Here is a 143,076-nt window from a genome sequence, read left to right on the forward strand (position 1 = left end):
CACAAGGACCGTGCACCCACCGCCCAGGAAGAAGACGGGGTCCGGGCTCCTCACGCAAATCCTGACGGCTGAGGGGAGAAGGGATGTTCTCAGGAAGGACACGTGCAATGGTTACCCTGGGGGAAAAAAGTCACATCTAAATTTTCTTCCCTCCAGATTCCTCATATGCAAGCCACGGAAACAAAAAGACACCCTTACTCTCTTTCCAGGGAATTTTCGACAGAAAAATGGAAAGCATGTTAAAAAAAAAAAGAGGAAGGATGTGGGGAATCTAACTGAAGTTGTCCGAAAACTCTGAGTGCGCCTGCCCGGCTGCGTTAGCACTGCTGGGCTCTCTGGGCTCAGCCCCCAGGACCCCGCGCCCTGGAGCTCAGCGATGCTCAGGGGCAAGGCGGCTGCGCCCGGGGCGGCTTTTCCTGCGGTCGGTGCTCACGCAGCTCGAGCAAGGACACAAGAGAAAGCGCCGGTGGTCCTAAACGCTCTGCCGGAGCAGCTGGAAGGAGAGATGTTTTCTCCACAGTTTATTGGGAAAAGTGTCAGAGCGGTGCGGCTGCCGAGGTCCCTGCTCGGTGACAAAGGTGACATGGCAGCCCAGCCTCCCCCGAGGACAGAAACCACTCGGTGCTGGACCTACAACAACCCACGGCAACCTCGACTCTGCCTCTAGGGCCTCCCTGCCCAAATAATTCAGTAACCATTTACCCCCTCCATGCACCCAGCTATAACCCCGTATTTTTCACAAGTGTTTAGCAAATGTAACCTCTGTGTTTTATACCTTTCAGTCGTTGATCAAGCTGATGTGTTTCTCCTTTGGACAAATAGTCATTACATCTGAAAGTTTACGGCTGGGCTTTGAAGTTAATGTTCTCTGAGATGAAGGAGAAAGTTCACACTTCTTCTATTGCTTCCAGCCCCTCTGGCTGCGGACCAGATAGGACAGCGACGCCTTCAATTTACAGGTGATGACTATTTTTGCAGGCAGAAAAGCCAAAAAACTTCTTACAATAATAATGGCTCGAATCCTGTAGTGCTCAGCAAAATGCTGGGAAAGCAGGGAAATGAATACAGGAAACCTATGGATGTTTCAGAACTGTTTTTTCTCTGTTTACTGTCTCAGCTTCAGCTGAGGCCACATCTCCCTGCCTCCGCTTTTGCTGCTGTTACGGTCACATTGCCTTAGGTTCCCCACGGGCTATTTTCCACCAGCAACCTGTGGGGAAGAACGGGCACCACAGACAAAAAGTTTTTCCTTGGATATTAATAGGTCCCCCCCTAATTCTCCTTAATGAGGTAAAGGAAATGCTAAACTTACAGCATACTCCGTTAACAGCCAAGACCAAGTGTTTAAGCTGGAGGGAGTTAAGGCATCCAATTCCTTCATGCTGGTTTGGAAATTGCAGCCTCGGCATGACCTTTTCAAGCCTCCTTCCTACCAGTCGGGGCGAGCCGGCTCCTCCAGGCTTTGCTGGGAGAAGGCTTTTAGCATCTCTGTCCGAGGGGATTTCGAGGAGCATCCTGCGCGGTGGGAGCCGGGATGCTCGGAGCCAGACTGTCACTGCCTGCAAGCTCCAGGTGAAAGCTGAGGCTGAAAGGGCTTTGGAGAGGGATGGGGTTTTCCAGGGCCTCATCCAGCCAACTTTGGGAACTCTCCAAACACCCACCTGGGCAGCGGTGCCTGCGCTCGTCCCCATCCCGCTCCCCTCTAAGCCTCTTCGCTCAAAAGGGGCCGTTCCATTTGACCCCCTCGGCTATGGGACTGGCCAGAAAAAGAGATGTCAGCGAGATCCATGTGTACCCCCCAGCTGGGGTTATCTGAGCCCGTGCTAGGGAGATGTGAAATGTAGTTATGTCAGGAACTCCTGCAGAGTGTGCACAGGTACCATTAGCATTTTGATACAGCTAATGAGTGGGTGCTTTTGTAAATAAAATACCTCCTGAAATGTGATTTACAAACCAGCAAGATTTCCAATATACGCTGTCTAATTTAAAACTGAATTACATTCCTGTTGTTGTACATTAAAGGAAGGATCAGCGTACCACGGCTCACAGCTGGGCAGCATGTCAGCTAAACCCACTTCTCCCTTCCAAGTAACCGTCTTCAATTTGTTTCTCCTAAATATTCAACTGAAATTCAGCTGACAGGCATCAGCCAAGTTCAGACCAGTAAGGCATCATCAGATGAAGGCCGGCGCTCCTTGTAAAGTGGAATTCGGTACCTGACTGGAGGGACCTAACCCCCCTCCCCAGCAAACCCCAGTTCCCTCCCTATTGTGGGGGATAAGCGCCGCTGGGGACTGACAGCGAGCAGCACGAGGTTCTCCAGCTGCCCTGACACGACCGCAAGGACCGGTCAGAAAATCCCTCCCGGGAGGTGAGGGTGCCACCAGCATCCCCCGCACCAGCCAAGAGGGTCCCTCCGTCGCTACAGACCTGCAGCATCCTTTGCCAAAAGCAGTGGTTCCCTTTTGCTCACACCCGCGCTGCTGATTTTCCTCTGTTAGGGCAACCAAGGGACTCGCCGGGCTCCGGAGGATTTCTGCTGATTCTCCTCCGCGTCTTGGCAATGGGACCTGCCTCACTGAACACTCGGGAAACTCCCCCATCCTTTATTTTACTCCATTTAATCCTTTGCAGCAATGCTAAATAAATTTGCTTATTATTACCCCCCCCCTCCCCGCAACAGTACTGGTTATGTTTGCTGGTGGTTTAGCTTCCAAGTAATTTAAATAAACAACTGAACCATAAGGAGAAACTATTAAGCATCCTCTTCCACTGGACATCAAGATGTGCCAGGCCATTAATATTTCTTTATCACTGCAAATTTCGATGCTTAAAATCCACTCCTCAGTTTGTCAAATGGGATAATTCTTAAATGTTTTCAATTATCCAGCTAATTAGCACTAAATCCTGCATTGCGGTGAATGCTACGTTACGTGGTGTTTCTCACACTAATTTCTTTGGAAGTTAGGGCCCGTAATTTGGCACAGCCCTCTCAGCGGGGAGGTATTTCATCTTCTAGGGCAATATCACCCATTTTTGCCCTGGCTTTGAAAGGCAAGCAATATCCCTTCCAGCTTTCCCAGGCAATCAGCAGCCAGAAAATCAGTGTTGTGCTTGGGTACATCAGTGTCGGGAGGTGTGAAGGTGGTCGTTCTGCTGCTGGTGTCGGGGGGACCTTTTGGGAACAAGCCCCACTGTAACACCCCTTGATTTTGGAAAATGCCGCGTTTTTCCTTCAGGAGCACCTACAAGTGCTCGGTGGTGCAGTAGCACGCTGGGGACACAGAGGATGCATCTTCTGCCCGGGCACTTGGGGGTTGGAAGCTGTTTTAGGGGCTTTGATGCTTTTTCTTCTGTTCCCCTGGGGAAGGCAGGGCTGGCGTGAGGCTGGTGCCGGGTACCGGCAGCGCCAGGGCATCCCTCGGCTTCCCGGTGGCACCGGGGCATCCCTCGCTGCGGTTTCTGCTCCGCTTTTCGTGCGCTGCCCGCTCACTCCTATTTTTGGAGGATGGCAAAGCAAAGCTCTGTACCTCTCGGAGAAGACGCTCTGGAAAACACCAGCCTGTTCCCCAGCTCCGCTGCAGAGTAATTTGGTTTCACTGTAAAACGATCTTACTGCCCGATGCGGAGCAGGTCTGGAGCAGCCCCCGAGAGGTGCAGGGCTCTGCATCCCATTAGGGCTGCCTGGAGGAAGCCGGACAGAGTTTTTATTAAATCAAGCTCAGAGTCAATGCTTAAAGAAGGGCTTTTTTGAACTAGGAGCTGAACCTCATGTTTGGTGCCCTGCCAAGCTCAGGATAGTGCGAGGAGGAAAAGGAGATGTATTTTTGGACTGCATGTCTGTGAACAGGCTGTTAGATAAAATTAAAGAGGCTGTTTATAAAGAATCCTCTGGTGGTGAAGCAGATGTGGAGGCCCGAGTTTATGACAAGATATATTTCTGGTGTTCGCATGAAAAACCATTTTCATTCAGGACTTTCCTCATGCTGTAATAATTTGTTGGTTTGGGGTGGGGGGGTTTTTTCATTTATTTTATTATTTGAACTGAAACTGGCACGATGCCCCCATCGCTTGTGATAAACTCATTTGTTTACGTATGTAACCGGAGAGCTGGACTTGGGCTCCGCTTCCTGGGATGCTGGTCGTTTCCCACCCGCAGTGAGCAGGGACATCTTCAACCAAATCGGGTTGCTCAGAGCCCCGTCCAGCCTGACCTCGAATGTTTCCAGGGATGGGGCATCGACCACCTCTCTGGGCAGATCCCCAGAGCAAACTCCGGGTTTGCTCTGGTACAAAATGGGAGCTGAATTTTCTTCTGAGCCCGTGTTATTCTTTACTGAGCTATGCTTAGCATCCGAGAAAATACTTTGGTTTATGCTTAATGTTATATAAATACATGGAATGTGTTTAATAGATACTCCTGCAGCTCTAAATGTGTTTTAAAAATGTGCTGCTTTCCTGAGCGTTGTAGGCAGCAAAGGCATCACTGTGCTTTTACAAGAAAAATGGAGAGCGCAAGCGCACGTTTGTAAGTGAAGACACATTATCATTAATTATACATGGTTTGAGTTTGTGCTGACTTGCTGTTCTTCCTTGGATCCTGCACCGAGTCCCGCCTTTCTTATGGTACAGACAATAACTTAAAAGAAAGAAGCCCAACACAATTGTCGTGATCTGTATCTACAGCGGGGCATCCCATATGGAAGACATAATATTTGATGGTGAATTTTTGCTTTGACATTATAGTAGAAGTTAAGTGAAAAGGTGTCAGCCTTGGCCTAGAGTTTCACGAGTGCCACAGGCAGAACACGCTTCTTCGGGCTCTTTTAAACCTTCTCCTCCTCTTCCAAAAGGAGAAACTCACAATCTGGACTCAATTGAATCTTAAAGCCATAAAATTCCAGGTTCCAATAAATCTTCGTTTTATAAAAACACATCCAGCATATATCAAAACAGAGACTGTAAAAGAAATTAAACATGTGTGGGTCACATACTCTGCTGGATGCTCCTTAACAGTATTGCAAAATGAGCGGAATAACGAGGTGCAGTTTTGCTACGAAGTTTTGGTACCTCCTTGTAGCTGCCCAGGGCGCCCACTCGGAACACGAGCAAACGCACGGGGAAGGGGCTGGCGGCTCCGTTCCCACGTCCCATCCATCCTTTCCCGGTCTGGGCAAGCCGGGATCCGGCCAGCATCCCCACGTGCCCAACGCTCGGCCAGGGGCTTCGGCTGCTGGGGTGATGGGATGGACCGGCCGTGGGATGCAGCCCACGGGCATCCCACGCATCTTCCCTTCAGGAGGGGCCCAGCGGAGCGGGAACTCGCTCCTCCAGCCCCAGCGAGTGCCGAGGCCACGGCGAGCAACAGCTCTGTAAATCAAAGGGAGAGAAAAGTAAGCGATATTTGGGGGGGAGGGAGGATTTGCCTGCCTGTTCCCGTAAAGTCGAAATGCGAAGGAAAAACGAAAGCAGCTGGGATCATGCTGCAGAGAAACGGACTTTAACAAGCTCTTTTTCAGGGCTTTAAAAAAAAAAAAAAAATTCTGCCTGTGATGTCATCTTGACATTTCCTGGCTGACTGGCGATTTCCTCGGATCAAACACCCGGAATGCCGGGGAGCCGTCACCGCCGCGCGCAGGTCGTATTACCCGCGCCGTCGTCCCAGCGGACGCGGGAGGAGAGAGGTGCGGGGTGCCAGGTATGGGCTGGGGGGGCAGCACCCTGCACCCCTCCTTGGCCCGACTGGGCGAGACACTGGGAACACACCTTCCCTTCTAGAAATTCCCCTTAATTTTGAGGGGTGAGGTTTAAGGCTCCTGGCCGGGGGTCCTGCGTCCAGCAGCCTTGGCAGAGAGACTAAAGCCTGCGAGGACCCTGGCGGGGACAGCACCTCAGTTTTTATAACAAGATATAATCTATTTTTTAAAATTTATTGTATTACGGCAATTGTATGAACTTCCAGGTGACTTGCTGGAGTGGTCACGAGCGACTCTAAAAGCAGGCAAAGCCCTATAGACTTTGGGAATCTTCTTCTCATGAAGATTCATCGAGTTTCTGCTAGCCATGTGCTGAAACTAGAAAGTTGGGGGGGGGGAAATCCAGCACGCTTCCTTTATTAACATTTTATGGAAGTATTTCAGTTCATATTTAACATCTCCCGATTCCCTTGAATCCAAGCGGCCCCAGGGATAAATGCCTGTAAGAGCACCGGGATGTCTGTCCGGGAGGTCCAAAACCACGGGGCGCAGCCGCAGTTCCCAGCAGCGGGATGCGACAAGTCTGCCACGGAATGGTTAACACTGGGATGAGCAGCGGGCAGGCAGGCCGCCGGCGCATCCCGGGTTTCCAAAACAGCCCCGTGGATGCCAAGAGCCACCCGTGGGGACATGGGGACGATGGGGCCGTGGGGAGGGCAGGGACGCCGGGTCGTGTTTTTGCAATTCCCTTGGTATCCAGCACCACAAACATCCCCGCAGTTTCCATCAACCCCCAGAGATGGAATACTTTAAATCTGGCAGCTCAGTTACAGCAACGAAATATGAAACTGAGGGACTTTCATCACACGTTTAGTGCAAAAACTCCATGCAATCTTACTTACGCCCCACTCTGACCTCCCCGGCAGTACCGCTGGTTTAGTTAATGTTTTGCCGCTCCCGGTCCCAGAGCAGCCGCTTCCAGGCGGCTCCATCGCAATCACGGCTCCTCCCGACCGCAGCGATTCACCGGCACGTGAGGAAAATAATTTTTGTAGGATTTAAGTCTTCTTGAAGGAGCTGAGGTTTTTGATTTTTTATAGGGATGAACTACTCAAGTCAACCTAAGTGTTTTTCACCATCTCGAGGAACCGCAGCTTTTGAGAAAAACGTCCTTTTAACTGCGTTGGCAGTTGGCTGTGCCGGCAGCGCGTGGCTCAGCCGGCGAGTGCCACGCAGCTCCCGTGACCTCCCGAGGCCATCGGCGTGTGCATCCTCGTGGGATAACGCTGGGACGGGACCAGTCTCCCCAGTTCAGGGGATGCCACAGCAGCGTGGCCGGAGAGGGGACCCAGCAGGGCACGGTGGCAAACCCCCGTCCTGACTTGAGCTCCTCCAATGTCTGCTGTAGCGGGTGGAAGGAGGAAAAAAACCCGACTCTTCCCCAATTTTGTTATCTGGATCTCCAAAGACTGTCCGAATTTGGGTTGCTCAGGAGCTCTCCGTTACTAATTACCCTAAAACAAATAAAATCAAAGGCAAGCAATGAAGGACCAAGTCTGCTGCACCGCGACCGCAGACCCCAGGCAGCTCTTCCCCACTTCTTCTTCCTCATCGGGCAATCGCTGGCAAATCGAGTTTTTGGGGATGAGTGACCCGGGGGCTGCGTGTGCCGGGGGCTCGGGGCGGTGGGACCCGCGGGGTCACCCTTCCCCTCCCGGCCGGGGGGCACCCGGCTGCTCGGGCTGGCGTCGCCTTTGCCGTGTTTAAACACGGGAGTTGCAGCTGAGAGGTTAATGCGCGCGCCTTCAAAAGTATTTGGAAAGGGCATTCGAAAGGGTATCGTTGAGTGATTTAACGCAGCACCAACATGGGGTTAGAAGTAGTATTAAAAAAAAAAAATCTAATATTAAAAAGAATATGGGGGGGTTATTATTTCTAGGCAAACAGTGTGAATAATTGTCGGAGGTAGCTGCAACTGTTCTGCACAGCAGAAAGAGAAAGCGAAACGAATCCAGCAGTGCAAGCAGGGAGAAGGCAAGGCCAGGAGGAAAATTCAGCAGGGCTCCTGCCTGCCTGCTGCCTGCTCCCGGGTCCCAGACCCAGGCAAAGGCTGGGTAGCAGGGTTATAGCAGGGATTAGTTAAGCAGCACCGCAGCTTTGGCTATCCAGACTTTTATTCACATAATCCTCCAAGTCTTGTATTAACACACATCGGTTGGGTTTGGGTTTTAGCTTAATTATATCACATGCTCCGGCTTTTTATATTCACTTGCAGGCGTGTCGTGGTATTTTCAGACTTAAGTCACTTCAGTTTTATTACCGCAGGTGGCCCAAATAAATTTTCATTTACCTTTTCATGTATGTTTTCTAAAGAGAACTGTAAAAGGAACAGTTCAGAGTTTTGTTTGAGTTTTTGAATGAGGATCAGGAGCAACTTCCCTATCAGTTTTACAATTACGTTCTCTGTTTTGCCTCAACCCTCACATTAAATGCAGCATCCAAAGGCTAGAAAAAACAACAGTACTTACCTGACAGGCACAGACAGTCAGACAGACAACCCCCCTTTTTATTAAAGACATTTCAGGCAATTTGAATTGTGTTACGCATCCCATTTTTGCATTTCTTTCCTACATTTTGCTTCACTAAAGATCTTCCCAGAGGTGTATGCACGTAATCTGCCTCACACGAACAGCCTGCTTGAAGCCGCAGCTTCTCCCAAGGTTAATTTATTACCAATTAACTTGAGGCACTCAACATCTTTGCAAAGGCGGATGTGACTACTCTAAATCTACAGCTGGAAATCAAATACAGGTAAATGTCTGATTAAAAAAATAGAAATAAATAAGGAACATGATTAGTAATCTATTGGTGCTTGGATACCAACCCAAAGCAAGAGAAAAAGGGAGTGAGCCCAACACCCCCAATCCCTTTTCGGAGCAAAGGTACACACTGTGCAGCACAGTAGTTTCTCTCTGAAGCATTTTTAAAAGTCTTCTGTGGGACGGTGGAGTTGTCCTGGACTTTTATTGTTTTAAAATTAATGCAGAAAAATGGGAAAAAGGGGAGTTTCCTCTGCAAAAGTCACGGGCCAATGATTAAGGACTGGGGGTATCAACTTGAACTCAAGTTTTGAGAGAGCTGAAGAGACAGAGAAAAGTCCACGTAAAATTCACATTTCACATGTTTGCCTTTGAAAAAAATGCCTATCGAGTCTCCTCTGCCTTTTGCCCGTTCTCATTAAACCCAGGACGTCTCAGTGCTGAGGTTTCTGCATTGCTCGGAGCGGTGCGCTGGGACTTGCAGTCTCCATGTTTATATTTCAGCGCTATGCGTGATTAATCCTCCATTTCATTCATTGTCTTTTTACTTCTCTGCTACTGGGAACAGTAAATAAGAGGGAAGTCGTAACAAGAGCCTCCCTTTTATTCAGCGACCTTCTGTTTCCTGCAGGCTGGCAGCTTTGAAAAAAATCACAGCTCCATTGTGCTCCAAAGTCATATTAAATGATTCAGATGGATAGAAAAACCCACGTCAGTAGGAACTGGGGACAAAAAGAGGAGCGTCGAGGCCGGCGGACCAGGGACACCAATCCTGGGCACATCCTGAGGATGCTGCACCCTGTGCCAGCACTGACATTATGTTTTTTCCCCCCATTTTGCGGGTCTGTGGAAGGCGGGAGCTGCTCCCTGCATTAGGGATGCTTTGGTGGGGGTCCCCGGGCGCTCCTGGCACCACAGGAATGGCATCGAGTGCCTGGGGATGGTGGGGCAGCAGGACAAGCCCTGTCCAACCTGGGGAGCATGGATCCAGCCCCCAGCAGCCGGAGGGGAGAGGCGGACTCGCTCCTACCCCCCGGAGCGGGGCTGGCAGCGGTGGATGCCCCATGACCGTCGCTGAACATCTGGTACAATCGCTCCCCTAAAATAGATCATTTCCTTCTTCCACCTCAAAGGAAACGGCGTTGGAAGGAGGCTCAGTCTCAGCCGGGCTGGATCGGTGCAAGGAAGGGTCCTTATCACAGGCGGGTTCGCCGGCAGCCTCGGGCTGGGAGCCAGTTACACATCCCGGAGCGAGATTCTGGGACAAAGCATCAGTCCCAGGCAGGACCCAAGGGGTCGGTCCCGCAAAACACCCAAAACGCCCATGCGGGTGCTGCGCCTGCCAGCCCCCCCGCGAGCAGAAACCCACCGGCACTTTGCCATCGGGGCTGGTAGAACAAAACTGAGCCCTCCCGCCCCCAAAACCTGCCCTTAAAGCTGCTCCCACGCCAAGGGGCTCAGGCTGCGATCGATCCTCACCTGCATTTTCCAGTATCGGTTTTACAAATACAATGCTTGTTCAGGACGTTTTCCTTATTGGAAGGCGTCAGTAGAAACACGTGTCAACAGAACTAAAACGAGCGTAAGCACTGCTACAGTCAAGTCTGATAATAAAACATGAGTCACCGTGATTCAATCATTTACTAAGGCATGTTTTGCAAGAAAGTTATCTCTTCTAGGAATCATCACCACACAAATTTGAGGGTTGGTTTGTTTTTTTTTTTAATAAAAAGACCACCGTGATTTTGCTTTTTACTGCGTAGCTGAACCTTTACAGGGCTCGTGTCTGTGATTCCCACCTGCAGCCCCGCTGCCCCGCTCCCTTCGCATCTCCATTCAAAACCCCAAGGCACAAGCCCCTCGCCCTGGAGCGACCCACCACTTACGCTCTGCACGCTGTGGCTGCGGGCAGGAGCCTGCCAGCCTTTTCAACGCCGTCCTTCCGACCAGCCGTTTTCATGCCCAACATCTCCCTGGTACCGGGAACAAGCAAGGAGGGTGCTGCCGGGACCCCCTCGGCTGCCATCGGTACCCCCATACGGCTGCAAGCCGGCATCATCTGTAGTGCCGCTGGCTGGCGTTAGTTTAAGGGACGGGCATTTTCCCCCTGGGCCGGGCTGAGGAAGAGTGTGGTCAACCCCAGTGCTTTGGCAAGGGAGACTTTTTCCCATAAAGGTATTATTTGCATCGCTCTCTTGTGCAGTTTGGGAAGGAGCAGGAGGTGTCAGGGATGTTGCAGCTCAGCTGGAATTTCTTCCCAGACATTTCTTCGCAAATGTTATTTTTATTCTCGACAACAAATGCACTCACCAAACATCGCAGCACGTCTTCGGTTTCCCCTCGGTAAGTCTAATTTTTTGAATGTCATCTTGCAAAGAGCATTTAAACGGTGACCTCTTACTGCTGTAAGGTGTGCGGGGAGCCGGGTCCTTTCCAGGCATTCAGGCTGTAGCGTTTGGTCTTTCCTGTTTTTATTGAAGAACTTTTGGGAGGTCAGAAGTGTGTGATTTGAGCTTTTGCCGCTTTAATAGACGAAAGGCTGCTGGAAGCAATAGGATGAACTTCCTTTGTGCCAAAAGCCGGTCATTTAAGTCAAACACGTTTTAACAACATAAGCAAGATTTTAAAAGGTGTAGCTAAAAAACCCACACTTGCCCATCTTGCTTGCTCCTCGCTGCTCCGCTGTCTCACTGCTTAGCTTGGATCTCAAACACTCCTGCTGCAGGGAAGGCGTGAGCTTCTGATGTAGCAAACAGGTAGACTAAGCTAATTTATAGCTTAAGTCTTTTATTCCATCATAAAGTGGCAAAAGGGAAGGCTTGTCTCTCTCGTGGGTCACCTCTAATAGCAATTGCTTCAGCAAGATGGATTTCAAAATTAGGTGCTCGCGAAGCAGAAGCCACGCTGTATTTTCCAACAGCACAAAGCAGCCGTAAGAGCAATCTGACCTTCATTCTTAATAATAAATTCATTGGGGAAAAAAAATCCATCTTTGTTTTTCTGCTTGAAGCACTGTCAAAAGAAAAGCTGGGGCACAACACATACAAAATAAAAATATAAGACAACTTCCGCAAAATGCTACAAAACTCTTGGAGATTTACTTTTCCTATTTTTTTACTCAAACACTTAGAGAAAGTCTGGCAGCTTGTCTACAAGTACATTATTGTGGAACAAAGGCTGGTGTTAAAGTGAACCTATTCTAGACTAAATGAATACCATCTCAAAAGTGTTTTTCAGATGTAGGGTGCAATTCAGTAGCAAAGTCTGGGGAAAAGTTTATTGATAAACACCCACATTTAGGCACCACATTGGACTAGCTCATTTGTAAAACGTCCCTTAACGTATTTCAGGGGCTAAAATAACGTCTATCACAGCCTGCCAAAGGAAAATGCCACACAGTTATTTTCTTCTAAAGCAGCCCCAAAAAGACGTGATCTGTTGTCTGTAGTCAAGTACAGCGTGATGGTAAGCTAAAGAATAGACTGAAGGAACGTTGTTTGAAAATACTTGGCATTTTACTGTTATTAATAAAACGATCAGTACATTTGTGTCCTAAAAGCTCGTAGCTGGTCCGCTACTACTAGCGGAGCCTGGAAACAGTGAAAAATAACCATCTCTTGTATTAAATACTATCTTTGCATTTTGCCATGTCTCAAACCTGGTATTGAATAATATATTATAACCCAACGCAGTACACCGGCTTTATTCCTTTAATTTTCTGTCAGGCAAAGCTGGGAAGGCAGAATGGGAATTCTAGCTTATTCTAACTAGCAGGTTTAACCCTTAGGCTGGCAAGAATTAGGAAAGGTTTTTTTTCAAGCTCGGCTTGTCACGCATTTAGAGAAGCCAATGCTGTGGCTGCAGTCCAGCCGGCTCCTCTTCTGGTGGAGTTACTCAAACCCATCTTCCCGCTTTCTAGCAAGCCTAAACCCAGCTATTACTCAGCCTTTTCTCCTTCACGATGGGCTTGTTACACTGATAAAAGGAGCTGTAAAGGGGCTCAGTGTCAGCAGTGCCAGCATCACCTTAATTAAGCTGCAGAAATCTTTTCAGCCACTTGATAGCCGTTACTTCAGGTTTCTAGGGGCCCGTCTGCCTGGACAGAAACACTCTGTTAAATAAGCTCAACTTTTTGCTAGAGCTGGTGTGATCACTGAAAGCACGACAGAAGGGATGAACACTGTGCGTACATTTAGTTAAACCAGTTGAGAATTACAGAGCATACCTACAACACCGGTGGCTTCAACTGCAGCTCCTTTCAGGACCAACTCGAGATAAAACAACTGTAAAATTGGTATGGCTTCATTTGGCATTCAAGATACCACAACTACCACTCATTAACATTCAGCTTCTCTCCAAACCAATCCCTGTTTTTTTTGTTTACAACAGGAAAAAAAAAAAAAGCCTTTTTTTCCTCTACATCAAGCATTTATGTGAAGGTTAAAGCCCTAGAGAATGCTTTTTGTTTTGATGGCAATGCCAATGCTGTCCGGTTCCCTTGCAGGGAACCACTGCCTAAACAGTTGCAATTTCACTGCTCGTTATCCCTCAGCAAGCACCAACTTTTCACGATCATGGGGAGGCAGGTTCAAGCAAAAGTGTCAGCAATAACTGACCTCAGATCAAGTAATCCTGTAGTAGTCAAGTCTGACCTATCGGTGCTGAGAATCAGGTGGAATTCCGACTAAGAGGATTATTTAACTGCTGGAGCTCGCGGGGGACCACAGCCGGGGAATGGGGGGGTCCCTTCCAGCAACAACTCTCAGAAGCTCTAATTTGAAAAGAATTAATCTACCCAACTATGATATTCCACTCCAGAAATAGCGGTTTCATTGTTTCAAAACACTCTTCTAGAAGACACAAGCAAAAACGTCAGTCCGATATAGGCGTGCAAGCTCCGTTGATTTACAGGCACATACCAACTGCTCATCAGAAAACTGTGACCATTCTGGAGAGCTCTGGAACACCTCCCAACCATCACCAGCCTCTACAGCGTAGTACCGGGCGTTCTTTCCCTCAGAAAGTAGCATTTGTAATTGTTATATTACCTACCCTCTTCAGCCTTGAGCATGCTCTGTTTGTCATCAAAGTGCTAACCCCAAAGATAAAGGCAAACGCCATGCCTGGCCGCTGGGTAAGCGCTTGCTACTCATCTTTTAAGATCAGCTGAATCCTCTAGGTTACTTCTGTCAACATCAAGCACCGAGAACAAAGGCACAAGATTATAGGGATCTCATTAAGTATGTTTGTTCCAAGAACAAGAAATGTGTCTACTTTCCTCTGATGACCTGGGGAAACAAAAAAACCCTTCAGCACAGAAAATTTATTTGTAATCAGTTACGAGCATTTGAACGGATAATACCCAGTTTAAGAAGTTTAAAAAAAAAAAATAAAATCTATCTGTCCTAAGCTTTCTATATCAAGACCTTGTGAACAGCATCATTATTCTGTTTGAAACAGAAAGCAGGGATGTATATATCTGAAAACACCAACACACCAAAAAAACGCCCAACCCCTTAGGATATTAAGTGAGCCATTTAACTAAGTATTTAAAACCTCTGCAATTATTAGTTTATTAGTATCATCCAGGATTCAGATGTTCAATATTTCTCCTGAAGTTATACATAAATGCAAATTGAAATAAGAATCTGAAAGTCAAAATTGTATAACAAAACAATACTCCATCACAAAAGCGTGTAAAATTACAAGAATGCTTTTTTTTTTTTTTTTAAACACTGGCACTTAAGAGAACCATAATTTTGTAACCACAAAATTGCCAAATTGTCCCCCAAACTGGTAAGCAGGTATATGTGAAAATAGTTACAGTTGCCAGCACTTGAAGTTTTACTAAATATGCAAAAAAACCCTTAGCTTTGGTTTTGGAAGAGAACTGTATTTGACCAAATTAGACATTGTTGGTATACCATAAACATTTCACTTTTTAATGCAAAATTTAATAAAATGTACTTTTCCATACAGCTATATTTAACTTAAAAATGGGCAAACATCAAGAGTGCGGTATAAAACCTAACAGGAAAAATACATCTTATCTCATTTTCAATTTGAGACAATATACAACTTTGTTTAAAGGGCTAAAACTAGAATTTCAAGAATACAAATATGAATTTACATAGATTTAACAAATAATAATGGTACCATTTATAGAAATCTTAGAAAGAAAAATCATTTCTCGTGGGCCATTTGCTACCAGGAGAGTTTCATGGTATAAAGCCCGTGGCCATCACCAGACCTGTCACTAAAAAATAATATGGTAATTTCATGCTTTTAACTTTACACATTTTAGGTATGCTCATCGCTCGGAAGTGTTCAGAGATTTACAAATACAACTTCCATTACATGGTAACGGAGTCACACATGTAAATTTCTCTACACTGGATGGACATACACTCTTCCTATGGGTCCTTCTAGGACAAAATTTAACATTCCCTCCCTCCCCGCCCCGCCCAAAGTATTTAATTTCTGTAAAATTGAACTCTATACTTCTCAACTCTCCAAGACTGGTAAACTCATGCAACTCAAAAGAATATTACATTTCACAAAAATCCGAACAAGTATCAGTTTGTTGAGATTGAATTTTTTGTTTTGTTTCCAGTTACGGAAGAATATTCTTTCATCATATGCCTATATATTTCTTTTCTTACCCTATCATGATTATGCAGGGTATGCAGATCAAAGCTTTGTTTATCAGCTGGTTATATGAAAGATGAAAACTGTAATATTCCCGTGATCCCATACGGGCATTCAATAAAGCAAAAGATGAGTTCCCCTCAAAAAAAAAAAAAAAAAAAAAAAAAAAGAGAGAGAGAGAGAAAAGAAAAAGTATGATTTTTCAAGGGCACCTATTAAAAGGACAACAATACTAATAAAAAAAAATTGTATTTACTTAGAAGCATTCAGAATGTCAACAAAACAGCTGCAACTTTTTTTTTTCTCCTTTTTGCAATTACAGAGTGGTATTCAGTTAACAGAACAACAATTATTTTTATGATGCATCCGAGACAACTGAAGATGAAAAACGAACTACATCCCCATATATAACTAATTTGTGCTGTGCACCAACAAGAACCTGCTTTAAAACTCCCATGCCAATTTACAACCCCCACACTGTACCAGGCAAGGTTAGTGGCCATTGAAATACCACTAAGGACAGGGCTATCTAAAGACACATTCGGTAGTGTGTTAACTATACAAAAAAAGAGACACTGTACAGTTTAAAAACAAATCTTACACAGCCTTACATTTCAATTTTTTTTTTTTTCTTTAAAAGGAGTGAGTTGTGTACAGGGGGGTTAAATGCTTTATAGACAAGAAAGAAATTGCTCTAAAAGAGACTTATTCATCATCATCATCATCTTCATCCTCCTCCTCTTCTTCCTCTTCATCATCTTCATCCTCTTCATCTTCATCCTCATCTTCCTCCTCCTCCTTCTTCTTCTTGCTCTTCTCAGCCTTGGCAACTACTTTTTTGCCTGCATCAACCTTCCCTTTGGCCCGGTACGCAGCAATATCCTTGGAGGAGAAAAGCAGGAAGAATCTCTCAAAGATATAACCCAGCCAAGAGCTCTGAGCAACTCCCAAACGGTACTTGTGAAACCAGAGCCACCCAGGTTATCTGCCCCTTCTCCACATCCACTGGGGTAGGACCCGGGAGCTGTAGCTTCCATTACCAGGTGAACTGAGGCCCAATGCCAAAGAAAGGGGAACCCTCTAACACAGAAACGATACTGGTGCACTGGAACACGCTGCTTACGGCTGTTGAGGCATCTCCGCTGTTAGGCTTCTGGGAACGGGTCGGAAAAGCTGCTGCCTCGGATGGTAAAGGCACAGCTGAGCCCACTATCCCATAAGGAAATGAAGTAGGGAGACCTCTTAAGGTCCCTTTCCAGCCCTACCTTCTACGATGCCTAAAGAAACGCACAGGAAAATCCTTGTTCGAGGCACAAAACTGTAATTAGCCATCCAAAACACATTAGAATGACATGGCCTAATATTTGCAATGTTACACCTCAGCGAAGAGCAATTATACAGAATTCTGCCTAACTGAAGTTTACAAAATAAAAGGTATAAGAACTTGATTAAAGGGTAGACAGTGCCACCTTCTGCATGCAATAAATTTATTCTAGTGGTTTATAACACACAAAATTCAGTTCCTGTTATAGGGAAGTCAAAACTGTACCTGGAAGACCAAGCCAGAAAAACGGTTAGACTCCCTGACTTTGTGCCAAAATAATAAAAACAATTACGTAACAGAATTGATCTACAGGATTTAATCATACCAGCTAGAGCAACGTCAACACCTTTACGCAGATGGTCCAAGTTTTCAAATATTCCCCACCCAGTAAACATTACACCACTAATCTTACAGTTCCCTCAGACTCCCTTAAAGCTTAGCACAAAATTTTCAGAAGATACGATATCCACTGAGTCGAAGGCTAAACAGTGAAATACTGAGATTACTGCACCTTAAAAGCCCATTTGTAAGCTAAGAAATGAAGACAATACTAGCGAAGATTAAAATATCTGGGAATAAAGATTAATAATTCTACCATTTAAAAAGTCTCTTATGAGTTGCCTTGGCTGTATTTACAAACAATTACCATGCTCAAGAGTTTAAGTTGCACAGGAACGACAATATGGGAAAGCTTCTAGACCTGCAGTTCCTCTCCAGCACATAATTAGGACTCAAAGGGGCCACCTTGCTCACTACAATGCTACAATTTTGAAGTGGTTTTGTTTGCCAGCAGGAGAAACACCCAGAGGAAGGTCACAGCACACAAATGGATACACGTGGTATACATTAGCTATAGGTGGTTGCTGACCCATTGTAAAGCATCATCAGGGGAGGCTAACATGCATCCATCCCCCTCCTCCCTTACTTTCCTCGTATTGGGATGGGAATCTGCCTCTGGAAACAAAAACACGTGTAGCACTACCCTGTGCGTGCAACACATTTCTAGAGCTCCAATTATGACGACGGGATTTAGCTTTAATAATTCAAGAAACTTTATGACATGCTGCTTCATATGTATTATTAACTATGTTAATTACTAGAAAGGAGATGGACACAAAATAGGTACAGGAAAAACATGCGTCTAAAACTAGCACCTCATTAGTGTTCTGACATTATCCCAAGAATAAATTTTTAAAAAGCATCTAGGCATATCAATTACCCTCATGTTGAGGGATGCTCATCAATACCTCCAAAATTAGGGAGAACCAATTTATTCTTTACTGGCATTACTTAATACTACCAACTTAACTCAGATACTGCTGTGACCTATTGTTTTAATAACAATACAGACACCATGGTATCTATTAAACCATCACTGATGGCCCTGCATTACAGACAAATGCAAATAGTTCAACACAAAGGCCTGCAATTTAGTGTTAGAGTAATAAACCGTATGCTCCCTTACGTGATATTTTCCAACAAATATCATGACATTTGTCATCGGCGTATTATAATTTGCAACATCAGGTATCAGAGTACACGAGAAGGAAAAAAAAACATCTAAATTGAGGCTTGACCTCCCCAAACCATCTCCATAAATGTTGACATTACCTTTTCATACTTCTCCTTCAGTTTAGCAGCCTTTTTTTCATAAGGCTGTTTATCATCTGCAGCGGTGTTGTTCCACATCTCACCCAGTTTCTTTGCGACGTCCCCAATGGACAGACCAGGATGTTCTCCTTTGATTTTTGGACGAAACTCAGAGCAAAACAAGAAAAAAGCCGAACTACGGTGGGGAAAAAAAAGGAGAAGATTATTTTAATTTTAATTAATGTTTTGTGACCTTTGCTACCGTTTCTTTAGAGCATTTTGGAAAAGCACTGAAACGCGAGACAAACAGTAATTACAACGGAAGGTATTAGAACCGAATAAACTACTTTGAAAACTTATCGCACCCTTGTCTCTTAAGTAATGCCACATACCCAGCCCCATTTTTGGCAGGACCCCCAGAGGGGCAAATTTTATGTACCATACGCAGAGAAAATCTTAAAAAAGGAGAGTGAGTGGATGATACCAGGGGAGCAAATGTTATGTCAGAACTGTTAAAGGCACAGAAGCTGCAATACTTGTTATGAAAATTAGGATTTCCAGATGACAGCATCAGCCCAAATACGAACATTCACTGGTGCAGGAACTTCCCTGTTCCTTTCAGCATTAGCTCCATTTAAAACACACGCAAAAACGTTTTGCTACAAAGTACTAGTGCCTAGTACCAGGTGAACCTGAAGTCAGCAGTCTTCATGTAGTGGCTGAAGTTTTAATTCTCTAAGCTGTTTTTTGTACAAGATCATCCTTCTAACTTGTTCTGTGCAAAAGCCTCTTTATTTTAAATGGACTGCCAATCAAAAATTCTGCTCAAGCCAACAGGTGGGGAGAGCAGGGCCTGAAATATTTTACTGCCATTTTACACGAGAATTACCCTCTCAACAGAAATTGGAAACATGAGTCAGAACTGCACGTCACCGATTTTTGCATCCACTTTTAAAGGCTGACGTTATTCCAGCTTCGATGAAGAGGGCCAACCTGAAACCGCCAACCTGTAATTTGTAACTAAAATTTCAACCTATCTTTACGCCGCTGGTCAGAAAAATCATGTAGTCTTGTATTTCTGAAGGTCCTAGACCTGCATAAAACCATCATTTTATAGATACGCTCCAGTGTGATGGTCCCGAACAAGAAATCTACTTACGGAGGCCTCTTAGGTGCATTTGGATCCTTGAACTTCTTTTTTGTTTCCCCCTTAGGTGGTACATAGTTTTTCATTTCTTTTTCGTAACGAAGCTTGTCAGCCTTTGCCATATCTTCAAACTTCCCTTTCTCCTTAGAAGACATAGTCTGGAAGGCAATTAGAATCACAGAGTATCTCAAGTTGGAAGGGACTCACAAGGATCAAAATGGTATTTTAAGATTTAAAAGCATATCCAAGTCCATTCCAAAGTTTCAGTCGGGGGAACTAAGGTAAGGCTAGACCAACAGATAGTTACCACTGACCTTACAACTGCACTTCTTACTTATTTAAACCCTGAACTTTTGAAGAAATAATTTGCAGTCTCGAACAGTATTTCACACAAAGCAATCATTTAAGGTTCTGTGGGGTTTTTTTAGCAGTTATTCCTACCTTCCATCGTTCTGAGCATTTTTTTGAGAACTCTGAAAAGTTCACTGAAGCATCTGGATGTTTCTTCTTGTGCTCCTCCCGGCAGGTTTGCACAAAGAAGGCGTACGAAGACATTTTACCTCTCGGCTTCTTAGGATCGCCTTTGCCCATTTTTGATGATTTTCTGTGACAAAGCAAAAAAGACACCCTTACAAGTTTTACTTTTTACAAACCAATGCGGGAAGTAAAGCCACGACCAAGAATCATGCCAAATAAGACCCATTGGAGCAGTATTCCGAAATCACACAACAGGAAGAGGTTTCGCTTCTGGAAAATTTACTGAAGGTTTGTGCCATCACTGTTTGAGGTGACCTGGACGCAAGCAACATGAAATCTCAAAGGGCCTTCAAAATGTGCAGTTCCGGTCTCCTGCGAACAAAAATGTCCCTTCCAAGCAATCCGAGAGCAAGTACTAGCATCAGTGCAGTGGAGACTACACTCCTTGATTACTGCTAGTGTATCAGTCCCATGCTTGGAAGGAATAAAACATACTGAAAGAAGGAGCAAAAAAAGTACCCGAGTATCCTGTCTCAGCTGGCTTTATGGGTCACTGATTTTTTTTCTTCCTAAAGCCTGTATTTCTATCCCCCTCCCCTGTAGCCCTTGGGTGCTCACTTGCAAAAGATATCTGTTTTTTATTGTTATTGTCTTCGTATGCCATATATTATCACCCTCCTTTACGTGTACTGCAAAAACCTACTCTCTCTTCGTACGTGTACCTAGAAATACAGGAATGAAACACCGCACTCGGTCAAACATGTTAGAACCAAGCCAGGGACGCTAAAAGTATGACATTTACATATGACTAGCAAAGCTGTGCTCAGCGCGAGGACTATCTGACTCTTTCAGGGACGGAGAGGGAATGAAAAAATACCTTCCTGGAACTTTCACACCCAAGTCAGACATTCAGAGTATTTCTTCATGCCTCCCTGGAAAAAAGTCACTTGCACCCTGACAAACTTTGCTCTTCAGCAGGAATTAAAAAAATAAAAAAACAAACCAAAACGTAAAAAAGAAAATAAAGTGCATGCACCGCCTGCCCGTACTGCCACAGAAGCAGTATTTCCTATCGGTTTGGCGGATAGACAGAAACAGATTTCTGCTCTGTGACTAAACACGTCCGGTTTGAAGTTTCTATCGAGTAAACAAGAGGGCTGAAGAACCAGGAGCCGCTCCTGCCTGCCATGGAGACGTTTCCAGAGCCAGCCGGCACCCGGGGCTCGGCTAGCGGCCGGGGCACTTCCCGCGGGCGGTGGGGGGAAGGCGGCGAGGCCCGGGGGGGACGGGGCAGGGGTGGTTCAGAGGCGTGGAGCGACTGTGGGAAGGATTAGGCACGGCGACCCAAGCTGGCGTTTAAAAGCCTCCTTCCCGCCATTTTGGACGCTTCCCCTGCCGAGGGGGGGGGGGAGAGGAAAACTTCACAAGTCCTCTAAGAGACCTGCTGGGGGGCGGGTGAGAAGAAAATAAAAAAAAAAAAAAAAAAAAAAAGGGAAAAAAAAAATAGTCCCGTTATCAAGGAAAAGGTGTGGAAGTTTTGTTTTGTGTTCACGGGCGGCAAGCACATGCCCGAGGGCCGGCCAGCGGGGCTGCGGCTCCCCGCAGGCGGCGACCCCCGGTCCCGGCCGCCGCTCGCAGCCCCGGGACAAAGCGCCCTCCCCGTCCCCCCGCGGCGGGGCGGGCCGGGCCGGGCCGGGCCGTCCCCGGGCCTCCCCCGCTCCCCGCCGCCATGAGGCCTGGCCGGCGAAGCGAGGCGAGGCGCGGGCCTGCGCCGCCGCAGCGGCGGCAGTGGCGGCGGGAGCGGCCGCCATGGCGCAGGCTCCTGGCGGAGGAGGTCACCCGCCGCCGAGCCTCCTTCCATTTTGTGCACTGAGGAGAGCGACTCGCCCCCCCCCCACACCTCCTCCGCCACCACACCACACCACACCCCCCCCCCGCGGCCCAGCGGGCGGAGAGGGGAGACCAGGCCGCCGGGACCCCCGCCGAGGCCGGGCGGCGACCCCCGGCGGGGAGGTTGTGGGGGGGGGGGGGGGGGGGGAAAGACGGCGGCAGCGGCGGCGCGGAATGGCCGCTGCTGGCGTCGCCCGCGCCCGCCGCCGGCGCGCAGAGAACATGGCTCCTTCCTCCCCTTCCCTTCCCTTTGTGTGAGCGCGCCCGCTACCCTGGCGCACACGCTCAGCCATTGCAGCCGGGGGAGGGCGGGCGGGCGGGAGGGAGGCGGGTGGGTGCGGGGGGGGGGGGGGGAGTGGGGGGGCCGGCGCGCTTCCAGCGCTTGCCCGGGCCCCGGTGAGAGCGGCGGGCAGAGCCCCGGCGGGGACGACCCCCCCTCCCCCCCCCCCGAGCTCGCTCCCGCGCCCCGACGAGTTGTACGGCCCCCGCGGCGGGGCGAGCAACGGCGGCGGCTGCAAGGCAAAAAAAAAAAAAAAAAAAAAAAAAAGTTCCCCCCGAACTGCGCCCCCGCCCGCCCGAGCGCCTCTCTGCTCCGCCGCCGCTCGCCTTGTTTTCTCGCTCGCGGCTGCCGTCAGCCATGTTACAGCCGGGCGGCCGCGGGGCCAGCGGCTCCCCGGCCCGCGCCCCGCTGCCCCCGCGCTCCTCGCCGCCCCGGCGGCGACCGGCAGCCCGCCGCTGCCCGCCCGAAGCCCCCCCCCCCCCCCTCCGCTCCCCGGCCGCCCTACGCCGAGCCTCTCTGCCCGCCGGCTGCCCCGCCGCAGCGATGGCTACGGCGAGGCCACCGTAAGCGGCTTACGGCGGGGCACGGCGCGGCCCGCGCCCCCCGCGGCGGGGCGACCTCCCCCCGTGTCCCCCCCCAACAACCCCCGGGCCGTTCGCTCGCCTCCCTCCCCACCTCCACCCGGGCGGCTTCCTTCGCCCCGTCCTTCCCTCCCTCCCTCCTTCCCCTCGCCCCGCTCCCGAAGTCGCCCGCCGCCCGCGCCCCCGGCGCCCCCGCCCCGCCCCGGCCAAAGAAGGGCGGGCGGGGGTTTCGGGGTGGGGGGGGGGGGGGGGGTCGCCGCCCGGGAAGGGTCTCCCGGGCGCAGCCCGTCTCGCCTTTGTGTTGCCGGCGCCCGAGCCGGCGCTGCCCCGCGCTCCGCGGCCAGGCAGCGGCGGTACGGCGGGTAGCGCCGGCTCGCCGCCCGGCTGCGAGCGAGCGAGCGGGCGGGCGGGCGAGCGAACGAGCGCGCCCGGCCGGCCCGGCGGCCCCCGAGCGCGTACTCACCCGTGTCAGAGTCCGGCACGCAGCCCTCGCTCGTCGCCGAGCCCCAGAGACGCTACCCCGGCCGCCCGCCCGGCCCCAGCGCTGCCTGGGTCCCTGTGTAGCCCGGTGCACCGCAATGGCTGTGAGAGCGGGATCGATACGCAGCCTCCTCACACTCTCAGCGCTGGTAACATTACTCTGAACACAGCCCCGTCCCCATTGGCTGCCGCCAAGGCAGCCGCCGCGCCGATTGGCCGAGGCCCTTCCATTGTCCTGACCAGAGAGCTCCGCCGATTGGGCGTAACGCGGGACACGTCACTGAGGATTGAAAGGGCGCGCAAATATAAAAGTGAGCGGAGGGAGCCGGGTCGGCGGCGGGATGCAGAGTTCCGAGCCGGCGGCGGCTCCGGCTCGGCGCCGCGCTTCGCCGCTCTGCGAGCACCGGCGGGGCCGCTGCCGCCCCTGCCCCGGGGGGGGAGCCCCCCTCCTCCGCGCCCGGCTTCCACCGCCGCCCCACGGGGAAGGGGAGCAGGGAGCCGCAGCTCCCGCGCCGCTCCGGCAGCGCCGCCGCCGCCCCCCGGCCCCTCCCCGGCAGGGCAGGGCCGCGCCGCCCCATTTCACAGACGCGGAAACTGAGGCGCGGGGGCTCGGGGCGCAGCTAGCTTGGGGCGTCGGTTCTTTTTTTTTTTCCCCAGAAACGGGTAAATCGTCTGTAAGAACAAGAATCGGAAGGTCTTGGCTCTCTTCATAACCCCTGGGTGACGAGGAGCAGCCCGGGGTGGCCAGGCAGCCGCCCCCCCCCCCCCCCCCCCCCCCCAGTTCTCGGCGCTTCTGGAACGATGCCCCAGAGCAGAAAGTTGGCAACCTGGGCCGCGTCTCACCTGCCCTTCGTTGCCGCTCCTCTCCCTGCTTTTTTATGGTCGCTTGCACCGTACGAATCGGCTATAGAGGACCGATCGGACAGAAGGAATGCCCCTTTACGTCCGCTTTGCCGTTTGTATCTGCTTTACTGGTGCAAACAACGCCAGGAGGAGCACCGCTGTGATAAATCCAAACCCACCGACCTTCCCTGAAAGGCATTATCAGCACGCTTACTGAAGTAACAGAAACTTGAACGAACGGAACTATACACGGGTGTACATATTAAAAACCGTTCTTACCTTGTAACTGTCGTTACGCTGGCAGCGTGAGTGGCAGGTAACATTAAGAGACAGCCTGTACCATCCTTAAAAGTTTTGTAGGCCAGCTAAACGTGAAAATAGGACAAATCCTCGCGTGCCAGACCACAAACCCTTCCGAAACTTCATGGAAAGGAGAAGATTTTAAGGGAACGTGATAATTAAGTAGACAGTCAAAACCAACTCTTTACACGTGAGCATGTGTGACCGATAACAAAATTTAAAGTATTATACCTGACAAAATAAAATAATTGATAAAATCTCTACCTTGTCTTTGGTGGGACCATGGCTAATAGCATTCAGTAGCAGGAATTAACTACAATGAAAAGCAAATCCTAGGAAGTTGTGCTTCAGGTCCCAAGCAAAACCAGCCTCTAAATCCAAGAACGACACCACCATGTACCTTTTCATTTAGCCCAACACTGCTTGCTTGGTTCTTAGTAAGAGAGAAACTTAGAGAATACTAGTCTATCAACTTTAGGCCTGTGCAAATGGAAAGCTGTACAAATACCGAGAATTAAAAAAAAAGCCCCAAACCCACATCTTAAAGTCATAATTGTACCAATTTCCAGTGCAGCGAGGCCCAAGTTCAATAAACTAGCTTCCTCTTTCTTTAGCTATGAATGTGATTAAAAAGAAACTAACATAATTATACTAGTACTACCTCACTGCGGACACTTTTATGCTGGGATGGCTCAGTTCTCTACTTGCTTGCATCCGTGTTAGGTGGACTGAGTCATTTTACTTCTATCAGTAGAAGAGCCGTGATAAAACCCTGTGAAGATGCACCCAAGCGGTCACTTTGCATGGCTCGTCTCTAGGAATTAAGCCACAGACGAGCCTGCAAGAGACTGGCTTTGCCACAGACTTACTGTCTGATGATCCTCAGGCAAATCTTTGTGCTCGTTCCTCCTTCTTTAAGTGGGGTGGTATTTCTGAAGTGTTTATGAGACACTGTTACAACCAAAGTAAGTCTCAAATGAGCAGATCCCCCAGCAGAGGCCATAGGTGCTGATCTGCTGGATGGAGTTACGATAGTGAACGGAGTGCAGCGGCACTCTTCGCACCAAGTCTCGGGCCGGAGTGCCACACATCGGTGACTGGTCTCAGTGTCACGTCGACATTTGTGTCATATTGGACGATGTGAAACAAAAATTGCCTTTTTTTTTTTTTTTTTCCCCTCACTGGCTTACTTCTTTCAATACGCTTTTGCGCACAGTACTATTAAGTCCCATGAAAGTAATATATGGGTTCTATACAGGATAAAATAGGTTCCTGTTTAGGAAGCTGGCAGCACATGTTAAGGTACGTTAAGCTGAGAGCTGTTCAGCCTCACAAGATGTAAACCACCTCCCAATAAGCATCTGAATATGCAGCAGGGCAACTTTATCATTCAAGAAATTTATACCAGGGCTGCTTCTGAGTGTCGTTCACACTTTCTACCCTTGTCCTCCGGCGATTCTCCCATCAAAGAAAACACCGATCTCTCCTCAAAGTCTTCCTAAGTTAACTGGGCCCCCTCACGGCTGAGGAACAGGCCCCACAAATCACACACATTTTTACACATCTGCTGACAGAGTATTTGTACTAGTATTCATCTGATCCCCTTAGTTAATCTGGAGTCCAGTATTTTCTGTTCTGGACCCAATGCCCCAGCCAATTCCTGCTGCTTGGTTATGATTGTTGCCTCCTAACATTTCTCTTCCTCGAGCTGGTGCTTCTTTCAAGTTATTGCCACTGAGAAGGCAAACAAATTCCAAATCTTCTATCACAATTATCAGTCATTTGGCAAGGCAAGGTGCTTTATGGAAGTCAGAGATCCTTCTAAGTAATGACCCTAATTGTAAAACTGCCTCATTTGTGAAGTGCTGATGGACACGTGAAGACAGCGGTTCTGCTATCTGAATTAATGTGAAAATACATAAACAGTAAGGAACACTACTGGTTCTGTCTCAAGGGAAGTCTTTTTTTTTGGCTGCTTTGTGTCTTAGAGTTTAAACCTTGACATAGAATATGGAGCAGGGGAAAACTGTAAAAAGCACAAGCGTTTATGTGGCCTAGCGTGCAGGAGCTGATAGCTCTGCACACACTGAACTTCTTTACAGTTTCTTCCGTGAAAACCAGACCTGAAAAGAAGGAAAAGGCAGGCATTTATTCCCAGCTGTTGCCTAGAGCCAAGAATTTAGCAAAAGGTGAGCGATGAGGAGGTTCTGATTACAGGACGTATTCCTGTAAAGGTTTTCCTTCATCTCTGCTAGTTATATGCTACGGCCTGTACAGGTTTTCATATTCCAGTGGGTTTCTTCTGCGGCCCTTGACGATAGAAATAAAAAGAATTTACTCATCAGTTGCAGACGGTAGCATTTTTTACGGAAGCAGTGCATGTTTCTCCTCTTGTTCATGCTGTGCCACATCCCTTCTGATACTTTACAAACATGCCTTCTTCTTCAAACCTTATTGAAGTCCAAATCTGTTTTAAATTAGACTCCGCATGACAGGTGCAGTCACTGAGATCACCTGGCTAACATGAGCCACCTTTGGCTTCACGCACAGAGGCTTTGCCCACAGAATATTCAGGTCATAACAGCCCAACACGACTGCTCCAGGAAAAAAAATATGTAGCTGCACAGGAAGTTTCAAAACCCCTATTTAGTAATTTTGGTGTTTTGCAAACTAGAGTATACTTTGGGAAAAGTCACATGGATTGGATGTCATATTGCAAAGCAACAGTAAGACTATGATTTCTATTAGATATGTGTTTTCAAATACTTCCAATTTTTACGATATGCTTTGTAGCTACTTACTTGAAACCTAGTAGAAATGTTTGTAAGGAGCCTTTTTGTTCAACTTCTTTTCCATGCAAGGCAGGCTGAACTTGGATGGAAACATCAGCTATGTATTCTCAACCTTTTTTTAAAGCATCCTTTTGTTTTCCATTTTCTGCAGAGATAAGAAAGGCAGGCCTCTCCAAAGACAGAACTGTTCTTCTAAACAATGTATTGCTGAGCAGGAACAGCAAAGCTCCAACTGAATGATGAAAACAGTGTTTTATTTTATTTATTTAAAATTATCCTCTCACTTCGGATCATCCCCCGTGTAGCTCACAGCTGAAGACTTCTAGCAAAGACAAACAAGGACCGAGAATCCCAAGGAGTACAGACCACTTGGTTGGCAGTGAAGCCTTATCAAGAGAGAGATGCAGAGCGGGGATCTCATTCTCCCCAGCTCCCAAAATAACTTTGTGAAACACCTTGGTGAGACTCCTCAGCAGAATTTTCAAGGAAGTCACAGTATATAAAGAGCCAGGCCTTAGCAAGTCTGTGCCCACTCGAGTGCGGTGGTTGCTGACAGAGGTGAGAAAAGGAACTTGCACCAATTCCATGAGATTCAGGAGACACAGGATTCAGGGCAGCACAGCTCTCCTGGGGCAAGAAGGTTGCTGCTCCATGCCACCACCTTCTCTTGCAAATTTTGCTTTCTGTGAAAGACACTGCTTACTCCCCAGTGGTTTTGGCTGGAAGGCAGGTGATTTCATAGCTCGCTTTGACAATGAGGAGATTCAGTGTCGTCACTGGACCTCCGGATTTTGTCACTCTGTCCTCCCTCCCAAGGAATGAGGTCATTGTTTCTTCGGGTCAGAATTAAGAGAATATTACAGTGAAACAGGCACCACAAAAACTAGCTTGTCAGTCAAATCAAAGCTACTGTTAGGCTATTTTTAATGAGATCTGAAAGCTTTTCTCAGTAAAAATGTTACATTTTGAGCTCAAAACAAGAGCGAAACATGTGCAGCGACAGGGCATCTGGGCACATGTACTTATGACGGGGCTGCTTGTGATTTAGATTGCCACGGTTGCTTTCGAACATTTCCAGCTATACAGCGGGTAGGTTATTCACAGCACACTTGGAAAAAGCACTGGCCGTATTTGCCCTTTTCCTGAGGCTGCAGTGCCCACCTGTATGCAGCCCAGATGAACACAATTCTCGGTTGCTTATTAGATGCAGACTTATAACCAATTTTTTCTGTGTCTTATTTGAAATCTTCAGGAGATATTTCAAATATTTCCTTAAAATAATTTCTGGAAGAGAAAGACTCCATTCAAAGAAATGAGACTTAGCATGTCTGCAAATAGTAACAATGCATGGAATGTGCTTTGCTTTACCTTTCCAGCTGGATTTGCTCAGATTGCGTCAAGTAATCTGCATATATTGCTGGCTGTCTTCTATTAGAGAGCATTATCTAGAGAACAGGGTTTCAGAAGGCCGTTTGTCCTTTCAGCGTGGATGAGTGGCTGGCTAGTCTAGATGTGCGAGCAAGTGGTAACTCTGGAGAAGAAGCGGCCAGACAAGGTAACCTTGGCTGACTAAAAGAAGTGGTCTGGGAGAGGCAGGCAGGGAGCAGGGATGGCAACGGTGCTGCTGCACTGATTTCCTCACCAGGCTTCATGTGCGAACCAGCTGATTTTTGTTGACATGTGAGCCCTGCAGACAATTCCATCGTTTCTAGAGCTGATACGTTCTTAAACCAGGGTCAGTACTTACACAGTGCTTTTATCCATAGAACGGATAACATTAAAATTTGTACACTTTTTGAGGAATTAACAGATATACAGTAAAGTATCCAAGAAAACATGTTTCCATAGCAAAAGTGTATACCCACACTGTTCAGCTCACAAAGCGGGCAAAACTGATGAAGATACATCAGTATGGACTTCTGACGATCAGTATGCTATGAACATCTTTTTACAGTGAAAATGTGTATAGAAAGTAACCATTTTATGGTAATGGTCATGGAAAATATTTACTATTGTGACAAGTGATTCCTTTAGCATCTTATTCCTTATGTATAAGCGCAGAACTTCTTTGAGTGCCTCCGTGAAGCTCTCAATGCAGAGTTTCAGACAGATGGGAATGGTGCTCAGCTTCAACAGCAAAAAGGAGTTCAAGAAGCGTTCTTCCCAAACTGCACAATTTCTGAAATCACTGACCTGTTGAGATGTTTGCTTTGCTGAGCGCACAACATGCAGTGCAACATCCACTCCTCTCTTCAACTTTCTGGAAACATTGCACCAAATATTCAATCCCTCTCCAAAATCTCCAGACCATTTATGTGATCGTACACTCAAGTCCACCACCAAGATAACTCTTATCGGCTGCTTCTAATAAACCCCAAATGCTGCTGTCCACCTACACACTCTCCTCTAAAGGCATTAGTACTCAGCCACCCTCACTCCAGTCTAGAGGCAGGTAAGCTTCTGATGCTGACACCACTATTAGACTTCTACACCTGAACAGGCAGAATCCAATCAGGCCTAAGGTGATGAGAAATATCCGAGATTCCCTTCCTATTTTATGCAGCCCAGAAGATTCAACAAGATATACTCCCTCACATCCAGGAGTCCTTTAGATAGCCCTCAATGCTACAAGTTAAATTGGAAAGACTCCTTGAGCTAGTTATAGTGCTGGGACAGAGCTACTTATTCCCTTATCTATATGTTTTCTGAAAGTACACAATATACAGACATCACTCTGACCTGTACTCTGATCCTTTATACAGGACTCTACCCGTACCTGCAACACAGGGTAAACCATCTGCTTCTGAGTATGTAGAAGACACCTTAACACCAACACAGTCCCTGATATTGGAAATCTTAGTACAGTATTATCTCCACAAAACAGGAAAATAATGTGAATTTAGGGGATGCTGGTATCTGAAGAAATAGGGGATGCAGCACACATCACTCTATCTGGTAACTACACAGGATCTACCATGATGTCCACATTGCATACGAGCAGTTACAGGAACTGCTGTAGGAAATAACCATTAGCTTACAGCTTCAAAAAGGAACTCGCGTAGTTTGACAGGGCGGTCTTGCCCTTTTGCTGAATACAGCCAAGTGTGTATGGTTGTCACTGAGTAGTGTCCATCTCATCCCTGACAATGCAATGGTAGAAAACGGAGTGTTTCTCATTCATCTGGGGAATTGTCCACATATTCAACAACTTCATTAACTTGCTAACTTCCCAATGAGATACGGTGCTCAAGGAAGATTACAAGTACTACAAGTTATCAGAGTGAATCACTTAAGGAGGGCAAAGAACATAGCCTGGAAGAGCAGAAGAAACCTCAGAAAACTGTTATCCTTTCTCCATTTCTCTCCTTCCTGTCCCTTTTCTCTCCTCTTCTTTTCCCCATACTCCCGTGCAAAGATAAGCTGGAAAATGCACTGTGACAGCTGCACCTGCTCACCAAATACTCATCAGTAGCATTATTTAACGGGAAAGTAATTTTCTAGCCACCACCCCTCTCCCCCCACCCCAGGCTGGTTATCCAGTATATGTTATACTCCAGCGGGCGCTGCATTGGTCAAACACCTACCATTATATGCAGCCAGCCCAATTTATTACTGGTTCAGGAAGGAGGATCACCTCTTAAATGGCCGTTCAGAGAAATAAAGTCATGGTAGTATTCTTACGGAGACTGTCTCCAGCTTCTATCATAATCATCCTGTTTCTTCTACCATCTTCTTTCCCGGTGCCATCACCTCCCTTTATTTAAGGGTTCTATTCCAGGACTTGGGAGACTCAGGCGAAGGAACTGAGGCAACCTAGGATGTAAGAAATGACATACTTTATATCGGCTAAGCCTGTAATACCAAAAGGCATTCAAGGGAATGCCCACTTCTCTCATCTCTATCCGACAACAAATAGTTGTTTTGAAAAGGGCTCTGTGAGCTCATCATCGCAGGGGGACAACTTCTACACCAAGTCACCCAGTGCTACCAAAATATTACTATTAACTTTCTCATTAACACACACTTGTAGTCTAAATCTATTTAGATTAGTACTGTCTTAACTAGAGGCCATTTGGCTTTCTATTCTGTCCTTATTCACCCTTACACCTTTTTCAGGAGTTTTAGAGGATTTTAAGTCTTTTACATCACTTTAATTCTCCTTTTTTCCTCATTTACCATGTTTCCATGAACCTTACTTCTGCTGAAACAAATTAAGTCCCTTATTGAATATGCCCCAAGTTTCACTGAAGGAATGCTGCTACAACGGAAAGGAGTACTCTTTTCAAAGTAAAAAAGCAAGACAGGTTGGACAGAAAGTCAATGTGGTGACCTCAAATTTGTGTAAGACACAACGTTAGACAAACTTGCATTACACTGATCTACAGCACTGAGTGTTTAAACAGTCTGTAGTTCAATATAATGAAAATCTGATGGTTTCCATGAGGGATAAGTGTGGATCTGGGAGTGCGGATTCAATTCAGATGCTGATATGCATGATATGCATAAAAGTCATTGGGTATGCCAAGATGCTTTGACCAGGCAGGCATCTGATTAGTCTCCTCAGGGTAAGTTTAACTCAACCTTGTCCTAAAGTACTGATAAAGATCAAAATGAATAGCCACTCCTTTGGCAAGAAATACTGAAGCCTCTTCACTGCTCAAGAGCCCCTTTGAAGCTGTGGATTTTGATTGTTTGAACTCTTATACGACTTAATGGTGACAGCTTTTGTAACAAAAGAAATTCTTGATACTGTGTTATTTCTTCTATTACAGCCTAACAGATCACATAACTGTTCTAGGGTTTCCAAATATTGGCAAGTGGCTGCTTATGGGATTAAACGGATATAAGGGATGCATATACTGATGTCCATTCACAGTCTCTATTTCCAGTGGCCCGCATAGTCTGTAACCGACAAAGGTTTTGCATTCAATCCTACAAAATTTTGGCAAGTACTTATTACAGCATTATCCATAGCACTTAAGGTTTTGTTGTATTATTGTTGCTTTACAATTAAGATTATTTTTATTTCACGTCTATCTCCTTAAAAACCTCAACACAAATACTTTTGCAACCCCTCCTGCACACCCACTCTTGCTGATTTGATAGCCCTTTTGAAGTTTATGAAGCATTTAAATGTTTTAAAAATGATCCATCCTTTTCTGTCCTCTAATAATTACATACTCAGATGTGTTGAAGTCATATTAAATAGTTGTTTATTTTATCTGACCTTGCAAAAACATCAATTTCTGACCATACTAACACAGGAGTAACTAGTGAAGCAATTTTACTTCTGTGTATGTGACTAGTAAAATACAGGTTTATGTCTCTTTTTTAACAGAAAAATTAGAGAAGGGATAGAAAGGAGCCACAAAAATCATCCGAGAATGTGAAAAAATAATGAGAACCATAAAAAGCTCAATCTGTTTAGCTTTTTAAAAAAAAAAAAAAAAAGCCACAACAAGATTGAGAAGTAACTTGATTACAGGGTAAAAGCACCTTCCTGGGGAGAAAATAGTAAGTACTAAAGAGCTCTTTAATCCATCAGAGAAAGGCATAACAAGGATCAATGACTGGAAGCTGAAGGCAAACAAATGCAAATGGAAATAAGGTAGAAAATTTTTAGCAGCAGGCATGATTACTACTTGTACCGTCCTAGTACCTGGAAGCCAAGTCATGGATCAGGGCTCTCTCACATTAGGTGCTGCTTAAAAAAAGCCTCAACAAACCAAACCACCCCCCCACCCCCCCCAAAACCCCAAACCAGAGAAGAAAATAAACACAATCCCTGCCAAAAGGTTACGAACCACGCATAGGATGAAGTAACATAATAAATCAATGACAATATTATCTGATATGACAGGCAGCAGTTTCAGGCCCTGGTTTCACGATACAAAGTGTTGAGTTGAGATACTGGCTTAAGGTGATTCTGCCCTATCAAGACTGATTCTTCCCGCTCCCACAATTTCTCTAAAGCTGTGAAACTTTGAAAACTGATCCTTATTAAAAAAAAAAAAAAAAGCGTTAAAACCAGGGTTTTCATTTTTTTCTTTACAACAAAATGCCAGCGGAACTGATGTACTTTTGCAAGCGTTTGGATTTTTATGAATTTCAGTGAATGGCTTGACGAAAATTTTCCTAACTACCTGTAGATCTCAGTATCATCTCTGGCGCCATTTACAGGACATCTAAATTTGCTGCATTACTTGTGGGAAAAGACTGCATAACCCAGAGATAAATACGCAAAAGTGAAGCATGAGGTTGCTTTGTTTTCCTCATAGCAAATCACTAGCCCAGTCACCAAATCTCAAGTGTCATCCATGGATAAGGTAGAACATTAACAAAAACTGAAACCTAACCCATGGTCTGACAAGATTTCTCTGTAAAAACTCTATCATCCTAATCAAGTCTAATGTACAAGATAAAGAGATGAGCTTGTGATTCCCAACACCACTGCTCTGGCACTGGAGTCTACCTTGGTAGCTTACAAACACAACAGGCCACTACAGTCTGACTGGGAAGAAGATTAAAGGGGCAAGCCGAGAGCAGTATTTTCTATTATAAAAGTTTTTGCTACCTATTTTTGAGACCAAGGATCATAAGCATCGCCCCTGAAAATCATCTGGGAGAAAATGGGGAGACTTGAGGAGTGCCTCCTCTTGTTTTCTGACAGAAAAACATAGGTAGGAGAAAAAAACACCTTTGATTTCTATTTCTTTATTTACACTATTAGCAGACTATAGCAACACACTGCACACCCCCAACACCTACTGCACTGAGGAACTCCAGAGGAACTCATTTCTTGGGCTGGGAACGCTGAAGAGAAAACAAAAGCTAGGGTAAACTCTCCCGAAATAGTCCCTGAGACCCGAAAGCAAACCGGGTACACCCATGGCGTTTACTACCCAGGCTTCTTCCTTCCCTTCCTCCCTAGAGGTGGCCAGCCTTCTCCTACCGGCTGACGTTCTGTATTTCACCGAGCTGAATATTCGCATTCACGTGCTAGACAGGGAAACACTTACAACCAGTTCTAAAAGCACTCATTTCTTTCTCAGTCCTTGTTAAAAATACTTCAAGCCATAGCTATAATAAGCTACATTAAAAGAATACTACTTCATTGCAAAGTTTAAATACTTAATAGCCTTAATATTTGGCTTCATCCACTTTGCTGAATTTTTCCACAGGACCACGGCTTCCCTGTGTGTGCAGGACACACGCTGCTCAGGAAATGAATCAGGGTTGTGTATCGAATTAGATTATTTATAGGTCGGTATATGTGTTTGCTCTAGAAGTTGTGCAGAGAACCAGACAGACAACTACAGGAAGAGAGTGATGGGCATGTGGTTAAGGCAGTTGAACGCCACACAGGAACACTCAGTTCTGCCTTCGCCATGGGCTTCTGCGAAGGAGGAGCGAGTCAGACCAAGCACCTTGGCAGGTGGCCACCAACCTTGTCTTCCTCTTTTTCTGGAAGTCCAAACCGAAACACCTTGGGCCTTTTACGTAGAAATGCAAAGCAGCTGATTATAATGGAAGCTTTGGCTTTTGAGGGAGAAATGGAGCTGGAGGCACAAGGTTAAAAGGCAGGAGAAGCCAATTAATAACATCGACTTAGCTACTGACTGAACGAGTGGCTCGTTTTTCTCCTTGGTCAAACAGGACAGCGGTGCTTTTCTGTTGTTCTGGGAATACGCAAAAATTCATCAAATACTGCGAAGCTCTTAGATATCATCATCATAAGCCTACAAAGAAAAAAAAAATTAAGCTATTTCCAATTCTCCATATGCAGACAAAGTTTTGGATCTTTTAATCCGTTAATTATCCTATACTGCTACATACACGCTTTAAAAAGTCTATACAATATAAATACTAACATGCGTAGAGATGGAGCATAACCATTTTCCCCCTCAAACTCTATTTTTAATGTGATTTTGCAAAGTCCTTTCCAGCTTTTACCAGGGTTATTTAGTACTCGGTGAAACTGCAACATGGTCATATGGAATAGGACAGGGAAGAGCACTCAGTGTAAACAAAAGATATTCTCTGGTTCACGAAAATAAAAAAATCCTCACTCTCAGCTGTACAGCATGTCATGTAACCACAGCCACAGAAATAGAAAAGCAACAGGAGAGCTAGTAAAAGTTAATGCCTTTTCCTACTTATTTTATTGGTCTACATCACAGAGTATCATCATATTGAAAGATTTCAGTAATAGCAGGCTACTAAGAAAATAGCAGATTGCAAAATAAAATGAAATAGATGTACTTTGTGTCCAACAAATAAAAACCAAATCTACCAACATTTTAAAAATGACCTGAATAGAGTTCCAACAGTTACTCTAACTTCAAAATCTGAGTTAAGAGAAATACCACAACGACTGAAAACACAGGTGATGATCCCCTCCATTTTAGGTAGGAAGCCATTGAATGTAAAAATACAGCACAATAATCACGGCAATCATGAGGTTTTGGCACATGACACAACAGAAATATTTTAATGATGTCTGACAACATCCCAAGCACGCGGTATCTGAATGCTACTAAAGTAGATGTGCGTGAGACTCAAAGACAATACCGTTATGTAGGATAATTTTCATGAATTAGAAGCAAATAGACAGGGGAATAAAATAGAAATTTAGGTCAGGCCTACAATCAGATCTTCAGGGTAGAAACTTGCAGTCATCCAGAGTCCCATCAACTCAGCCAGGCCCCATGGCTATCGAGGTCCATTTGAACAAATCCAGTAGCAGGATTAGGGTCTAAAGATGTAAACAGAAAAAGGATGAAATCAGGTAACACAGGGCACAGCAAAGAGACACCAAACTAGTCCCAGAAAAATAATCTGAGTGTCTAGACCATGACAAGGTTTACATTTTTACCACAAAACACTGCAGCTACAGGAAAGGCTATGGTGATATCTTACATCAAGAGGTTTATACAGCATTAATTGATCACAGCATATTCCCCTTCAGGCAAACACGAGTACCTGCAGTGCATTTGCTCACCTCCTGCGTGCTGCTGCTTTTTCATATTTATATATAATTTGTTTTATTATTTTAAATAAAAGAGAGTGGTCTAAAATCAATAAAGGTGATATTTTTATCTTCATCAGCTCTTCATTTCTAGACATGTAGATTTTTAGCCTCTTAGTAACATGGTAGCAAAACCTAAAATAAGATAATTTTACCATATTTTAAAACGCTGTAAAACCGACGGAAAGTAATGTCATTTCTATAAAAACATTCACTGTTATGCCTATCTGAAGGCTGTGAGAAGTTCTAGCTTGGCAGCGTGTTAGATGAAGCCACTTTTTATGCCGATGTTTCTCCCTAACGTACTAATAAAAGCTCACAGTAGCATACACCTAGTATCACACACAATTGCCAATGAGAAAACGTACTGTCTCAAAAAAATGTCTACTTTGTACGGAGGTTTGCCTACCGAAATGCAGGCTTTAATACAACAGGAATGTGCGACAGCAGCGGTGAAGACACTACAGGGATATCGGGTTTATGGCGGAACAAGCACACAGAGCCACAGGCTACACCATGGAGTATCGTGTCACCCGAAGTTGGGCAGCAGCACTCCACCCCAGAAAGGGGTCCGTGCCTTCTGCTGCACCTCGCACCTTCCTTTTCCATCAGTGCCCCTTGCAACTTCACCAGTACTACCACTTCGAGACAGCCAGACCAAAGGCAGCGTGAGGTTGTCCGGGAGTATGATACAGTTCTTCCCTTTACTGTAGTAGTTATGCCTTCAGAGATCAGCATGTAACCAGACAAACTAATATAAACACACTGTCAAATAAAGTAATTTAAAAAAAATTGTTCGGGAGAATCAACTCTCTCTGATTACTTTTACTTCTCTTACTTGATGGCTTAAGACACAGCAAGATCCTTTATAAGAAATAATAAGTTTAAAAATTATTCCAAGATAAGTGAGGACACGAACATCTGAAATTCATTGAAAGAGATGTTGATTTGTCTATAACACCGATGGAGAGGTAAGGACTCAAATTGTTATTATTTCTAGGCAGAAAAAAAATACCGTATACAGTTTTCTATTCACTATGCACGTGGACATTTAGACGCCCTTTTCGCCAAGATGTGACACGGACTTTAATTAGACTACTTATATACGAGGAGACTCATAGATACGCAAGACAGACGTGATTTCCGAAATCTGTGGGTGAAGGTAATGGTTTTGTCTTCTTAGTGTTGGTGTTAGCTCAGGATAGATATAAAAATCTTTATTTCCATTTCAATGTTGAATTCCCACTCGCGTACCACACGCACGTCAGAAACTGGTACCTCTTAAAGAACCCGTAACACCACGCTTAGTATCCTAATTTGGTTAATTTTATCTCAAGAGAGTTACAGACTAAAGCCCGTCTGTCGCTCAGAAAGCGCACCCCAGCAGTGCCCGGCCTCGCTGCCTGCAGGCGGGGGTCCCAGCCGGCAGCGGAGGGGTGCCCGACCTCCCGCCGCGTCTCTCCCCACCGGCTGCCAGCATCCAGCCGCCGCCATCCCGCAGACGTACTCCGCTTCTTGCCCGCAGATGCCGTGAAGCGCGTTTGCTCACGAATTCACAAATTTTTAGCAAGCAAAAGGTCATTTACTGCCTCACCTGGCCATCGCTGCTCTTTCTCTGAATAACCCGAAACTACTGAAGGGCTATAAATACAAAATTCCTTTCCAAAGAGTTACATTTCTGAAGAAAGGCAATCTTAAAATTCCTCTTCCCTGAGCATAGTACGTACCTTAATATTTTAATCTGGACACCTAACTGCTAGACACCTAAAACAATCTTTCTTCTTCCTCTTGGAAAAATGCATTAACGGTTTATATTTCCACACCTGGTGGAAATGTATCTACTGTAAAAATGACAAGAAAGAAAATAAAAAGCTGTTTGGGTTTTTTTTTAGTTCAGGTTATGCCTCCCTGATACTAAAGTTGCCTCATCTCTGGTTTAAGTGAGAAAAGCCTAGAAACAATTCTAATTCACACCGGTTTGCTACCATACCCATAAAACTATACGCCAGTGGAAAATTCGCCAAGAGCAGATGTTATTTCCTCTGCCCTTTCTCCAGTCCCCCTTCTCAACCTGTGAGTTCTGGGACATGCTGAAGATGGAAGGAAAGGATGACTGCGGCTGGTATGGGACCTGGCTATAAAAGCCTCAAGCAAACTGAAAGCTTCCTCCTCCTGGGGAGAATTCTTACATCATCAGGCAGGATCAGAATAAGGAATTGAACCAATTAATTACATTACTGAAGTACTACGGAGTATAGTTATTAGAAGACTTGGGTCCATAATTTAATTGTAAAAAATTGTAAAAAAAGTTACTGTACCCGGTGTTCATTATTATTATAAACCAAATAAAAAGATCAGTGACTTCCCAGCAAACACAAAACACACCTTTTCATGCGAGCCAGCCCACTGCGACATTACAAATCAAACTCAACGATTAATGTCCAGTCCTTGGTGGCAGGTGGGGAAATATTCTAAGCAATACTACATGGCAGGCAATCATAGGAGTGAGGAACTCCAAATAATAAACAATACAATTATATTTGAGGACAGATCTTGAAGGTTTTCATATGAATTACTTAATTGCTGGTGACACACACAAAGCCACACAGCTACACCATCACCATGCCTATTGCTCAGACACACAACTCTAGCATCACCTCAGATCCTGAATTTACTTCAAATCCCAAGGTTCATATTCATAATTTGCAGATACTTTCAGTGCAACGTTTCCAAGATGGTATTCTTCTTAATTCTTCCAATCAGCTGAAGCATTCAATCAGGTTATCATCACCATCGCCGCGTTTTGATTCAGCAACATTTTTCTCTCTGCTTTTGAGAAATGCAGCCTAATCTCACTCGCATTCATTCAGAAAACTGCTGCAGAGACCCTTTTCCTAGTCGATCGCTTGGAGAACACATCACTGTCTCCACAGCTCTCCCTGACTTCTCCTGTAATATCTGTTACTTGTCTTCACTTTCAAGGTCCTTCCTCGCTTATCACCACCGTACCTATTGTTCCTTAATCATCCCAGGAAGCCAGCTGTGGTTTGCTCACAGTTGAAGCTAGGCCAATTTTCATGAAACATAGAGCTGAAAAGACCGTTAGATCATACTGTCGGATTTGTTTATTATTTTGTGTTTGGCTAAAACATTTTCAAAACCTCCCACATCTTACTGAAAAACAAAAATTAAAAAAATTTGGAGATGCTTCTTGAATCTCTTCCCTTCCTATCTCCCACCTGTCATTCAGTGTCAGGAGTCCAGCTTCCAGCTCCTCTCCCACCCACATGTTATATTTTCAAACAAACCTCTTCCACCTTTTCCTGTTTTATACCTTACACTTTAGGGAAACTCCCTTAAATATTTGAAAACATACTTCATTCCTGTTCTTCAAAGCTTTCTCTGAAATGCAGTTTACTAAGATGCCCCTATGAGCAAAATGTGCAATAAGAAGGTATATACACACCACCTATTTTTAAGTATCTAAAGTAGGCAAGTGTAGGATGTAGAAGAGAGATCCTCCTATACAGTAAATGGAGAGAGGCTCCTGTTGAGAGCGGTTTTGATGACAGAACTCCTAAAATATTCCAAACTGTCCTCCGAAGGAGTCTCTGGATAAGCTGTGGAAATGGCCGAGGGAGATAAGTCTTTTGATTTAGGTACACAAGTTGGATGCATGAAGTATGAATGTTCCCCCTCAACTCCTAATATTTCCCTTCTCATCTGTGTATAATTTCTCTTTTCAACTGTATTATAGTTACACTGCAAACATTTAGGATTGCAGATAATCTTTTCAGCCCATGTTTGTGTGGTGCATAGCACCACAGGAACTTCAATGCCCAAATAACACTATTTTACAATAATACAAAAACAGTCTTACAATGCTATACAGTATTTTATTAAACAGTACCTGATCATGTAATTATCATAGAATTATGCATGCATGCCAGGTAGAAGGTGCACAGCTATGCATCAAGTTTAACTTTGTTATTTTCTAAATTCCTTAATCCTATAACAAAGAGTGGGAATGTGTTCATGGCTGGCACCAGTTGGTTTTCTCCCCGGTGTGAATGATGGGCAAATCCTCAAGACAATTCAACACAGTGAAAGAGAAGGGAATAAGAGCGATGGGAAGGTATATGTGGATCTAGGATGCATACAGAATTTTTGGCAGGGGAAGCAGGATGGGGGAAACAAACCATGGAAACCCTTGTCATGTGTGTGACAGATGTCATAAGCTATTTTCTGAACCAATCAATGAGAAAATGGTAAAATGTAGGACTGGTAAGATAAAAGGAAGAAATATGAGGAGCCCCTTCGTATAGGTGAAAAGTTCATGCCCCACAACGCACGCTCCTCCCTGTTAAACTTACCCTATTAAAAAGGAGATTTCAGTAACATGAAGAAGGTCCCTAAAGCCCCAAATAAGGAAGTAAAACCCCTAGATGTATCTTACATGCTAAGAAAATCTCTGAGTCTCCAAAAACATGCTTATTGCTGGGGAAAAAGATAATAAAACATTATGAAGAAACAATGAACTTCAAGAATTTACCTGAATCAAATAGGAGTCTCACACAAATTTGGAAATCTAATCCTAGTACAAACGATAAGCAAAAGTCATGTCAGGCATTATGTACAAAACAGAAAGAACAACTACTACTGATGATGATCTAGTTCTTGCTCCAGATCTATTCATCCAGGTAACAGAAAAGAAGTTCTTTCAAAGCCTGACGTAAGAGAAGAATTCCTCCTGAAGCAAACAAAAAAACCCCCTAAGACACAGACAGTCATAGATCAAAACCTGATGAGAATAAATAATGCAAAATAGTGGATTAAATGATCGATTTCATTATAATAAATTTAATTAATGGCAAAGAGTTAACTGCAAAGTGTCTCAAAAGAATGGATTTGGTCCTGTGTTATGGTACAGCTGTTAATCATCCAGAAACTGGGGTGAGTACCATGGCATAAAATCTGCAGTTATTTAGGTTACTCGGAATCATGCAGAACTGTTAATCTAACCAAACTGAGTAAGCAGACCCCAAAAATGCCAAATCAATTTTAAATGATGATAGATAACAAACACATACTAAAATAAACGCAAGAGAATACAGTCTGTGTTTTATGAGGTTTCAAATTAGAGGCGCAACTGTAGGGAACTTAGAGTGATAAAACTCAATGTGTTAGGCAAGGGGAAGGTAACAGTTACCTACAAAACCTCCAGATAAGTTGATGTTACCCACTGACATTTATTCTCCCACAGATTTAACTCACTCACACTCTAATGCTCACTTAATCACAAGCACCAAGACTTATCTGTCCAAATGGTCTGGCCAGGATAACTTATGTGCAAAACAGAGGACAAGAGCCATCAGCTGTCAAGTCCTCGCTCCGTTTCAGGAGTTGTTCTTAATTAGCAATAAAAAACTATTTTTCTGAGCAGATCCATTAGGATATCCTTCAGGAATCATCAGCTATGACAAGACAGTCCTTTGCCTCCGGATCTTGCTTACCTCACCTTCCATAAATCTTGGGCCATATTGCTGCCCATCGTCTGTTTTTCCTTGTTTGGAATACAGGTCCGAAATGTCTGCCTGCAGTCTCTTCTCGTGTTTGGCTAACAGGAAAAAGAACGGTGTATGTGATATACTACAACCTTGCTGCCATCCGCCTGCTGTTAGGATGCAAGGTCTTCCGCTGCAAGTCATCCGTGCTGTGGCACACAGATACTGCTGGGAATGGTGTCCTGGAAACGGTGTCCTTCGTTATCAGTACAGGCCATTTCTTTAACCCTTTGTTTCGCTCTTTCACCTTACGCTTACATATACATTTCCATCCATCCTGCATTTATACCAATCTTAATACTTCTGTTACAACTCTGCATAGTTTTACGCTAGTTAAGCGGATCTGATGCAGATCTCTGCAGAAAGGACACATTCCATACTTCTACCTCCTCCTTCCTTTGCCATGTGCTCCTCTCTTCTCCTTGCAACAACAGCAGCAGCCATCACTGCTCAGGGAGCAAACCAAGAGGCAAAATCAACCCTTTATTGGTAAAACTAGGATTGTTTTTTTAAACGGTGTAGTTCCGTGCACTGGATCACTGGGGCATATGAACACCAGCGTCAGGTGCAAGGGAGGTGGTAGGACTGCCTCTCTTTAATGGAAGTCATCCAGTAGATCTGTTATGTCGTAATGGGAAAGAACACCAGATGCTTTGGCCTCAGGAAGGAACCAGGGCACCACTTCAGCAATTTAGTGACAATCTCTGCTCAATACGCCACTACAATCAAAATAAAAATAATAAAACAGGCTGTTGAAACAATGGAAGAGAATTAGAAGAAAGCCAGTGTAATAGGATTATAAAAATCACTGATGTGACCTTACCAGAAAAAAAACCCACAAGGTACAGGTCACCCCTTCTCCAAAAGGATACCAAAGAACTGGAAAGGGTTCAAATCTGAACAATGAAAACCACTGAAAATAACCTATGAAGAGAAATTAGGAAGTTTAAAATCAAGAGTATTATGAGTGGACATACAAAATAATAATCGCTCTAGAGAGGCCAGATCAGACATTTCTATTCTTGCTATCTTAAAACACAACAAAAAAAATATGGAGAAACGTCCAAAGTGTGGAAAACTCAAGACTTATCAAAAGAAATGTTTTTCACATCGTATGTAATTTATTCATATTGATTATCAAGGAAATTCAGTTATTAATGTAAATACAGTGTCCCTATCAACAATAGTATAGATCAAACCAGTTACTACATAAAGAAATCAGGAAGAAACTTATTTGGAGTTAACATCAGCTGAAGCACTGGGATATATTTACTAGTGAAACAGGAAATTGTGTGATGGTTTAAGACAGTATGATAACTCCTATGTAAACATATGAATTAAAAAAAAGGAATAGCAATTTGATTTCATTATTGAACCTCTATTCACAATCTCACAGTAACTTTTCCCATGGTTTGCATTAAATGCTATTAATAGCTCATTAACAACAGTATAGTCATAGAAGATTTTGAAACAACTAAAGCTTGGACACATTAAGCTCTTATGTAACCAATAAAGGCAAATACATGAAAAATGAAAATCAGCATGATTATAAACTCATTTTCTCCATCACCGCAGGCTCTACATAAAATGTATTTTTTCTGATTTCCAGTCACAGCCAGTTTCTTAGAAGTTTGTCTATTTTTCAAAGACCTGAAATTGAACATTTTTCCCCTTACCGATTTTTTTAAGTGGTTTTAACAAGGATTCTCATCATAGATCTTGCTAAAAAGCACCCAAAAAGTGACTACTTACTGATCACCCACAAACAAGGGAGCTAGAAATAGCTTAAGCACTGATTTCTTAGTATGCCATCACTATACTGCTTGGTTAGATCATCCTGCTTTAGTTTCAAATGCATATTGTCACAGCACATACTAGAAAACACATTACACCATTGTATTAGTCATTACAAAGACAGAGAAAATTATAATTCTTTCTCAAAGAGCAAAGAGTCTTAATTTTATGAAGATAGGCAAGGAAAAAAAAAATAAAAGATAGCATAATGTTGGGGCTTCATGTATTTGGTCCGAGTTCCTTCCACTGTGTCTGGGAAGGTAAAGAGAATATAATATTGTCTGGGAGTGGGGGATAGTGGGGGAACAGGAAGGAGAGGCTGCCAGTATTCCCAGCGCAAGGATGGGGCTTCACGGTTTAGTCAGTGGCTGGGTCAGGTAAACGTGGCAGAAATAAATGGCTGAAGCATCACGCAGTACAATAGAGGGTACAAATGAAGACTCAAAAGGTCAATAATACAGACAGCACAAAGAACCAGAAAGATCGCCTGGGAACTCTTTCTTGGATAGCGAGAATGCAGCTGGTACCAGAACGAGGGAAACTGGGAAATTTAAAGAGCTACATAAACTTTGTGCAGTGACACTTGAATGTAGGCACGGGTACTGGTTCTGTTAGAGAAGGGAATTTCAGTGGATGTACAGCTGTGGGTCTGAGAAGACCTTACTGTCTGCAACGACAGAAAAGCTGACTGGCATAAAAGCAAGTCAACAGGTTGCAGAAAGGCAGTATACAATTTCTGAACCCAAAAGGCAACATACCTTTCATCTATGTTCTGAAAGCAGAAGACCATTCACCACCAGGCAATCGGAACATAAAATTTATTCCCCTTGTTTAACTTACTGTGTTTTGCAGATGACACAGGCTGTGAATTTGTCAGTAAAAGAACTGTCACTTGCTAGATACACCTTTTAGTTGTATAGCTTTTGCCTGTGATCTTTTTTATAACACACCCCATTGACAAATATTGATCACTTTATAAAAGGGACGTTTTGCTTTCCTAAAGCTATTATATGCTTGAAAATATGTACTGAATATACATAACTTGAAATATACTTTGCTGTACATTTACCTGCAAAGTTGCCCCACGCGCTTTTTTCCTTTTAAGTAGAGGGTGGGCAATTGCAATAAACTAAACTCATGGGGGAGAAGGTGTAAACTAACTTCATCTAGATGCGATGGACTTTCTCGTTAAAGACATTTCTTTGCTCATTCCAATAGTATGAAAGCTATTTATTTGGTAATAAAAGTTTTTGGACTGAAACAGGCATTTCTGAACTTCTTGTTGATGATTAATGTACAGTTTAGGAGAGCCATTACTTTGTGGCAAGCGCTATAGAAGCCAAGTGTCAGATAATGTATCAGCTTCTGCCCTACTTTAATTCTCATTTAATGATCAGAACCTTTTTATTCTTAACGTCTTGCTTTAAATATTAAACTGCCAGAAGTTCAGCAGGATACGCAGCGGTTGCCGTAAGAGGAGAACACCTGTCTTGCAGCGTGAATATCACGCAGGCGTTAAACGGAAGGTATTTTAGTATTAGCCAAAGCGTATTTTCGAAGATGACCGTTTTCCACAATCCGCTGTATATCCATCAAAGGGAGACCTAAGTTTGTGCTATATATGCACAAAAGAAAAGCGACACAAAGCAATAAAATTACTTCAACTCGCGTGGCAAACTTCCGGATTGTACTTATCGTGTGGTCTCGTACGTCGTGCAGATCATTTTCCTGAAATGAACAAAACGTTTCTTGCTATTGTTAAATGCTTTCACCCGTAATTATTCACGCCTCTTTCCCCAAGGCAGGCAAAAGCTCCAGGCAGGAGCACTGTCTCCGCTCCAGCGCACGGCCCAGAATCACCCACGACGGCACGCTCCCCGCACCACACAACCCCACGGCGCGGCCCCATGAGCAGCCACGGGACGGTCACGCAAGGACACCCAGACGCAAGCCTGCGCCCGGGCGGGCAGGAGGGCGGCGGCAGAGGGAAGCGAGGAGACGGAGGAGCCCGCGGAGGACTCGCACTCGTCGCGGCCGCGAAGGTCGCGCCGGCCCCGCAGGGAGGCGGGAGGGAGAGGGCGGCCATGGGCGGGGCCCCGGGGGCGGGCAGAGCGCGGCGCGCGGCGCTGCCGGCAGCCAATGGGGGAGCGGGGCGCGCCGCCCGCCCCGCGGGCAGCAGCTGGCGCGGCGGGCGAAGGTCCGCGCGCTGCCGCCGCCGCCCCGCCAGCTGCGGCCGCGGCTCCCCCGCGGGCGGGCGGGAAAAGGGAAGGAGCCGCCCGGGGTCCTAATGCCGCCCGGCCCGGCCCAGCCCTGCAGGCGGCCGCCGGCCGGAGTCACCGGGGCCGTGCCCCGGCTCGCCCTGGCGGAGAGAGGTTTTTTGTCTGATGGCGCTGCCAGCTGGCCCGCGGCAACGCTGGACTCGGCTGTCGATCCCGGGGAGAAGAACCGAAGGCCGGTCGAACGTCCTCGACGTGAAACAACCCCCCCCCCCCCCCCCCCCCCGAAAGCGCTGGGTGACCGGCGGAGCTGTGCGCAGCCACGGCTGACACCGCCACCCGGGGAGAAGAGGACTAAAGGATTCACCGGGAAAGGGACGAGGTCAGCGCCTTCAGCACCTGACATCAAACCTGCCCGTGCTCCTACGAAACCCGCATTAGATCCTCAAAACTCAGCCCCTACGCTTAACCATCGAGCTGCACATCTTCGTCGCGCATCTTCGTCGCGCAGCGCAGGAAAGGAAAAACCACTCCGGAACAGGCGGGAAAGCGAGAGCAGGACTAAAACTGTACATGCTGTACGCCAGTAAGATTCCAGGATCTCTCCCGGCAAACGAAGGAAGGATCTTGACAAGCCAAAGACTCAGAACAGAGAAAACGGCAGGAAGAAGAGTCTGGTGAGGCAGCTCTTACACCTGTAGACGTGGAATTACACCAGCATGCCCCCTTTCTGGCTTGCTGTTGCTGCTTGGGTTCGTTAAAAGCGAACGCAGCTGTACAGAAGGCAGAGATACAGCCCTCTGCATCTACACCCCGTTCTCCCAAACACATCAGCCCGGCCAGAGCGGTCATTTCGGGCATATTTTTGCTTTGCTACCTCCTGCCTCTCCTTGCCTACGCTTCAACACCACTTGACGATGAAACAGTACTATTGTTATATCTTTATACCTTGTATACTCTTTTAGTGAGGGTCACAATCCTTAAGCGGCCCGAGATGACTTGGTCTGGGGTGCGAGAATTAGAAACAGGATTGAAATGACTACTTTTATTGCCTTCCAGTGTTGCCTATGGAAATTGTGATCAATTTTGTTAATAGATGCACATAGTTTTCATTAACGTGTCTACAGTCTTGCAGCCCAAACCAGACAAGGGATGGACAGACAAGCTCTACATCAGTGGAAGTAGAGTTAGGTGAGCATCGACAACCTCCTCCTGCAAATGAAGAGCAACAGAGACAGAAAAACTCACGCACACAATGTACAGCCATGAGTGGTGTTAAGTGAAAAATTTATGGGAAGACCACTCTTTAATATAAATGCATCTGTTCGCTCTGGCATAAACTCCTCCACTACATGTTATGGACGGTAGAACAGGACCGCTATTTAAAAGCCAAAAGTACCTGACTCATGATATGTTGTATCTATTCTATCACAGCAATCTGTCTTACTCCTGCCAAAACTACAGGTCTCTCATCCAGAGAACAAAAATTCTGGAGCCATATACGTATTTTCAATATACAAATCAGTGCAGGCTTAGAGTTAATACTACTATATAGCACATCAAAAAAACCCAGACATCCTAAAGATTCAAAGCAGTACCTGAAAAATTTTACTTCACATACTTTTCAAAACCCTCCCTCTCATCTTGCTGCTGTGAGTGCACATCTGTCTCCGTATTACAGATACTAAAGAAAAGTAGGGCTGGAACCCTGGGCCAGTTTTAGACCTGCTTCTTGCAGCATTCCAGTATGAAGCTTCTGTAATGTAAGTGATAATTTGTGTGACGTGTCGTCAATAGGTAAATCTGTTTTGTCTTTCACAGTTTTATTAAACAAGGAAAAATTAAATTGGTAAGAAAGCCAAAATTCAAGGAGAGCTAAGATAACCAGAGGCCAACTGGTTCACTCTAATTAGTGTTTTCACAATATGGAAAGTACTAGATCTGTGCTATCAACTTCCCAAATAAAAGCATTTCTGAATCTGTTTAAATCATTAAAAAAACCTACACAGGTGGCAATGCAAAGCAGATACTTCTATAGTCTCTCATCAAATAGTCCAGAAATGAATATACTGAAACTGTGCCACTTTGTAAAAAAAAAAAAAAAAAAAAAATTAAAAAAAAATAAAAATCACTGTTTCTCAGTTCCAACTTATGCTCACAAGACAGATGTAGCCTACAAACTCAGCAAACCAACATTGTGAAAAAGAGCAATCAGACATGGTAAAACACAGCTTTTTGAAAGAAAGTACATTGAGTAACTAATTGATAGTACACATGTCCAATGTGCACAAAACTTCTCAAGGATTCAAATGGGCACGAGCTTCTTCCACATTTTTATATGTAATGGCATCAAGTTTCACTGTGGGCTGCAATATTGAGGGCATGCCTTTAGGCTGGCATGTTCATTTAACTTATGAGTCATTCAGTGTGGAAACAACGTAACAGAAACATCCACAAACTAATGAATTGTGAAAGAACGATAACATTTTCCCCCTCAGGCTTCCACCTACTAAAGCGTCACAAATAAAGTTAATATCACAAAAATTATTTAGCAAAAAGAGGAATTAAACATTAAATGACAGTCAACTCTTTTACAAGTCAATCACTTGTTTTAACTGTTTTTATTTGAAACAATACCAGTCAGTACAGTCACCTTAGAAAAGATCAACAGAAAAAGACACTCCAGCCCTGATTTTTATAACTACTGCAACTACAGACAAGATACCTCTATGACATGGAAACTGCGAACTGGGTTTTTCTTGATTGATATTGTCCTTCAGAATTTGAGGGGTTTTAAAACTAAGAGGAGCTCACCCCTCCCTTTTTTTTTTTTTTCCCCTAAAAGTTGGTTTAAAATAGAAACAGGTCAAATAAATAACCAAACACTTGCAATGCAATGAACCGGAGTGAAAGATTAGCCCGGGAAAAATAATGTTATGAGCAGCCTAACTTCCTCCTCCCAAGTTACTATGATAGCCTACAGAGTTACAGCAGCTTAAAGAACTACTTATAAATATATCTAAGCAGATATCTAAGCTTATATTCATATATCTAGCACACATACTTGTCCAGTGCAGCTAGAGGAACCTAGTATGCCCTTACATTACAGTTCCTGATTTGTGTTCTGTATTTTGGCACTGGAATGAGTGCATAGCACTTTGAGGGCCAGATTTTATCTCCCACCCACCTAGAAAGTAAAAATGAAAAGCCGAGTGTTGCAGAAAGGGATATTAAATAGAAGTCACTATTAGTCACTTCCATACCAATCTAATTTCAAACGAGGAGACTGCTTACATTAATCTCTTCAGGTCTAACTTGTGCAGTTACATCAGGCCTTTGGCGTCTGGCCACAGACCTCTCGGGAATTCATCTACCAGGCAGTCTCCATACTTCCTCTCCCAGTATGTTAGTGAGGATACTCCGTTCTAGTTAATGCTGCCTTAGGTACCTGTTAAGTTACGGTGCCTGTCTATACTGTGCAACCGAGTACCGTGCAACTGGATTCTGTCAGCGAGTAGGCTGGTACTCCTCCTCCCCCCAAGATACACTACGGTTTTGCCGCTCTCATCGGGTGCCCATAGGAGGTATCTGTGTTAGCACAACGATGCGCCTGAGCTCCTCATCCTTGCCTCTCAACGGGGCTAAGGCCTCTGACGGGCGCGAAGTGGACCGAACGCTGTTACCAGACACTAACCACCACCCCTCTGACCAACATTGTCCATCCGATTAACGCCTAATCTGCTTGTGAATCAGCTCCTGAGCCACCACGGCTTTCAGCATGGCAGGAAAAAATTAAGAGTTCTTGAGGTGTGTCAAAACCCTAATTTCACTGGAAGTAGCATGCTGCTGGAACAGCTACCTCAGCTGTGAAACCAGCTCATCAGAATAACACTAGTCTCTGTCCTGCTCTTTACTACATAGTGTATACATACCCAGGACCTCAAAATACACTTAAGAAGCAGCTTTAAGAACTGCCAGCTGTTACCACAACAGTTCCATTGCAATACCAACCATCAGTGGCATTCAAAGAGCAAGAAGAAAAACAGAGGCACAAATTCTTTGTGAATTTCAAGAAATCAGTATATACATGGATAAAAACATAATCGGGTTTGGTGAAAACAAGAATTTTTGCTTAAGAAATTGTTGGCCTAAGCTATTTCAAAGACTAAATTAAAAGGAACCACTTCTACTGTACTGTGGTTACAGTAAAACTTCCACTGGTGTTTCTACTTGCATTTTCTAATTGTGTACATTATTTAAACAGTGTGAAACTTCCAACAAACTAGTACCAGTATAGTAACTTAGCATGCTGCCGTTATACTTCTTTTTTTTAACCTATACAAGGATTAAAAGTTTCCAGCTATGATTAATTTGTCAGTAATTACATAAGTGTTCCGTATCTCCTGCAAAGTTGGATGCAATGCCTGTTAAAACAGTTACATGTGTAGTGGTGAAATATGCCACCAGAGGTTAGTTATAACATACTCTGAGTATACACTGAGTGCAAAAAAAGCTGTTTTTTAAAATGACCGTCCAAAAATATTCAGTTCTAAATATTCAGAGAAACAGGGTCACAAACAGTGAGCCACAAATGGCTGCTAACTACTTCTCTAAAGCAACTTACTTTTCTAAAAAGATACTTTAACTGTTTTTATATGCAAGAAGTCACTGCTAAGTAAACTAAAGTTGTTGTACACTGTTTCAGAATTTTAAATACTGCACGATATAGAGCACTCCTCCTACTTTTCACATTTTAGAATAAATTTTCATTAAACAATCAGACAAATCTTCAGAGAGAGATACAAACACATTTTACTGAGAACTATCATGTACTGTTTAATAAATTACATGCAAATTCTTACCAGAACGCCACTGCTTTTGAACATGCTATATCCATTGTTATCCTTAAGATATCCATTCACATCCGTCATTAGTAACCTGCTCGCTTTGTACTCAAGCTTTGGAACGGATTTCTGACAAGCGACCCGCACCTACCAAAATGGTTTCTAGAAAGCAAATTTAAAAGCTGTAAAACATTGAAAACAAACCAACAATTTGCAAACAACTGCAAGTGCAATGCAAACAAGAGTCAATATAAAATTAGTTCTGAAATGTTCATCATATTATGCTGGACTGTAATATAACCACGGTTACAACATTATACTTTTAAATCACTAGTTCATCTATGGAAAAACTGCAAGAGCAAAGTTCCTCTTGCCGTCTTAAGTCTCATATACCTCATCTCATTAAGGGTAGTCATTTGCCTAGAAGTGATTTCTTATAAAAAAAGCTGGATAAAGGAATATTATTCGTAATCATATTTAAGGTCTTCTAAGGACTAATGAAGATTGAAGTGCCATTATGCTGGACAGTGCATAAACACAGAACAGTAGAAGGTGCCCAATCATATAAAAAACAACACTCTAAACAGATAAGACATCGTGGGGGAAAAGTTCACACACAGCACAAACAGCGTGATTGTAGTAAATGTAACAGTAGTTCTATTTTGGGGTGGCTTTTGCTTGCAAAGAAAATGGAAGGAGATACAGAGCAAGGAGGGCAGATTGGGGGGAAGCACATGAACTAAGCAGAATTGAAGCAGAAGTAAAGAGGTAGAATAGACAGAAAGAGGGTGGAACAAACAGTCAATGAGCATAGGACAGAGAACAGCTAATTAAAGGTAGTGAATGTTCTCTGAATGTTCAAAGGTCCTGGGCTTTTGGCTGTTTCTGTTCCTGCTAGTTAAGTCTCTGACTAGGTCCTTTTTTTACTGCTCCCCGGCTTAGAGCAGAAGGGTTGTACCGTTTTTTCAGTCTTTTGCCCATCACAATCCCCTCCCCACCTTTTAACATGGGATCAGGAGCTCTCCCTCGCCTGTAGCTTTAAAACAGAAATTATCTGAATCTGCTCAACATTATTTTTATAGAACAAGCACATGCAGATCATCCTTATTTGCAAGTGATCCAAGTTCTGATATTCTGACTTCAACTTTCTTAATTCTTTCTTAGGTAACAGATCATTTACACAGCAGAAAAGCGAGGCAAGACACTGATCTATAAAACAGTTTGATCAGAGTACATAAAACATTGTGTTCCGTACTGAACAACAGAGAGTTAAGCTAGGATTTGGGGTGGGGACAGCTGCTCTATAGGCTCTGGTGCACACAGCCAGATGGAAATATTCTAACCGTTCACAGTAAACTGTAGTTGTTCTAGTATTAACTGAAAATATTAGGCTTATCTCAGAAAGGAAGATGCATTTTTATTGTCACACCAGTCATCATTTATATTCTCTAGCATAGATGGAGATAAGTCTGTGTAAAGGGCAAGTTTGCCCACAAAGGCAAATCAAACCTATGAAACTGAAGTGGTGTAACTTTTTATGGGGCTCTATGGATAAGAGCAAATAAACTAGAATGAAGTCACCTTCTTCTGGTATAAGGTCTCCAATACAAATAGTTTATACAGGCATAGCAACCGCAATATAATTAAAAACAACTTCTGGAATTGGGCCAGCCCTCCAAGGTTGTTTCCTTCTATGCGGAAATAAGCTACCAATATATACAGTTTTATACTGATACAGCTCTGTTCACACTATGGGAAAAGATGGCTGATACTTTAATTACGCCAGTACAGATAAAATAGCAAAACGTCTGATAGAGAACTTAGGGTCTCACATATAGTCCATTTACCTATTGCAAGATAGCTGCAATATTCCTAGCACAGGCAAGGCTTTAGAGTACTAATTTTTAACTTAAAAAATAATTCCTCCCGTGTAATTCCCAGAACATCGTCAACCTTTGAAATGTTAATGGAATTACTAGAGACAAACCAGACTTTGAATTTCTGCCAGATTCTGTCAGGAGTTCAGCTGACAAGAGTTTTCTGTGTGCCACTCAGGTGTCACTATTCATAATACTTTTTCTTTTAAAAATAACTTTTTTTTCAGCAACAATGCTGTGATAATTTTGAATCTGAGTAAAAACACTGGTAAAAACAAAGTGTGTGTTTTGGCTTGAAAAATACACAGAAAAGCAATTACTCCTCCTCAGCCAGACTACAGCTTTGGAAATTATCTCTGACTTGCCAATGACAATAACAGGCAAGTAGTTATCCAGCAAAATCCCTTTAGTTCAGCTGCACAATAGTATTTCCACCACTATCTATACTTTATTTCGTTGTTTCAAACAGCATCTGCAAATTCAGGCTGCGCTGGTAAAAAATCCAACCTTTTTACTTCTAAAGGAACGAACTTTATTTACTTCCCCAAGTATTCCTTAAAGGAGAAAAGAGCTAAAAAAAAATAAAATGTTTTAACCAGTATGTTCCCCTTAGGACACTATGAATGGTATCTCCCAGACAACTGTTGAGACACCAGAATCACCTGATAAAACAAGAATGCATTTTCCTCCTTACTTATGTCTTGGTTTACAATAGCTTCCAAACCAGACTCAAGATAAATGCATATATGCATGTTTTTGTCTCCCTATCTCCCTCTCCCCTGAAAATAAGACCCCTGCTCCCAGACATCTTCAGATAAAGTGAAATATCTACAATAGTAGCTTGCTTATCAAAGGTGAACTGTATGTGCTTCATTAAGAATAAGAACTGTATTGACCATAACCTAGCTAGCACATAGAAAGTACTGACAGGTATATCAGTTATTTTATATTAAAAAAAAAAAAAAAGGTAAAATATTTATTTTTTTATAACTTAAACTTGTTCTAATCTTAGGGATGGATCTGTGTTGCAAACTGAGGTACTTAAAAGTTGGGGTTTTTGTTTGCTAATTGGTCAACCTCAGTAAGAACAAAAAAATTGAAACTAAAAATCAACGAATCAATCCTTGTAATAGTATCACCCTGTCATAAATAAATGGGAAGGGCATACTTATACAGAAAATCTTGTTAAACAAACATGACATCTCTATATAGAGAGATTATCTCATTACAAATAGTTAACAGAGCACTTTAAGGGTCTGCCAGTAAATGTAGTCTATTACATATAGGAATTGTAATTTCTCAATGCTATGAAATTCTGTAACAAAGTAACTTCATCTAAAATATTTGTTACTTACAAAAAGCATCTTGAAGGATGCAATGCTGTAATTTATTACTTTTAAATCAACTTCACTGCTTATTTTGACACATGCAGAATTTTTTAACAATAGGATATTTTTTTCAATAGACTTGGGGGGGGGGGGGGGAGGAATTGAAGAAAATAGTTCTTTTTCCTAGAGATTCCAAAGCTTTTTTCCCCAGATCCCTCAGACAAGATTCTCTTTCCAATCCTCCAAGGTCCTCCTTTCTTTATTACTAAGGTGAGATTAATCTTGGATATATGTATTCTGCTAAATAAAACATCGCTAGGAAATTTACTCCACATAGCACTTGCCTCTGGCCCCACGTTGTGCCCCTAAGAGGTATAAGATTCTATTCATTACCCTTTGTTGTGTGAAGGATAGTCAGATAAACGAGGTTGGAGGGCAGGAACATATACAACTGATGTCTCCAGGATTAAATGATCCAGTAGGAAGTTAGTCCACAGCAAGTTGCAATGAAAGACACTGTCTTTAAAAGCGGAGGAGAGAAAAAGCAATAGCAGAAACAGGTCAGACTCTAAACACCCTCACCTGCTGTTTAGAAGCAGAAGGCTGTGCCAAGACAGACGTTGCTTAAAGAATCATGATCATCTTCATTGATGAGCTAGATAATAAATCAATTCCGGAAGCAGTCATGAAAACAACTGGTAGAACTTAGCAAACAGATAAGTCTCCAACCATGGTCTTTAATTAAACCAAAGCAGAGGGCACTTCATCCATCTACAAACTGAAATACTTTGCCCCTTAATTTAAGAGTGTCTTCAACTGAACCACTGTCCTTTTGAAGTATCTGGAGTCCCAAAGCTAGGTCTCTAAACGACTGCTGTATTCACAGTGCAGCAGAAAATGAAATTCAAGTCACTGACTATCCCTCTCTGATGTACTCATTGCAGTCCTCGTTTGATAGCAAGTACAGTATTTGTATCCTGTAAGATGGTATTCCATAACATACACAATTACCCATTCCACATTAGGATAATGAAGTTAATCTTCAAGGCACTACACAGGCTTCATCACCTCTTCTTGGTGAGCATGTGAGGAATAAGACATTTTCTCTTGGAAAACCCTGAAATTCCCATAGCCGTATCGCAGATAAGGCAGAAGAGTCTTCTCCTTCAAAAACATAACCAACCAACTCAATATGACAACATTAAAATGGTGGAATCCAAGAAGAGAGTATTTAAGCTGGATGTTGATGATCAGGACAACAAATTTCTGGGCCTGGTCTCAAAAGAATGTCATGATGCTGAGAACCGAAACCAGCAAAGTGTGTGTGGGTGGTATCCAGTCCTGCTATCATTGTTAAGCCCTAAGGTAAGCTATACATCAGCTCTCACAGCCAACAAGCCCTCTCCCAGACACTCTTGGATCACAAGCCCCAAGAGCAAGGTAAGATATGTCTCTCTGAGACAGGGGAGAGGAAGCTAATTGTGTTCCAAAGAGGAATGGAACAAAGATACTCCATAATATTAAAACACCAATGTGTTATGCACAAAAAGAGGTATGTGCACAGCTTACATATTGCTCAGATACCATGCTTCTAATTTACAGTGTTAATGGCACATACTTACCTACAGCGATATGAACTTTCTCTTAAAATACACCACTTCTCTAAGATTGAATGTTCTGTCTGCTATGTGAATTTTTTAAATTATTGAGAACTCTTAGTAACTGTTGCTCAGATTTTATATAACTTTACAAATTCAAGAGGTGCAGAAATTTGCCCCCAATTGTTCAGTATACCTGTGACAAGAATTACAGGGATTACTGAATTGTCTAGGGCAAAAAAAACCCCAGACCTGTATTTTTCATCAGGCCTGAAGAAACATGCAACTTGCTACAAGCATGTGATATTTCTTCCACTTAAATTAGAGAGCTACTATGAAAACACTTGCATTTTAATAGTTTTGTTTAACCAATTGCTTGGCAGGAATAGTTGCTTACATTCTTAAACCAGATGATCTACTTCAGATGCACCTGTTTCTCTCACAGTCTATATTGCCTACAGAACTGAACATAGAAAACCCTAAATATCTTATTGATGTTAATGGTTCACTGAAGTTAAATATTTTTAAAAGGTAATACATAAATTTTTTTGATTTGTTGTCATCTTTTCCTCTTAAAACACTCTCCATTTTTATTCTTGATCTTAATCTCAAAATACTGATCTTTTACAGTATCTGTTTTTGAAGAAGGCAAGGAAGTAAGTATAATTGAAATTGGGTAAGTCTTAAAAAGAAAAAAAATCCCCAAAGCTTTAATGTTTTCTCTCCGAAACACTATAATGCAGAAGAAAAACTTTTTGTTTTTTTAAACAGGAAGATTTCTTGCTCTTTTTCTACAAATTACAGAACTGTTTTCCACCTTTTCCTCCTCCTCCCCCCACAAAACAGAAAGAGGACCCTGGGTGATAAACTAGGGAAGATTCCTGGAGATGGCCATAACAGTTCCTGCTCCCACTGCACACCCTGTTCCTTTCCAAGTTTCCTGCCTCGACTACTGAGGCAGCAGTACCTGCTGCACCACTGTACTTTCCAAGAGCAGAAATAAAGTAAAGCAGCACCAGTTCCAGGTGACTTTAAGGTGCTAGGTTACAAACTGCATTGAGCTGTTGCAACACAAACAACTGAGCTACCCTTTCCCTGGAGAAAGTGGGGCCCAGCTGGAGCAGGAAACAAACCATGATTTGAACAGAGCCCCTAACACTTATTCCAGTATAGAAGCTGTTACTTCTAAATTATGCATGCATTACCAAGACATCTCTGTCTTTGCAAAATGGAAGTTGCAGTAGCTGAACTAGCTATACGCTCATAGCTACATGTTGGAAAACAAGATAAAAATGTGGCTGGGAATAGAACTAGACATTCATGTTGTGTGCCGGTAAAGAAGTCCTCTTTAGAAACAGGACTGCTGAAAGGTTAGCTAACTATATAATGCTCAAAACTGTAACTAACAAATCCTCTCACAAATATAGGCATATCTGTTTAAAATGTAAATGTTAAGTGGAAAATATTTATAGTTTAAGTTGCACCCTTTGCTACTTAATTATCATAATTCAAAAAAGAAGAAACCTTTAAGTTCCTCCTCCAAAGAAGTTATTTACCTGAACTGTAGCTTGGGAGTCCCCAGTAGTCAGTCTGTTCTGAGATTCTCATCCCACTGAATGTCAAAGACCTAGTATTTCAAGGATGGGATTTCAAAATCACTTAGTGATGACTTAACTTTGTCTCACTAAAGATAAACCAACCTTTATTCCCACTCAGGTCAGCTCATTGATTTCAGGGAAAACACATTTAGAAAGCAGAGCTGAATACTTTCAGAAATTCCACCCATGAGATAAAAAGGAAAAAAACAACAAACAGAAACTGATATAAACCACTTGAGACTTCTTGATGCATGATAAATCAAGTATTTTTGTGTATTTGTGTGCGTTACAAGTCATTGAAATTACTTTTAACTGCTCGCTGAAATAATATAATCTCAAGTACCTTACCTTCTTATTCTCTTCGTTGAGGAAAACCCAATTTTGTCCATGTACAGGAGGTTGTGCTAGGAACAATAATAGTTCTGCTGAAAGATTCAGAAGAAAAAATACACTTGCTGCTCTCAATATCCATATTATAGACATCATAAGCACTATTATTGAATAATACTGAACTTGTTTTATGTTTTACTCTTGTCCTACTTTGGCTTCTATGTAATTGTGTTCAATAAAAGTTTGACTTCATGTACAGCCAGATCCATTCTCACCAACAGGAAAACCTAATAAGCTTAAGAATATGGTTCTTTAAATATATTAAAAATAAAGACAGATGCATCAAAGCCCTCAGTTTTTATAATTCTGTAGCATTTATAAAAAAGCATTTTAAAATTGGTATCAGGTGGATAGTATTCATACTGCAAAATAAAACCAGAAAATTTAAGAAGTATCTCCAGAATAAATTCTCTTTTGTGATAATTTCATGGAAATGCATTTCAACACTTAGAACTTCACTGAAGCAACAGTCTCCTTTTCACTAGTGCTGTCCCTGTTTGGAGTACCCTAACAGTTCAATAGTTTTTCTTAACTAGTTTCTGATTTTTAATTATCCATTACATTTACAAAGCATTTATTTAAAACAATATCTTCATATTTTCTCTAAGTATAGGGACTAAAGTAAAGGCTTACACTAAAAAAGTACTGTTTGTTCTATGTTGCTGAAGTTCTTCGGCATCAGTACTGTACCAGGATGGCATCGATAGGAAGTTAAGCATGCACACAAAAACATGCAGAACAGGAGCCTCTGTTTCTGGACCCAAAAGATATAATAGTATTAAATTTGAAAAATCTAGTACTTTTCATTCTGTAGGATTTTTAGCAAGACAAATGGTATTGTTAAGGCTTCTCAGATCATATATGCATCTATAAAGATATGTTTTTATATATGCAAGTAACCCAGTAATTTAGCAATAAAGTAGACAGATATCATAAAAAGGTTCTAGGTTTGTGTGCACCACTGAAAAGGCTGACAAACTGTACTCTGCCTTTCTGATAAGAAGCAATTTGTTTGGTGGGGATTTTTGGTTTTGTTTTTTTTTCAAATTATCACTTGTTCGACTGCTGGTTGGAACACCAAACCCATAGCCAGTGAGAGAACCCCCACAGTTTGCAATGAGAACGCAGGAAAAGAAAGTCAAGTACCTGTTTAAATATTCACAATTATTTTATTATTCTACTGCTAACACTTCTTATTGAATGTACATTGCATACAGCTCCCATGCAGAATATGACTATAAACAAGCTTCTACTGTGAAGTCATTATTATGTTATAAAAATAATTGGATGTCTAGAAAAAAATAAACACAATGTACAGTAACCATTCATCTAAAATTAAATCCTGACCCAGTGTTACCATGCCAAGATTTAAGGATCCATTTTAGAAAAAAATTCTGACTGGCAGAAAATTGAAAAGCTGATTTTTTTTTAAATAGAAAATTTGAAGATATTCCAATTTGTGAAAACCTGACCGTGACTTCCTCTTTATTTCCCCTGAATGATTTGAGACTTAATTATTAACACTTACAATCAAAACAACAACTATGGCTTAACAAAATAGCAAATTCAGAAAATAAACAAACACATAAGAAAACTCTGAAAAAGAACTTGTAGCAAAAGAGAATTGTGTCATTGCAATCACCATAATCTCCATCCTCAACAGCTACTCCAGGGATAACAAATTGTGCTAACATAATTTTCCAGACAACAATTTCCCTCCATGCATCTCATAAGTATGTGTGCTACTGCATATGCCTTTTCATTTCAAGATACTTTATGTGTCAAATGACCAATACAAAGGCTGCCAGGCTCTGACATGACACTGCATGTATGTTAATTTAAATGAAAAGCCAGCCTACCAAAACCAAATAAGTATAATTTAAAAAATAACCAAGAAAAAGTACTTACCTGAACTTGAAAAAGCACCTCTTAGCTGCATCAGTACTATTTCCCAAATGAAGACTCTTCATTGCAAGTAAGTGAGCTTTCATCAGATCATTATTCTGTGGCACAGGCTCCTCCAAATGGCAGAATGAATGTATTGCCATTATTGAAAATTTACAGATAATCTGAAAAAATTGAACTGAAAGCAAGAAATACAGTGGCTTTATTTTGTGTAAACTTACTGAAAAGACTTTACTTAGTTTTCAAGAACTTGTTATTTATCAATAGCATTTAAAAACACACAGAGGATATGTATATGCACTGACTGGTAAAGTAAGTATAAATGACTTAATTAAACCAGATAGATGGTTCATTTAAGCAGAAATGCCCAGGTAAAGAACTTCCATTTAATGCTACTGTGGAGCACCATTTCAATAAATTTTAGGGCTGTTTCTTTTACAGTGGACACACTGCAAAGAAGTTTTCACCAGGGCATCTGTAATGATACATGTATTTTTGCACAACACTTACTTGTAATTTAGAATTATCTTCACGTAGTTCAAGTTATTCCTTCCAGTATGAATTATTTTCTAACTGCAAATACCAAATGACATTTACCATTGTTATGCTAATATATCCAGCCTTAGAAGATTGCCCTCAAGTTCCTCACAACTTTATCTGATTTTACAGAATGTATATAGTATTTTACTTTGGATACTTATTTGAGGACAAGATTAATCACTTCAAAGACAGATTCTAGAGGCGTAATTTGATGAACATCTATTTTGGTAAAAGTGCCAATTCAAACAGAGATGACCCTCCTGCTGCTTATTCTCATTCTTCTGCCACAACCTCATTTGTGCAGATGTATCTGCGGGTGGAGCCACTCGCTATACCATATTGAGGAACTAACCTGGGTTAAAAATTGATGCTTGCCATAGACTCCTCTTGAAGTCAGGATCAATTTTTTGATCCAAGTCACTGCATGATGACACAAATGACTGTGCTAATACAACAGGAGGAAAAATGAGGAAACAAGAGCACACAGTTAATTGCAGCTACAAATGTCAGCACCTCAGAAACTACTGTTGTCACCCAAATGTAAATTACAAGGTAGATCACAGCTTTGCCACCGAAAGCAGGACAGGGTATTCTTGGACTGCTTTAACTTTCACCTCCATCTCTGCATCACAGTACACCATCCCCACAATTGCACCAAAAATGAGTGCTTGTAGGGCCACACCAGAATTGCATTACAGAGACAGTTTCCTGCCATAGGCCATATGTCACAAACTTAAGAAGGTGGGATGAACTACACACAGCAGGCAAGTATATGAATATATGTGTGGGTGCGTCTCTCTTTTCCAGTAACAACAGAAGCATCTCAGATCATTGTTCAGACTGCTAAAGACAGAAGAGATTAATGCTGTTCGATGTGTCTGCCTAGGTATGCCTGACCCCTTCTAACTTTTGAATCCACTACCTGATTTCAAACAGTTTTGTCAAAGAGGAAGATTCAAAAGTCATTTACCGTTTAGTAAGAATTCAGATTTCAGAATTCCAAGTACTGGGCAGGTGGATAGAGAAGACCGACCTGCAGACTGCCCAAACTGAAGTAAAGGCTGCAGCATATGCCCATGTTGTGAGAGAACAAACGTGTGTACCTAAGAGACACACCTTGTAAGTACCCCAACTGCAGCTGGTACTTTTCATTACTTCTAAGATACAACTACCAAGAAGACTAGGCACTGTTAGATCTTGTGCTCACAGAACTACTTGACTATCCATTTAGTATTCAAATCTACTCACGTGGCATTAAAATACAAGTCCTTGGTCTGCAAGTTCCAGATCTGCTCCTTGTGTTCAGTTTAAAAGTACGGTACGTACAACACTTGATAGCTTCCAGTCTTCTGGCACAGCATCTCATCCTAACGAGATGCATTCTTCTTAGCAGATCAGCCACTTCATCCTTTAGAACCACTGAATGAATGAATCACATCGAATCCTCATGACTTAGGGGTCTTTAGCACTTTATTCTAGCATTCAATCTTTTGATTCTCTAATCTGATAATCAGATAATGTCCCATCAACATTATTTGAAAAGAACAAAATGTCCACAACATCTTTGTGGTGAAGAGTAGTATAAAGAAATCACTCCGCTCCTTAGTGCTTCTTACTCTTTTTAATTGCTTTCCATACTCCCTAACAGTCCAGAAGACCTGTCAAGTCCTTAACAGATTACTTACTATGTTACCATCCTCCTTTTCTTTTTAAATAAAAGCATACAAACAACAAAGTATTTCCCTGAAATATGCTGCTACCAATAAGACATGACAACAACTATATTCTGTTACTGTGGTTAATTCACATATTTGGAAGGGTTAAAATGTTACATAAAAACATTTCTGGTCACATGCACGTGAAAGTGATTGGCCTTTTACAGCCAGTAATTTTTTCCTCCCTCATCACCCACTTCTTGCTTAAAAGTAAATAATTAACAATCCTAAATGAGAACAGTTAAAGAGGTATCAATAGGTACAAATTTTATCCAAACACAGGAAGGAAACCCATATGAATTCCCCCCACATCTTAATGAGAAGGATCATACTACTGTTAATCAAAATACAATTTCTTAAATAATGATAAAGACTGTTCATCTTAATATTCACTTAACATGTATTAACATGTAAACTCAACCAGTTGTGTCTTGACATTTACATATATTCAGAATCTACATAGTATAGACTAACAGTGGGGGGGGTCGTTAGGGTTTTTTTGGGGTGGTGGTAGGTTTGTTTTTTTTTTTAAATATAAGAATGCCATCTCACATTCTGAATCCTTGCTTTGGAAAGTTTTTAAGGCCTCAAGCCTTTCTTAGACCGCTAACCTGCACTGATAGCTTTGTTACTGTAGTCTCAGTGCTAGCGGTACTTGAATTAGGCAGAGTAAGCTTAAGTGCATTCACACAGCTCAACTGCACATAAAGCATCAAATATTCAGGCACTCTACTCTGGACTAGTTCCAGAACTTGAACAGAGTCAACTGTATGCTAGGAAGGAATCCTATACAAGAAATTAAATCTGATATAAAACTGTATACAAGGAATTCAATGCAATAGACAAAAAGGCATGCATGTATTTCTCTTACTGTTTCAAATCTTAAATTTGGGTCAAATTTGCAACTCCATGCTACAACATGATGCAATAGGTAAAATAATTGCAATGACTTGCTAGAGGTTCGCTTATTCAATTAATATGTTTTTTATAGATGAATTATCTACTTGCATAATACAAGTGTGATAATCATAAAATCATTCTAGTTGGAACAGACCTCAGAGGTCATCTAGTTCAACCTCCTGCTCAAAGCAGCATTAATATGTGAATACTCATTAATGATACAGGTCGTACTCTTAACCTTGCAGACTGCTAATCGCATGTAATCCTTAATCAAATGCACTCAACTGCTTTTGATAGGATTACTTATCTGCAGAAGGGTATGTGGGACCAGTTACTTGCCATACATTATTCCTAAGCATGGCACGTTATAGTACTTCCCAGCTACACCTGTAACCAGTATCACACTTTCATTTCACTTTAAACATCTTTTAAGCAGGTACTGTTTTGAGAGCAATTTTCGAAGTGGCCCTGCTGTACTTAAGTAGATTTTGATATATGAGACTAGGATGGAGTGAAGCGGGGGGTGATAAACCAGTAAGCGAGGCAGGAAGCACAGAGTTGGGTCCTGCTTTCAGGTGTGTCTCACAGGTTGATGAACATAGGCTAGAGGTCCTACTCTGAGATACACCTATAAAACCAGAGAAATTAACACCATCGGCACCAACAGTCCTTTAATCATCAATGCCAGTGACCGAACTTCAGTAGAGTAAGTTTGGGAATCTCTGCTTCAATACTGTGGTTTTATTTTGTTCCTCCAATTTTGCTCTGATAAGGATCTCCATTTTGGATTTGTATTCAAGTTTACACCTTTCTTTCATGCATGAAGAAATGATTTAATATGGTACAGCATTGCTAATAAAAAGTAAAAAAAAAAAAAAAAAATTAAAAAAGTCACTGAAACAACCCAAACGTAAAAGAAAAAAAAAAAGTTGAAGTGTTTTATAAAACCATGATTACCCAACGACACAAGCTGAATTATGAAAGAAATTTGCCTTGTATTAGTTCAGTAATGTCCCTCTGTTCCAAAGCATGAACTACAGTAACAGTTTATATACGCGATACATGATACATGAACGATACACAAACTCTGCCACACTACCTAAATAGAGAAGAAAAACTCATCTTCAAAATAAGGATTTTATTTAAACATTTATTACCTGCTACTGGAAATAATTTCAGATATTAAACTTAATTTTAATTAAATTGTATTTAATGCAACTGAAAGAACATAACATTTTAATTTACTTTGTTTGTTTGTTAGGATTTCATGGTCATTTTTGTTTACTGTGGACACTTTACTGTAAACCATAAAAATGCTATTTGAGAGGTAACAACAGCAACAAGAAATAAACAGCAGCAGGCTATACAGAAAGAAATTGACTTTAGCAGCTTTGATAACATTGGTCTTAGGCCTATCTGAAATGCATTTTTAAACAGCAGTATTTTAAAAAATATACTGAAAGCCTTTGAAATTCTACAGTTCAAGACATTATTTACATGCCTTCCTCAAGCATTCATTAATAGCCACTGCTGTCCTCTAGGTTGCATAGAGGGCCTGTCCCTATTTGACCTGATATACTAGCTCTTAAAGTACAGGGTACTCCAAGAACTTTAATTATCCACAAAAAGAGCTAAACTTAGACCTCTCAGCAAACTTTCCCACCAGTGTATAAGTGGCAGAAGTTAGGTCACATGATGGTGCACATGCATCAACCACACGATCATGAAAGGGATGTGGTTGAGATGCAGATGGGAAGCAGCAAGAGACGGGAATCAAGCAACCGATTCTAAAGCCAAATATGAGAGATCAGACAGATCCCCAAACTGACAGAATACCTTCACCAGCAAAATTTCCACCGTAGATATCTTTATTTTATAGTTTTGTCATGAAACTTTAATATTTTTCTGATTAATAAAGCTGAATAATTGATTCTACTAAATATTTAAGTTCCCTTTTAACACCAAACTATAGTGCTTTTGTGTTTCAGAAAGTAGAATTTTACTAAAGAATACTTGTTTGCAACAAAACTAACTGCTACTAATATTTGTGGTAACCTTGTATAGTAGTACAGTATTTGGCATTCTAGTTGAGACAGGGAGCTCAATACCTGACTGCCAAGTAACAAGTCACTGTCCTGGCACCTTGTCTGAAGGAAGAGCGAACAAATTGCAAGGAGATGCTCTTGTGATTTCTTACAAAGACAGATATGCCCAAACCTTGCTAGGTGCTGGGAAAAAGGGAAAAAGGGAAAAAGGGAAAAAGGGAAAAAGGGAAAAAGGGAAAAAGGGAAAAAGGGGAGTTGTAAGTGTCAATTATACTGTATTGTATACAAAGAACGACATCAGTATACAGACGACATGAAATCAGCAGACCTGAAAAACTTCTGCATTAACACACCAAAGGTTATATGAATGTGACCAGTGTGGCTAGTTAATAACATTTCTGATACAATGAAAAAGCACTATAGGACTGAAAAGGACAGTTACAGCCATTCCCTTCTGTTCTAAAGGCAAAGGTAGAAATTATGCTTTATGTAGAACAATTACTGAACATCATCACAGCTTTGGAACATATTACCTCTAATTTTACAGTATAAAGAAAGGTTGAGAGATTGACAGGGAAGAGGACATACAATTAGATGCATTTAACATGCCAGTAAGTGGCAACACATGAGAATGAGAGGGGTGATAAATTTACATCAGCAAACAAGAAAGTAGTAATATTTGGTTTCAGCTAGAAGTTAACAGTTGATGTTTCAGGCTCCAGGGAAAAAAAACGTAATAGCTTTTTCGTCACCACCATCGTCCCCTCCATCCACTCCCCATATCCCTTGCCAACACAGGACCTAAGAATTATAGAAAAAATGCTCTACAAACAGTTTGGGGATTTTTTAAAAATACTTATTTATTTATTTAGAGAAGGATACTGGTCAACAGGCCCAAAATGTTTGCTTTTTGAGCGTGAAGAACCATATGTATTCTTACAGTAACCAGCATAACAAAACTCAATCATAATGTGCCCTTTCAGCACCACCACAAAATAAAAACTGACATATGGAAATATCTATGTCCTACACTTCATAAAGACAAATTATTTTCTTTGATTAACCCTACCTAAGGCATGAATTCATGCCATCAGATTTATTAGCTGTTTCACAAATACACATTAACACCTAGCCTGATACTATGTTTTCAGATGTTAAAAAAAACACCAAAGGATAATTCAAAAACAGGAAAGATTTTGTGAAGGCTTTAAGTTCACACAGAATTTTAACAAACTATCTAAACTCATGCAATTCTGTGAAAAATCAGGGAAGTATGCAATGTTGGCAATTCAAGAAAGAGAATTTAAAAACTCTTAAAATACTCTCTAAAATACTCTTTAAAGAGTATTTTAAACTCTTCATAATAAGCATTGGTCTTTCTTTGCATTTATACAGCACTTCTTAGAAGGAGATGCTAGCAACTGGGGCCTCTGCTCATGCACAGTGTCAGTGGCTGTAACAGTACTAGCATACCTACACAGGATGTTTTCCTAAATGGGATTGTAGAAAGTAAAAAAATCCAAGACTAAGCAAGAAGAGGACCACAAGATAATGGTGATAAATTTTATCTCAAGTGTCTATAAGTACCAGAGGGAAAAGTCTCTAATGGATAGGTAACAATATGTCAGTATAAGTTTAACTAGATAAGTAAGAATGGATAATCTGTCACTTTTAAACTTTTCACGAAATATATCATTGCTCCTTCTTCTTTCTCAGTGTGGATTGCCATCTTACCAACACAGAATCAGTTTACTTGAAAAGACTCCTTTCCTTTGAAAGTACCAGAAACTGGAATACATGAAAAATGTCTGGAGGCACGTTATAGAGCGTAACAAGGACTGGTTCATTTCTTGGACAGCAAGTGTGTTACTTAATATTCTTCGTTCTGCTAGCATCTGAACCAAGCTCTGCAAGCAAGATATTTAGAAACTTTGTCCAAGAGTCACAAAGGTTTGACTTTAATTAATATGTTTGACTACTGCCTATTTTCAAGAAATCCAAACAGCCAGCCTTCAAAGTTACTTCAGAAACAGAATGAAACAATTAGATCCTTTTTTAAAGAGTCATGTGTTACATCAAATGCTGTATACTTGCATAGGTATAATTTGGAGTTGATTTCCCTTTTATAAATACACACAAAAGAGAAACAGCACATTTTACATCATCCCAATTTTCCTAAGTCCTGTAAACCACTGGTGATTTTCAGCAATAGCAGCTGAAGGCATTCTCAAAACTAATGAATCACCTTACTGATAAAATGTCTTTGAATTCTGCCATAAGTCAATCACTTAAAACTATAATCACAACTAAGAAAACAAAAAAACACCTTAGAAATCTCAGACTTTCATGCAGAAGAACAGAAAGCCAGTATAAAGGCCAAACAAAAAGGAGAGTCAAATATAACCTGCCTTTAAAGAACACCACCAATTAAAGAAAAAACAGTATGAGACCAGAAACCAACATATCATATTTGGGCATCAAATACTATCTATGATTTGTTCACTTACTTTCAAAACACTTTGCTTGCTCTAATGCTTTTTATTTTGTATGTCTTTTAACCAATGCATCTCCAAACTTTCACATCAGTTTTTAAAGTCCTTACCATCATAATCAAGATAGCCAAGATCTTTGCCCTTACAGAGACATGAATTTGGTTTGACTGTTGTTATATTACCTCATGCTGGGTCCCATTCAATTTCTTCCATCAACATTAAAATGTATTTTCTATTTATGCTGACTTGCACTAAGAGTAGCAATGCAACACCATGAGGCCACGGGAATATAACCTAACTATTGGAAGAATCCTAAGGACACAAGTGCACAACACAGTGACCATGATCGTATCAAACAGCACCCACCTTTACACAGGTTTCTGAAGCAACATTTCATCATTGATACTTTCCCACTAGAAATATTCCTGAAAATAATTCATTTCTGAAAACACATAAGCTACTAAGTTTTGGCTATTGTTCCCTACTGGAATGGAGTCAGAAGCCTACAGGCTGTAGGACAGTGAGGTAAAATAACTGAAAGAATATAATGAAAATTAAGAAAAAGTATTTTGAAGGCCAGCTGCAATTCCCAAATGGAAATCTTTGCAATGATTTCTGAGAACACTGCGTCAGGCCTAAAGTGTTCAGTTTCTCTCTTTGATACAGAGCAAAGAATATGCTCCTGTTAAGGATGACAAAATAAGAGCCACTCTTAAGAACCAAGAAAAAAAAAAAAAGTCTACCTTTAACTCAGAGCAGTGAATAGATTTCTCCTGCTCTGGCAAGGTTCCAGACACCATAGTAGGGAACCAATGTAGCATTTATTTTCAAAAGTATAGGGGGAAAAAAAAAAAGTCATTAAAATATCTTATAAGAGGTTTTTACTCCAGAAAAAGCATTTAAACAGGTAGCAGTCGACAAAAAAGAACCTGGCCTCATGTTTTAGCTACTCATTTTATAACCTCTGTCTCAAAAAAGATCTCCCTCTCCTTGGTTAAAATACTGTGATGCAATACCCAAAGGATACTACATGTACACATTAAAATCAGTAATGTTAGTAGTTTGTGGGCTTAAAAACTGTTATGAAATGCAGGAAAGTTTACAATCACAGTAATCTTGACTTTATATACACAAAAATTATCAAAGTTGATTATTGTGATTAAGCTTTCTTGTGGTATATATTCAACAACAGAACATTAATAACGTATTTAAGCATTAAACAGAGAAAAAGAGGTATACATAGAATTAATTAGTTAGTTTATTCTTCTTACATTTCCAAAATAGCACTTTACAAGTTTAAAATTTAATGTTCTTTTGTTAGTTTTTGGAAAAAGAAGAAGGAAAGCCAAGCACACATAAAACCTGAGAAACAAAACCTTCAGAGCAAGTTTTCAGTTGGTACCTCCCACTTCATATTCAGTTTCTCGGGGACCATCATGCAGTGACAATCTGGTTAGAAGCAAGCAGCCAACGGGTGTGTAATTTGCATGTGAAAATATTTTTAGAAGACACACATGAATAGCATATGTTCTCAGCCTGAGTACACTCTTCTAAATATATGCCCTGAATATTATTTCCCCAACATTCATAATTATTTTCCAGATAATGATTCCTGCTACAGATACGTTACTCTGTGAAAACAACATACATATCAAGCCTTAAACAACACAGATTTTAGAGTTCACCTTGGGGTCTAGGGGGAGCCTCTATATGATTAATTTTTCTCCTCCATATCTGGACATACTAACAGAAAAAGAAAAGAGGGTTTTTTCCTATTACACTACATGCTCGATGCGTATGCCAAGAGGCTTCAGTCATGGAAAGTGCCCATTCCAGATACGCCTTTTAGAAATATTATAATAAATTAAAATGAATTAATACTTAAACTGTTTTAAAATCTTTACTGCTGATGTAATGACAAAGTTGGCAAATTATGCTTGAAAACAGAGTGCAACAAGAGGATACACTGATTCAGAAAGTTAAATCAGATATGTATGTTCACTTGCCTGAACCAAAGCAGCTTCAAAAATTGTGTCAGAAAACCCTTCTACTCTTCCTATGCTTAGAAAAAACTTAAAAAAAGCTAAAGATGGAAGTCAATAAAACCAGAAACAAGCCACGTACTCATACATTGTTAGTTAAATCTAAACCAAATCTAGTCAAACTGACACCACATGCCGGAGAAAACAATATTTGAGCAAACAGCAGTCTAACTAGATCCCAAAGTCATTACCAGTCCACATTTGGAACACCCAAACCAATTTCTGGTGACTCTGGAGTTTGCATCATGTAGCAAGTATTACTTTAAGACTGTTTTGTTCAGGCCAAATGAAGTTCTATTGTATTGTGAGACGAAAAACCTCAGTTTCTCTTCTTTGCCAACATGTAAACATTCTTTCTCAAGCACGTGGAAAAAACTCAGGTCTGGATTCTTTCTTTGGCCCAAGCTGTCCTTTATTCAACTTCAATGTCAGGGAGGAAAAAAGGAAGGATACCAGTAAATTATACTGTGGTACTTAATAGTAAATAAAAAATACCCAAAATCACAGAATGGTTTGGGTTAGAAGGGATTTTTAAAGGTCATCTAGTCCAACCCCCCTGCAGTGAGCAGGGACATCTTCAACTAGATCAGGTTGCTCTGAGGCCCGTCCAACCTGACCTTCAATGTTTCCAGGGATGGGGCATTGACCACCTCTCTGGGCAACCTGTGCCAGTGTTTCACCACCCTCATCGTAAAAAATTTCTTCCTTACATCTAGCCTGAATCTACCCTCTTTCAGTTTAAAACCATTACCCCTTATCCTATCGCTACAGGCCCTACTAAAAAGTCTGCCCCCAAATATAAGTTAACTTACCAAAAGAGATGGGGGCAGTGAGGGGAGACAAAAACCAGAAAATGGAGGCATTAGGTAGCTTTAAAAATCTTAACGGCATCAAGTAATGAATTCTAACTGATCAGAGAACTGGAATCTATACTGGAGCTTTTTCAAAGTCAGTCCATGCTAACAAGCAGGAAAAACATCTACTTAATCATTCTAAAGCACAAACACACACACACAAGCAAACACCTTTTAGCACTTCATCTGTTAGGCACTATACACTTGGAACAAAAGCTGATGCTTGGTAGAAGCCCAAAACAAAACAATGGACCCTAGTCACCCCTGGGAAAAGTAAAGACTTAAACTACAATGAAAACAAGCTAAAAATTTATTATTGAAATTAATAAACAGAGCATATATTAATTTTCATACATCCAAACCCTGTATTTTAACCATAAGTACTAGTAGGGCTAAAACCACAATACTCAAAGAGTCATAAAATGCCATGAGAAAAATCATTGCATACATACAAGTACCAAATGAAACTACTTAACGACATTATTCAGTAGCCTGCATTATTCAACCAGTTTTAACAGTGAAATAGAGCAACTGAAAAAGAGATGAAATACACACACTGCCTTTGATGTGTATGTAGAAATGCCAGTCTCAGTGGCTGTAGAGCCCATCGGTTCCTTCTGCTCAACATACCCAAAAGTGCTTTACACTCCTGATGAAAGTACACAGAAAAAATACATTCTCCACAATGAAAGTACTAATGAATCAAAACCCAGGATCAATCTAAAAAAAGGACTCCTCACAAAATTATTAGCAAGCTTCATTACAATCTTTCTCCAGTCAGGCAGTTTCCTCCAATACAACCAAATACCCTCAAATATTAATTCAAACTTCAAAACATTGCTGTACAAATTAGAGGAGTGACTACAGCAAAAAGCTAGATTATGGGTGTTACAACGGAGCCATCATACTAACAGATTATTTCATGATGTAAATCATACGATGCCAAACGCTTTTTAAAAATGCGACCAAGAGTAAGGTGTCAGCAAAGCAGAGGCAGGCAAGAAGAGAGGAGGCATTTTTTGTGTTATCACTAGAACAATTTCCTGACTCATTCCATCCTCCAGCCCCGGGGACCGGGCCGGCTTGGTCCACCCCGACAGCCTTCTTGACGTAAATGAAGCCGAGCACTGACCTAAATGCCGTTGCTGTTGAGCTCCTCGCAGCTCACGCTGGAGGAAAAGGGGCCAGTACGGATTCAAAAGCCAGCATCCACCACTCGAGCTATTTCAGCCCGAGACTGCTGGCGCAGAAACCCTCGTCGAGACCGAGAGCCCCGCATCGCCTCAACCTCTTGAGACTGAAACCTCCAAAAAAACCGACTGCGAGGCAAACTCTAGGCTGCTTAAGAGCGGAGATTATTAATTTGTGCTTTAAAGGGAGCCCGCACATCACCGCAGCGCTTCGGTGGAAGCGGAACTGCCAGAACCGGCCTCTCGGTGCTAGGAGAGAAAGGCGAGACCCGAGGTACCGAACCTCGGACAAGGTTAAACCACGCCCCGGGCGTGATTTTAAGCAAGTGTGCCACGAACTGCACCCTTAATCCTCAACTCCCTGCCCCGAGCAACGCGCAAAGCCCTTGCCGGGAGCGACTCGGTCCCTCCCGTTACCGGGCCGGCCGCGGAGGCCGCGGGCCTACGGCAGGCGGGGCTGCCGCTTTCCCGTCAGTGAGCTGCAAGGGGCCCGGCTGCCGCCCTTCGCCCCTCCGGCGGGCGGGCAGGGGGCAGGTGCGGGCCGCCCCCCTCCTTGCTCGCCCAGGGAAGGGCCGGCGGAGGGCAGCGGCGCTCTCCTCGCAAAGCCGGCCCCCGCGGTAGGCGGCCGGGCCGGATCGTCCCCTCCCACCGCTCTTCCCGTGAGGGAGGCGGGGGAGGAAGGGCAAGGGCGGGAGGGGAAGAATACCTCAGGCGCTGCTCGCAACCGCCGCGCCGCGCAGCCCCGCTCCCGCCCGCCGGCGGCTCCGCCTCCGTTGCCTGACGGGAGCGGGGCGGGCCGGGCCGGCATGGCGGCGGGGACGCGCCGGAAACGGCGCAGCGGCGGCGCGGAGCACGCCTGACGCTGAGGTGAGGGCCGGCGAGTTAACGGCGGCGGGGCGGGCGTGAGTAACGGCCGGCGCGGGCGGGAAAGGCCGCTGAGGGGAAGGCGGGCGGCCCCGCCGCTGAGGGGAAGGCGGGCGGGAAAGACCGCTGAGGGGAAGGCGGGCGGGAAAGGCCGCTGAGGGGAAGGCGGGCGGCCCCGCCGCTGAGGGGAAGGCGGGCGGGAAAGACCGCTGAGGGGAAGGCGGGCGGCCCCGCCGCTGAGGGGAAGGAGGGCGGGAAAGATGGCTGAGGGGAGCTGGGGTTTAGGGCTGCTGTGTGCTTCGCAGGGCGCCGGGGAGCGCGATCGCCGAGGGCCGGGAGTCGGCGGCGCGGGGAGCTGAGGTACGGCGGTAGGTGAGAGCGGAGCCCGGGGCCCAGTCGGTGTCGCCGGGAGGGGGTTGGTGCCGGCGTGCGCGGCGCCGGGCCCCGGGGGTGGGCTGCGGGGGTAGGGTTGTTGGGTGGGCCGTGGCGGAGCGGTTGTCTCGGGGGTTTCTGAATGCCGACTGAGTATTTCACGTCAGTAGCTGTGCGGTTAAGGTGTGCGTTGCCTCTGGGCGGGTGAGGCTGGAAGATGCGCTTGGGGAGGTACTGGTGCGTGTGCGTATGTAGGTATATCCCCCTTGCACGGTTTTCTTATGTTCGAACAATTAACTCCATAAACGCTTTTTTTCTTCTGCAGCCTTTCCATTGCGTATGGATCGCTCTGGGTGTGGATTAGGAAGTAAGGAGGCTGTTTAGCCATAGGTTCATCTGGAAGTGTTGGGCAGCTTGTGGCGTGGAAGGAAGGGCAGCAACCAGCATGGCCCTGGCAGCTGGTTAGCTGGCATCCCACCCCCGTGCCCCTCGTTTCCACTGCCTTGGGTCAGAGACCGAGGCTCTGCCGACGCCAAGTCCCTTCCTGAAATCTCGCACCTCTTAGCTGAAGCTATAATAAACTGCACTAGTTGAGGCTGTTTTCTTCCCACGCTAACGCACGTCCTTTTCAGAAGGACTGAATGATTTGTCAGCAAAACGCGTAGTCCCTGTCCCGTGTCATACACCTATATAAGCATTTAACGTGAGGAGGTTGACTGTATCGGAAACTTTTAGAACAGCGGAGTAATAACGCTGCATGCTGGTTTATTTTGCAACTTGATCAGTTTTATCTTTATTTGCTTTAGTCTGCCTTAGGCTTCTTGCAGGAAAGAAATTTCTGTTTGCTTCCACATAAGGGAGATTTGCAATTCTGCCCAGCACTTACAGGCTTCCCTGTAGAGAGGGTTACTTTCTGACAGCAATGATGTCTTGTTACTATTGCACTTAATGGAATACATTTTGTGGCCAAAATAGTTTGGGTTTTTGGGGTTTAGGGGTTTTTTTGATCGGCTGTGATTGAATATTTATAGTTACTAGCTCAGATGAAGAAAAAACTTAATACTCTGATTTCTTCTTGTATAAGGAGAGGATAGGTAACTAATAACACAATGGAAATGTTTCTTTTTTTTCTCAGACTTTTGTTTGTTTCTTTTAATCTTTTCAATGTCCCCTTGATCAAGGAAAGACTTGTAAGGTGATTTACAAGAAGGTCATTCTTAAGTGTGCCTTTAGCCTTTAAACAAAGAGGAGATGTTCTTTTCACTGTAATGTAATCAGTGATCTGTCACCTGCTTACTGCAGTTTGTAACTGATTTCTGTTTATAAGGTACTGTTTCACAAGGTACAGCTTACTATTATCAAAAGGTCCATGGCTCTTTTACCGTAGAATCATGCAATGGTTTGGGTTGGAAGGGACCTTTAAAGATCATCTAGTCCAACCCCCCTGCCATGGGCAGGGACATCTTCAACTAGATCAGGCTGCTCAGAGCCCCATCCAACCCGACCTTGAACGTTTTCAGTGATGGAGCAGCCACAACTTCTCTGGGCAACCTGTTCCGGTGTCTCACCACCCTCATTGTAAAGAATTTCTTCCTTACGTCCAATCTAAATCTATCCTCTTTAAATTTAAAACCATTGCACCTTGTCCTCTTGCTACAGGCCCTGGTAAAAAGACTCTCCATCTTTCTTATAAGCCTCCTTTTAAGTACTGAAAGGCTGCAATAAGGTCTCCCCAGAGCCTTCACTTCTTCAGGCTGAACAACCCCAACTTTCTTAGCCTTTCCTCATAGGAGAGATGTTCCATCCCTCTGATCATTTTCATGGCTCTCCTTGGGACTCGCTCCAACAAGTCCATGTCTTTCCTGTGCTGAGGACCCCAGAGCTGGATGCAGTACTGCAGGTGGGGTCTCACCAGAGCAGAGTAGAGGGGCAGAATCCCCTCCCTTGGCCTGCTGGCCACGCTGCTTTTGATGCAGCCCAGCATACGGTTGGCTTTCTGGGCTGTGAGCACACATTGCCAGCTCATGTCCAGGTTTTCATCCACCAGCACCCCCAAATCCTTCTCCGCAGGGCTGCTCTCAATCCATTCATCCCCCAGCCTGTATTTGTGCTTGGGATTGCCCCGACCCAGGTGCAGGACCTTGCACTTGGCCTTGTTGAACCTCATGAGGTTCACACAGGCCTACCTCTCCAGCCTGTCAAGGTCCCTCTGGATGGCATCCATTCCCTCTAGGGTATCAACTGCACCACTCAGTTGGTGTCATCCGCAAACCCAGTGAGGGTGCACTCGATCCCGCTGTCTATGTCATTGATGAAGAAAGATATTAAACAGTGCTGGTCCCGGTACAGACCCCTGAGGGACACCACTCATTACCGTTTCTACTTGGGACATTGAGCTGTCAACTGCAGCTCTTTGGATGCAGCCATCCAGCCAATTCCTTAGCCATCTAACAGTCCATCCATCAAACCCATATCTTTCCAGTCCCTCACCTTTTTCTTATTTTCTGTCTTCTGCCCTGTCAGCTCTGTAGCTCATCAGATCTTTTCATAGGCCAATTTAACTCACTAGAATAGCAGAAAAACTTGTGCTTTATTGAGTTTTCTACTGGTTTGTGCATTCAGTTAGCTTGTGGAAAGTCTCATGAGGATGTGAGCTGTCAGGGAAGGTGGTGGGAGAAAGAAGAAGAAGACAAAAAAAAAAGAGACCTCCCCATTCTGCAGCAGCAAGCCTTTAGATCAACTCATCTACTCAAGGAAACATAACCATAGCCTTAGTAATTACATCAGGTCCATAGCATATTTTGCATTACATTTTTCAAGTATCCAGGATAAAAGAAGGAAAGTAGCATAAATGGTTTAAAACATGACCCAGTAAGCTTGAAAGCGCATTCTTGTGTACTTTCCCATCTGTAATGCTCCAGTGGGTTGTTTAGTACTTGATACAGCAATCTTTTATTAATTGGCTGTTTGTCTTGGCAACTGTTGATCTGATGCCTGAATTTTGTACATTGTACAAAGATCACTAATAACTTGCTGTAATATTACAAATACTGAAATGTACAGGCAGGCCACTTGGTACCACTCTGCTTATCTAGTACTGGCAGACCTGTTTTATTTGCTTATTGTGTGTATGTCTATGAAATAAAAGGACAATTAATATTTTTTTTAATGTTTATTATATTCATAAGTGCAATAAAAGTCTTGGACTCCAGTACTATAGTACTATTGCTGGGTCATCATAGTTGCGGGAGGTATTGTACATCTCAGAACAGTATTTAAGCTTTAAAAAGAAGAGCAGAAGTAACAGAGAACATAACTGAAAAAAATACTTGCTTTCCTCTTGAGAGGGATGACAGGGAAAACAGGGACTTGCAAAGAAATAAATATGTTTTATAAAACCAAGGCATGCTTAAAAAGGAATAACCTGTGGGTTGTTAGTGTTATTAACATTTTTGAGTGTGTGTTGTATTTATGTGGTGAGAAATTGCCTACAGTTCCAGTCATGTGATCTATGTATTTTATTTACTCTGAAGAGCTGAGACTGCTCCAGGCCAAGGAATTGACTAAAAGTCCCCTGAACAAGTTAGAGACATTTTCTTACTAGCCATAGCATGGAGAGTAAAGTTGTTATGTGTTTTAGTGTGGTTGATATCTGCACAACTTGTAATTACATATTAAAAAAAAAAATCGAGTTCCTGGCTAGACCAAATATATGATAATAGAGTTGAGTCACAGTGCGATAGTGCTGTTGCCACTGTGTGAAAAACTGGAGAGCTTGCCTTTCCTGTATAGTCGAAAAAGTTTGTATACTTTGAGCTAATTCATTAATTTTTACCTTGAGTGAGCCTGGGACCATGCTGTTTATTGTACACCTTCCAACTCTACATTGAAAACGAAAACTAAACACGCGCTCTAAGGCACGTGGGTTGATATTTGTATGTTCTTACCTTCCCTTACAACTATTAGTTTTATAAGTCAAGGTATACTGTCTTTACATGCTGCAGCCCGGTAGTTCTGAATAGTGCTGCTGAACACATTGGAAGTGTCAATAGGGCACACTGTCATCTCATTTTGACCCTCTCTTAAGTAGCCATTGGGAACTGATTTGAAACGAGTTGTTACATTTTCCTACTGTGCTTTTTTTATTCATGCTCTGTTGGTTTTTAGCGTTCTGTCCAGTTCTGTAGGGTCTTTCCTTGCCCAGTATTATAAATGGTTTTGGGTTGAACTGGTATTTGCACAGGTCTCCAAGAATGTCTTGGGAATTTTTTTTTTTTTTTTTTTTTTGAAAGGAACTATAATCTGAGTTAGTGCTGTAGTGTAAGAAAGGGTTGAAAGGACATCATGGTGTGGGAGAGGATGTCATTCAGTGGAAGTGATGAAAGGGGAACAGTCATGGCAGAAGGAAAGCTATTATGTTCATGACTTTGCAATTCAACTCACCTTAACTTCCTCCCGCTTTTTAAAAGAGATATGTATTTATTCTAGTTAGTTCCATTTGAAGTCAGCAGGGGCAGAATTGGGTTCCTGTAGTTCTAAACCTCTGTGTTTTTCTGGCTGATTCAGGGTGTAGTTAGCCTCAGTGCTAGTGATGGAATTGACTTAAGGAGCTGCCTTCTGATGTGCAGCTGGTTCATACTGAATCTGTCCTCCGCAAATGTGTCTGTGTGTAATATGTGAGAAAGGCAAAATTTGGGCCTGAATTTGAGAAATCATTTGAAATGGAATAGTTAATGTCATTTGTAAAATATGCAGTAGACTTACATAGCAATGATACCTCTGGAAGAGCTTTAGTTTGCTAGGAAGTCTGTAACGTTGTTAAAATAACATTAGGATAAGTTTCCAGAAAGTGGCAGTAACAGCAGAATGCCCTTCTGTAGTTAAAAATTGCTGTGTTTGCAGGATGAACTTTTAATAGTTTATTATGCAATAAATTCACTGTTTTGAAAGATACAACAGTGGGGTTTTTTTGGTTGGTTGGTTTTTTTTAACGTTCCTCAGCAACCATCTATAACTGTATGGCATCTTACTGTAGCCGTTTTTAAAGAAGTTCATTCTTTCTGAGGGTTAGACGCAGTAAGCTGAGATGCCCAGGCAAGACATCTACATTTCTGCCAAGTATAGTGTACTTGGAAAATATGTGAGACCTTGTAGAGTGCAAAGAATAGATAAGCTTGCAAATTTAGGGCCTAAAGCTGTTAAACCTATTATGTGACTTAATTTAAAGTTTAGAGTTAATAATCTGCGTTAGAAAATAGGTATTTTCAGTTAAGAAAATACTCTTCTGAATTAATTTCCACAGAATATACAGGCTGCGTTATTGTTGGTATTTTTTTTTTTTCCCCAAAATTTAATCTAATTTTTCTTTAATTGTTTTATTCACTTCTTATTTTTCAGGAGTCTTTGAAAAATCCTTAGTGGTCATGACATTGTAACAAGTGACATAAATTAGCCAGTGGCTCAGAATGATGGATACCCAGAAGACTACAAATGGTTTGCAAGTGATTGGAGAAGGGACTGGTATAGGGAAATCGACACTCCACATGGTGGGGTATTTGGGAAAAGTCAGTTGAAACTTGTTTTACATGTGTGCAAAGTTCATATTTTTCTCTGCTTTGAGAGATTTTTAATTGGTCTTAATTTTACAAAAAAAATTCTCAAAATTATTTTCCACGGAAATCTATAACAATGGCGAAAGATTATTCTAAGTAAATCTGTGCCTATGACTTTTTTACTGGCACTATTTTTACAACTGTTTGCATTCCTATGAAAATTGATTTGTCTTTCAAAGATCTGAGCTTATGTTCCCTGGCAATAAGTGTCCTGTGGTTTAGTTCAAGTAGAATGAAATGTTGCATAATTGCGTTGTTAAAGATACCTTATTAAATAGTTGAATATTTAAATCAAAAGATAAATTTATTTAGAACGCTACCATACAAATATATATCTTATAAATATTTTTTAAAAAATCTAGTTTACTTTTTTATATTGTATTAGGTATTATATTTAGAAGTTGCACGTTGGTTTTCTATCTTGGTATGTATGTATGTCTTACCTTGGGATAATATATGAAATACATAAATTTATGCTATTGTGGCTTTCTTTTTTTTTTTTTATTTTTAGAACTGTAATCCTGTGGAAACAACTGCACAGGAATATTGTCCAGTCTGCAAAGAGAAGGGCCAGATCCAAGTTTTACGGACTTACCGCATTAATTTTCAAGAGTCCATTTTTCTTTGTGAAAATCCTCAGGTATTACACTAATTAACAGTTTTATTTGGTTGTGCAGGGGCCTTTATCTTCAGCAGTTACACCTCTTTAAGTTCAAGATTTTTTTTGGTGGTAAGCAGACTGTTGAAATCAAGACCCGTCTGAGTCCATACGCTGGATGATGTTTACCTGTATGTAGACAAAACCATAACTAACCTGTGTATGTGCGGTGTTTAGGCATAGCTAGCTACCCTAAAGAATTAAAAAGAATAGATTAAAATGAATAAAGGAGAGTTTTGCTTATATAACAAGGGAACTGTGGCAGGTTGACCCTGGCTGAACGCCAGGTACCCACCAAAGCCATTCTATCACTCCCCTCCTCAGCTGGACAGGGGAGAGAAAATATAACAAAGGGCTCGTGGGTTGAGATAAGGACAGGAGGGATCACTCACCAATTACCGTCACGGGCAAAACAGACTCAACTTGGGGAAAATTAACTCAATTTATTACCAATCAACCAGAGGAGGGTAATGAGAAATAAAACCAAATCTCAGAACACCTTCCCTCCACCCCTCCCTTCTTCCCAGGCACAACTTCACTCCCGGATTCTCTACCTACCCCCTCCAGCGGCGCAGGGGGACAGGGAATGGGGTTTACGGTCAGTTCATCACACATTATTTCTGCCACTTCATCCTCCTCAGGGGCAGGACTCATCACACTCTTCCCCTGCTCCAGCGTGGGGTCCCTCCCACGGGAGACAGTCCTCCACGAACTCCAACGTGGGTCCTTCCCACGGGCTGCAGTTCTTCATGAACTGCTCCAGCGTGGGTCCCTTCCACAGCGTGCAGTCCTTCAGGAGCACGCTGCTCCAGCGTGGGTCCCCCACGGGGTCACAAGTCCTGCCAGAAAACCTGCTCAGTGGGCTCCTCTCTCCACAGATCCGCAGGTCCTGCCAGGAGCCTGCTCCAGCGCGGGGTTCCCACGGGGTCACAGCCTCCTTCGGGAACCCACCTGCTCCGGCGTGGGGTCCTCCCCGGACTGCAGGTGGAGATCTGCTCCACCGTGGACCTCCCTGGGCTGCAGGGGGACAGCCTGCCTCACCATGGTCTTCCCCACGGGCTGCAGGGGAATCTCTGCTCTGGCACCTGGAGCATCTCCTCCCCCTCCTTCTTCACTGACCTTGGTGTCTGCGGGGTTGTTTCTCTTACATGTTCTCACTCCTCTCTCTGGCTGCCGTTTCTGTCTGTCCCAGCAACTTTTTTTTTTCCTTCTTAAATCTGTTATCACAGAGGCACTACCACTATCGCTGATGGGCTCGGCCTTGGCCGGCGGCGGGTCCATCTTAGAGCCGGCTGGTATTGGCTCTGTGGGACACAGGGGAAGCTTCTAGCAGCTTCTTACCGAAGCCACCCCTGTAACCCCCCCCCCCCCCCCAAAACCTTGCCACACAAAGCCAATACAGGAACACAAGTGGTACTAAATAAATCTTTGTACTAATCAGAATACAAGGCAAAAATTTGATGATTCATGTGACTAATACACGACTCCTGCAGATGTGAGTCTCCCATTTTCCCTGCCTTAAGTCTGGGTAATGCAAATAGGTTTGTAATTATAATTACAATGTTTTTCTTTTCTTTTCTTTTTTTTTTTCCCCTTTTAAGTTTAACCTTAGCTGGATTTCTTTGCTGTTTAATATTTGAGTCATGATTTTGCTGCCTTTCCTTTCTCCGCCACTCTTTGTATGGGGGGAGGGTATAGCAATCCCATATGGACTGGTGCCCTTAAATTAGTAGACTAGACTAGATATGGGTCTCTGAGTTGCTTTTCCCATCCCTCCCTGTTTTTAAATAATCATAGTATCATTCTGGAGATTGGTAATAGCGATTTGACTATATTCTGGTTGGAGAATAGCTATATATGTAAGGCCCTACAAACACCTGGTCTAATGCATCAGGCTAGCCTGAAAGATACCCTGCCACTTTTGGCACCAGTAGTCTCAGGCACAAGATGATAATGCCAAATCGTTGCCCTAAAGGAATGGATTTAGGTGAGTAAGAGAAGAGGACTCTCCTTAGCAAAATTAGGTAGTTTTCAGGGGTTGGAAGCATTTCCTGGAAAAGTAGTGTTGTTTATCACTACTGATACATTTACTTCACAATTGCTTATAAGACAATGGTTAGATAAAACACCCTTTCTGTCATACATATGTTGAATTTATGTATTGATTTCGTTAAAATATCACTTTACAGAAATCCTATATTCCATTTCAAGAGTATGGTATGTGATTTTTTTTAGCTCTTGTTCGCCTGAAACTGATTTCACTGTAACTTTCTTTCTTTCTTTCCTGTAGTGTATCTACCCACTTGGTTATAAACCATTAAACAGCATAATTACTTCTGCTGATTCAGAAAATCATCGAGTTTCATCTACTGATAAGAAAAGGAAATTATGTAACATCAGTGACTTTTCTCCTGTTCAATCACATCCAAAAAAAGCAAGAACTAATAATGTGGTAGACATTGAGCATACTATTAATACAGACCCTGTTGTTAAATGCTATCAGAATAGCTTATGTATTCCCAAGTCAAGCCTACATGATGTGTTACAAAATGACCAGCAGAAACCTAGTAACAATGTGGAGTCCTGCCTGCAGAAGGTGGATTTTGAAACAACCACCAACGCCAAGGACTATCAAGAAAGTCCACCTCAGACTTCTAGTTGCAGAACACAACTCTTGCCAAATTCTGAACTTTGCTCAACAACATCAGAAATTTTGCTCAAAGATGGTGAAGGTTCCACTAATAACACAGATTTATGTCTTCAGTGGAGAAACGTGCATAATCTTTGTTGGTTAGATTGTATTTTGTCAGCACTGGTACACTTAGAAACATTAAAATTTGCTCTAGCAGAAGACTATAATGATGGAAAATGTTTGCTCCAGAAACTCTTAACAAAATATAATCAAGCAACTGTGCTTCTGAATACCTGTAAAAGGAGTAAAGTAAAAGGTGAGTAAACTTAGCTGCTGTTTCTTCGTATTCAGACTGATCTGATCTGCTACAAATATGTGGAATTTAGCAAATATGCCTCTGTTCTATTTCAAGATCACAAAAGAATGAGTTACAACTCATTACCATGAATTTTTTTGTCATATCCCACATAGAGAATTTGTGAATTGTTTATGTAATTGAGCCTTACTTTGTTTCCTTCCCCTCTATTGGTTAACATATGAGGATGCTGTTCTAATCTTAATCTTCAAAATCTTTTTTGTTGTATAAGTGGGCAGTTGCTTTGTCACACAAAAAATAGTAAAGCTGGGAACATATGTTCTCTTCTAGCTCCAGCTGTGCTCACTGAAGGAATGCTTCCCCTGAGGTCTGCAAGCTGTGCTGTGGATGATAGTGCTTCCTAACCTGTTTCAGTCAAAATTAGTCAAACACATTAACCTGGTTCATATTTTCTGGGAAGGGTTAGTGACTACTCACATGTGCAGCTTAACACGTTCGAGGACTTTAACCTCCCAGCACAGGGGCAGTGATGGGCAGCTGGGGGCAACCTTCTAGGCAGCACAGCTGGAGTCAGAGGAGGATGTGTCACTGTAATCTACTAGTACAGTCTTTGATCATTTTCTGTACCGCAGATTCAGTTTAAGACTCTTTAAACTAAGATCTGGTCTTGCTGAGGAGAAGGGCTTGGGAGTGTTGGTTGATGAGAAGCTCAACATGAGCTGGCAATGTGTGTTTGCAGCCCAGAAAGCCAACTGTATCCTGGGCTGCATCAAAAGAACCCTGGCCAGCTGGTTGAAGGAGGTGGTTCTCCCCCTCTACTGCATTCTCATGACACCTCACCTGGAGTACTGCATCCAGCTCTGGGGCCCCCAACATAAGAAGGACATGCACCTGTTGAAGCGGGTCCAGAGGTGGGCCACAGAGATGATCGGGGGCTGGAGCACCTATCTCATGAAGACAGGCTGAGAGAGTTGGGGTTGTTCAGCCTGGAGAAGAGAAGGCTCCAGGGAGACCTTACAGCAGCCTTCCAGTACCTGATGGGGGACTACAAGAAAGTCGGAGAGGGACTTTTTACAAAGGCATGTAGTGATAGGACAAGGGATAATGGCTTTAAGCTGCAAGAGGGTAGATTTAGATGATAAGTGAGGAAGAAGTTCTTCACTGTGAGGGTAGTGAGGCACTGAAACAGGTTGCCCAGAGAGGTTGTGGATGCCCCATCCCTGGCAGTGTTCAAGGCCAGGTTGGATGGGGCTTGGAGCAACCTGGTCTAGTGGAAGGTGTCCCTGCCCATGGCAGGGGGGTTGGAACTACATGATCTTTAAGGTCCCTTCCAACCCAAACCATTCTATGATTCTATGATTAGTCCTCTTGAACTGACCCATTGGTGTCATAAGTCTGAACTTCTAAGAGATCATCTCTTAGAGAATTAATACAGATCTCTGGTAAGCCAGTACCTTTCATGAATTTTTTTTTCTATAGGCATTCCAAGAAAAGTGTGTGTTTGAATATAGAGGCTATGGTCCCAGAACAGCATTTGATAACTTAAAAAATGTCCTATCTTTGCTGGGAAAAATAATAAGTGTATCAAAAATGGTTTAATCCACCTTGTGGCAGAGAAATCATACTATTTTACAGAGGGGGGGAAAAGAAATCCAAAAAGATTCTGAAGTAGTTCATGTACTCTGCTTGCCAGAAAGTCAGGGTGCTTGATTTTAGGTTTTCAGCTATCACCTGGAAGCCCTCTACCATCGCAGAACCTGTCTGAGATGTTTTTCTTTCACCTCTGTTGTGCTGTGTTTGCCAAGGAGCTCTGGTGTGCAAGAACCCTTAAATGGAGATGTTAGGTGTTGGAATATAGTGTCGTTTGAGATTAACTTAAACCTTTTCATTTCCAGGAATTGCTGCAAAACAAATCAGTTTATTTGGGCTACAGTGGAGAGGGGATTGGATTAAGAGCACTGTTGTGGAGAAAAAGTGTAGTATTTATTCTGCCCTTCTGTGTAATTTTGCAGCATCTTTTACATACAGTTGTTTTTAAAAACAATCAAAAGCAATAAAGCTGCAAGAAACTTCTGTTTACCTTTTTTATATCATAGAATTTATAAGTAATGGTTTCAACAGCTACTCTAAATCCTTCCTTTAATTTGTAGAGGTTATCATCATGATTGTGTAGTAGAAGTTATGTTCTTGCTTGTGCTTAAAGAATGTTTGTGAAGAAACAATGTAACTTGCAAATTTAAAAGACATACTAAGATATATAAAATACATTTTTAAAAAAATATTTTTACTGTTTTAAAGGCTGGGTTAGGAAATTAGCATTTAATCTGGAACAACACATTTAAGTATTTTATTATGAATTGTATAACATCATTAGAAAGCATGTAAGCAAATTTTTGGTCTTTTGATCTTAATGTTTAGGTTTTAAAATCTACTCTTAATCTCCAAATCTCCAGAGTTTGTAATGTCTGGTTACACTATCCTTAAATGTTGTTACTATCTAGCTGTTGGTACACACTGTTAGCCATAATTTAAGTCAGGTCAAGTAATTTCTGGTTAGCAGGCTGCAGTAAAATGTGTATAACTTGTGTAAATTCTTCTCTAATTTTCAAATCAATTAATACCAAGCATTGGCTATTTTACCAGCAGTTTTAGGCAAGTATCGGTCAATATGGAAGGTATCAGATTGCAGAGAATGAGTGTGTGTTAGGGGTACATATGTGTGTGAAAGGGTGGGGGTGTTACACATAAATATATGAAGACATATGTACTTTTTTCTTTAGATGTTCTTCCAAAAGCAGAATCTCATCTCAATGAAATCAGAAACAGAATGTTTACACAGCTTCAGCCTCAGCTTAAGTGTGAACTAGGTAAGTAATTAGTGCAGCATCTCAGTATTTACTTTCAGGAAACTCTACATGTAAAGCCTTGTATATCAGTACATAAAAATATGTATGTACATATGCATACAAGACAGTTTGCGGATACATTTGGTTTTATTGGTGACATACACATACTTTACAGTGTGATCAGCTGGTTTGTCCCTTGACTGGTTTTGACATTTTAGAGAGCGTATTCTCATCTTTGTAACTATGCTTCAGCCATGAAATTGTCATTGATAACAACCTAATAACATGGATCAATCCCTTTGCTGTGAGGATTAGAAATACAGCCTTGAAGGGATAACTGGTATTAAAATCATAGCAATAAGCTTATTTTCTTCCTTTTTGAAGTACTGAAAGCTGATTTCAAATATTCAGTGACTGTTTTTTCTGCCCCATCCTTGAAGGTCAGAAGGACAGTCCAGTGTTTGCACTCCCTCTACTCTTACAACTGGATCAACAAGCTGAGAAACTATTCTTGCATTCATTTTCATGGAAGTTTGAATGTGTATGTTGTGGCTACAAATACCAGGACCGGTGAGATTTTTATTTAAGTAGCTTCTATATAACTGTTCTACCTTACCTTTTTAAATCTGCATGTAATAGTTTATTTTCTTCAGATCTCCAGGTTTTGTACAGCTTAAGCTTGTTGGTGAAGTTTTACATGATCCACTTTTTTAGGCTACATTTGCAAATAGTATACTGCTATGTCATGTCTTAGGAAACCATGTTATCACTTAATTAAGAAAGAAATAGTAGGTAACTGTGTGAGTCCCTGGCCATGCTCACTCTGGTATTTTGCTGCGAGTATACAAATTGTTGTGGTTCTAAAGAATATATGCCTAGTACACTTTTGCTATGGAAGAATATCTGTAATATTCATTTGGATTGCAAAGAATCAGAGATTCTCTCACATAATTTATCTATTTTAAAATAGTATTACAGGGAAGTAATTTCTTGAGAATTGATTTAGTTCTGTGTAGTTGCAGGTACAAGCTAGTAATTTAGGCTCTTTTTAGAGTCGGAAGAAAAAGAGAGACACCTTCAGAAGACAGCTCACTTGAAAAATACCTGTTTCTCTCCACTATCTTAGGTTTATACAATAAAATTCTAGATCCCCGAGTGAGATGAGATTAATGCTATCTGTTGCACTGCTAGCTAATGTGTAGTCCTGGTTAATAGGATGTGTTCAAGAGCCTTTGTTACATACTGTGTCTTTTTAAGAAGCTGAAAAATCTAGGTTAGGTTGAGTATAAAGGAAGCCCTTTCTGTGGCTAATGAATGAATAAACTACGTTATTTCACTTTAATATCCCGTACATTGTATTTTCATACAATATAACCTCTGTGTAATCTCTGCTCTGAATGTACTGTTTTTTGAAAACAAGACCTTGTATAACGTGGGTTCTGAGGTAATTTGTTACCACTTCCTTCTCTCCTTGAGATTCTGTATTAGCTAGTAAATTATGCAGATCCTGCTACAAGCTCTGTCTTATGTTGGAAAGGAAACAGAGATAACATGCTAAGGGAGAAAGAGCAAATAATGTGAAACTGAAGGCCACAGAGCTGCTGAAAACAAACGGTGACTGATACTGTTCGGCAGAACTGAATTCAGTGCTGACTTGGATGTGATGCAGTCACAGTGGAATTCACACAACTGGCATGAATATGAATAGAATTTGGCTTTGTCATAACATTTTTATAACTTTTTTTCTCCTGGTAAAGTGTGTATAATTATTGTTTTCTGAGCAGCAACTCAATTTTCTCCTTTTATTTTTTTTGTGTGTGTGTGTGTGTATGTCCAGATTTAGGAAAACACTAACAACATTCACAAATATAATCCCTGATTGGCATCCACTTAATGCTGTTCATGTTGGACCATGTAATAACTGTAGTGATAGATCTCAAAGAAGACAGATGATTTTGGAAAAGTAAGTTTGAATATGTGAACTTGAAAATAAAATACATAAAATTCTGAGACTTCATGTATCGAGCATATCACTTTCAAAACCAAACTATTATCTTGGGTTTACAGAGATTCTAAACTTTAAACTGATAAATACTCACTTTTTAAGATTTCTAGATCATTCTTAAACACTCTTTGCCATTTCAGCATTTAATAAACATGAAACATAGAGCAGTGTTTAACATGCTGACCAGCATCTGTGTTTGAGCCAGGTCATAAATACTTACTACCAAGTAGTGACTATATACAGCTGATATCCAGTGTCAGCCTTTTCATAACCCCTGCTGTTGGTGGATAAAACTGTTGTTTGATCATCTGTTTACTAATTTGACTTGGGAACAATGTCCTTTCCTACTGTGCTTATGGCACAGTTGTCTCCTGGTTTTTTTCACCTTTTTCCCACTCCCCCAAATCCCTTATGTGGTGTTGTTTTTTCCCCTAATCTATAACCAAATGGACTGTCCGGTTGGGGTATTCTTATGCCTTGACTACTGTGCAATCTGAAGAGTCCTGTGTGGAAGTAGAACAATAAGAGCAGAACTACATACTCTTTGAGATGCCTTACTTTTTCATTAGGAACTTTTGCCACTATTTTGGTGTAATAAACTGGTTCTTTATTGTTTCTTTATTATAGAGTACCCTCAATATTAATGTTCCATTTCGTAGAAGGCTTGCCACATAACAACCTGAAGAACTATTCATTTCAGTTTGAAGAAGACACCTACCAAATAACCTCTATTATTCAGTATCAAACAGATAAGAAGCACTTCATAACCTGGTCTTTGAATCCTGATGGTAAGAACCATAAATTCTGTTATAATACTTCATAAGTCTACGTCAAATGCTGTTTTATGGGTTACTGCAGTAGTCTCAGCAGTCCATATATAATAACAAGGATTTATTTTGTCTGTATTCTAAACTTCATATTAAAATTTTGTGAATAATTGTGGGAACTTTGTTACTCAGAGTGAAGGTTTAACTGATTTATTCAGCAGTGTTCTGTCCTACGCTGTACTCACTGGCAAAAAGTTATCTGGGTAGAGCTGTTTCCCTTCATAACTTTGTAGACGTTAAAAAATATAGTCTGAGCATCGCTGTGGGACAAATGGTATCGGTTATTTTGAAGCCAGTTATTAATCCGTTCTTGGCTGGAAGCGAGGGAACCTATGGAACTACCAGCATTAATGAAGTTTCTTTTCATTTGTGAACTTTACTGCACCTGAGGGGCGGGAGGCACAAATCCATGCTAGAAACATTACTAATGGTATGATGGTTGCACCATTGATGGGAACTCCATAATCAGAGGTGGTGAAAAGTGGTGATATATTGATTCTCATGCTTCTGTAGAGAGAATGGAGTGCAGTCTTATCAAGTGTTGTGACAAAATGAAAATGGTCTAAATCATACTGCCAGAGTTTAAGAAGAAATAGGAAGAGGAAGCAGCTGGGAAGTGCCTAGTTAGGAACATCCTCTACATCATAGACACCTATTTTGAAATTCTTAAAGCTGTGAAATATTTGCTCATGATCTATGAAGAATTTGCAGATGATGAGGCAGATTATTAAAAAGAGCAGTTTCTCTTAAAGCCCTGTGCCTCCCACCAAGGCAATGTAAAGGTCTACAGAGAAACTTAATTTGAGACGTAGTTCTTCCCTCAGACCTGTGCGGGTATTTTTAGACAACATGTCAGCATCATTAGCTCAGACAAAAAAAACCTTAGCTTTGTTTTTTTTGTTGACCTACTCTGACCTGTTATAATATTGCTGCAAATTTTGCTTGTGTTTGATCTTTTTACCATGGAGATCTCCCAGTTTTCTCTGATGTAATAAAGAATGGAGAAAAAAACCCCTTTCTTTTCTGCTTGTCAGGGGAACGGGCTGATAAAAATATTTGACAAGTGCCTGAGGATAGTGACTTCCATTTTAAAAGTCTCTGAGTCTCTGCACTGGTTGCTATTTATTTTTCAGGAACTTGGCTTGAGTGTGATGATTTAAAGGGGCCATATTGCAAGAGACATAAAAGATTTGAAGTTCCTCCTTCAGAGATTCATATTGTTATCTGGGAAAAGAAAACATCCCATGTGCCAGAAGAACTGAATTCACAGTTCCAGAGTAAAAACACTGAAGATTTTCCTTTTAATAATGTACACTCAAATTCCACAGCGTCGCACTGTGGTTTTGATAACACTGTAGACAAAATACCTGAAGAACATCGCAAAGAGAATTCTGTGAGAACTCCAGATAAGAAACAGCAGCGGGTAGCTGAGGATGAAAGTATTGTACATCATGGTTTAGGAAATCTGGCACATGATGATCTTGTAACACTGATGCTTGAAGAAATTCAAGTTGACTCAGAAGGTAAATCGCTGCTGAATGGACAGATGGTGGGAAATAACCTTGTTGTTGAAGTGGGCACACTGCAACAGCAGGAATCAGCTTTTTCAGCTAACACTCCATATACAGGAGAGTTTGCTGCGACTAGTCTAGCTATGAACAATAAATGCGCGTTATATGAAAATTCCAGCATTTGCTTACCTCTAGAAGAGTTGAATTCAGCAAATATTACTTCTCCGGTGCCCAAAACCCACGACTCCAACCCATCTGACTCATCGCTTGCTCAAAGAATAAATAACAGAACTAATTTACCTAACAGAGAACATGGAATAAATTCAGAACTACAGCTAAACACGAAGTTGTCACCAGTAGAGAATATTATACAAAAATCACCTGACTTGAAAGATACAAGCAAAATTGTAGTTAATTCTCAGGTTGCCAATTCTTCTTCTTCCAATAATTCCTTTCAGCCTTCACACAAAGACCAAAAAAGAGGATTTGTAGGAAGCTGGGTAAAGAAATTATTAAGCAGGAATACTTCTTTCATGCCTTCAAGTGCCTCAGCTCTCAAGAATGAGAGAACTTGCAAAACTCCCTCAATGCAAAAAATAAGTGAAGTGCGGTTGCCAGTTAAGGGAGCAAGTAACTTTGGTGGATTTCAAAGCAGAAGTACAAACAAAACAACTGAGACCCCGACGTCAGTGGTTCCTCAGAGTAATAATACTCATCCTTTATCAAATTTCAAAGGATTTTCTCAAAGCACTCGTCTTCCAACAGCAAGTCATACCACTATTGAAGGTCCAACTTGGAATAAGTCAGGAAGTACGTTGGGTACCTCAGGTAAAGTGTCTCAGTTCCATTCACCTCGCTATAATTCTGGGAAGGCAGAAGAGTCAGATAGTGACAAAACGAAAAAACTTCGCCTAAAACTGTTAAAAAAACTTAATGCTAAAAAGAAGAAGTTGGCTTCACTGGATAGGCTGGCAGTGGAACAGATGAAACATGAAAAACCTGTGAGTAGAGATGTAAGCACCCCATCACAGACTGAATCTCACAATGACAGTGAATTATTGCAGAGCTTTTTAAGGGAACTGCAGTATCAGATTGATGTTGCAGATAATAAATCTGAATTTAATGCGAACTCTGTATCAGGGTGCACTAGCCATAATAACAATGATGAAATCCTGGCAGAATTACTGTCCCCTACTTCAACTGTTGCTTCCTTAGAGGCTCCAAAAAGTGAAGATGAATGTATGTATATGGAAATGGTGGATAGCAGTGTTGCAACAACAGCATCCGATGAGAAGACCAGTGTACCACAAGCAGCAATGACAAGCGAGGACCACAATTATTACAGTCCTGTAAAGGACAGTAATTTGGAACTTCATACAATAAGCAAACCTAGTGTGAAAAAACTTGCTTTTGAAAGTCCTACTAGGGAGGATATCCTTGAAGACCTGTTCTCCATTTCAGCACCAAGCTCAATGGCAGGTGACATAGATTTACCTCATTTTGATGAAACTCTGTTTGAAACTTGGTAAATATTCACTTTCTTGGTTTATAAGTACTTTTCAATATTATGTATATTTTGAAACAAAGCACTATTAAATTATATTTTCTAACTAGTTTAATTGCACACTGGCTGTACTTGAACAATTTACATTTGAGGTTTTTTTTTTTCTTAAAATCTTATTGTAGCAGACAAGGTTTTAATGCATTTTATTTTTCTGAGAAACAGTTATTTTAGCTGTCAGATATCATGATGACTTTTAATTACAAGCTCCTATGAGTCTTGATTTTTGCTGCTTTTAATATGGAAAACTTATCCATACTCTACTGAGTTTGAGAAATAATAAAATTCAGTAGTCTTGGTGATGTAATGGTGTAAGAAGTATTATTTAGGTAGTAGTGGTTTATTTTACAAGATCACCCAACTCCTGAAGTTATTTTGTCTGACATTTAAAAAAAAGAAAGAAGTACCTTCTGTAATCAGGGATGTTTGTATCCTTTGATAAAAAGATCATTTGCAACACTAAACTTGAGGTGGGTATTCTGTTAGGAACTCTACTCTTCTCAGAATTACTGTTCTACAAGCTCACCCTGATGTATACACCCCTTGGATCCAAGGAAGGATGGACACGTGGTAGAAATTTTCCTATTTAATGTTACAGCATGTACTGAGTTTATGTCCTGGGTAACTGAAAATATAATTTGGCAGAATATTCTTCTGAGCCAGGTTATTTTTTAAGTAAAATTAGTAAGATTTGGGCCAGAGTTTGCAGCACTAAGAAAGAACATCAGATGTAACTTTTAGTTATTCATAGCTGCAAATTCACTAAAAAAAGAAATGTTTCTAAGAATTAAAGTTAACTGTACGTTAGCACCCATTAGTGTTGTCACTAGGAGTTTTTCATGGCTAGAGCAGTGCATCCCTGTCCATATGTGACAGTGCCAAGGAGAAGCAAGGTCAATAGGAAGAAAGTAATGGAAAATGTGGCAAGACAGCGGTGAGTAAGCAGAGGGATTCACATCTGGGTGTTACTGGATTTGTATAGCGCTTGTTCTGCTAGATGGGAGTCTCTTTTAAGTTCATAGACACATTGCTGAGGGTATTGTATGCTAAATAAGATTAGCTGTACATTTTTCTTGTACTCGGAAATAACAAGGATTTTATCAGCAGGTCTTTGTTTCAGCCATTTTTTTAAAGGTATTCTGCATTTTTTCATTGTTTTAGATCCCAAGTTCAAAACATTAAGTCCTCAGTCTTACTCTTCCAATAGGTGCAGTTGAACATAATTGTTACTAGAAGGCACGGCTACAGATTTAAATGGTCTTGGATTGCTCGGACCAGGTTCAAAAAGTGTTTGAAAAACTGTCAGTGGGACTGAACTCACCTTGCCAAGCTATTTCTGTTGCAATTACATACACGTTTATCAAACTGGCACTTCAGACAATGAATGGTTTCATTCTTGAAATATAAGTCTTTGTAAAGAACTTGAGCTCCTTCGTTTTAAATGTTGTAATTGGTAATGTTACAATAGAAAACAAATCAATGGATTCTGAATGGAAAGTGCCAGGGTACTGCTGGTGAAATGTTTGCCTGTTTGTGAATTCCCTTATTAAAAAAAAAAAAAAAAAAATGCTGACCAAAATTGGAGTTTGATTTATCAGTGAATAAAATAGGTGCCTCTGCAAGACTTGATAGAATAAGTGATAGGATTTTCCTGCGGAGTTTTCCAACCAGTGGTTTCTATATATGCAAACCACTAAAAAGCAGTGTGTCTCCCAACCCCGACTACTTGTTGCAGAGGTTTCTCCCAGCAGTGGGAAGCTGCCTTCAAGTGTGGATACCATCTGTGACCGACTGGATTGCAGCTACCTGCCCCTGTGAAGTGGGAACTCCTTTCACCACTGGCTTGGGACATGACAGAGACCCAGGGGTGAGTGAAGCAGCCAGCCTGGGGTTGGTGTGATGCAGAATGTGTAGGGCAACGTGGGGAAGAGACCGCACTGGAAGATGAGAAAGTCCTGGTGGTAAGGGTTATAATAAGGTGTGGTGGGTTGACCCTGGCTGGACGCCAGGTGCCCACCAAAGCCGCTCTATCACTGCCCTCCTCAGCTGGATGGGGAAAGAAAACATAATGAGAGCTCGTGGGTCGAGATAAGGACAGGGAGAGATCACTCACCAGTTACCTCCTCCCCCTCCTTCACTGACCTTGGTGTCTGCAGAGTTGTTTCTCACATATTCTCCTCTTGCTGGCTACAATTGCACATTTTTTTCCCCCCCTTCTTAAATCCATTAGCCCAGAGGTGCTACCAGGGTCACTGTTGGGCTCGGCCTCGGCCAGCGGCAGGTCCGTCTTGGAGCCGGCTGGCATTGGCTCTGTCGGACACGGGGGAAGCTTCTAGCAGCTTCTCACAGAAGCCACCCCTGTAGCCCCGCCGCTACCAAAACCTGGCCACGCAAACCCAATACACGAGGTTAATAGCAGAGAAAGGTATGGGGGCACATCTGCTGTGCATATATGCTTAGACTGAAGCCAGAATCTCTGGTCACCACTGGCAGCACCTCCAAACAGATGTTAGGGGTCCTCGGTCTGCAGCTGCGTGGGATAGTGTGGGTACACATATGTATAGAAGCTCCAAGAGCAAATAAATAGCATTTGAGATTAAAGTTAGTATGAAATGACATATTTTAGTGCTGCAAGTTCTTTGCTGCCTTTTTTCTGAAATGGTTAACTAAAGATGACACTGTGCAGATTTATCTGTTTCCATAAATGTTTTGCTGCCTCTGATCCTGTGCAAGTGAGAATTAAGCTGAGATTGAATGAAAACCCCATGACCAAAGAAACTGTTTGGAATTTGGTGGTTACTGGACTTTTTGTTTTGAGACTAGTTTTAAAATGCAGCTTTTTATTTGCTGTAAAGAGAATACAAAGTATTGTATTTGTTTTCTGTCAATTAGAAATACACTAGGTGGGCATGTAGCAAATACGATTAGTAAGCAGAAGTTAGCCACTATTATTTTGGAGGTTTTATCAATGTTACAGGGTAAATTTCCAAATGTCTAGTGGCTTTGAGCACTTGAGGGGATTATATTTTACATGTTTCTTCACCTCATGCATCACATAAGCTTGTCAGTCTGTGTCTTCCGATTTGGGAAAGGCACAACTGTGGCACGCACTTAGAGATTTACAGCTTTTCATTCAGAATCAACTCTGTGGTGGAGGTAGCACTCTGAATCAGATCTTCCTACCTCATGATATATTCAAACACTTTTTATCAAAGAGTACAGGTCAAAAAAAGGGCCACCTTCTCACATCCTGCCTATAATAAACCAGCCCATCTGCAAAAGAGCTGCCTGGATGGATTTTTAGCTGTATGCCTGCTAGAGCACTGTTCTAGAAATTCTTTGTGGTGCTGATTACAAATCCGATTTTGATCTTGATGTTTTTCATGGCTGGCTATTGCCATTTATTCTTCTTCCAGCATTGGTTTTTGCTTTAAATAATTATTCCCTTCCTGACAATGTGTCAATGAGAGCGATTGTGTCTTGTCTGTGTTCCTTTTGCAAAGGAAACAGCTGCTGTTCTCCATGTCAGCCCCTTGGTGCTCAGAGCAAAGCGTGTTACCTTCCGAGCAGATTATGCAGCTCTAAGTGTGTGCTGTGCTTTAAAGTCCACCAGGATTCAGTCTCGGAGTGGAAGAGCTTACAGTCTAAGTATAGATCTAAGACAGCGCGCAGACAGAGCAAGAGAGAGAGTAAGGTTAACAGGATTATAAGGCTGATGGAGTTTGCAGCACGCTTAGTTTTGCACCGCTACGCAGAAACACAGTGTAGTCGTTTATGAGAGAGATGCTGAAGCTGCACCGCAGTGGAGAACATGGTGGAGTCACAGGGCTCACGAAGGAGAGCAAATGCTGGGAAAGGAGCGTGAAGAAGTAGGCCCGGCCTTTTTTAATGGAGGGACTGGAAGAGTAACCTGTTGGGGCCCAGGTGCCTCCAGCTTATGTTTTCTGGAGAGAGACTGAAGAAACCCTCAGGGGATGTTTCTCCCTGGACATGGGTGTATATTACTTTTTAATGTAAATGACTATCTAAAGAGGCTTCTATAATGGCCAAGGCAGGGTTTGGGCTAGCTGTAAACTTGTCCCCAAATTTCCAGTTTAGAAATAGGGCAAGTAGGCAGGATCTTAAAATAACCAACCCATGAGATGTAAGGGTTGGGAAATCTGCCACAGAAGTGCCTGGTGAGAGGGCATCTCCCCTTTCCTCTTCAGAAAAATGAACTTTGGTCCTGGTGACTGGTCCCGTTGCAGAACCTTTCAATGCCAATGCCAGAGACAGAGAGCTGAAGAGTGGGAGAGCCCCAAATTATTTTATATCCCTGTTAGTGGACTGTGTCCCCAACATCTTTGGCTTAGAGAGAGGATGGCCCATGAGTTTTAACTATGAAATACGTATTTGAGCCTTTAAACAGTGTTTTACAGTTCTTCCATACTGTAACTCTACCTTTGGTGTAGGTCGTTTTATTTTTCTGTATCCGTATTTTCACTGGCTTGCTCTTTCTACTGGTGTAGCAGAGCAAGAGAATTGAAGTAATGAGGAAAGCTGTGAGAAAGAATTTGTGCATTTGGATTTTCTAAGATAGCATTTTAAACTATTTCAGTGCGTATCCCTCTCTTTTTTTCTTCCCTCTGCCTTCAAGCCTTGCTTTGCCATGGGAAGATGAGATTTTGAAATGCTTTGCGCCACAGCACAATAAATGTTACCATTAACTGGCATTATCTCCAGGCAAAACTTTAGCGGTTCCTGGGCTAACTAACCAAACATCTTCTACAACTACGGCCGTTCAGGGGCAAGCAGTGAAAATGCTATCATTTGGTGGTGGAATTGTATCCTATTTTTGCAGTTTTTGTCCAACGTTTTCTGATGACGTTCAGACCATTTCAGCTGAGGCTCACTTTTCTCCTTTAGATCATCCTTCCAAGCAGACGAAGAAAAAAAAAAAAAAAAAAAAATCTGTTTGCAGAGGGGAAGCTTGTGCGGGGGAACGAACCAAATCTCAAAACAAAACACCCCCCCAGGCCCCGGGGGACGGGCAGGCCACCTTCTCCCACTCCCGGGCGAGGGCGCGGGTGTCCCTCTCCGTGCGGTCCGGTACCGCCTCGTGAGCGCAGGCGGCTTTTAAAGGAAGAATCGGGAAAATTGACGCCCGCGACTGGAAGGAGGGGTGGGAAGAAAAATTGGTGTTTCCGCCCGGTTTCGAACCGGGGACCTTTCGCGTGTTAGGCGAACGTGATAACCACTACACTACGGAAACTCCCGTTAGAAAGCATTGGTCCTGCGGCCCCTCTTGAGCGGGTCCAGGGAGCATGGCGGCGCGGGGGAAGTTCCTCTCGGCGGAGGGCTGGGGCTGCAAGCGGGGCCTCGGGCAGCTCCCAGCGGCAAAAAAGGCAGCGCAGGCCGGGTCCGGCCCCCGCCACACCGGCCCCCCTCCCAGGGGAGGTAAAAAGACCCGCGCCCCTCAAAAGGGCCGCGCCCCGTCCCTGGGTGGGCTCGAACCACCAACCTTTCGGTTAACAGCCGAACGCGCTAACCGATTGCGCCACAGAGACGCGCTGGGAGCCTGCCCCGCCGAGCCGCTGCTGATGCCCGCGGCGGAGAGCGCGCCCCGGCGCGGTTCGGCGTTGTGCTCGCTGCTGCCGCTTCTGCAGCGCTTCGGGGGGAGCGCCTTGGGGTCTTTAATCACCAGCTTTGCTGCCTATTTGCTTTTTTAATCTGAAAAATATTCCTTCCCTTTTCCCCCCCTTTGTTATTTCTGTGGCCTTTCCCATAGGAGCAAGGGAGAGGGAAGCAGTAGACAAGCAGAAAAAAAAAAAAAATAGGGTTTAAAGTTATGTCTATTGGCGGGACAACCGCGGGTGCAAGCCCAATAGCTTCTTTTGGAGACGGACCAGCCGGCAAGCGAAAAAGCTCTGTGAGTATACGCCAAGGGCGAGGAAGACAAAAATGAGCATCGGCCTACTGCTTAGCACATGGCCAAAGTATCCAATGTCTTTTCTTCCTGTAACGTCAATACTAAAAGGACTGGTTGTGACCAGAGACTTGAGGAACAGAAGACAAAAGTCATCCCACCCCATTTAAAGACCTGCGATAATTATTTGCAAGAGTTAATGGAAAGTGGAAACACTGACAGAAATGAGTCAAGGCAAAAGAAACATCTCAAAGGAAAGCGGAAGGGAAACTGCTGCCCAAGCAGCCTCGCTTCAGCTCTAAAAAAAAAAAAATCCATAAAATGAATTATTAAACAATCAATTTGCAGCCACCTAAAAGGTAATAAGGTGATAACGACAGCTGACGTGAATCATGAAAACCAAATAATGCTAAAGTAGTATAATTTGCCTTCAGGAATTTCAGGTCCCAGAGACCGAGGGGAAAGGCTGGAGCAAGGAAGAGGTACCCTTGGTAGGTGAGGATCGGGTCAGGGAATACTTAAGCAACCTGCACATACATAAGTCCTTGGGCCCCTATGGGATGTACCCACAAGTACTGAGGGCGCTGGCAGATGTCACTGCAAAGCCACTCTTGATCGTCTTTGATCGATCATCGCAACTGGGAGAAGTGCCCAAGGACTGGAGGAAAGGACACGTCACCCCCACCTTCAAGAAGGGCAAGAAGGATGACCTAGGGAACTAAAGGCCAGTCAGCCTCACCTCAATCCCTGGGAAGGTGGTGGAGCAGCTAATGCTGGACACCGTCTCCAGACACATCAAGGACAAAGAAATCGTCGGGAGTAGTCAGCATGGCTTCACCAAGGGGAAGTCCTGCTTGACCAACTCAGTAGACTTCCATGATGAAGTGACTGGCCTGGTAGATGAGGGGAGAGCAGTGGATATTGTCTACCTGGACTTCAGTGAGGTTTTTGACGCTGTCTCCCCTAAGACCCTCACCGAGAAGCTGTTCGCGTAGGGGCTGGATGAGCAGACAGGTGCACTGAAAACTAGCTGAATGCACAGGACCAGAGGGTGGTGATGAGTGGCATGAAGTCTAGTTTGAGCCCAGTAACTACTGGTGTACCCCAGGGATCAATACTGGGTCCAGTCCTGTTCAACATCTTCATTAATGGTCTGGATGACGGGACAGAGTGTACCTTCAGCAAGTTTGCAGACAACGCCAAACTCCGAGGAGTAGCTCGTACTCCAGAGGGTCATGCTGCCAGCTGGAGCGACTTCAACAGGCTGGAGAAATGGGCTGACAGGAACCCCCTGAAGTTCAACAAGGAGAAGTGCAAAGTCCTGCACCTGGGGAAGAACAGTCCCAGGCACCGATATATGCTGGGAGCCACCCAGCTGGAAAGCAACTTGGCCGAAAAGGACCTGGGGGTCCTGGTGGACAACATGTTGACCACGAGCCAGCAATGGGCCTTTGCAGCAAAGGCGGCGAATGGTATCCTGGGCTGCATTAGGAGAAGTGTGGCCAGCGGGTCAAGGGAGGTGATCCTTCCCCTCTACTCAGCACTGGTCAGGCCACACCTGGAGTGCTGGTCCAGTTCTAGGGTCTCCAGCTCAAGAGAGAGACGGGGACATACTGGAAAGAGTCCGGTGAAGGGCCACAAAGATGATGAAGGGATTGAAGTATCTCTCCTATGAGGAAATGCTGAGAGAGGTGGGACTGTTCAGCCTGGAGAAGAGAAGGCTCAGGGGGATTTTATTAACATATAAATACCTGAAGGGAAGGTGCAAAGAGGATGGAGTCAGTCTCTCTTCAGTGGTGCCCAATGACAGGACATGAGGCAATGGGCACAAACTGAAACGCAGGAGGTTCCTTCTGAACATCAGGAAACACTCTTTCGCTGTGAGGGTGACCGAGCACTGCCACAGGTTGCCCAGGGAGGCTGTGGAGTCTCCATCCTTGGATAAGTTCAAAAGCCGTCTGGATGTGGTCCTGGGCAACCAGCTCTAGGTGGCCCTGCCTGAGCAGGGGGGTTGGACCTGATGACCTCCAGAGGTGCCTGCTAAGCTCAGCCCTTCTGTGATTCCGTGATTTTCCTCCTGTGACAGGGTGGCTGGTTGCTGGGGCTGTCGGGAGGCCACCACGGTGACACGCCACGGTATCACAATGCCTGCTGAGAAGCTGCTTCTTGGGACCAAGGGAGGGAGAGATGACGGAGAAGAAATCCCCACGAGGTGCCTCTGCCACTCACTGGGCACCGCTCAAAGCCTAGAAATCAATAGCTTCCCGGGAAATCAGGGGGCTTTTCCAAAAAGACCTCAGAAGGGGCTGTCCTGGGCCCCGCTCAATTCTCCAGTCTCCCGACAGCGGAGAAAATACCAAATCTGCAGATGTGCCCAGGTCGGAGGTGGGTTTCCAGCATCCCAGCGGAGGGGCTTGGATTCAAATTGGTCTCGCTACGTTGCAGCAACGCTCCAGGCTCAACCTGCTGAAATTTAATAAAGATAAACCCAAACAGCCACTCTGGGGAAGGCGAGCCCTGGCGCACAAACTCCATCACACGCGGCTTGCCGGCGAGGCAGGAGTGCTGTAGAAATGGGCCCGAGGGTGAAGCGCAGCCGCAGGGATGTCAGCGGTGCGGCGCTTGTACAAAAAGGCAAATTTTACTCAGGAGAGCAGTGGGTGAGACAGGGAGGGTGAGGAGGAGGCTGCGCCAAGGGGCCCGGAGGGACTACGGGCTCTGTCTTCAAGTGCCGTGTTTTGAGCTGAATTTGGCCAAATGGAGTATGGAGACAGTAATGAAAAAGATGAAGTCTGGGAAATGTGGAGAAGGAGGGGTTTTTGAGGCAGCACTCTGACTGCTCCCACGGTTTCATTCTCTTGGCCACACAAAATGAAGGCAGCATTTAAAAAACTGCAGCGTTGCCCTTTTCTTCATGTTGCGCTTCACGTTTCCAGCTCTGCTCATGCTCTGCTTTGGGGTTTTGTCAGGCTTCAGAAAGGATGCGATGCTGAAGCAGACTGACATAACGGCAGGTAGTCACACACACGTATATATGTGTACTATAGATTTGGTGGTTCTGTGGTGCTTTAAATTTGCAAAGCACATTGCTATTATTAACCAACCGGTCCAAGGGACTTGTGTCCCATTGCATTTATGATGAAGTGTGACGGCTGTGCGTCGCCTGACATTTATACATAGGAACTTCACAGAAGCAGCTTTTATTTTAGTAGGAGACACGCTTTCATTGAAGTCCTTACAGCCCAGCGCTGAGCGGAGTGCATGAGAAGAGAGGAGAGATGAACATCCCGAAAGATATTTATAGATCTGTGTTCCCAGTCCTTTCCTCTTCAGTATGAAAGCAATTCTACAAAAGGATTATTTTGACTGGCTGTTCAAGATTTCCAGAGGAGGAGATTAATGTGCGGGAAGCCTCGCAGCACAACTGGCTTTGCACATTTTCCTGAGCTTCAAGGCTCACTGTGTCAAGGTTATCTTCCTCAGACAGGAAGATGTGGATGTCAAATTGCAATGCAGCAAGAAGAAGGGCTGGGGTCTGACAGCAGCTGCTGAAGCGCAGAATTGCCTGTGCCCGGAGAGCACCGACCACAACTGGGGGTTACAGCAGATGCAGGCACTGTTCCCCAAGGTGGCCACCCCCCCCCTTTTTTTTTTTTTTTTGCCTACTTGAGAAAATCCCCGATTTCAAATGGCCAAATGGGATATGATGGAGGTGTTTTGCACCGATCTTTCTCCCAGGTGGACAGTGTTTTCGGGTGGTGCCAACCTTGCCTGACCCAGACAGTGATCCTGTGAGTATCTCACAAAAGAAAGGGAGGCAAGAGCTGCCCAGATGTTTAGGTTTCAGGGAGAAGGAACAATTTAACACGTAGATATGGCAGAAGCTGTTTGCAAAGTCATTTTGGCCCTACCTTAGCCCTCCCTTGCCAAGGCAATTCCCCAAATTGCAAAAAAATTGCCAGAACCTCCTTTGATCCTGCAGCTATTCCAGCACCAAGGGGTACGAAAAGGTAACGTTCCCCGCCCCAAGGGGTTTCTGCTCTGTCCGACTACGTTTACAACAGTAAATGCCTCTACCACAGTAAAGGGACAGGACTTCTTCGGTGTCTCTCATACCTTCTTGATTACCTCTGCTCTTCCTTAAGCAGAGCACTCAGAGTGGTGTCACACTTAAAAAAAAAAAATCAAAAAAACCTGCAGTTCTTCTTTAAAAGCAGCCATACCAAACACATTCTTGCTGGCAAAGCTTTTTTCTCCCTCCACACCCAGAAATCAGCTGAGCAAGCCCTGGAGTTGGTGTCACGGAGGCATTTTTTTGCAGGGAGGAGGGCAAAATCCTGTTTTCTTCCACGCATGTGTGAGGGATGACTTTGGAGCAAGCCTCGGCAAGAGGAAGTAATGGGCTGGGTTTCCAGCGAAGTGCCGGAGCTGCCGGTGGGTCCGGCGGTGCTGAGCAGCGCCGGGGACAGGCGGGAATGGGAAGGGGCAGAGCAGAATAGCGAAGCAGGTATGAGGATGCGGTGAGAGGCGCTGAGCGGCAGGAAAGCAAAGAGGTGGAAGACGAAGAGCGGGACGAGGAGAAAGCGAAGGCATCGGCGGCGCAGCCCTCGCAACCTGGCCTGCACGTGGGAGGGGGTTTATTTTGGCATTATGATAACTTCAGACCTTAGCAGCCTGATTCCTACCCCCTTTAATATAAGAGTCCTGCCAAACTGAAGCCACCTTTGGGAAGTCTTTGAAAGCAGGGAAACGTGCATTTTCGTGGCAAGTCGGAGGAGATCTCAGAGCAGGCTCATCTGCTTTTACTACCCCTCGTAAAAGCAAGCCTCAAGCTGCGTGGTAGGTTTACACCGGTGTAAAACAGGCAGAAGAAGGAGAAGGCCCAGTGCCTGCTGTGGGAGGACGGCTGGGAGTCGTCCTGCGGTCGATGCCCTGAGGACCTGTGCCGTCTCCTTCGCCCTCTCCGGTCAGCAGCTCCCTCCTGCCTGCGTCCACGCACAGATCCTTTCTTCGTGGTCACGGCACTGGTCTCCACTTGGACAATATTCCTCTTTTGTCTTAATTCCGTAACCGCTTTTAGGTGATGGGTTTTCCTCTTCAGGAGATTAGTAGAAGCTTAGCATTAAATACCCTCCTTAAATACCAGCTGTGATCCTGTGCTCGGTAGACCGCAGAACATAAACTTTGATGGTCAAGTGGGAAAAGGCCATTCTGTGGGGAAAAAGAGAACTTCAGTCCTAAAAAAAGGTCAAATCTCAGCCCAGATACTATTTATTGCTGCTCACACAGTTGTGTCTGTGTGGACTATAGGGAAAGTATCCGAGAAAGACAGCCGCCTTCTATTAAGTTAACACAAGGTCACAACTCACAACGTTAATCACCTCCCTCTCAGCCAGCGTGTTTCTATAAATTTGTTTGTACCCAAAGTACCTGAAAGTTTTCCATATCTAATAGTACAGGTGATAATAATTTGTATGATAGAGAGACTGGATAAAAACATTGTTGTAGGTAAATGTGTCCCCATTGAACAAGATGAATTTAGCTTGGCACCTGCTGGGAAGTCCTACCAGGCTGTCCCCCATCCAGGGAGAGGTAACCAGTTATCCGGCCGTGGTTTGGATGCTGGGTGGCACGCAGACCTTCTGGATAGCATGTGGTGGAGTACAGACAGATGGGGCAAAAGTTGTCCAGGGCTCAGTCCGGTGAAAATGTTGCTTTTATTAGTGTTAAATCCCTGCTAAAGGGAAGGATTTTTCATATGGCTTTCCCCCATTGGAATATGGGCAAAAGGGAGCAGAGCGGTTACAGTCGGCAAGTGATGTGCAATTTGGATGAGGATGCTTTCCAGTGATCTGACAGAAGCTGTGGGACTTTCTGCAGCCGTCCAACACCGCAGCCTGTGCTTCCCTGCCATCTCCATCACGGGATTGAAGCCGAGGCACGAACATGGTGCAGCAATTACGTTCAACCGTATTGGGCTTCGACTACTAAAATTCAGGTACACCTGTGACGTCTGAGCCTGTAAAGTGCTGAATGCTGGCAGCTGTCACTGTCATCCAAGAAGTTATTTGTAGGGGGAAGGATGCAGGATCCACCCCCGGTAATAAAGGACGTATTTCTGTGTCCACCCGCGATGCTCACAGCATTTGCGTACTGCCCGTTCAAATGTGCCAGATGGATCAGGAGCTTTTGCTTGTGACCTGGAAATCCAGGGTGTCCTCGCTGGCGAGGTTGATGGGGATGTGAGCAGGGAGGACACATGTTTGAAAGCAGCAGTGTTATTGAGACTTGCCAACATTATTTCTCCACCCAGCTACTTGTGGGGTGGTCGGGCACTTGCAGGCGATGACATGATAGCCTGGCTGGTCTCTTCCAGCCTTTCTGCTGTTCCACACAGCTAGCTCAGACATACTTTAGATATCAAGGTTGCTATTTTGCTCCTGTGCAGGAAGGGCAATAGGGATCCTTCCACATTATATACCCTGTTAGATCACAGACACATAATCTCTTGTTTCTCTGGGCTTCATCTGTATATGATGAGTGCGCGAGCCTGGAACTGTGTTGCTCTGACAGGCACCCGAGCGCAGGGTGCTGTCACTCTCCTGTGAAACCATAGGAAGTGTTTTATGATTCGAGATAAGACAGACCTTCATTTCCTCCTTCCGTGCTTTCAGGGCTGAGCTGCTGCCAAGGCTGCACTGTCCACCCTCACAGCCCGCTCGCAAAATGGACCAGGAAACCCTGGGAAGCATTGTCCTGCTCGCCATCGTCACCTTGATAAGTGTTGTCCAGAACGGTAAGACAAAAATAAGCTTTTATTTAAGGGCTAAAGGGGAGCCGAGAAAAGTTCAGGGTGATGTATGCCGATCTAATCTTTGGATAGATAATCTCTGGTTATAAGTGCGCGTGTGCTTAGGCACGACTTTGGCTTTAGGAATGATCTGCTAAGCGTATAATTTTGCATGCTGTTGTTGCAGTATCGTGGCAGCCGGTCACACAGTCCTACTCTTGTGATATTCTGGAGGGATATTGTTATACATATGTCAGCTAAGGAAAGGAATAATACCCTGGGGTTCCCTGTGACAAAATGCATTTAGATTTGATGATTGGGACCTCCTTTCCTGGCTAAAGTCCCAAATGTGGGCAGCTCGTCAGCCAGAGCCCTGCCGCCATGGGCAGGAGCCGGGCAACTGCAATGGGTCAGGGCTTTGCACGGAGCTGGGCGAAGGGGGCAAAACTGCACCGACTCATCGGAGGGATCTGTTCGGGTTATCTGTGGGCAGGCAGCTCTCCTGCTTTCCTACATCTCCAGGTCCTACAGTTCAGCTCGTCAGCTGTGGTCCCAAGAATGCTGTGCATTTCCTGCAGTGGAGAAGTTTCCTTTTTTAGCTCTTATTCAGAACTCTACAGTCCTTAGTATTCTTCAGAATTTTAAAAATAAAACAAGTTTCTCTCTTGTGCAAATCTGGTTTTAACTCAATCATTGTCTCCTACAAATAAATACATAATCATTTTAGCAGGAAATTCTGCCCAGAATACAGAGAAAGGAGTGAGGTTTGCCCAAGCTGCACTGAGACCGCCCAGGTTTGAGCGTTTGGGATGGGGGGCTGATGCAAGTGCTGGAAATCTTCTGTGAAGGCTTCTTGCTACGAATGGGAGATTCCCACTGAGCGCAAACCCTACCTTCGGTCCTAGGAAATGGGCTATTCTTGGGCTGCTGCAGAGAGGGGAAGTGGTGGGAGCCTCGGCATAAGCCTGACTGCCAGAAAGCCAAAAAAAAAAGACTTGCAGTCTGGTTTAGTTTTGACATAGGCACCAAATGCCACTTCGTGTAACCCAGTGCTCTTTTCTGGTAAATGCACAGTGTGTGGTGTCACCAGAATACAGCACATTGAGATCAGACCACAAACTGCAGTTAAAAAAATGTTTCAAATACACATTTCTTGCTATTTAACCAAATGACTTTATATGTAGGTTTTTTCCTCTCACTCTGAAACTCGGGCATTTGCTTTCCAGCCTGACATGCACTTTTACCTCATGGAAATCCGTCTCTGAGATTATTGACCCGACTGCTGCAAATGGGCAATGCGGAGCCTGGCAGAGGACTTAGCGTACCAAGCATGAGTGACACACAGCCCTAAACCATGATTTCAGACCTTGCATCATCTGATTTCCTTCTCCCAAGCTTACTGTCTAGAAAGACACAACTGATATGCAGTCCTGCAACACGTGCAATACTTACAGCAATAGAAATGCTTGTCAAGGGATATCAGTTGTACTGAACTCTTGCTACGGCTCTGGCTCAGCAAACCACTTGGGCATCTGCTTGACTGTCTTTAAGTACGTGAAGTCAGTACCACGTCAATTCAGGTTTATATGCTTTTCTGCATCTGGTGCAGTATTAGAAAACAGTTTGGGTGAATGCTGTCGTTCCCGAAACTGGAGGTGGGCTGCGGTGCTGCCCCAGTCTGACGTCCGTTTACTGTCACCTTGTTCGTGGCAGGAATCTCCGTGTCCTACAGAATGACTCGTGTGGCCGGATGCCGCTGAGTCACACATGTAGCTTTAGGTTTTGTTCTTGCATCAGAGAGATGTTGCAATTCAGCAGCTTTTGATGCAAATCAGTGGTCATCGCTGAGCAGTTCAGGATGGAGGAAGCAAAGCGAAGTCAACGGGAAGAAAGGCCAACCTGCGTGTTTGCCAGCACTCGCTAGGTTGGAGCTTCAGCGCGTGGTTTCTGTTGACACGAACTTGTGAAACAACCAGGCTCGGACTGAACTCTTGTCCATTAACTTGACCAGAGAGGGACTACAGTGGTTCAGGCTCAGGGCAGCCTGTGCAGCTCTGGAGCCTCAGGACATCATCTCCTGGTGCAGCTGAGCAGAATGAAACCCCTCAGCTCCAGGCCTGCTCCACTCCCTCATCTCATGCCGGCTTGTGAAACCTCTTGCCTTGAGGTTTAGAGTAAAGAGCAGGAAGTATAACCATGGTGTTGCAAGCTGCTTCATGCTGTAGTCTCCCGTTTCCCTGACGCCAGGTTAACAGCAGCCCAATGTTGCTGATACGTGGCGAGGTCCGCCGCTGGATGTGGTCTGTCGGCTCTGCTTTGGCCCTTTGCAGAGCTTCAGCAGCTGGGACCCACCTCTTGGGTCGCCTTCTGGGGAGATTTTTGGGAGACTGCGTGGCGTGTGAGGTTGACAGGGCTGAGGAGCCGCAGAACTGGGGAGCCGCTTTCAGGGTGAAAAGCTCACTTGAAGCAGGAGGCTCTGCCTCTCCATATGGCGGTGAGATGCTGGGTTCCCTTCCGATTTACCGCCCTCACCTTGGGGGCCCACGTGGTCCTAAGGAAATACGGCCGCTGCAGTGGGTTGGAGGCGATCGACCCCGGCATTTTCTCTAGCGAAGAGGTGGGCATCTCGTGGGAGGTGGTTGTCTAAGGTCTTTCTTGAGTCAATGGAGAAAGATCAGCACTTCAGGGGGGTGGTGTCCCTCATGCCAGTAGCTCTCTGAGGGATGGATTGACCTCTGGAGGTGGCTTTCCCCTGTTTCCTTCTGTCACCCACTGTTTACAGAAGGAAAACATCCATCTCCCCAACACTTCTCAATGTCTTTGGAGTGAGGTGAGACAAAGCCTGCTCCTCATCCGTGGTGCGGGTGTACATGATAACCCCGCCTCTGTCCTTTACCCTAATGCCCAGTCCGTTGACCAAGGATCCATACACCACGTCAGAGACGGCAAGAGCTTCCAGGACAGATGCCCGGACCTCCACAGCCAGATCCTTCCCAGGAGACCCAGCACGCCCATGTCTGCCCAGCCCTGATCCCAGAGACTGTGCACCCAGAGTGTCACCACCAGCACCTCCAAGTTCTTGTCCTCAGTGACCGCCGTCACGTTGGACATGGCTGTGTTCAGCCTGATGGCTCTCGGCATCGTGGAGTCTCTCTGCGGCAGCACACAGGCATTTGGGAAGCGGGAGCAGAGAGGGAGAGATATATATATATATAGCTTACTCTTGGCTTTCTTTGAAGCTGTGGCATCTTCTAGTGATTTCACATACGTGCTAAAAGGAAGGGAGGAGGTATGCTACATATCCCAGGGAGCCCATGCAGTCCCAGACCTGTAGGAAGTGGTTTCCCATCACAGCAGCTTTGCACTGTACAAAAAATTGCCGTCCGACCTCATCCTCTTCAACTAGGTCCTCTTAGACCCCACAGGCAGGTTAATAACCCCATGCCAAAGGCTGGGGTAGCGTGCAGATGGAGATGATGGGAATTCTTGGTGACTGTCCTCCAGGAGCCGGCCAGTGCGCCGCACTGGTGACAGTGGGAGGGAGGGTCCGCAGCCTGGCTGAGAGCGGGGACACTGGCTTAAAGCACTGCGGGTTTTTCTGGAGAAAGGCTGTTTTTACCCAGGGAATCACTCGATATTGGCAGGCAGAAAACTCAGTAGCTTTTAGTGAAGGCAATGGAAGTACAAAAGACCTACTTACAGCATCAGCAAGGGGAAAAAAGAGGTAACTCTTCAGATTCCGGGGATGAAATCCTGCAGCTTATCAAGTTACACTTCTGTCGTTAGAATAACATCTTTCCTGATGGGTTATCTTTTATATATCTCTCTGGCTAATATTCTAAACCACAGAGTGATTTGGGTACACTGAGGTGGGATGTGCGGCAACACAGAGCTTGCAGCTCGTAGCTTGTCAGGGCTCTGCCTGGTGTGTTTAGACACATGATTGATGGTCTCAGGCTTAGTGTCATCAGATAAAACGTGTTTGTCAAGCGCATGATACATTATCTTGAGGTGCTGCATTTTTGCAGCAGCTAACACCCTGACACAACGCTGTTGCTTAAAAGGAGGATGCACGCAAGACGGACACGTAGAGATCAGCCATCAGGACCAGGATTTCAACGGGCCTTTCCGGAAAATGAACCAGCCCTGCAGGATGTCCCTGCTTGGGCAAATGGGTATGACTAAAAGAGAAGAGACTCCCTTGTCTCCCCGCTCTGTTAGAGACCGAGATTTGGGGTCGGCAGCTCTGGCTCGAAGGCTTTTTACCCACTGGGGACTGAAAGGACCGAGTCGGGGCTGTACTTCTGCAGCAGACGGAGGTGCAGGCTGCCAGAAGTGCAGCGCGGGGATGAAGCGGGGCTGCGAGTCGAGAACCTGCTGTCAGTCCCATAGGAACACGCGGGCTTGTCTGAGGTCGCATCGCACTGCACACTTGCACGGAGGGTTTGGTTATACCTCGGTGACAGAGCAAGCGCGCTGGCCACATCCTGCACCTCCACGCACCCGCGTCCTCTCCTGCCATCCAGCCTGGATGCTTGTGAGAACAGAGCTGAGCCCACAAAGCCCAGCTCCTGCAATATCTCCAAATTGCATCTCAGATCGAACACTGTGTTTTCTTAACAGCTTTTTTTGCTAGCAAAGTGGAGCATGAAAGCAAACACTGCAACGGCAAGGGGTTCCAGCGGCCAGGATCCTCCGCCTTCGACCGCGTCTACACTGCCAAGTGAGTAAGCAAGCCCTGAGGAGCCGGTGCGGGCAGAGCGGGGTTCGTCTCTCTCTTCGTTAGGGTTTAATCCAAACTCTTTTATGGTCCAGACTTTGCTCTGCAGTCCCACTGTTGCGTGCATTGCAGTGGCATTTGGACCCATGGCTCTCCAGTATGTCTGCTGATGAACCCAGCTCCCTTCTGGACACCAGTGCTGTATGTGTATTGGACTTGCAGCCCGTGTGTGTATTACGTCCTTCCATTCGGGAGCCCATTCACCCCGCAGCAGCTAATGGGAGAGCTGGCGGGGAGATGCTGGCTTGCTGAGGAGCAGGTCGGTGGCAGAGCTCGTACAGACCCCTGCGCCTCTGTCCCCAGGCAGCTCCCGCAGCACACAGCTCTCCGCTTCTCTGCCCCATTGGTACCTCTTGTCTTTGACATCCCTTCAGAGAGAGCAGGGGGGAAATTAATTCCAACCCAGAAGAGAAAAGAACATAAAATATTTTTTATTACCCATGAAGTACTGCTTGAAACTGGATGGGGCATCCAAGTGTTGCCCTTCACAGGTGTGCAACCTCTGCCAAGGGCAGAGCGCTTCCCCCTTGGAAAACATTCCCAGCCAAAAGAGGCAGCTGGAAATCATTCCTGTTCTCCTGCAGAGACATGTTAACTGTCAGACACTCCTATTTGCTGTGGGATTTTCCTTTTGTTGGTTTCACGCAGCTCTCAGTGCCACTAATTTGATTAATATGACTTAATTACAAGGATTTCCCAAGCCAATAAAGCACACAACATCTATTACACACATGCCTCGATCAAACAGGTTAGAGGCTTTCACAGGTGCCGGGTGTGGGCGCAGAGCAGTTTGTTTTCCTCGTCAGGCAGGACAAAGGCATCCTTCATCCCAGTGAGGACACTGGGAAGCAGACCTGCAGGCGAGGCGGCTGCCGTGTTCGGGCACGGACACGCCAGCCGGCCCCCAGCAGCTGCCTGGGGTAACAGCCCACCCGCAAGGGCGTTAGTGCAGCCCAAATTCACGCCCCACCACCCTTTGCTGGTGAAACGTGTCGATTTGGGTTCTATTTCCCTGTGTTCTGATTTCTCTCCTATAAATTTCTTTCTAGCCAGAACTGCGGACACGCGTACCCTACGTTTCTCGCTGTGCTTTGGTGCGCTGGCCTTCTCTGCAGCCAAGGTAACACTCATTTATTTTTTTTTCCCTTCAACCTTGCACCACTTTCTGCGAGGGATGGCAAGCGCTTCGGAGGTTACACTTCCAGGGACCAAATCCTCCTGCAGCGGGGGAACCTGTCTCACCCAGCTGTCCTGCAACTACGCATGCTGTTTAATTAGCAGCTCACTCCTGGCAAGGTTTATGCCAACAGATGTAATAATAATACGGGCTGGGGACACTTCCCATACAGGCATTACGGATGAGATCCCTCTGTTTTGGGTGGAGGGTTTAGCACTTGGATGCTGGATGCCACATTATTTGCTCTCAGGACTGGAAATGGGCTCATGTGATTAAATTGCCAGAGCTGCCAGCCTTACCCAGCACTGAGCGCTGCCCAGGCGTATCTACCTGCATTTCTAAATATGATCCCCTTCAATGCGATTTGAGTTTACCTGAAGTTGAGTACTCTCCTGGGGTGCGTGGCTATTCTTTCTGGAAAAGAGGAGTTTCCTGGCCAGAATAAGAGGGGCTCTTGCCTGCGGGTATGGGGAACGCTAGAATTAGGGGGAAAAGCCCCTTTTTATGTGCTCAGAAATGAGTATTGGACCCTAGTATAGTCCTCCACCTGCTCCTAGAGAAGTGCATCTATCGGCTACCTTTTATTTCTGGTGAAGACAGTGCCTGGGCTGGCACCCTCCTCCCCAAGCCCGGCATGCCCCACACTGGGTTTCCAACAGGGACCAGTGTGTGCTCTGCAGTGGGCACAGCTGTGGGCAGGATTATACCCACAAAGTCTTCAGAAAAGCCGGAGTGAGGGCAAGGCGAGTGCTGTTTCCCACGCAAAGGTCTCTGTCCCGGTTCCAGCCCTTGTCCCACAGCCCAAGGCTGCAGATTCCCATTTCCCAGTCCAGCCCAGGCAGCAGATGGGGACAGTACGTACAGCGAGACCCGGGCTGGCGTTCGTAACGCCTTGTTTTACCCTTTACCCAGCTCCTGCCGCCTTTGCCGGCCTGATGTACCTGTTTGTGAGGCAGAAGTACTTTGTGGGCTACCTCGGGGAAAGGACTCAGAGGTAAGGACTTGAAGAGCCTCTTCCCAAAACCCGCGATGCGGCGGGAGCGCAGCCGGACGCTGCCGATTCCACAGGCACAGCGCCTGGCTCGTGGTGCTGCCCGCCACAGGGGCTTGCATGGGGGGGGGGAGCGTGGGAAAACCCTCCTTTTCTGGGTGCACAGGAGGAGCTGTGGGAGACACGGGAGATACGGCGGCACCGGGGTCAGGGGGGCTGCAGGAACAGAGCGGCTGCTCACAGCCTCCGCAAAGGCAAACCTCGGCACGTTTGTGCCGCTCTTTGCACAAGGCTGTCCTTTTAGGTTAATAAAACTCATTACACACACGTGAAACAAGGTTGTCCCACAGCTTGTGATGGCCGAGAAGACATACAAGCCCCTCTGAATAGCCACTTTTGTAAGCAGCAGCCTACACTGAGCACCGGAGGCCAAATCCAGACCCAAATGGATACTGAAAATGGCATTTAAGAGCTGGCAGCTGCCTTGCGGTGCAAGACAGAGCAGAAATTTGCCCCCCTCTGTCTCAGCCCCCGAAGTCTTTCAGCTTGTCTTAACAGCAGGGTCCAAAGTCTAAGGACTTCTCGCGTGAGGTGACGTACATTAACAAATTGCTTTCCCCTCTTTCTGTCTCCTCAGCACTCCCGGTTACTTGTTTGGAAAGCGCATCATTTTGTTCCTGTTCCTCATGTCCGTGGCTGGAATACTCAACTACTATCTCATCTTCTTTTTCGGAAGTGACTTTGAAATGTACATAAAAACGATAACCAGTGCAATCTCTCCGTTGCTGCTCATACCCTAGCTCCCCGCAGCACTGAGGGGGTCAGCGTGCTTAATATATCGATACCCAGAAGCAGCCATAATTCAACTGTTTAAGACGTGAACCCGTAACCCTTTTAGATTGCTGTAAATCTCATGCTTGATGGTCTTTGTAGTTTGATTTAACCTTGCTTTTTCCTTCAGGAAAAAGATTTATTGTGAGCACTCGGCATGCCCAAGGAATGGTAACAACTTCTAGTTAATTCTTTAGAGTTTTTTCCCTAAACTGCAGCCTGCAAGCTGATTGCATGACTGGAAGGGGCATTGTAGGCTTGCTTCATAACTGCGTTGTACTTAGCTTTTGTCCCAAAACCCAGGAGCCGCTCAGCATCATTCCCGACCAATAGCTCCTGCAGTTATCCTCAAGCACAGGCACAGACTTTCGCCAGCATCCCGCACGCCCCTGCCCACGCAAAAGCACGGACCGGCCTCTCCACCTACCCTTTCCCTCCCACTTGTTGATGACCGAGCTCCCGCTGTGCAGGAGGGTGGCAAACTGGCCTCTGTCTGGTCCTCCTTGATAAATATTCATGCGCGTAACGCTCCCAACGCTGATCTCATTTACACTTCAGCCTTTTTGTTCTCCCAGAGCCGTGGAAAGGGGTCTTGTGTAAATGAGGAGCTGGTGTATTGACGGCGGGGTTGGTTTTGTTTTGCTTGGCTTTGTTTAATAAAACAGTCTAAAAGGATGAAATCTGTTTGCTCCCATTTTCTTTGCCCGGTGCATGATCCCAGTGCTCCACGGCTCGGCAGCTGGCCGGTGAGCGGAGCAAGGGGAGCAGCACTGGGCTTTTTGTGCGAGCTGCTGATCGCCCTGGGCACGGCCTCACAAGGGCGCGAGTTTAACAACTCCCTCTCTACTAGCAAGTTCAATTTTCTGCCTCTGTCACTAACAGTGTGCCCCTGCAAGTCCACACCAAGCAGCAGGTTGATGAGAGAAGCAGATCGAGGTAGGCAAACAGGCCAGTGCAATCATTTTAAACGTTGCTACCCTATGAGTGCTTAAGCTCTTAAGGCTGTCTGATTACCGCACGCAGGATGGATAAAGCTGTATTTTATGACTCCTTTGGGAGGGACAGAGACTCCTTGCTGTGTGAGAAGAGGGTTTGCAGAGCTGTTTGCAAACGCAGGCGCAGAAAGCCAACTGTCTTTGTACCACACCAAGGCTGGTGGGTTTCGTTGCTGCCCGACGGGGCAGAGGCATTTGTGCGTGGCTACTCTCCTCTGCACCCGGCCATTTGCCCTGCCAAAATAACATACATCTGGGTTTTTTCTTATCTTCTACAGGAATTTTAGACGGGAAGGATTAGTAATAAACATACTTATTGCATGATGATTAGCCAATAAATGTTCTCACTGGTTAGAATAGGTAATTCAAAAAATATAATTTAACCTCCTAACCTATAGCTGCTGAGACACCTTATTCCTGGGTACAGCACTTAGGTTCCTTCCCTCCCCTCCTTCTCAAACAACCGTAACACACCCCAAGCCCTGCTTCGCACCACGCTTCTCTGCCACCTTCTCTCTCCGTAGCTCATTGGCAGCCGCCCATCCTTGGTGGTGACCCACCACCCCTCTGCCCCACGGGGTCAGCCCACCGAGGGATGGCAGCACCTCAGGAGGAGAGGGCTAACCCCTGTGGCCCGGAGTTACAGAGCTTTTCCGCACCGCTGGTATCAGCAAAGGTTCACGCTGCCACCACCGTTACCCAGTTCAGAGGAGGAGGAGATGCTTCACCAGCACCACAGTCCCGGCTTTCCAGCCAGTCTGGTCTCTCTGAGGTCTGAGACTTGTTTCTGGAGCGCATCGCTTGTGGGAGGTGGTTCTCCCAACCCTATGTGTCCACCTTGCAGGTGTCCCCAGCTGGATGAGTCTCCCCTGGTGCCTTTTTGTCCTCTATCGCAAGCAGCAGCTCACTTCACCTCCTTCTGAGGTCTCACGCTAGCGTGGGAAGAGGCGCTCCACCAGCCAGCTGTAAAGGGCAGAGGATTCAAATGTCTATTTTGGGTCAGATAATCTACCCCAGCGCTCTCAGGCCTCTCTGTTGACTTGATGGTTGGTTTCTACACAGCTGTATTCAGATAAGATCAGGTCATATTCCGAGGGAACTAAGGCCCATCTTTTCCTGTAATCATTTATTTTGCAAGAGTGTCTCCTACTTACTTCCTCAAAGCCTTTCTGAGAACAAAAGACATGAAAATGTAGGCAAAATCTATTTTCCATCTATCTATAAAAGCAAATGGTGATAGTATCAGACAAACAGGTGATACATAAATCGATCACTATTAAAATTCTCTGTGAACGTCATGCTGTGTTTTCCACGTTACAGGCAAGCCTTGTGGTTGCATTTGCCTTCCCACTCTTTCTATGAAAGGAAGGCAACATCAGTGCCATTTGGGCTTTCCCCACTGTGTTAGACAGCTCTGGTTTTTGGTTTTGGCAGTAAAACCACCCCAGTCTGGGTGGTACATTTGCCAGCACTTTGCACACAAGCGAGTCAGAAAGCCACAAACGTAGGGTCATTCCAGGGGTGTTGGACTAGATACCCTTTAAAGGTCCTGTCCAACCCAAACCCTTCTACGATTCTGTGATTCTATAGATCCACATGCAAAAGTCGTATGCTACTGTAAAAGATGTACGGGTGCATACTGGGGTCACACACACATGAACTCACTAGGACCTACTGAGCTGCATTGGACGCGGGGACGTGACTGGTTGCAGAAGTGCCAGTCCTCTTTGATGGCTCCCGTTCAAGGCTGGCTTGCAAGCAGGGCGCAGGGTGCAGGGCTCGGCACGGCAGCGCCCGGCCTGGAGTCGGGGCTCCATGCAAACGGCTATCGCTTTCCCATCCTGCTGATTGCGCCGATGCTGCTAATTGTCCCGTTCGCCGCGTTGCCAGGCTGTGGGCTTTGCTCAACCGTCGGTGCCCCGGCTCCTTGCGATGGCGTGCCACCACCATGCCACGTGGCTGTTCGTGCATCGAAATCCCAGGTACACTGATAAACATATTGTCTGTGTGTGTATATGCATAGACACAGTGTGTTTACTTACTATATCTGTATGTGTGTGTGTATGTGTATATATATGTTAGTAGGTGCTGAGTCACGCAAATGCTAGAGGCTTTTCAGGGAAGGCAGGGAAGCGGATTGCTCAGGCAGCAGCCCTCTCGCAGCCTGCAGGCTGTGTACACCAGAGACTGCAGAGACTGCTGGAAGCCGGGCTATCGCAGAATGCTTTTGATCTGCTGACAAAGGCCTGGAGTACGTACAATATTCCTGCCACAGTAACCGCATCTGCTTCTGCACAGCACTACAACCCTCTAGTGGAAACTCAGCCCTATCGGCACGCCGGTGCTTCTGGCCACGGGATGAGCCGTTCCTTTGAGGTCTGAAGCCTGACGACAGTGCAACGGCATCCACGTTTCTGAACAGATGCGTTGTTGCTATGGAATGCTATTTTTTATTATTCTGGCACGTAGGAGCCTTGGTCCTGAAGCAGGACCCCCATCCTACCCATCACAAAGCAAGTAACCCTGCTTAGCACAAGGTCTGAGCAAGCAGGTAACATCCAAGTGGGATAAGAAATCTGTGCACGCCACCCACAAGGGTTTCCTGCAGTATTTCCCAGATTCCCAGTTTCCCAGAACTTGCAAAAATTGGCCTGTGCAGTATCAGCTCAGCCTGAGTCACGTCTACACCAAATCAAATTTCCAAATGAGTCTCTGAGGATCAGGAGAGCAGTTCTGCTGGCATGGAGGAAAGACTGGCCCTGGGCAGCTTCTTCAGCTCTCACCTGCTCTGAGATTACTTTCTTCTAGCAGAGCAGCTGGTTTAATATTCACAGAACCCTTTCAAGTGCCCTGTTGGGATGGGATGCTGCAAAACATTGAGCACTGGCCCAAGTCAGTGCTGTACCTTTTGCAGACTGCAGTGGGAGCAGAATTAGGCCATGCAGGGAATGCTTGGAAATAGTCCACCCTTGGTAAGTGAAAGGACAGTACAGAATGAGAACGGTGGTAAAACCATTCCCTGGGTGATTTTAAATGGTCTCATGTCCCAGCCGGAGTGAGCAGGGTGAGCATTCTCATGGAAAATCCCCTTAGAGCTGCAGAGCCCAGCGTCCTTGCAGAGGACACGCTGACACCCGGGAAGGGAAAAGACCTTGGAGGCTGTGACGTCCCTTTGAGGCACCCGGGGGACAAGTACGAGCTTCACCGTCCCTTTGGGTAACGAAGACTGCTGTCCCCGGGGCTGTCGGGGAGAGTGCAGGACACCTCAGCTGCGGCTCCTCCTAAGGAGGTTCAGTGCCTGGAGGGATTAGGATGGAGAAGCATCCTCTGCCCCACTAACTGGCTGCAGTAGAGAAAGAGCTGCTTTTAGCAGCGCTGCCTTGAATGCCGGGAAAACACGTCTCGTGGGGAAGAACAGCTCGAGCTGATGCCCGACCTCTGCCCCTCGGTGTACCTGTCCCGGCGGAGGGAGGCTGCTCCATCCATCCTGCCTGCCAGAGCATCTCGCTGCTCCCAGCCAGCGCGCAGAGACACGAAAGCTGGCGAAAGTGAGATTCCTGCCCCAAAGGACAAAGAGCCTCTACGGCGAGCTCTTTTTCCCTCTTAGAGAAGAAATAAATAACTTTTCAATTTCAGCTGCGAGGATCTTCACGCTGCAAGATGATTTCATCGGACAGACGAGCTCCCGGGGCTTCGTGCTGGCTGCCTGCTGAGCTGCTCGGATGCCGTCCACCGGGCGCTTCCCGCTCATCCCCAGGGGAAAGGGACCAGACACGATGCGGGGCGTGGAGAGCGAACGGGGTGTGGTTTTCGCTAAAAAAAATAAAGGCGTGATGGCATCGCGGGGGAGTTAAACTCACGGTTACGGCGGTGCCATTTCTGCCACGTGGGAACCGGCGGGGACTGCTTGCACGCCGTGACCTTTCGCAAGGCCAGGGGATGCTTCGGGAGGTTTAGGAGAGGGGCTGCCGCCTGCCACGCTGCTATTTGCCAGCACTTGTAAGAGCACACGGTTGACTTATTGTTCCTGTGTTTTCCCAAGGGAGCGCTACCACCGCCTTCCTCCCCAAACAATGTTTTCCGTACTTTTGGCACTTCAGAGGGGGACACTCTGACCCCGCAAGAGCCCCCTCGGTGCTCTGGGATGAAGCAGAGCGGCACGATGTCTCCCGGCCAGCCGCTTCACGCTTTCCGTTTGTGCTGCAGCAAAGGAATTTCTTTTCAAAAGGCCTTCAGCAGACGGGAGGGGATGGTGCACGTCCCTGCCAGCAGCCGTGGGGCCGTGGGACTGCCGGCTGCCGTGTCCCTGTGCTCTCCCACCTCCGTGGGGACCGCGTCCCCTTGCTGGTGGACAGATTTAATTCCTTCTCTCAGACTAGACAGCTTCAGCCATAAACCAAAGCAGGCAGGCGTTTATCAGAGTTTAAGTCACAGCTCAGTCCTGAGCTATGTTTAACAATACCGTGGTTTCTTGCAGCGTATCTCGCTCCACGTGCCTTCAGCAGAGGCTGTGCTGAAGAGCAGAAAATAATAGTTTTCATGGCATAACCCCACTGCTCAGTCTAGCTCTGACCTCATTCCCCAAATCCCATGTGCCCCCTTTCCCTGCTCCCATCAGGCTTCCCAAGCATCCCCACTCCTTCATCCCTCTCCATGTTTGTTGTCCCCTCCACATCCCTCCGTCCAGTCAATACGCCTGTTGGTGGAGCTGCCTGGTGAGCCAGTGCAGGGAGCTGATCTGGCTGAAAACAACCTTTTTTTTCACCCTTTATTGGCTTGTTTTTAACCCATCTGAGCTCCCTAATCACAGGTGGGGACCCCAACAGAAATACTTGCGGAGCTCATGTTGTTTCCCCTCTGGGCGGTGTAAATGTTGTGCTGATGTATTGGTTTTGAGGTACTCCTATGTGCGTGAGGTTTCCTTCCCCTAATTCACAGCGAGTTATTGCAGAGTCACCCAGAGGCCAACCTCCCCCTTCTCTCACCTCATACTGTCCGTAGGATCGACACGGCATCCCATGCAGCGCAAATGGGACTGTACCTGCATTCTGCCAAGCTTGCAACCTCTGCTGCAGATCTCTGACAGCACAGACCCTACTCATGACATACTAGTGACACAGCTTACAAATGGAAAATAGCAGCAGGAAACTCTGTGCGGGCATGTTATGGGGACCAAAAACCCTGCCAGTCATTGCTTGTCCCACCCACGGTTGGTTTAAAGGCTCCTGGGCTGCTGTATTTCAGAAAAGTACTTTCATTTCATGAATGGGGGCTTAAGTTTGTGATTTTTTTTTTTTTTTATCAAAGTAGGAGGATGTAACCCTTCTGACAGGGCTTCACTGGTGGCATCGCAGTCTCAGCTCAAATTTAAAGAGGTTGCTAATAAAACATCAGCTCCAGCTCCCTGGCAAAAGTCAGCTGAACTTTTCCTGTTCACACACAAGCCACACTGCCTTGGAAACAGTCTTTTATGAAAAGGGAGAAATGAAAAGCAGAAAGGTAGATAAACGGTGATACACCCCTACCCTTTCACAGCCCAGTCTCCCCAGTGAGGTGCCCTGGGCCAGCCGGCCGTTTGCTCCCATGAGGTGCCAGCAAGTCCCCATCCCACCGGAGCTTCCCTGCGGGACTGCACGCACCTCCCCGAGCCCGGCATCTCTCCAGTGCTGCGAGCCCGGAGCTCAAGGCTTACCACGTTTACACCTCAGTGGTACCTAGCTCCAATATTTCGCTGCAAAACCTCTTTGCAAGAGGCTGCCCTGGCCTCCGAGGTGTTGAGAGCCCTGCATCACCTCTCGCTCCGCGGTGGGCTACGCCAGCAGGCTGGATCACCCCTCAGCTCCCTTCCCTCGGCACCCCCAGACACATTCTGGTTCCCCCCCCAGCGCCGTGTGGTCTGAGGAGCCGCCGGCCAGCAACGTGCTCGACACCCTAATTTAAAATCCTAGTTGACCCCACCAGGTCCGCGTTCCCGGCACTCATCAGGCGCGGGGCACGACGTGCCGGGCATACGCTCGCTCTGGGATGCGGAGATGCTCATCCGCGTGGCCGTGGGCGATCCGGACCGCTGACAGCTGATGCGACGTGCGGGGCTGCCCCACGTTCGCCTTTCGCACCGCCGGGTGGGCGCGAGGGGATCTGCTCGGGTCTCCCACCGCGCGAATAATGGCGAGCGAAAGTTGAGACGTGAGGTTGCACATCCCATGGCAAGGCTGGGGTTTCACCCAGCGCTCAGCACGTTTGATAGCCTGCAGGCACTGGAAGGAGATGGTTCCTAACTCCCTGTGCTTTCCCCAAGCCTTGCTTTCCCAGTCCTGGTCCTGCTGTCTCATCCCCACCTTTGCTTCAGTTACAGCACCCAGCAAATCTTTCCCTGAGCCACTTCACCCTCTCGAATGGCAGAAAATTACCCATTTCTGTGTGTTACAGCTGTCTGCAGAAAGAGTCTGGGAGGCCAGAGATGCTGCAAGATTAATTGCAGGGTGGGAAGCGAAGGGTGCAGCCTCTGCCTGTGGCTCTGAGTTGTGTCCGGCTTGGTGTAGCTCAGGTTGCACTTGGATGATGCCTGGGTGGTTATGGTGTTGGACTTGAGATCAGTGGCGTCATCCTGTGCCGGTTGAAATGCTGTTTTTAAATGCAGCCAGAAGTCATAGGAGGCTTGGGGAGTATTGCTGTGTTTGCTCTGCGCTTACGCCCGTTCACAGGGATCTGCTCTCAGCCACAGTCAGAGGCAGGATCGTGTCGACAAGAATTTTTGGTTTGACTCAGTACTGCTGATCTTACGTTTTGATGAATTTCTGCTCCCAGCTAATTTTGCAAAGCGCACCATGGCTCTCCACCAAGGCAAGGGGAACAGAGCGGTGATGCATGCTGCAAATCAATTAAGAGACACCCTGCCAAATCTGTTCCTTTGTCAAACGATTCAGCAAATGACTACGGCATGGTACAAGTGGGTTTTATTAGTAGAGCACGAAAAATTCAGCACTGTAAATGAAAGAAAGATTAGTCCACCAACCCTCAAGACTGTACCTGGGCCGGGCTTGGTCTCGCCCTCCGCCACACAAACCTCAAGCCTGGATGGCACCAACCTGCTCTAGGGCTTGCGGTGGAGAAGTAGCCTCCTCCTACACATTTCCCAGGGGAAGAGACCTCTCTGCTGGCCCTGGGCACGGCGTGCTCCTTGTGCAGGAGCTCTGCACAGCCGCAGCCCCCAGGGCAGCATCAGCCTTGAGTCGGGTGCAAACAGTCTCCTCGCACCCTTTTCCTGGACCTAGACCCCATGAGACGTGGTGCTGCCCCTCCGAATCTTTGTTATCGATGAGAAATTTAGCAATGCAGCCAGTGGCAGCAGCTCTGCTCTGAGTCTGTTGTGTTGCACGGGGGCTGGAGCGAGGAGAAAGCCAAGTTGTGTCTGAACTGCCACTTTTAGGACCGGTGGCATGTGCCGACCCACGCTGCTGGACCCACTGCAGCTTGCAGAAGACACTCAGCAAGTGCGGGGGGCGGCAGGCTGGAGCCCTCATTTAGGGAAAAATTGGCATTCTTGGACTGATGTGCTACCTTCACCCAGGGTTTTTTCATACAAATACAGCAGGAGCAGCCCTGGAGGGAGCTATGCAGAAGGGATGAAAGACAGGGTGCACTAATCCTGCAGGGCCACCAAAAGCGCCTGAAGCCTGCACCGTTGCACCCGCTGCGTCCCGTGCTTAGTCTCCTTCAGCAAAAACGCCACCGAATGCAGGCTCAGGCCAGACCTAGATCAGACGTATGCCTCCAGAAAAGCCAGCACAAATACAGCGCCAGCAGCTGTGAAAGTGGCTCAGGGCAACATTTGGCAGCATCCTTAATGCTTCCCTCCCTCCCTTCTGGGCTGAGAAAACACAGAGGGTGATGCAGCAATCTTGTCTTCAGCACAGCCTGTGTTGCAGCTCTTCGTTTTACAGTGGAGGTGTAGCAAGCCCAGGAAGGTGACGCATCCCAGGAAGCATCTATACGTGGACAGCTTCTGAAACCTAGTTCAAACCAGTCTGCGATGGGTCTTGGCAAGTGTCAGCTGGACAAGGTTTCATGAAAGTTTCATTCCCAACATGGCAGCGTTCTTTACTGTTGCTGTCTGGGGTTTTCTAACCCAGATGGCAAATGCTAATTGGCTTTTTCCTATGCTTGACTACGGTAATATGTTTTACACTAACAAGGGATCTAAAGTTCGTTATGGGTCCAGTTTCTTGGTCTTTCATTATAAACCGCAGTAGAAATTTGTGGGAGGTATGTTTAAGATATCCCTACCATAAGTGTACAATTGTGGTATAGCCCTGTGGAAACTATACAAGGGTACATAACTCATTCTTTATACTCACCATCTATGTGGGTAAAGCTAAAATTATGGCATATATCCAAAGTTCTTGCACTGGTACTCTGCTCGTTATACCGGGAGACCCTACCGATTACATTATGGAGTTTATTACTTTACCATTGGCAGATGTCTAGTGACATTGAGATTTTGGGTACAGGAGCCTTCCAGGATTAAGTGTGCCTTGGATGGAAGGTGCAGAGAGCACTGAAACAGTGCCAGTGCCAGCTTCTAGCAAAGGACCACTCAGTGCGGTGGCTGGGATGGAAGCAGAGCTGTGTCCCCTGCTCCTGAGGACCTGTCACCGTCCTGCATCTCAAACACTGTAGCCTTGGGGCCGCAATAGGATCAGCTGAGCCTGGCTAACTCACATGCTCCTCTTCTGCCTCAGCACATATTATATCACTTAGGGAGATGCTCTTCCAACAGGTCTCAGGATTTAGTGTGGTTCATATTTGATCAGGCAGATCCCCAAGGAACCATTTGAATAGCAGAGGATATGAGTACAGAATATGAAGGGACCACCTGGGTCATTAAACCCAGTCCCCTGTTGTCCCTGGCAACCATATAATAGATATTTAATCCAGAAAGGCCCAACTACCTCCATTCCTCCTCCCCTGTGTGGCCGGAGCCTGTAACATGATATTAAAGCCGTCACTGAAAGCACATTTCTTGCTGCAAAAAGGCAGAGCTCCCAGAAAATGGAAGAAGTCTCTGGTGTCTTTGGCCATAATATATCAGCAGGAATAACACGGTTCCCAGCAATAGCATTTCACACAGAGCCAGACTTGGCATTTCCCCAAACACTTTCTCAGCCATTTTAGAGATTTATACCTAATAATTGCATAGCTGGATAAATAATTAGACTCTGAGGTTTTCTCTTAGCTTTTTTCTTATAAATAAATCCCTTATTCACAAGCTATATTAAAACACCTGTCAGTAGTGTAATGTGCATTTCATATTGGTGACTTGCTTATTTCCTGCCCGGGTACATTGATTTTATTTCCATTATCTGTACTCTTTTATTTATGCAATTATCAGACCTGTCTTTCATCAGAAATACATCTATTCTATGTGTATAGGTGTATAGCACTGTATTGGAGGTGATTCACATACACAAACACACACGCACAAAGGGTTACAGAGAAGTGGGTCAGTACAAGGCAGAAACCCACCACAAAATGACGGAGCCGTCCTAAATCGCATCTGATTGCTCTGAGTGAATGCTGAGATAGGGCAGAGCTACGGCAGAGCTCTAGCAGACCACGTTGTCCCACCGCGGGAGCACTCTGAAGGAAGAGCAGTGACTCCCAACAGCAAACTCGAACCCTGCAGAGGAACTGTTGGTTAATGTCAAGAAATACCTTCAGAAGATTTTTCTAGGAAGGGGAGGATTAAGAAGGCAGATAGAGCTACTGCAGCACTGAGCTCTCACGGGACCTGGTGTTAGCAGGTATGTATTAAGCATCTAAGCAAGTGAGGGATAAAGAAAACAGAAAGAACAGCATTAGCAATATATTCACCTTTCGGAAACGTACACCGCTCCCATTTCGTTCTTGGTGTGCCCAAAAGTTGCGCAACTACTTAGAGTCAAGGACAGGAATATAGATATCAGGTCAGATTTATAAAAGGACAGGCACCCTCAGCACTGGGAAGGGATGAGCACATCGCCTTTCATCAGCTGGAGGCAGATTTATGGGAGGCAGGACGAGGGATGCTGACGGGGCTGTTGCTCTCTCCCACGCCGTTACCGCTGCCCGGTGTGGCACGTGCTGTGCATTTGTCAGCCGGGCTCTGCTGCCCTGCATCGCTACCGCAGCCGTATCTGGCCCCGTTTTAATTTGCCCCGCTGTCGGTCCCTCATGCAGCTTTGTCCCCTCTCCCTGTGTTCACTCTTCTCCCGAGTTAGATGAAATCTGTCTTCCAATTTAGGGAACGCCGTTTGCAGCCCACAGGAATTAGCATCTCCTTGGGGGATGCGCTGGGGAGGAGCAAGGAAGGCAAAAGCTGTCCAGGAGCAGCCTGACACTTATGTAAAGAGAAACGTAAACTCAGAAGACCCAGAAGATCCAAAAGCCTGTGTTTTCTCTGCGCTTGATTCTTTTCCCATTTTATGCCAGCTGGGTGCAGTTGTGAGCTAAAGCTGATGGAGCTGCAGCGAGTGGGGCAGGGAAGACCGGTGACCATTACTGAATCCCACGGCAAAGGTGGGGTATAGCCAGCATGGACCTGAGTCCACCTGACCTCCTGAGTGAAAACTGGGCTCACTTTTGTGTCAATCAACTTGATTTCATGGTTGCATTGGGACAAAAGAGCAAGTAAAGGCACTGGCTTCGGGCCCATCGTCTTGTGCCTCAGCCCTGAACCCGGGCAAGGGTGACAGATTATGTGCAAGAGATATTTCTTAGTGACACTAATTTCTTTTTGTCCACCTGAAGACCTTTGGCGCAGCACCAGAAAGTACCAGTAGTAAAGCAGGTGGGTAAACACGGCTTTTGCTATTCTAAGGATGGGCATATTTTGCATCACACAACTGTAAAACCCAAACTCTAATGGGTTGAATCAGACAAAAACAATCTGTAGGAACTCATTACTATTTCCTCATAACCACGTTTTTCTTTTCGCCGTCGGGTCCGAGCCTTGCCGCAAGGGCCATAGGAACACTTCCACAAATGCACAGGATGCGATTCTGCTGGGATTCCACCCAAAGCGGAGGGGTTGCGGAGCCAGCGAGCCGGCCTCCCCCTTCCCAGCGCCCCAACCACACGCTGTGCTTTATCTCCAGACCTTGGGAGACCTCCTCCTCCTCCGCGTGGGCTCCCACAGGCACATTTGCCGGGATCCGGGCCAGCCGCTGCCTGCACGTGTTTCGCTCATGCCCCGCGTAAGAGTTGGTCTGAGCGGAGTCCCCAAGGACTCTGTAAAATTTAATGTTTTGATCTTGCCGGCTGGGAGGAGGTTCGCTTGCCCCTGGCTTTCGTGGAGGGGTGTTGGGGAGCAGCCGGTCCCCCACAGCCACGGCAGGGCTGTCAAGTGGTGACGGTAGGTGGCCGGCTGCTGGAAGGGGGCCAGGGGTTTCAGGAAAGACATTAGTCATGCTATTTACCAGAAAAGTCTTCGGTAACCACCAAGTGCTCTCCTGGCCCTAGGAGGGTTTGGTTTTTTGTTTGTTTGGTTGGGTTTTTTTTTTTTTCATTTCTTTGGCCTGTTGAGTTTTATTTTCACTATTACCTTGTGAAACTGCCCTGCGGCCGCAGCACGGCTGCTGCCCAGCCCTCATGAACTGAGAGACTGGAGCACACTTCATACAGGGCTGCTGCGTCTGGAATTAGGGAATTGCGCTGCGTAACCCACACAGAAGACATTCCCCCTGATGTAAGCTCTGTCCTCTCCAGGATGCGATGGAGTTAGAGAAAGGGCACAGAGGGACAACTAAAACGATCAAGGTAATGAAATAACTTCTAAGAAGAGACTAAAAAGGCTTTGGAGAGGAGGAGGCTGGGTGTTACGACTGACATTTGCAAAACCGTGAAGGCGGTGGATGAGGTGAATGCGGAATGGTTATTCGCCATATCCCAGACACTAGAACTAGGGGGAGCATGATCAAACTAGTAGTAGATTAGTTTAAGATAGATAAAAGTGCTTCTTCACATAATGGGTAGTGAGCCCTCCTCAGAGCCCTACCTGGGCTTCATCTTGGAAAGAGCTAGATGGACCACATGCAAAACTGAATGAAGGAATGAACCAGAAACTGAGCCATGGGTCAGTCAAGGACGATCAGGGTCCAATATCTCCTCTTTTATTTATCACTGTCATCATAAGCATTGTGTACATGTCTCTAGTCCATTTTCATTGACAGTTTTGAGATAAGCCTTGTAGGTACTCATTTATTTGGCTTATTACAAGAACACATCCTCAGCCTGTAATTCTTGCACAAAAAGCAAAATAAGAATTAGGAGCTGTGATTTAGAAGAATGAGTAAGGCGGTGTTTAACCTAGCCAGCTAATTCTCCTTTAAATCTCTGCTGAAAGCCACAGGCATGCTTCCAGCATGTGAGTCTGTCTTCAGTATTTCCTAAAATTTGAACAAGAGTTCAGCTGGAGTTCTGAATTACTGGGGGAAATTGGCTCTTCTCCATCTGGTTTCCACCAGTTCTGCAAAGATCACGCAAAAATTGAAATGAACTTCCTACAACTTCAAAATACACTGCAGTCATTGGAAGTTAGTAGGAAACACTAGTGCAATAACCTACCAGCAAGGTGACACTGCAGAAGAAAGTTGACCTCTGGCTGCAGTGTGACTGGAGTAGTGTGAGGAGCAACAACTGCTAGATCATGTAAGAGGAAGAATTCCTCATTCACCCAAGACAGTGGGAGCCACGAGGAGAGGTTTGGGGACTTCACTTTCCATTCAATCCACATGGAAAGAAATCTGCAAACTGCCAACCCCCCACAATCTCTAGGTCAAACCCAAACTTTGGCAACCCTATAGGAGACATGGTTTTTTAGCTAGAAATTTTGGTGCTTCTGCCCATGCACATTTCCAATGAAAGGGCCCGGAAACATCCCAAAGTATGTATTATGCCTTTTCAATATTCTCTGCAGCTATTTCTGAACCTTCTAAGAAATTTTGTTGTGGGTGAGCTACCAGGCAGGTTGCATTTAGCTGCAAGTGGAGCCTGGCAGAGCGCACAGAGGAGAAGGCAAGCATGGAGAGAGCCCAGTGGACACAACAAGGTATTGCCATACAGCTGGGGATGTTTAATGCGAGTTTTAACACTTAATACCCAGATCATTTGGGACACAGGAGACTGCAGGTTCAATTTTACTTTCTGTGGAAGCCCTTCACTCTGGAAATGTTTGGTGCACGTAGATTTGTTTAGCAGACCTGTGAAGAAATCTGAAGGGTGAACATCTATGATCCCTCAGGGCTGCTCAATCTATAGGATTTACTTTTAAGAGTTAGTGTGTAAGCATGACTCTCAGCCAGAGAAGAGGGCAGAGCTTCGGGCAGTGAATGTGAATTCTGAGCTTCTCTGGGCTTGGGAGGAAGAGAGGCAGAAATCTGGATAGTTACAGCCTTTGGAGACACCTATGGAACAGCCATTTTATAGGCTGGTCCCAAACTTTTACAAATTTGGGTTGTGGCTGCGGATTTCTGTTCCACTGAAAGCCCTGATGACACAGGCAGGAATTTCTCACAGCAGCAGGGAAGCTTTCGGCAGCTCCTGTGGGTGCCCTCCTCCCTCAGCTGTGCTGTGTTTGTGGGAGAACATACAGATGGGTCCTGGAAACCTATGCAGTTTTTGAATAATCTTGGAAAAAAAAGAGGGGAGGGGTTATTCCTAGTCGGTATCAGTTTGCTTGTTTGGTCTGTGGTGCTGTCCCAGAAATGGTAGTTAATAAATGTTCAGCTGTGGAGTGGCCATGAGCTATTAGCAGCACAAGCTGCTAAAGCTGGCACTGCTGCGGAGAGAAGTGTTTGTAGACCCACAGCTTGAAAAGTTAAAACTTTGGCCAGTACTTCAGCAAAGGACTTAAACTGATATACGAGGCAGCAAGTACTTAATATAATAATGCAGACAAATCATTTTGTCCCCCCCTTCCTATTTCTAAAACATGATCACGTCACACTTGTCATTAAGAACAAAATATCCTTTCTCAGTAGACCTACACCTCAGATGGCATCATCAATTCAAGGATTCTTCCAGCTCCCCATGAGATTTCAACCAACAGATGGCAGCAACCCTATTCCTAATGGCACGACCGCTACGATTTATGTTCTCATCAAGACACATGGTTGCCAGGTTCCCTGGGATGCTTCGGACCTCACTGATGAGCCGATGGTCAGAAAGGCACCAGAAATGTCCCTGTAACAGAGCAATTGGCTGTGAAACACAGAGTCTCCACTGGCTGCGCTCTCCATTGAGTTCCTGGGGGCAGGATGGCTTAAATGAGGCTGGAGATGCCCCAGAAAGCAGGGCTGAGTCCTACCAGAGACATCCAATGCCGCAGCCCCACCGGCCACGTGGAAGCTGGCATCACCGTTTTTTCATACATGAACTCTGCGTGTTTTATGCAACTCATCGATTTACGCACTGCTTCCACGCCGTTTGCGAAACAGCGCTTGGCACAAAGCACGCGTAGGCGATCCTTTCGGTCAAACGCCGCAGGCGCTTCTCGCTTCTCCTGGCTCTTTGCCACGTGTCCTGTAAAGGCATTTGGCCATTCACAGACGGCCACAGGCTTTTCCCTCTGACAAACCGCTTGAAACTAAATCTCCTCACATAAAAGTTTTCTTGCTCAGCTACCACTTACACTTTACATCCACTCTTTATTTTAAATGTACAGTTAGTTTGGCCATGCGCATCAATGGTATAAAATTCATTTTTGTGTGGACATCCAACAGACTCCCCACATATCTTGTACACATTTCGCAGTATGTGAAATGTATAGCCCCAGGGCTAGGCAGCGCTCGCCGAAAAATTTCCTTGGCCTACGGCACCGTGTTGGAGAAGGGATTTGGTGGGTTTGAGAAGCAGGAGGGAGTTGGGTGCTGCAGGGCTGGCCCTGCCTTGCCGAATTCGCTTTCTTCTTCCCAACGCCAGCGTGATGGTCATCTGGGCACTGGTCATTGCTTAGCGGGTGCTGCACGTGTCGTGGTGCAAGGGGAAGCATGGGGATGAATAGGAAAAATGTAGCTGGGAGGGAGGTACCGAGGAGGAGAAGACAGGAGACATGGGAGAGCAGGGGCAAGAACAGACGTCAGGTTAGGCTGGAGTTACCTCCCCGCTCATCAGCGTGCTCCTAATTTGAACGAAGGCCTCAAGCAAACAAGCAGCAATTCCAGCAAGCAGAGGAAGGGAAAACCTCGAGAGAGACAGCAGGTTTGCTGGCAGCGCCCTAAGCTCTGCATCCATCACCCATACCGTACAGACCTCCTTAATGTGAAGGGTGCTGCAAGAAAAGCCTGTACAAAAGAAGGCCAGTGGCTTGCCAGTGGGCACACGACTGGGCAGTGCTGAATCCAGCTCTTACTGGAGTACCGAAAGACGCATCCTCTCTGGGTGTTGCATTTCTTTGCCAAATTTCAGCTGCCTCTACTTTCTGCTATGAGACGGCTCAGGGAAAGGTTCAAATAAACTTGTGTGGTGGGGGAGGTGTGTGCTTTCCATTCTCGGGCACGAATAACCCAATTTTACTCAAATTTTCCAAACTCCTTCCCTTCTGGAGAACTTCAGCATTAAAGATGGAAGATCTGGAAAAATGCATTAAGTGACTGAAAGCAAAGCAGAATGGATGTAAGTAATTTCTTAATATAACACCCTTACTTAAATAGTTGTTACTCTAACAAAATAGCAAAAAAAAAAAAAATTTCTTCAGGCAACTGGAAGAAGCTGCACATTCACAGGTCTTAGTCCTCATGGGAGATATCAACCACCCCAATTTCTGCTGGACAGTCAACACAGCAGGGCACAAGCAGGAGGTTCCTGGAGTACACTGATGATAACCTCCCGACACAGTTGACTGAAGGGACAACAAGGGGAGATGATCTGCTGGACCTCAGAATCACAAACAAGGAAGAAATGGCCAGGGGTGTGAAGGCTGGGGCAGCCTTGGCTGCGGTGACCATGAGATGGTGGAGTTCAGGATCCTGAGAGGAGTGGGCAGGGAAAAGAGCAGGATCACAATCCTGGATTTCGGAAGAGCAGACTTTAACCTTTTCGGATTGCTGCTTGGAAGGATCCCATGGTTTACAGTCCTGGAAAGAAGAAGGGTCCAGAGGAGCTGGTTGATTCTCAAGGATCACCTCCTGCAAGCTCAAAAATGGTCCATGCCCACATGTAGGACATCAAGCAAAGGTGGCAGGAGGCCTGCGTAGAGGAACGGGGAGGTCCTGACAAAACCCAAACACAAAAAAGAAGCACGCAAGAGGTGGAAGTAGCAGCAGGTCACCCATGTGAGATACAGAGACACTGTTGGAGTGTGCGGGGAGGGGGCTAGGAAAGCCAAAGCCCACCTGGAGTTGAATCTGGTGAGGGATGTGAAGGACAACAAGAAGGGCTTCTACAGATATATCAGCAGCAAAAGGGAAACTGGGCCTGCTGCTGAAGGGGACAGGGGATCTTCTTATCGGTGCCCAATGGAAGGTCAGGAGCACAAATGGAAATATAGGAAATTCCATTTAAATGTAAGAAATAATTTTTTTTACTCTACAAGTGTTTGAATACTGGAACAGGTTGCTCAGAGAGGTTGTGGAGTCTCCATCCCTGGAGATATTTGAAACCCAGCTGGACACAATCCTGGGCAATCAGCTTTAGGTGGCCTTGCTTGAGCAGGGGTTTGGACTAGGTAATCTCCAGGTGCCTTCCAACCATTCTGTGATTGTTGTATTCTTTAAATAACCTTGTTGTGAATGTAAGTCAAATGCATATTTTTCCTGAAGTGAGAGCTGAGGCCAAGAAATGACACAGAAAGATGAATCAGTGGAATCTATGATTTTAGAAAATGTTTTTAGTGATTTGACTGTTCCTTGAAGTAATTGTGTGATTAAGCCTTGTTGGTAACTTTATCCCTCAGAAAGTGAAAGCCTGCTGAATTCCAATCCACATAAAAATTAGCCCTGCCAATACCCCAGACACCAGACCAATAACCTTCCTCCTCCATCACCATTTGGGCTAAACAAAATACATTAGGCATCTTAATTAGCTATATGCAGTCATCTTGGAAGGCACATAGAAAATGACCTAATCTACAATTAGCTCACCAAGTCTGGATTCTGTGGGGATTTTCTTACGCTCTTGATTATGCTGCATACATTAGCGTACCTCTGCAAAACACCTCCGAGGCCGACAAGAATATCCAAGCACACACACGACGGCACTGTCCTTGTCCCTCCGGTCTTACCGCCGGTCTGCGTTTCGTCCCTGCGGTGCTCCCGCAGCGGGAGATCTCTGGAGCTCTGCTAGCGCGTATCCCAGGCACAATGGGGCCCTCTTGACTCTGCTGTGCATAAATACATCAAATCACTGCTCTCCGTCTCATTTATGCAATCCCCAGGGGACCGTTAGTGGTGCCTGCTTCAGAAGAAGATGGATAAGAGAAAGCTTACCTTATCAGCCCTCACCCAAGGGTCAGGTACAGCTGCGATCTCTGCACTGAGAGGAGGGCAACGCTCAATATCCATTGCAGAGCCTCTCTACACGTGGAAGGAGGCAAACAGGGGCGTGCATGGCTGTGATGTTCACAGAGAGAAAGGAGGCGAGAGCAGGGGTCGCAGTCACAGTACTCAAAGAGAAATGGGTACTCGTGTGCAGCCCTAGAAGATGTGTCATTTGGTTTTGCTCAAAAGAGCAAAAATAAATCAAAATAAACATTCCGGCTTCTATAGGTTCACCGAAAAACAGCCCAGCTGTAATAACAACAAATCATACACAGTGCATAGCTCGTTTTTCCTTCTGTAGGTTAACCAGAGAAGGTCACAGCAATCGTGTTTAATAAAAGAAGGTTTCCCTTATTTTCTGGCACTGGCTCTGAGCAATTGGCCTGTAAGAGCTGCCTTCAAAATCACTCCCCGGTTATTCTGTCTCTTTTCTGCTCAACATTCCTTGAGGCACTTGCAGCCAAGTAGATTATTTCTCTTTTCTAAAAAAAATGAAACGGTTATATTAATTTAGCTCAGATTTCAACCAACACACATTATAAGTCTCTTCAGACTGTATATTAGCATGGGAATTTTGAATACACAGTGATTGAAATATATTATATTCAAGTAAAGTCTCAAGAGGGCGGCTTGAAATGCTGGCTTAATTTTACCACTTTTTTTTAAAGTCTGTGCATGGTATGAAAATAAGTCACTGGGGGAGACTCTGCCTACACGGATGAACCAGTTCACTCTTTTCTCCTAATGGCACCTTGTATTTTTTCTTTGACAGCTACCCCCAAGCATTTGGTTTGATTATCAGCAGATCTTTAAGACTCTGTAATCCTGGCTGGAAGTGGCCTGCAGGGTGCAGACAGTCTGTATTTTATGCCTTGCCCATCACCTAGCACACAGCCACTTCTTGGCACTTGTTGAGCTACGTTACCTACGGCTACATCCATCCTACCCAAGAGCAACCACGCTGACCCTACCGTCGGGGTCTTCTTCACCAGGACTGCTGCTCTGCCAGGGCTAGCAAACACCACCAGGACTGCAGCGTCTCGTTAATGCCCACAGAGAACGATTCACGCCGGCACAGCTCTCACGGCCGCCTACCCAAGGAACGGAGAGCCGTGGTAATGGAAAGCGAGCCTGCGGCTTGTCCTAAAAGCGGTGCTCACGGAGAGTGGGCAGTCGTGCCTGCGACGTGCCACCACCACGGGCTCGTAGGGACGCTGGCCACGCGTGAGCCTCCGCCGTAAGTGACTCTACCCTCGGGGCGGTCTGGTGGTGGCCAGGTTGAGATGCTGGACACAGAGAGGGCATCTGGAAAAGGAAGGGAACCAGGCAGGCGTTTCCCAAGCCAGTGCTGTCCTGCTCACAGATGCCCTGCTGGGAAACACCCGGCTCAGGCTCCCCAGAAGCTGAAGGGCAGAAACTTAGAGCCTGACACCTTCCTTTTACCCCAGACCCACCTACCAGGTCAGGTCCCGCAAACAGCCGGGGGTCTCCTAACCGTCAGTGCCCTGGCACTTCTCCAGCCTAAAGCAACCCATGGACCAGGGGGGACTTCTTCTTCCCCGTCCTCGGCCCCATTTGCCTGTCTAGTAATAGATAAAAACCCCAAACTGTTAGCCTGTCTTTCAAGATAGCTGGGTGCAGCTGAGCTGGGGGAGCTGGGTGCTCCCTTGGACCCTCTGAGGGCATGGTGTGAGAAGCAGAAGACAACCCCTGATGTGTCCGTGCCTGCGTTTCCCCATCCTAAGGCTGTCTAGATCCCATGGACACCCTTCTTGCTTGGAAGGTTTTAGTGGGAACCCCAATCCAGCAGCCTCAGTCCACAGAAATCAGCTTTCCTTTACTACTGATCTGCATTTCTCACCCCTGCTGCCTCTACCCCAGCAGCTAAAGTTGCCACCCCAGCCTGCCCACGTGTGGACCTCGCTGTTTCTGACCCCAGGCCGGTTCCTCTCCTGCCTGTGCTCTGATCACTCGCCCCTGCTCGTACACCAACCTCATGCTCCAGCTCCTGTGGTTCACGCGCTCTAGCTTGCAAATGAACGACATCTGCATCAGGAATTCTAATAGAAATTAGCCAGCAGAAGAGATCGAAGGATGCTTCAAACTCTTCAGGACCTAAGGAACTTTACAGAAACAAAATATTTCAGGAATGAATCAGATGCTTGTACATTTTTCTTATCCCTAACAGCAGGTTCGGCAGCCAAGACTGATCACCAAGCTGAGCCCTTGTATTGGTAAACCCCAGCCAGAGGTGGGAAATTGGGAAATGGCATGGCTACAGCACAAGGAAAGTGCTGGGGATCGTAGCACCCTACAGGCAGGAAGGCAGGGTAGGGAAAAGCCAGCAGGAGAGACGCTCCCCTTACTAAAGTCGGTTAGAAACAGCTCCCAGACACCATTAAGATGTTTTCAAGAACACATGTGGAGGGGGCACACCACAGCCTCAGAACAGACCCTCGCTTTGTAGGGTCATTTCTGACTGCCCCGAGGTGGGGATCCGTGCAAACAAGTCAAGAGATGCCATTGCAACGCCTTCATTCTCAACTGAAGAGCGGCAGCGTGACTACAAAGTCATTTTATGGATGTGTCCCTCTAAAATCCCAGCACCCTCTGCAAGACGCTAAGCAAAGTGATAGACCCCAAACTGCTTAAGGTTTCTGAGCAAGAACTTGAATATTCACACAGGCAATAACACTGGGGTTTAGAAAGGAATAGGATATTACAGCTAATTAATTTTTGATGCTGCAAAACACTGTTGTTCTACTCCAAGCCACAGCTGAAATCACTGTCTCCTACTAAGTTCTTTAGTGGTAGTCTGGAGCAAAAATACTGGCAATGCTCGGGTATATATGTTCCAAGATGCGGTAGTCAACAGATTTTTTTTCTACCAGACAGAGGGTTTGGAAAGTAGGAGGGACCTTTCAGGATAGCTGGGCAGAGAAAATAACTCTGAATTAATTAATCTGAATTTTGGGGGATGTATGAACACAAGCAGGTTTATGGAATAAAAGTTTCGCTCATTCCAAAAGGATGAGTTTTGATAAAATGAGGAGAGTTACCTAATGTGTTTAAGAACTAAAAGGATTGACTGTGAAAAAGGTCGAGAGTATCTTTACTGTAAAGATATAAAAACTATATACATTAACTGTGCTAAGCTTGTGTTTTAACTAAAAGGGGAAGGCCTCCATTGGCAACTGGATGAACAATTATGCTTTCAAAAAATATCAGGAACAAAGAAAGGGCCTACTGAGAGTGAAAGGAAGACGTGAGAAACAAAGCAGGCCATTTCTTGTTGGTTAAGAAGTACTGGGAAGAAGTAAGCATTGCCAAATATCAAGCTGACTTAGAAACTGAACAACAAAATAAGAAAAACACAGCAAAATGCTCTTAGAGCAGAGGGGGCTGCTTGCAGTCAGTACAGGGTAAAGGTTAGAGATTACCCAGGTACAGTCCCCAAAACTAACACCTGTTTATAGGCCTGTGCTGAGAAATTATCTGGAATCCAGTGTACAATTCCCGTAGATCAACATCAGGGAATGTCTGAAGTGGATCAAGTACAGACTGTAAATACGGAAGAGAGAGAGAGGAGCTCTTCCAAATGGGAAACTGGCTGCGGATGAGTCCTGGCTGGAAATCAGAGGACAGTTTCCAGCTCACAGAGGAGAGGAGTTCTGTAATAGTTTTTCAGGAAAGGTAGTAAGAACAAGTAGGTTAAGTCATTTCGAGCCTGGCTCCTACAAATCTTTTTAAAGTACTCCTGAAGGTGACAGCGCTATAGACAGCATATATCTGGTGCCTGAAAGCGCAGAGCACTGGCTGCAAGACACCAAATGTTATCATCAATGCAAATAAACTTATACAAACAAATTGTAAGAAGGTTCAGCTCCAACAAAAGAAACATTATATTCTCTCTTAAACTTTTTCACTACATGGCAAATGGTACTATCGTGTTGATAAAGTTTTTACTCAAGTATTTCAACCCAGCAGGTAGAACACAAAAAAATCTTGGACTCATGAAAGAGATGTGAGTGGTATCACTCACCGTGCCCAGTACAGCCTGATTACTGACTAGCATAAAGATGACCTCTTGGAACTACAGAAAGCATTGCTTTGGTCTGATGAATTTCATAGCGCAAGTCTTAACTGCAGTGATTTTTTTAGTTTGTATTTTTCCAAGATCCGCATATGCCAAATACAAATGTTGCTAAGTTTTCAGCTCAAGTTTCTTGCATTGTCCTCAATAGAGTTATTTGCAACCCTGTGAAGTTGAAGTCGTTTAGTTTCTCCAAATAGTTATTTTGTTTACTGATAATGGAAATACCTTGGACCTTTCCTTTACATTATTCATTATTAGGATAACTGAGGAAGGAAGAAGGAAAAAACACAAGCCCCATCTCAGCACCTGGGCTGCATCCTGGATATTCCTAGGGTAAAGGCAATTGCAGAAAAGCCTGCCCCACTGGAATGATGCCCTACACTTTCCTGTTCTCCATGAGGCTGCCCAGCTCCATGGACCATGGACTTGCCCAGGCTTCTCCTGGTCCTGGGACAGTACCTCTCACTGCCATCCTTGCCAAATGCAGCTCCACACTGATTAATACCACATGGTTCAGCAGGACAAATCTGATCCTGATTAAGAGTAAATACCCAATTTCCCCATCCCGCATCAGGATATTTATTCTGACTTTATGCTTCATCTGATTCTCTGACGTGTTGTGGAAGGACAAGCGATGCCTTTTCTGATGTGCAATTACAACGGCTGACAGTAAGCCCCATCGGGTGTGAAATGTGTACGTTCATAAGGGCGGGTGGGCGCTGCTTCTATACCTTGGGTCATATGGCTGCAGGGGTTTTGATTCATTACTGGGCCGTCCAAACACAGGTTGACATCTCTTAGACCTGGACTGCTGCTCTAATTAACGCCATGTGGGGCCGCATTTTCTCTCCCTCTCCACCAACACACAGTGGTCTTTGATGGGAAGGATGTTCCTCCCTCTCAGGAGTCTGATTAAAGAATAACAGTTCTGACCTGGGAGGCATGGCAGGCTCTTTTCTGCCCTGAATTTTGCAGCCCTTTCCCTGCACTCGCCCCATTGCCCTGTGGTACTACTGGGAACGACAGAGCCGAGCCCCGGGTTGGCATTGCAGCAATACTGGTGGGGGAAATATAACGAAGGGGAGGGCTCAGCTCTACCTCGTCCGCAGACCAGAAAGTCAGGTGGGTGGCACAGCAGAAAGGCAGGCTTGGGAGAAAGTCTGTCATGCATTTTCAGACTAATTTGGTTTGTTCTCCTCGGTTGTCATTGCAATGCCTTCCACGCTCATTTAAAAATACATTCACGCAGGCTGAGCAGTGACTAAAGTGGAGCGGGGCAGCCCGACGTGCCGTACGAGGTACGCCAACAGCAGCGTGCCCAGGCTTTCTTCTTTCCCAAAACCGTCACGGTTTTGCTGTTGGCCATCGGGGCACGACTCCAGAGGTGCCGGAGTTTCCCAGCTGAGCACGCTCCAGCTTCTCCGTGCTTGGTGCCTCCAGCCACTGCGGGGGCAGCTGGGGGCTTAATGACAAACCACCGTGTCCTGCTCTTGGCTCCGTCTCAGGGACAATTTGGTTGTCTTCAGTTAAAAACTGTACTTATGTAATTAATACTAAACCCAAGCTTTTCAAGGAATTTTAGCTTCATTGTGTCCTTAAAACTTAGGGACTTTAGCTCTTAGAAAGAGTACTTCATTGTATAAAACAACAACATAATAGTGAAGTCCTCCAGCCTTCGGTCTCCTGTATCACAAGTTCCTTAAAATCCAGCTAGCTTTAGAAATAAAACCTTCAGTTACTTTACATTAGAAAGAAAAAAGCTTAAGGACAAAAGTGGAAGCATATTTTTGCTGCATGAATATTCTGTGGACGTTGGTTAGTGCTCAGAAACATCTTTCTGAAATGTTTAATGTGAATTCTTGGTGATATTGTTTTGCTTCTATCACATATGCTCTACCCGTAAGATTTGAGTCATTCTTGAAGAAAACAGGAGGGTCTCCATGGTGACAAACTCCTGGGGTCTGAAAAAAATGTGACAACATTTTCTCCATATCCTAACATTTTTATTTTGTGATTTTTTTTTTTTCCCCAAAGCTTAGTTTACAATGATAAACACGTAAGAGCATGGTTTTTAATATTCAGTATAAACAAAATCTTCCTGAATGTGCAAAGAAACTGTCCTCTCTTATGTACACCTGCAAAAAGTTACCAGCATGCTCCTACGTAGTATAAACTCTCCGGGAAGGATACGTTGATACAAACTGCTGCAGACTCACCCACACGAGAGCTACCGGAGCTGGGGAATGTTATTTCCTTAGCCCTCCCTTATGAAAAATTAGCACAGAAACATCTCTCTCATAGATCCTACCAAGATGGAGACCGAAGCATTTTATGTGTTTATATACGCCCGTGAGTGATGGCTGTAAGGCTGCTCTGAGCAAGCGGAGTATTGGGAAGCCCCTTGAAGGGGGCCAGGGCTTTGCCCCCCCGGTACGATGCCAGCAGATCTCACACTGAGGCCCCGCTGTGCAAAAGGCTGTACAAGCCACTGGAGGAAACGGACCGTTTCTCCCAAAGGCCTCGCATTCCTAGTAATGAAATTTGAGTCGTTTTCCCCAAATACTGGAAATTGTAAAAAACAGAATATCCATCCGAGTTATGGGGAAAAAAAAACGGCCTCTTGTACTTCACACCAGCTTGGAACAGGTCGGTCTCAAAAATACCATGGGATGCAACCGTGATTTTTGCAGACTCAACTCACGTTATATACGCAAAGTAATTCTAACAGTTGCCTTGTTGTTGGTACATTGTACAATCTGTGTCAATAAAACTATTTGGGTTTTTAACTGGGGGATTATATGGTGCAAAATGGCTGGCAAAGAAAGTCCAATTTTGTTTTGCTCTTCCAGTGCTCTGTACTCACACTGATTCTGTTAAAAACACTCCAGGACTTTCAAAGCCCCCGTAGGACAGGACCCAGCTGAGCTTATACATTTTCCTATTACTCCCAACATGTTAAACAGCAAATTCATTTATATTACTGCTTCTTGTAAGTATTCCAGATCATGCTTTTCTCAGTAAATTGCTTTTCATGTGAAGTTTTTTTCAGTATCTGTAATTATGATAGGGTTGCACAACCAGTTCCCTAAGAAAATAGCCTTGGCTTCCCCTAATCTTACACAGGTTATATAACAGACCATTTATATTTATTCAGTAGGGTAGCTCCTGATTTATACTGGTTTGTTACTGAAAGAAAAAAAGACAAAGAAAGAAGGGCGAGTGAAGTATAGCATAGGTTTTTTTAACTTTGATTTCTGGAAAAAAATTTCTGGAACAAATGAACAATTTGTAAGCATGAAAATGAGCAACAGATAAAATGCATTTGTCAAGGACAACCTGTCAAATTAACCCACATCTCTTCTGGGTGGCAGGTCTTGTGAGTAAGGGAAAAGAAACAGAAGTTACACATCTAGAATTCAGCAAGCTTTCCGCTGTCTTACGTGATGTTTTCGTCGGCGGAACAGGGAAACACGGACTAAAAGAAACTATGGCTACAAGGCGCAAAAATACTTAGACCACGTACCAGACTGCAATTATCAAAGCTTAACTCATCAAATGAGAGGATATATTGACTGGAGTACACCTCCATCCTTACATCCATCGTGCGCTTTTGTTAGTAACCCGACAGCAGCACCGAGTACTCACCCAGCAAATCCACCTGGTACAAAAGGCAGGTTGTGGTTGTTTGATGGTCTGGCGTTGGTACCGCTGATCCTGCCATCCCTGCGGTGGGGAGATGAGCTAGACCTGCTCTTGGCTAACTACGGTAGCTTACCTCCTTGTTAATGGTCCTTTCCCAATGCTTCTGTTCTCAGCAGCGAGCGCTGGTTGTGTTAGCTCTTCTTTGCTCTTAACAGTGTAAGTATTTAGCATCGGCCAGCACGAAAGCTGGCGCTGACTTCAAGGGGAGTGGCGGTGCGCTGCTCTTGTCACCATCACTAGTGGAGAGCCTGGGCTCAGTTCAGTGCTCTAAACACAGGGTTCATAGGGCGTGTGAGATACGTGGGGTAGGCAGAGGTTGCACAGCACTCAAGTCCTTCTGCGGGAGCTGCTAGACACTAACTGGGGTGCCCAGGGCATCTCAGACAGCACTGGATGCTTATGTTGAGGCAATACATCCAGCGGAGCCTGGCAGGCACCTCTATTTGGTCGTTTGAATCAGTCTCTAGACTGTGCTGATGGTACCAAGTAATCTCCTTCGACCGTAATAAGAACTGAGATTCCTGTCTCACATATAGACCCTACATTTTTTCTTAGTCGACAGCTGACTCATACTTGAACTACTTTTTATAGAAGTTTTGTTGGACATTCAGTAGTCATAGGTCCAATATCAAACCATTAAAGAGAATAAGAGTTTTGCCCTATCCTTTATAGATGGAAGAGGCCTTCAAGTCTTGGGCACAAAGTTCCTTCATTGGGTTCATTTTATGCTTCTACTGTTATTGACAAATGGAAAATATTAGCTCCTATTAACTGCTTTCTCCCCGTTATCACCAAGCTCTTTACAGTCAGGGATAGGTAAACCTGCCTTTCTCCAGACACAGAAACAGAGGCCCAAGACTTGCTCCCAGACACATGGAAAATCAGTGCAAAGCTGAGAACAAGACCACATGATTCTCAGCATATCCACCCACTAAGTCACCACCTGTGACAAATTTTAATTGCAAATTAAACTTTTTGCTGATCTAATAGAACTCTGCATTAAATTTCCGTGTACCAAAACCCAGAAGCAATAAAGAAAAAAAGATGGAGAAAAAAGGAGAAGTTTTAACCTACTCTATATGTATTCAAAGTATCATTGCTGTCTTGCACTTCCCATCAGGGCTTCCAGCTCTGGACACTTCACTCACATATGTTTGGGTTCACATCACATTAAGTGGAAAAGCCTTGGTGTTTCCTTTCCCTCTTTCATTACGTGAGGTTTGATCACACTGTGCAAATGTTTGACCCCTAAGCAGAGCACAATCAGGCAAGAAGAGACCAGTCCTTCCGCCATGCTTAAAGCATTCATGTTCATTAAGACCACAGTCGGACAAAAGTACAAAAATGGAGGCTTCCAGCCGAGCAGAATATATTATAGAATATTGAGAAATTGTGAGTAATGAGATGTATGATCCAGCAACACTCAGCTTTCTCATTTCCAAATTACAATGAGATCTGAAATTGCCCGCTTTCATGTCATTTACCGAGAGTTAACAAAAAGATCCATTCTTTCTCACACTGTGCTCCCTAGAGAATTTCTAAATCATGTGATTTTGCCATTGTGGTCCTTTTCTGCTTTCAGAAGCGTCTCTGGAAAAATGTCTATTGTCCCCAAATGCCTGTTAATTGTGCTCAGTTTACTATGAAATAATTGTTTTTTCTTCTAATGGCTTATCCTGCAAATCAAACAGAGATTGGCTCATCCATCTGAGCTCACGCTTTCTTGCACATTAACAACAGTGCAGAAGAAAGCTAAATTATGCCCACAGTTATTGCAGGCAGTCATGGTCTTCCAGCTAATCTCAGAGTAATGTCACTGGAATCCCATTATCTTCAGCAGGAGAGATTAGGCTGAGTTAAGCAACTGTTTTCCACCAAGTTCCTCCTCCACCATTTACTGAATTTGCAGGGCTAATATAAAATATTAACAACTTTCCAACACAGCCTGGGCTTAGTATTCAAAAATACTAAAAATACTGGGTGACTATTCAAAAAGTGGGGTGTTGAGGGCAATGCAAGCAGATAAAATTCATCTGTACCCAACTTCAGCAGTACAGAACTATTCAGTTTAAAGATGGTAAATATAGGCCATCACTGAACAGATCAAAACTGACCATGGACAAGGCCGGGAATCAGAGCTCTCACCACCAGACCGATGAGGTCTTGGAACAGTTTTCTTCTAGAAATATCAGGTGTTAAAGCGGGAGTAGCCCAAATGTAACCCTGGTCCTTCGTGAGGGCTGCAAGCGTGCAGTGCTCCAGCCTGCCCGGCAGTGGACAACCTCTGGAGGTGACTCCAGCTACGAAGGATGCTTGTGCCTGCGTGGAGACTGCAGGATTCCCACCCCACCACCGCCTGCTGCACCTCCCAGCCGCTGGCCGCAGGGCTCCTGGGACGGCGTTAGAGCTGCTGCAAGGAGGCGTATGCTGCTCGTCGCTAAATACTCTCTTTTTTTGATTCAACCGCCGTTTCCTCTGGGCTGGTAATTTGCACTCCTAGGGTATAGGTTCCAATTAAATTAAAAAGGAAAACTAAAGTAACTACAAACTGACGTGAAAACAAACGAGTCTGATCAGCAGAACCTAAAACCTATGATACATTTTTAACATTTCAGCATGCGCTCAAAACGTACAAAGGTCTGTCTAAAAAGCTCCAACTGCTGCTGTAACAGAAACATGTTCATAAATGATCAAGAAAGTTGTAATTGGGTATTTAGGCATTTGCAGACTAATTTGCCCACAGAGCACTCAATTTCCTCTCCTTCTCCCATAATTTTCTTTAACTGTAATTTCATTTCAATTCCTACTCACTGTAAGACCCACCAGGTTGTATGGTGTTAGCTACAGTTGTACTCAAGGCACCTGCCAGTTTGCCAAAGGCTCTTCTCAAGTTGGCTACAAGATACTTTGTGCCAAGACATGTTCAATAGCTCAGTTAATCTATCAGTCATATTAAATTGAAGTACCTGAGCGTGAATGGTTGGATGTTTCACGAACAGCACTGGCACTTCTGTATCTGAGTAAATATAGCCATAACTTAGTTTTCCTGGAGTTAAAATTCTCCATTTGTTCTTATTACACATGGAAAAACTCAGATGTATTCTGATTTTAAAATGTCACCCCTGCTACTGCTACCACAGATCAAAATTTCACTTGCTTGGATAGTACATGGGAAACCTCTGGCATCAGGGAGGTTGTGTGGAAGGGAAGAAAAAACCTGAAAGGCTCCAAGACAGCAGAAGTTTGTGAGCTGGGAAACCCATGGCCCTTTAAGATGCTCTCTGTGAAAGCTCAGAAAGCTCCTTCTCAAATTAATTTTGCATACTTCTAGAGGCCACTAATGGATGTGAACACTGATGTTTTCTCTGGCAACTGCAAATAGAGGATCATGCATGAAGTCTTACTGGAGCCGGCTGTGGGCCATGTGGTCTACCTGAGCAATTAAAATACCTAGATAGTGCACTCAGTGCAATGTGTACAATTACCGCATCTACTCACCAGCTCATAATCTTGAGAATTTCCAACAACAGAACCTCTGTTCTGGCTTTTGAACACAACCAAATAGCAGCAATTCATTAAAAGACTTGTTAAGTTGCCTAGAATAGCTTCAGTGTTGTGGTATTGCTTTCACGCTGAGAAGTCAATGAAGCCTTTCCAAATACTCATAAATCGCCTCAAAATATTTCTTAATAATTTAAATTCCTGCCCAACCCTGCTGAAGTCAACAGCATTAAACAGGCATGGTCGTATGACAGAGCTCGGCAAAGAAGGACTCGGCTGAGGGGGAGATTTGGGAAGAATGGCAGAGGTCCCAGTAGGGCTCCCAAGCAGACTGGCCCATGGTGGCCCTGGGACGCCTCCAGCAGAAAACAAACATTTAAAAAAAAAAAATCACTTGAAATTTGACCAGTAGAGGGAAATAGAGCACCTTGGCTGCGACCTGCTCAGAGATGCAGGGCTGTCACTGGCATCTTGAGCGTCCCGTTTTCTTTGACGATGAGCTGTTCTCCTGTCTCTTCTCCCGGTGAGCGCCCAAGTTGACGTCTTGCTTCTCGCAGCCATACGTCTGCAAGTGGGCAACCCCATGCCTGGGAGCAGGCGAGGGCCCTGCACTGGCCACCGCATCTACTCAGCTCAGGGGATGAGGAATACCTTCAGCATCTTGCTGTCCGGGCTTGTCTCTTCCTGAAAATGGGATAGCGTTTGCCCTTGGTATGTAAATGAAACCAAAGTTGGTTTTATGAAGTTAGGTTGCTAAATTGCCATTAAATACAAGTAGCTTAATCTTCAAAGCTCTTACATACTTCTCAAAATCAGGCCCCTAATGATGTACTTCAGCACTTACATTTGGCATCCTGGCTAGAGGGAGAGAGTTGTTGCGGGGGGTGGGTTGATCTGTTTTCCTCAATCTGTTAAGAAATATCTGAACACTTTTATATGCAGCCTATAATTGGTATTTTTGCTTGCTCTTCAGACTCTCTGCCTTTTTCATAGACGTGACTGTGGTGTACAAGTTTAGATAAAAAGACAGTACATCTATATCTTGCATGGTTCAAATACAGCAGCAGTTCCTTGAAAGCAATAAGATCATAAACTTTCAAAGGAAAAAAATTCCTTGCTTTCCCTGGGATGGATCCTATCTTTGGCAGCTGGAGAGCAATAGCATGGTCAGAGAGATTTTCTACGGATGCAAATATGTGTACAACTTGTGCTTCACCACCCATCCCAGCTTTCTCCTCTCTGTCCCACGTCCTGCAGTGGCACCTTTGTATTCCAAAAAATAATTCCTGTTAGCAGTGGCAAAGGAGGGAAGCTGGCAGGCTGTGTTTTCAATCTGCCATTATTAGTCCAGCAGATATACAGAGTGATACCAGCCCTGTGGTTGTAGCCTACAGCAACGAGTTGTAAGTAACTTTTCCTGAAGTCACGCCGTGGGGAGGAAGAGTGCTCTGAGGTCTGGGTCTCCTGGTATCAAAGTCAGGGACTTGCGGTGATTTGTTGGCAGGCAACGGGACACGCTCCAGCATGGAGCCAGGACGCGACTGCGATGGGCGCCTGGGCCTGAAAGGTTCTCCTGGATGCCGCAGCTGAGAGCATCCCTCGAACTGACCTAAACATGCAACCCCCTACCTGCGCACACAAACGCAACAGCTTAAATTGATATTTCAATTCAGAAGACCACAGACTCACAGCAAAGTAGCCAAGAAGTGTGAGTTATAATTAGTAGAGTTTTCACCGGCTCAGTTTCCCTGTGAGGTAGCCCCATGCCCATTAACAAAAAATTGTGTGGCTCTTTAAGAGGGTTATCATTCCTTAGATGAGATCAAGAGGCAAAGCTGATTTTTCCAAGAATCGAGGTTATTTGGGGGTTTAGTCTTGCCACTGAAACATTTTATTGCATTGAAAAATTGGTCTTACAGAGAAACGATGAGGGATTACTGAAAATGAGATGGTCTGAAAGTGTTGCACAGGAAATGTGTATTTTTTCAGTTGCACTTTTACAGGTTGTCAACGAAAGGTATAGGTGTAGCACCACATCTGTATTTTATGGGCAAGAATCTTTATTCTTCCTCTTTCGTATAAACTATACCATTATAATAATGCCTGCTTATCGTGAAAAGTTTGTACGTGGCTGGAAAAACGTTGAACAAATGATACAGGACATTAAATTATCCCTATCATTTGTTTCAATGTGAGAGCATACAGAAGATTGTTTTAGAATTGGCATTTTTTACAAGCTTCCTCTGTGTTCTTGTTGCATTTGGTTTTAATACCAGTCTGTGCAGGAGTGATAGAAATTGTTATAAGCTTTCTTCAGAGTGGACTATAACCTACGAGTAAAATGCAACAGACAGGATTATATTAAATTGCCTCAGTCATCAAGCATTTTCTTCTCCCTGTTATCTTTTACGGTAACAGCATTGCTTACTTGACTTATTTTTGCATCTTGTTTATTGGGAGGGGAAAGAGAGAAAGTTTTCTTATGCTTTACTTATTTCAGCTGATTTTCTTTTTTGCAAAGAATGATGGGATTAGGTAAAAATAAATCTGGTATTGATAGTGTCAGCTGTTCTACAACATGAATTAGCTTCCAAAAATCATAATATTGGATCAAAAATTCTTTTTTTGATTTGGATTCTTCCAAATCATCCCATCTGAAAATCTATTTCCTTCTTAAGTAATCCGGATCATGTTTTCAGGTTTTTTCCGTATAAGTACAAGGACAAGGAACTTGCTTTCTAATGGAAGTAGTGTTTTTTTCCATTTTCCTGTGACTCTAAAGGGTAAATAACTAATACATTATG

The 143,076-nt window shown here is 44.6% G+C and overlaps 3 protein-coding genes, 2 long non-coding RNA genes and 2 other non-coding genes across 17 annotated transcripts; 2 read left to right on the forward strand and 5 right to left on the reverse strand.

Moving 5' to 3' along the window:
* Nucleotides 1–14,063: 14,063 nt before the first annotated feature.
* Nucleotides 14,064–23,128, reverse strand: HMGB1 (high mobility group box 1). The gene is made up of 5 exons (XM_052812615.1): nucleotides 22,916–23,128; nucleotides 19,666–19,828; nucleotides 19,237–19,382; nucleotides 18,099–18,273; nucleotides 14,064–16,045 (listed from the first exon to the last, which is right to left on the reverse strand). The coding sequence occupies exons 2-5, from the start codon at nucleotides 19,813–19,815 to the stop codon at nucleotides 15,869–15,871; spliced, it is 648 nt and encodes a 215-aa protein (XP_052668575.1). The 5' UTR covers nucleotides 19,816–19,828; nucleotides 22,916–23,128; the 3' UTR covers nucleotides 14,064–15,868.
* Nucleotides 23,129–35,000: 11,872 nt separating this feature from the next.
* On the reverse strand, nucleotides 35,001–57,020 carry LOC128153273 (uncharacterized). Of its 3 annotated transcripts, none has more exons than XR_008238917.1 (3): nucleotides 56,673–57,020; nucleotides 50,332–50,475; nucleotides 35,001–35,622 (listed from the first exon to the last, which is right to left on the reverse strand). It is a non-coding gene; the product is annotated as an uncharacterized LOC128153273 (long non-coding RNA). The 3 variants fall into 3 exon arrangements; XR_008238918.1 differs by lacking the exon at nucleotides 56,673–57,020 and adding an exon at nucleotides 54,101–56,660; XR_008238916.1 differs by lacking the exon at nucleotides 56,673–57,020 and having other exon boundaries at nucleotides 50,332–56,660.
* Nucleotides 57,021–57,070: 50 nt separating this feature from the next.
* LOC128153272 (uncharacterized) lies at nucleotides 57,071–71,584 on the reverse strand. 6 transcript variants are annotated; one of them, XR_008238913.1, is made up of 5 exons: nucleotides 71,494–71,584; nucleotides 60,798–60,968; nucleotides 59,902–59,994; nucleotides 59,013–59,187; nucleotides 57,071–57,118 (listed from the first exon to the last, which is right to left on the reverse strand). It is a non-coding gene; the product is annotated as an uncharacterized LOC128153272 (long non-coding RNA). The 6 variants fall into 6 exon arrangements; XR_008238914.1 differs by lacking the exon at nucleotides 71,494–71,584 and adding an exon at nucleotides 70,730–71,454; XR_008238912.1 differs by lacking the exon at nucleotides 71,494–71,584 and adding an exon at nucleotides 70,155–71,454.
* A 344-nt stretch (nucleotides 71,585–71,928) lies between these two features.
* Nucleotides 71,929–91,412, forward strand: USPL1 (ubiquitin specific peptidase like 1). 4 transcript variants are annotated; one of them, XM_052812518.1, is made up of 9 exons: nucleotides 71,929–72,019; nucleotides 77,421–77,587; nucleotides 78,147–78,275; nucleotides 80,584–81,241; nucleotides 84,022–84,108; nucleotides 84,528–84,657; nucleotides 85,925–86,050; nucleotides 86,720–86,880; nucleotides 88,053–91,412. In XM_052812518.1, exons 2-9 carry the CDS (start codon nucleotides 77,489–77,491, stop codon nucleotides 89,957–89,959), a joined length of 3,297 nt encoding a protein of 1,098 aa, XP_052668478.1. In that variant the 5' UTR covers nucleotides 71,929–72,019; nucleotides 77,421–77,488; the 3' UTR covers nucleotides 89,960–91,412. The 4 variants fall into 4 exon arrangements, with proteins under 4 accessions (XP_052668478.1, XP_052668479.1, XP_052668477.1 ...); XM_052812519.1 differs by having other exon boundaries at nucleotides 71,981–72,023; XM_052812517.1 differs by lacking the exon at nucleotides 71,929–72,019 and having other exon boundaries at nucleotides 72,112–77,587.
* A 3,757-nt stretch (nucleotides 91,413–95,169) lies between these two features.
* Nucleotides 95,170–95,242, reverse strand: TRNAV-AAC (transfer RNA valine (anticodon AAC)). Its single transcript has one exon. It is a non-coding gene; the product is annotated as a tRNA-Val (tRNA).
* Nucleotides 95,243–95,463: 221 nt separating this feature from the next.
* TRNAN-GUU (transfer RNA asparagine (anticodon GUU)) lies at nucleotides 95,464–95,537 on the reverse strand. The gene has a single exon. It is a non-coding gene; the product is annotated as a tRNA-Asn (tRNA).
* Nucleotides 95,538–102,538: 7,001 nt separating this feature from the next.
* Nucleotides 102,539–111,145, forward strand: ALOX5AP (arachidonate 5-lipoxygenase activating protein). Its single transcript, XM_052812942.1, has 5 exons — nucleotides 102,539–102,692; nucleotides 107,310–107,409; nucleotides 108,516–108,586; nucleotides 109,556–109,637; nucleotides 110,272–111,145. Exons 1-5 carry the CDS (start codon nucleotides 102,623–102,625, stop codon nucleotides 110,432–110,434), a joined length of 486 nt encoding a protein of 161 aa, XP_052668902.1. The 5' UTR covers nucleotides 102,539–102,622; the 3' UTR covers nucleotides 110,435–111,145.
* The last annotated feature ends 31,931 nt before the right edge of the window (nucleotides 111,146–143,076 follow it).

The sequence above is a fragment of the Harpia harpyja genome, chromosome 17, assembly GCF_026419915.1.
Source record: "Harpia harpyja isolate bHarHar1 chromosome 17, bHarHar1 primary haplotype, whole genome shotgun sequence".
NCBI classification, from domain to species: Eukaryota; Metazoa; Chordata; class Aves; order Accipitriformes; family Accipitridae; genus Harpia; species Harpia harpyja.

Bases quoted from the DNA above. Each gene is read 5' to 3' on its own strand.
- HMGB1 (XM_052812615.1), bottom strand. From the start codon at position 19,815: ATGGGCAAAGGCGATCCTAAGAAGCCGAGAGGTAAAATGTCTTCGTAC. The intron at 18,274-19,236 runs GTAAGTAGATTT...TCCCCACCGTAG, and splicing joins AATGCACCTAAGAGGCCTCC to TTCGGCTTTTTTCTTGTTTT. The intron at 16,046-18,098 runs GTAATGTCAACA...TTCTCCTCCAAG, and splicing joins TGAAGGAGAAGTATGAAAAG to GATATTGCTGCGTACCGGGC.
- USPL1 (XM_052812518.1), top strand. From the start codon at position 77,489: ATGATGGATACCCAGAAGACTACAAATGGTTTGCAAGTGATTGGAGAA. The intron at 77,588-78,146 runs GTCAGTTGAAAC...TTTTATTTTTAG, and splicing joins TGGTGGGGTATTTGGGAAAA to AACTGTAATCCTGTGGAAAC. The intron at 86,051-86,719 runs GTAAGTTTGAAT...TCTTTATTATAG, and splicing joins AGACAGATGATTTTGGAAAA to AGTACCCTCAATATTAATGT.
- ALOX5AP (XM_052812942.1), top strand. From the start codon at position 102,623: ATGGACCAGGAAACCCTGGGAAGCATTGTCCTGCTCGCCATCGTCACC. The intron at 102,693-107,309 runs GTAAGACAAAAA...TTTTCTTAACAG, and splicing joins GATAAGTGTTGTCCAGAACG to CTTTTTTTGCTAGCAAAGTG. The intron at 107,410-108,515 runs GTGAGTAAGCAA...ATTTCTTTCTAG, and splicing joins GACCGCGTCTACACTGCCAA to CCAGAACTGCGGACACGCGT.